Raw genomic sequence first — 121,896 nt, 5'->3', positions numbered from 1 at the left:
GGGACGAGTTAGGTGCCGAAGTTTGTACGGAATAATAATAATAATAAATATAGCTGCAAGCAGCAATTAACGGGGTTCAAGCGGTTTAAGGCCTTTAAGCATATGTGCAAAAAGGTACTATGTTTTATTTAGCAAGCATGTAACCACCTAGATCATAGATGGAATAGAACATTTACAGCCAATGCAGGCAATTTACTAAGGAAATTCATGGTTTTTAAAGCTTTTTAAAGCTCATAGCGCCACCTATGGTCCGATCTCCATAAAAGTCTGCATGCTTGTTTAGAATCATATGTCGCATGTGCTCAGCTAATTTCGTGAACTTCTTAGTTTTTGTTTAGGAATTATGGGCTTATTTGTACACTTGACCATGCCCATTTTCTAAATGACACTGTTATAGCTACCAAAGGGTAACGGGTGTCCAATTTCTTTCAGATTTCTCACAGACCTCTAGGGCCAGGAGTTGAACAGGCCCACCGAGTTTTGTGCCGATCGGCCTCCGTTAACCTTGTCTAATAGGTGCTCAAAATTCATTGGCCGATGGCAGTCATGTTTTTTGAGATACGCCAGTGTCCTCATAGACATTCATGGCACCTTGGATAAAGACACTGCATGCCGATCAACTCAATCAGACTAACGGTTGCGTAGTTAGAGCTGTTTTCATGTTTTTTTCCTGTTATAGTGCCACCAAGTGGCCAAACTCCTCAGATTAAGCTCATACACATGTGTACCGAGTTTGGTGAAAATATCTCACAAAACTCCTTTTCGAATGTTTTGGCACCCCTTAGCAACCATGAGTCGAAATGTCAACTTTTTTTATAATTATTGATAATCAGACTTCAGAGTATATTTCTGCACTGGTTTGCTTCCGATCGGGCGAAAAACCTAGGACTAGTTCGCAAAAGTAGGTTTTTAACATTATCCGAAATATTTACCAAATGGTTTGACAGACACCAATGCTTCTTGAGACACAGTTGTTTAGAATGAGAAGAGCTATCAGGTGATATATATTACTTGTGTTTTTTCACAACACTGCATTATACACAACCATTAACACCTACAAAAATCGTGATAGCATCACCTAGTGGCCAATTTTTTTAAAACTTTGCACAACCCTCTCAGACCAAGAGTCAAATAGGTCCACCAAGTTTCGTTCCGATCGGTCATTGTTAACCTTGTGTAATAGCTGCTGAAATTTGATTGGCCGTTGGCGGCCATGTTTTTCAACATATGTGAATGTTCATATAGACAATGATGGCAGTTGAGACAAAGACAATGTATGCAAATTTTGAAGTCAGTAGGATTAACAGTTTCATAGTTACAGCCAATTTCATGTTTTTTTTTTGGTATTATAGCGCCACCATGTGGCAAAACCGCACCAACTTTTCTGGGCGACCAAAGATTGACCTCTTACCATGCCAAGTTTGGTGAATATATCTCATTTCCTTCAAGAGTTATAGCCATTTACGTAAAATTGGCCACTCCTACTTCCGATGTTTTCGCATACTGTAGCTAGCTCGAGTCGAAAGTTCAAACTTTTTTGATAACTTTTGATATCGAGACTCCATAGAATCGTTTGGCACTGGTTTGGTCCAGATCGGACGAAAAACCTAGGACTTGTTCACAAAAGTAGGTTTTATGAAAAATCCAAAATGGCGGAAGATTTTTATAGGCGGAAATGAAATCGGAGATATACGTTTTGTTTGGTTTGAGCCAAGGATTCCAATGGTGTAAAGCTACGACAAACGGTCTAGGAGTTATGAGCAGTTTCGCGTTTTTGATCGTTGTAGCGCCCCCTATTGACCGATTTGGCCGAGTCCATGTTTCTGAGTAGCGAGCAATACTACTACCATCTGACCAAGTTTCAAGTCTCTAGGCCTTACGGTTTGCTCTGCCCGATCAGTTTTATGGCGGAATAATAAGAATAAGAATAATACAAATCTTAACAATTAAAATAGGGTTTCAGTGCAAAGCACTTGATCCCCTAATAATAATAATAATGAATATGTGAGATTACAATAGTGATGCTTTGCTCCGCAAGCACCACTAATAATATAATATAATATATCATGTATTATATAGTACATGACTGCTCTAAAAAAGTGTGTTGCTCTGTCAGTATACAACTACATGAGGACATTCCTATGAGAGCAATCCAAAGAGATTGAGGTTTATGGTAAAGTGAAAGATGCTGCCGTGTTGAAGAAATGTCTTCATTTCTTTGACCCAGTCCTCTTCACCGTCCAGCCAATCAAAACTCTGGATCCAGCGTCATGTTGACTTTGACAACCAAGCTCCGCCTTCAAAATCAAATCAACGTCTTCATCTTGTACGATATTACGCTGTGTAAATAATTGACCATACGTGTTTGTTTTATCTTGTTATGAGTTTTATGTAAGAAAAAAAGTATAGTTTTCCTGCTTAGAGCACACAAATTTAACTCTGTACTTTGAAATTAGGTGAAATTAAACTATTCGCGTGAAGTGAGTCACAGAGATTTCGGCTCGCGCGAGCAGCACAACACATAGCCTGAGATTGTCGAGCTGAAGAGTCCCGACTCGGAACTTGGTAACAAAAGTGAAAGCGACATGGACCCTTGAGTTTGCCTCGTCGCTTGGTGATGGAGGGGCGTGCGGGTTACTGGCGTTATTTTATGTGCTGTTCTCAAGGCAACAGTCTGAAGTTCATGCATTCACATGAAGATATCTGGTTTTGCACTGGGAAAGCAGATTCTAGATGCTCAAGGTAAGATATCACAAAAATACACTACTAAAAGGCAGCATTGCATAAGTCACTCCTAACGGATTACATCAAGCAAATCTCTCGATGAACAGTGTTTATGTTAGTTATGTGAGTTGCTACTGCAACTTTCCAAAGGGTTTTTAGTCTTAATCAACAGGTCAAACCTCTGTGCTTGTCTTACAAGTGAAACAAGTGTATTACACTCTTCTGACACTAAAAAACAAGACAGGCTAGTAAAGACAGCATCTTCCTAGTATTTTAGTGCCATTCCTTATGGTTATTATGTTATAATAATCACCTACATATTTTGAGGATACTTAATTTCAGTCTGACTGCACGTTATTGAGAAGTTCTGTGATAGATATTATTACACAGAATTGTAATGAAATATGAACTATACTTTGGATATACAGTTGTGCTCAAAAGTTTGCATACCCTGGCAGAAATTGTGAAATTTTGGCACTGATTTTGAAAATAGGACTGATCATGAAAAAAAAACAAAAAAAACAACAACTATCTTTTATTTAAGGATAGTGATCATATGACAGATTTTTTGCATGATCTGTCATATTTTCAAAATCAATGCCAAAATTTCACAATTTCTGACAGGATATGCAAACGTTTGAGCACAACTGTACTTAATTAGTAACTATTATGTTATATACACAAGAGCAGGGAAAGTAAAGACATAGATAAGTGACAAGTTATGAAACTTTGTGTACTAATTGGATAGTTGACTTGAAATATCAAACAGTGACAGTGGTGTCCAGCAGTGTGTTGTTAATGTTATACTTAATCTAAACCTATTTTAAACAGCATTTTATTATAGTTGGATAATTATTATACATACATTCATATACTGCACACACACACACACAAACACACTGAACATATACACTCACTGAGCACTTTATTAGGAACACCTGTACACCTACTTATTCATGCAATTATCTAATCAGCCAATTGTGTGGCAGCAGTGCAATGTATAAAATCATACAAATACAGGTCAGGAGCTTCAGTTAATTTTCAAATTCAGCATCAGAATGGGGAAAAAATTTGATCTCAGTGATTTCGACCGTGACATGATTGTTGGTGCCAGACAGGTTGGTTTGAGTATTTCTGTAACTGCTGATCTCCTGGGATTTTCATGCACAACAGTCTCTAGAGTTTACTCAGAATGGTGCCAAAAACAAAAAACATCTAGTGAGTGGCAGTTCTGCGGATGGAAACACCTTGTTAATGAGAGAGGTCAATGGAGAATGGGCAGACTGGTTCAAGCTGACAGAAAGGCTATGGTAACTCATATAACCACTCTGTACAATTGTAGTCTATGTGTATTTAAGTGCTGTTTGCTGAAAATATCCTATATTTATACAGTTTTACATGGTGAAAGTGATTAAATAAACCCTTCACGCAGTTTCAATCCCTTACTGTATCCAGAAAATACGCTCAAGGTTTGTAGAGTTGAATTTTGTGTGTGCCTCTCAATTCATTGCATGAAAATTAGTGGTGGCCATGTGGCCTGTCTGATGTCATGACAAGTTCTCTGTCTTCGTCCCCATAGATCTTCTTGGCCCTAATTAGCTTTAGGGCTCACTGTCTATCCTATTAATCCTTTTCAGCTCTATGTGTTTGTTAGCACTTTAATATATTCAGTACAGTAACAGTGGAAGATCTATATATAGGATACGTGTTGCTTTTGGCTGAGCTCACTGCAGGCTCGCTGAATAGTTGATGGAGATCTAGACAAGCGTTTAATTAGCGTATGCTGCACAACGCAGACAACTGTGTTGCACTCAGGAGATTGAGTGTGTCTGTGTATGTGCGATGGCAGTGAATGCTGACAGATTGTTAGAGTTTGTGTGTCTCCGTGGAATAGCTACTTAACACGTAAACAAATGTTACATCCACATAAACACGAAGTGTGTGTGTGTACTTGTTGTGGATTTGTGATTGCAACCCTAATAAAAAAATGTGTCTTAAATTTCTCAGATTAAAACTGGTCCATATCTGAGACAAAATCCGTGCCTGTATTTTCATAAAATTACAAGTATGCACATATGCCATTGTGTACGATATCTGACTGTCTGTTAACATGTAAGGCATGCTATCAAAATTCCGTTTTGAAAAATTAAACATGGAGCTGTGACCATGAGTTAGTGGACATTTCCTGCTGTCTTGCCTTCTTGAAGTAGGTTTTTATTTTATTTTATAGAATATCGTGTAGTGCCTTCAAATGTTATTCCATGTCCAATAAACCTCCCTCTTCTTTCGACTGCTCCCATTAGGGGTCGTCACAGCGGACCATCCATGATCCCCATATTTGAATTGGCACATGATTTATGACGGATACCCTTCCTGACACAACCCACAGTGGCTGGAGGACTCTCACTCACACCTACAGGACAATTTAAGAGTCTCAAATTCACTTAACCTGCATGTTTTTGGACTTGTGGGGGAAACCGGAGCACCCGGAGGAATCCATGTCCAATAAACCAATTTCAGAAACTTCCTGTGACAAGTCTCTAGCTTTCTTCTTAAGGAGGAAGCGGGAGCCGGTTAAATAATCCAAGTAAGCTTTTATACACACTAATGGCATTTCAGCACAATCACACACAGTCCACTTCGTGTCATTCTCTCTCACTCTTGAGGTCTGGACTGCCCCTTTTTATCCCTCTCTGCTCTCACTGCAAAACACAAACAGCTGTAAGAGATAACACCCACAGGTGGGACTCCTTACCGCTCTCATCTTCTGATCTCTCTCTCTCTCTCTCTCTCTCTCTCTCTCTCTCTCTCTCTCTCTCTCTCTCTCCATTCACAAATCGGTGCTCGACCACGCCCCCACCTCAACACTTCCCTGGCTGAAATTGTTAATTTTTAAACACTTTTCCTGCAGACAAAAAGTGATGATGATGGAAGCCAAAATAATGAATGCCATGGAATATTATTTACTGAGTAATCCAGTATTATTTAGAGTGGAGTTAAAATTAAAATTTTCGCCTATGATTTTAGAGCAAAACTACAGGTTGAAACAAAAAACAGAATGGTGGTGGCGTCATTATTTTATTTTTACACAAAGATTGGTAGGTCAAAGTAAAAAAAAAAAAAAAAAAGTTGAAGTGCCTATAACTCCAGAAAGATATTAAGATATCTTAATATCCTTTTAGATTCTGGTTCAGAACAAACTTTCCATTTGTTAAATCCCAGAGATATGGGGCTTTCAGTGTGGCTCCTTCCATAAATTGTTACATTTTACCCATTTTCAATGGTTGGAAATAACCCAAATGTGGGTCAAATGGTTTGAAGCTAGTTTTTCTTGTCCAATAAAACAAAAGGTCTAGAAGTGTACCTTTATTTATTCACATAAAAGTAATAATATCAAATTACAAAAATATTATCAGAAAAAAATGCTCTGCAAACAAACATCAAGAGGGTGATTTTGGGCCACACCCAAAACTTTATTCACTCTGCCATTCAAAAATTTAGGGTCACTTGAATGAAATGTTTTTCATGATCTTAAAAACATTTTGATCTGAAGGCATATGCTTAAATTTTCGAAATTAGTTTTGCAGACAAAAAATATAATTGTGCCAACATATTAATTTATTTCATTACAAAACTAAAATTTTATTTAAACAAAAAAAAAATAAAAAATTTCTAGGCAAAGGAAGGCTACTTCGAAGATGCTCAAATACAACATAGTTTTGATTTATTTTGGATTTGTTTAGTCACAACATAATTCCCATAGTTCCATTTCTGTTATTCCATAGTTTTGATGACTTTACTATTATTATAAAATGTGAAAAAAAAATATATATATAATAATTATAATAAAGAATGAGTAAGTGGCCTCAAATTTTTTAAAGTCAGTGTACCTTAGTTCTAAACAATTAAAATCCCCTTAATCTTCACCCTCTATCTCAACGCCAGCTATTCATCTTTGCTATGAAGTAGTGTGCTGAATTCTGATTGGCTGTTCTTAGAATCTGCATTAATGCCTCCGGTTCATAGCGCATAGCAGAGATTGTTTTTGTGTGTTCACCATGGCGACTAAATCCCTGTGAAGATTGAGGGCTTTTTTCTAGATAAAACAACCCCAGACAGCATTCATCAATCAAAGAGTTACTGCTTATTTTTCTTTTGTTTTGCTTTAATTTATTGGAGGTCTCTCATCATATACACCGATCAGCCACAACATTAAAACCACATGCCTAATATCGTTTAGGTCCCTCTCGTGCCGCCAAAACATCTCTGACCCATCGAGGCATGGACTCTACAAGACCTATGAAGGTGTCTTGTGGTATCTGGCACCAAGACGTTCGCTGTAGATCCTTTAAGTCCTGTAAGTTGCAACTTGAGGCCTCCATGGATCGGACTTGTTGGTGCAGCACATTCCATAGATGCTCAGTCGGATTGAGATCTGGTGAATTTGGAGGCCAAGTCAACACCTTGAATTCTTTCATGTTCCGCAAACCATTCCTGAACAATTTTTGCTGTATGGCAGGGTGCATTATCCTGCTGAAAGAGGCCACTGTCATCAGGGAATACCGTTGCCAGGAAGGGGTGTATGTGGTCTGCAATAATCATTAGGTAGGTGGTACATGTCAAAGTAACATCCACATGAATGCCGGGACCCAAGGTTTCCCAGCAGAACATTGCCCAGAGCATCACACTGCCTCCATCGGCCTGCCTTCTTCCCATGGTGCATCCTGCTGCCTAGGTAAATGACGCACACGAACCCGGCCGTCCACATGATCTAATAGAAAACATGATTCATCAGACCAGGCCACCTTCTTCCATTGCTCCATGGTCTAGTTCTGACACTCACGTGCCCATTGTAGACGCTTTCGGCGGTGGACAGGGGTCAGTATGGGCACTCTGACTGGTTTGCAGCTACGCAGCCAAATGCGCAGCAAGCTGCGATGCACTGTGTGTTCTGACACCTTTCTATCGTGGACAGCATTAAGTTTTTAAGCAATTTATGCTACAGTAGCTCTTCTGTGGGATTGGGCCAGACAGGCTAGCCTTCGCTCCCCACGCACATCAATGATATACACATATAGGCTAATTATTGTAACTACACTAAATATGTAAGTATTAAAATTAGGGGTGTGATGATACACTTAGCTCACGAGACGATACACGATACTGGGTTCACGAGAACAAGACGAGACGATATTTTAACACTATATACACTACCGGTCAAAAGTTTTGAAACACTCATTCTTTATTATAATTTTTTTCACATTTTAGAATAATAGTAAAGTCATCAAAACCATGGAATAACATAAGTGGAACTATGGGAATTATGTTGTGACTAAACAAAATCCAAAATAAATCAAAACTGTGTTATATTTTAGCATCTTCAAAGTAGTCATCCTTTGCCTAGAATTTGCAGACATGTACTCTTGACATTTTCTCAACCAACTTCTTGAGGTATCACCCTGGGATGCTTTTAAACAGTATTGAAGGAGTTCCAATCTACGTTGGGCACTTATTGGCTGCTTTTCTTTATTATTTGGTCCAAGTCATCAATTTCAAAAACTTTTTTTTTAAAATAAATTTTAGTTTTGTAATGAAATAAATTAATATGGTGGCACAATTATATTTTTGTCTACAAAACTAATTTCAAACATTTAAGCATATGCCTTCAGATCAAAAGATTTTTAAGATCATGAGAAACATTTTAGTCAAGTGTTTCAAAAGTTTTACCGGTAGTGTATATGACTGGAAATATAGTCTTTTATTCGACTGAAAGTCACAAAATGCAAAACAATGCAGGTGCATTTTGAAATGTTTTAACTAATCATCTTGTAATGACTGTCACTTCAGTTCTACTTTGTGAGTATGAATTATCATATGCAGTAAAAGACAGAACAATATGCAAGCACTGTAAAAGGTTTTGCCACAAACTCAACTGACTGGCTTCTCTCCTGTATGATTTCACATGAGTCTCTTCAGACCTGGTTGATTTTAGTTGAGAGCTGCAGTGGTTCTGTAGGTGTCTTTGCATAGTACTTGTGTTAGCCACGGTGTACGGCACTATTTTCTGACAGTGCTTACATATTGGCTGTGTCTCGTTTGGAAGGCTGGAGGTCGCATTTGTCGGCCGCATACGTCATCAAGGCTGTCTCGTTTCATTTTTTTTTATTAGATTTTTTTTATTGGGAATGCAAAAAAGGTTAATAATTGTATAAATGTAAGTGCATATACATAAAAGGCATTGCCAATGGATAACAAATAAGAAAAAGAAAGACGGAAAAAAAAAAATGAAACGAGACAGCCTCTGACGTATGCGGCCGATAAATGCGACCTCCGGAGGACGCAGCCTTCCAAACGAGACACAGCCTTTGTTCGTGTCTTGTCTGTCACTCTGTATCCGTTTATTGTTTCCACCGGGTACATAAAATGCTGCCACACAAACGATTTAAAAGTGGCGGGGGCATCTTCTATGTTAATTTCTCACACTCCGTCATGCTGATATCGTGAGACAGCTTTTCACCTCAACGAGAAATATCGTCACATTTTAATATCGCGAGATCTCGTGGCACGAGATCTCGTCACACCCCTAATTAAAATACAAGTAAAATGAACCCACTTTATATTAGGTGTCTTTAACTTGTACTTATGCATTTGATACAATGTACTTATTATGTACTTACGTGTTGTTGCATTGTACTTACATTTAAAGTACCTGAATTTAATTACATCTGTAGTTACACTGTTAACCTTACCCCTAGTCCTAAACCTAACCATTATCCAAACCTAACCCTAAACCCTAATCCTACCTGCAAAGCTCAGTAGCATCAAATGTGAATCTTGTGGCAATTTTGAAGAACAACACGTAGTTACATCATAAGTACATTGTATTATATGTATTTTAATTTAAGTGCATACAGTGTCATGCAAAAGTTTGGGCACCCCTGGTCAAAATGTCTGTTGCTGTGAATAGTTAAGTGAGTAGAAGATGAACTGATCTCCAAAAGGCATAAAGTTAAAGATGAAACATTCTTTTCAACATTCTAAACAATATTAGTGTATTATTTTTATTTTGTACAAGTTTAGAGTGAAAAAAAGGAAAGGAGCACCATACAAAAGTTTGGGCACCCCAAGAGATTTGAGCTCTCAGATAACTTTGACCAAGGTCTCAGACCTTAATTAGCTTGTTAGGGCTATGGCTTCTTCACAATCATCGTTTGGAAAGGCCAGGTGTTGCAAATTTCAAAGCTTTATACATACTCTGACTCCTCAAATCTTGTCCCAACAATCAGTAGCCATGGGCTCCTCTAAGCAGCTGCCTAGCATTCTGAAAATTAAAATAATTGATGCCCACAAAGCAGGAGAAGGCAATAAGAAGATAGCAAAGCGTTTTCAGGTAGCCGTTTCCTCAGTTCATAATGTAATTAAGAAATGGCAGTTAACAGGAATGGTGGAGTTCAAGTTGAGGTCTGGAAGACCAAGAAAACTTTCAGAGAGAACTCCTCGTAGGATTGCTAGAAAGGCAAATCAAAACCCCTGTTTGACTGCAAAAGACCTTAAGGAAGATTTAGCAGACTCTGGAGTAGTGGTGCACTGTTCTACTGTGCAGCGACACCTGCAGAAATATGACCTTCATGGAAGAGTCATGAGAAGAAAACCTTTCCTGCATCCTCACCACAAATTTCAGCGTCAGAAGTTTGCAAATGAACATCTAAACAAGCCTGATGCATTTTGGAAACAAGTCCTGCAGACTGATGAAGTTAAAATATAACTTTTTGGCTGCAATAAGCAAAGGTATGTTTGGAGAAAAAAGGGTGCAGAATTTCATGAAAAGAACACCTCTCCAACTGTTAAGCATGGGGGTGGATCAATCATGCTTTGGGCTTGTGTTGATGCCAGTGGCACAGGGGAACATTTCACTGGTAGAGGAAAGAATGGATTAAATTAAATACCAGCAAATTCTGGAAGCAAACATCACAACATCTGTAAAAAAGCTGAAGATGAAAAGAGGATTGCTTCTACAACAGGATAATGATCCTAAACACACCTCAAAATCCACAATGGACTACCTCAAGAGGCGCAAGCTGAAGGTTTTGCCATGGCCCTCACAGTCCCCCAACCTAAACATCATCGAAAATCTGTGTATAGACATCAAAAGAGCATTGCATTCAAGACGGCCCAAGAATCTCACAGAACTAGAAGCCTTTTGCAAGGAAGAATGGGCGAAAATCCGCCAAACAAAAATTGAAAGACACTTAGCTGGCTACAAAAAGCTTTTACAAGCTGTGATACTTGCCAAGTTGGTGTTTCTATGTACTGACCATGCAGGGTGACCAAACTTTTGCTTCGGGCCCTTTTCCTTTTTTGTTATTTTGAAACTGTAAAAGATGAATATAAAAAGTAAAATTGCTTAAAATATTAAAGAAATGTGTCACCTTTAACTTTAAGCCTTTTGGAAATCAGGCCATCTTTTGCTCACTTAGCTATTCACAGCAACAGAAATTTTGACCAGAGGTGCCCAAACTTTTGCATGCCACTGAAGTGGTTAAAGACACCTAATATAAAGTTAAACCAGTATAATAAACTACGTTAAAGATGAAGTGTGTTACAAAATTGAATTTTTAGTAAATAATGAGTACTTTTACATGTAGTATAACGAAAAGCTAATCCTGATGATTATAAAAGTCAGACAAAGATAGGGAACACTTCTACCACTCCTCTACACCCCATCTGTCATTGTTCAGAAAGTTTTAAGATCAAACAAATGATACATTGCATTTTAAGAGAAAATATAGAACTAATGTTTTTGAGTTTACGCTCTGGAGCTCTTTCTTGAAGGACTTATGAACCAAATGAAAAGCTGAAGTTACACAATTATTTATTCTGATGTTTTGTGATTCCACTTGGGAGCAGCTGTTTACAAACAAGCATTTGTCTAGCCTTTCATCATGGTTCATTAGCGGCCTGCTACAGTACATAAATGACTGCATTAATTACACTATTGAATGGAGTTACATCGATACTCCTGAGTATTTTCGACAAGAGCAGCTCTTTTGATTGTTGATCTGCTGCTTATAATGGCTTTATTTAACTAACTAAATGAATTTATTTTCAGTTAATGGTAGGATAATAAATGACGGCAGCATCTCTGTAAACTCTGATAGCTAATTCCTTATGTTTTATAAACTGCGTATCATGTCTACTTTGCCTCTTTGTCTTAATTTGGCAGAATAAGTACAGGCACATCGATCGCTTTGGCAATTTTGCTCACAATGGTATTAAGGACTCAAGATGGCGCCGAGTATGGCTGCTGCGTTGCGAGCTCCGACACAACTTAGCAATGGTTTGTTTGTTTTGTTTACAATTCTTATGTTTTTTGTCTTGGATGTTGCCTGCCTTATTGTCTACGACAGACAAACACTTTTGGACATTGGCTCAGCGATCTCACACCGTAAACCGGACTTCACATTCCTCAATGCCGACCCGCTGTTTACAAACACGCAAGCGGAGCCCTTTGTCTGGGCAGCACGGCCGCGGAAACGCAGGAGGAAAAGGGGAAACAGAGCCGGCGTTCTCATCAGAGTAAGACGCCACGCAAATCGACCCCCGCTACCCACTATTCTACTGGCAAATGTTCAGTCTCTGGATAACAAGCTCTGCGAGCTGAAAGCGCGGATCTCTTTCCAACGAGAGACGAGGGACTGCTGCGTTATCTGCCTTACGGAAACTTGGATGTCTGCGGAGATTCCAGACTCAGCCATTGAACCCGCGGGGTTCTCCATGCTCCGAGCGGACAGAGCGAAAGACCTCTCAGGTAAAACTAGAGGAGGTGGTGTATGTTTTATGATCAACAAATCCTGGTGTGATCAGAGGAACATACATTCTATCAAGTCTTTCTGTTCTCCTGATCTGGAATTTCTTATGCTTCTGTGTCGACCATTCTGGCTACCGAGGGAATTCACAGCGGTCATTATCACTGCTGTGTACATCCCCCCACAAGCCGACACAGACCGGGCACTCAAGGAACTGTATGGGAGTATAAGTGAGCAGGAAACCGCGCACCCTGAGGCCGCGTTCATTGTGACCGGGGACTTTAATAAAGCCAGTTTAAAATCAGTCGCACCAAAATATCACCAACACATTAGTTTCAACACACGAGGGGACCGGGTTTTGGACCATTGCTACTCTCCGTTCCGGGATGGCTACAAATCCCTCCCCCGCCCACCATTTGGCAAATCGGACCACTCTTCCATTCTGCTTCTGCCCGCTTACAGGCAGAAACTGAAACAGGAAGCACCCACCCTCAGAACGATCCAGTGCTGGTCGGACCAATCAGACTCTACGCTACAAGACTGTTTTGATCGCACGGACTGGGAGATGTTCCGGTCCGCCTCTGATGACGACATCGAGCTTTACGCTGATAGCGTAATGTGCTTCATCAGAACGTGTGTAGAGGAAGTGATTCCGACCAGAACTGTGCGAATCTATCCGAATCAGAAGCCGTGGATCAACAGCGATGTTCGCGCAGCACTTAATGTGCGGACCTCCGCTTTTAATTCCGGGAACGCGGAGGAGCATAAACAAGCCAGTTATGCCCTCCGAAAAACTATCAAAACAGCAAAACGCCAGTACAGGAGTAAGATTGAAGGACAGTTTAACACCACCAACTCTAGAAGCATGTGGCAGGGAATTAACATCATCACGGACTTTAAAGGGAATAAAAACTCCGCCATGAACACCGCTGCCTCTCTACCGGATGAGCTAAATACTTTTTATGCTCGTTTCGAGGGAAATAACACCGCCCTCGCGGAGAGAGCTCTCACGGCCGAAGCTACAGAGGTTAGTTCACTCTCCGTCTCTGTAGCGGATGTAACCCGATCCTTCCGACGGGTGAATATCCGCAAAGCCGCGGGTCCAGACGGCATTCCGGGCCGCGTCATCAGAGCGTGCGCGAACCAGCTGGCTGGTGTTTTTACGGACATTTTCAACCTTTCCCTCTCTTTGTCTGTAGTCCCCACATGCTTTAAAACATCCACCATTGTGCCTGTCCCAAAACAATCGAAAATAACGTGTTTAAATGACTGGCGTCCTGTTGCTCTGACCCCCATCATCAGCAAATGCTTTGAGAGACTAATCAGAGATTACATCTGCTCTGTATTACCACTCAATCTTGACCCGCTGCAGTTTGCTTACCGCAACAACCGCTCCACTGATGATGCCATTGCATCTACAATACACACTGCTCTCTCCCACCTGGAAAAAAAGAACACTTATGTGAGAATGCTGTTTGTAGACTACAGCTCAGCATTCAACACCATAGTGCCCTCCAAGCTAGATGAGAAACTCCGGGCTCTGGGCTTAAACAGCTCGCTGTGCAGCTGGATCCTGGACTTCCTGTCAAGCAGACGCCAGGTGGTTAGAATAGGCAGCAACATCTCCTCATCACTGACCCTCAACACTGGAGCCCCGCAGGGCTGTGTTCTCAGCCCACTACTGTATTCCCTGTACACACATGACTGTGTGGCAACACATAACTCCAATGCCATCATTAAGTTTGCTGATGACACGACGGTGGTAGGTCTGATCACTGACAATGATGAAACAGCCTACAGAGAGGAGGTGCACACTCTGACACACTGGTGTCAGGAGCACAACCTCTCCCTCAACGTCAGTAAGACAAAGGAGCTTGTGGTGGACTTCAGGAGAAAAGACAGAGAACACAGTCCAATCACCATCAATGGAGCACCAGTGGAGAGAGTCAGCAGCTTCAAGTTCCTGGGTGTCCACATCACTGAGGAACTCACATGGTCCGTCCACACTGAAGTCGTTGTGAAGAAGGCTCATCAGCGCCTTTTCTTCCTGAGACGGCTGAGGAAGTTTGGAATGAACCGCCACATCCTCACACGGTTCTACACCTGCACTGTGGAGAGCATCCTGACTGGCTGTATCTCCGCCTGGTACGGCAATAGCACTGCCCACAACCGCAAAGCACTGCAAAGGGTGGTGCGAACTGCCAAACACATCATCGGAGGTGAGCTTCCCTCCCTCCAGGAAATATATACAAGGCGGTGTGTGAAAAAAGCTCGGAGGATCATCAGAGACTCCAGCCACCCGAGCCATGGGCTGTTCTCACTGCTACCATCAGGTAGGCGGTATCGCAGCATCAGGACCCGCACCAGCCGTCTCCATGATAGCTTCTTCCCCCAAGCAATCAGACTTCTGAACTCTTGATCTCCCACGATCAAAATACATCATCCCTGCACTTTATTAATCTTATCTCACACCGGACTGTCATAAATTATATTACTGTCATTATATTATGTCTCTCTTAACAACTGACTATCAACCGACAGCCTGAATGTCAATACAGTACAATACTGTACATTCTATATATATACTTTTTTCATATATATTTTAATTTTTATTGAATAATGTGTATCTATATAGTATCTATATAGTAAAAAAAACAAAAAAAAACAAAAAACAAAAACAGCATATTGTATACTGTGCAATGTATGTTATTATTGTATATTGTTGAGTGTAATTGTGTATAACAGATGTTTAAATTGTGTTGTGTTAATTTGATGTTTTAAGTTGTGTAATTATGTATAACAGATGTTTAAATTGTGTTGTGTTAATTTGATGTTTTAAGTCGAGTTTAATTATGTATAACAGATGTTTAAATTGCGTTGTGTTAATTTGATGTTTATTGTAGATTGGTATATGTCTCATCACTGTCGCGACTGCTATGTTGATCGGAACTGCACCCAAGAATTTCACACACCATTGCACTTGTGTATATGGCTGTGTGACAATAAAGTGATTTGATTTGATTTTGATTTGATTTGATATTACTTAGCTGTTCATACACTCAATAAGCACTTTATTAGGAACACCTGTACACCTACTTATTCATGCGATTGTCTAATCAGCCAATCGTGTGGCAGCAGTGCAATGTATAAAATCATACGGGTCAGGAGCTTCAGTTAATGTTCACATCAAATATCAGAATGGGGAAATAATGTGATCTCAGTGATTTCAACCGTGGCATGATTGTTGGTGCCAGACGGGCTGGTTTGAGTAATTCTGTAACAGCTGATCTCCTGGGATTTTCACCTGCAACTGTCTCTAGGGTTTACTCAGAATGGTGTCAAAAACAAGAAACATCCAGTGAGCGGCAGATCTGCAGACAGAAATGCCTTGTTGATGAGAGAGGTCAACAGAAAATAGCCAGACTGGTACGAGCTGATAAAAAGGCTACAGTAACTCAGATAAACACTCTGTACAATTGTAGTGAGCAGAATAGCATCTCAGAATGCACAACATGTCAAACCTTGAGGCAGATGGGCTACAACAGCAGAATACCACGTCAGACACTTTTATACCATAGTGTTCCTAATAAAGTGCTCAGTGAGTGTATTTACACAGTCCTAATCCTATTGGCACTTTCTCTTCTGTGTTTTTCAGGAAGTCATTGCAACCCCTGAGTGGACAATATCTGGCCTGTTCATAGGATCTTCTGTAACTGGTCTTCTAATCTCTCAGCCTTGACCCTGAGAGATGACCTCAGTATTGATGTCAAGGACATGCGGGCTATATAGGTGCTCAAGGTGCAGTAAGAGAGAGGGGTAAAGAGCCAGGTAATGGATCAGAGTAGAGGTGGTACTACCACTGCAGGGGTTCTGGTGTGGACGCCAGCCCCGGCATACTCCTCTCCCTCAAGCCCAGATGGGTCGGACTACAGCCTGGATGAAAAACCGGATGAGGACTTCCAAAGACAGATGGATGAGAATGGCATTATCGGTCTGGCAGAGAGTCAAAGGCAGCTGGAGGTGGGGACATTAGAGTTGTTTGACTGATAACTGCCCATTTATTGGTCATTTAGAGCAGTCTTGCCATGACTTTTCATTAGAAAATCTCAATATGCTTGCTAACAATTTTGCATAGAACCAGAGTAGAACTGCATATAATTAAAACCAATTTTATATACTAAAGTAATGTATAATGTAACTTTAAAAATGTTTAATAAGTATACCTTGATTAGGTGGATCAGGAAGTAGATGAAGAGATTGCAGAAGACCTGTTGTGGGACGTAAAATCCCCGGAGCCAGAGGATGGCCCACTGCCTGCATTGGAGGAGATGAGCTATCACCTGAGTGAGCTGTTAGATTCTGAGCCCCTCTCCCAGACCAATGGAGATGACTCATTTTTCCGTAAGGACCCAGTTCAATTAAACCACCCCAGCTTTTTAAATGTGCACCATACTTATAGCATTGTTGGTATTTTTTTCTGAATACATAACAGTTAGATACATTTTCATTTTTTTGCTTCCATCTTAGATTTTGATGCTGATGGGAGATACATTACAGAAGGCATTCCTAAAATAAATGGAGATAGTCTTGAAGGGGCCGTATTCTATACTTCTGAAGCATTACTTTTATTCATGATTTCATTCACCATTTTGCACCCTATCTCTGACTCTTAAAATAAGCAGACATTTTTGCTACTGTACTTATAAAACTTCTATAAGACCCCTAATATGATTGACAGACCTTCATGAAGTTCACTTTGTCATTCATCAGGACAGGCCAAGTTACTTAATACTGAATATGCATTGATGTGTAAATTTTGTGTGGATACATGACCTCAAGACTTCTTAATGAGATGTTTTTGTATCTTAGTTTTAGTATTTGGTCTTGGTGGGCGGGTGGAGCTTTGAAAGTTCTACATGTCTTCAGTGAACTCTTATATTTCCAAAAGAGCAAGGAAAATCCTGTTTTGAGTGATATATCCCACAATGTCAGTTTATTCTTCCTTTTTGTTCCATCTGTTTTAGAGGAAGAACAGGACAATGACCGGAGTGTTGGATTGGAAGACTGGACTGATGATGAAGATGGTACAGAGAACATAACAATCCACAAGCAGGAATTAAATTCTTTCCCAGAGAGAGACAGAGCGTTAGACATGACAGATGAGGAGACGGAGGAAAAAAACACATGTGAAGATGCTCAGAGACACATGAACCATTCATTTCCAGAGAACTGCAATAATATCCCAACTTTAGAAATCACTGAACATTCTAAACCAAGTGATTTTGTGGAATTCAAGAAAAACAAGGGTAGATTTCTCCCAGCTTCACATCTGTCCTGTGCAAACACTCCTAATCCTTCCTTTTTTCCACATTTGTCCTCAGAAGAGCTGATGAATAACTGTGGAATTGAAGCTGAGACTTTTCCAGAGCTGGCCCTCACTGACAGCAGAGTGAAGTCATCTCTTAGTGGTCACCAAAGCCCCACCCCTAAAACATACCACACAGTTAGCTGTAGTGGGGAGGAGCTTAAGTACGAGGTCACACCTCAAACATCAGCCAGAAGCCCTGTGATGAATATCAGACTTGAAAAATCTAACAAAGATGGTAGGAGTGGAGACAAATTAGACAGAAAGTTGCACAGCTCTGCCCACAATTGCCAGTCTCCAATGCCTTCTACCAGAAAAACAAACTGTGGTTCACTGGAGGATTGTGAGGTTTCCAGTCCAGCACAGCTGAAAGCAAGCATCATTCCTTCAAAGTTCTCCCCACCTCCTACACTTTACCGTTCTTTAGCACAAAAGAGCCAAAGAGCCTCAAAAACCTCCTACACGGATCCAGGTGACATCAGGTGAGATAGAAATCAGAGGGTCCAAATTCATAACGCGATTGTTCTGGAAAAAATAACAACATCAAAATGAACCCTATTTACTTTCTTAGGAAATGTCCTTGGTGAAAGCTATACTAAATGTTATAATAAATAAAATAAATGTTTGTTTTCATAATCCTTCATCAATGTGTAATTAACTTTAACATCTCTCAAACTACTTTAATTTTCTGCTGACATGACTAGTGGCCAATACCGATATGGCTAATGGTCGATATAAATGCCGATAAAAATAATAAAATTTAGCAACAGCAAATCATATGTACACAACATTTTTAGAGTGAAACAAACACTTATTTGATGCAAATGTTACTAAAATTTGCATTTACTTGAAAAGAAAAAAACCTTGTAAACAGAAAGTGTTGACAAATCAATTGGTAGATTCTGAAACTGACATGAGGGAATGTTAACACTTCTGTTAATCGGCCAAGAGAACACAGTTATCGGCCGATACTTCGCTATAACAGATTGGCCGATTAATTGGCCTGACTGATATATCAGTCTATCAATAGACATGGCCAAGGCCAAGAAATGTCACATTACTTGAGTTGTAGACTTTAAAGCCTTAGCCTTTTTCTGGTTCAGAGTTTAAAACAACCACTTTGGTAACTGTACCAAAGTCCATACTCTTCGTTTAGTCTATATCTGTATTTATGAATTTGTTTCAGCACTAATAATTGATATGTATTCATTCTTAGGAAAGGTCAGCTGAGTCACAACTTACCTGATTTCTCCAAAGTGGAGCCGAGGGTTCGTTTCCCGAAGAGCGGATACAAACCTCCCAAAAGTCGTAGAGCTGCTCGTGGCAAAACTTCACATCTTCCTGTAGTGTTCAAATCCCCTGCTGAGATTGTGAAAGAGGTCCTGTTGAGAAACACTGATGTGTCTCCAGGAAGTCCCTCCTCCTGTGGGAGCCACGAACGTCTGAAGAGCACAGTGCCAGAGGAATTCCGCTGTCCCCAACAGGCTAGCACACTGGTGCAGCAGTTACAGGTACTCAGAGAGGAGCGAATCAGGAAACTCTGAAATATATTGTGCGAAGATATTGGCTGTTCAGAACAGAATACTAGTGTACTGCATACTGTTTACTTTTTGAAAAATATTATGTTATGCAATATGCAACAATAAACATTTGTAAAACGAAAATATGCTACATTGTTACCACATCATCTCACTACGTTGCATGAATAATTCAGCAGTTGGTGTCCAGTTGATGGTATATCAAGCAGACATAAACTGCTTTTTGATCCAGTTTTATGTAAAACATCTTATCTTTTGGTAGTCTGATCAAGTAATGACTGAAGAAGGCAAAAGGAATCTTGTTATTTAACATCGGTTGAGTTTGGAATGGCATACATATAGATATGTACCGCATACTACTTTGTTTTACATATGGTCAGTACAATACCATTCCCAGCATACCCATATGCTCTAAATGAGGTTATGCGAATTTATTCAAGAGGCAAAAATTAAAGATGAATCAATTGCTGTTATTTTTCTTTATCTTTGTCATTTTTTTCTTCACACGCTCTCACTCTTAAAGGAGGACTATAACAGGCTGTTAACCAAGTATGCAGAAGCTGAAAATACTATCGATCGTCTTCGCCTGGAAGCTAAGGTAAGGTTTTACATATCATGTTTATGCTTGGGTGCTTTTGCTTGGGTATTTTGTACACGATTAAATGTTTTAACCCTCCTCATGGTGATTTTACAAACTTTCCCTTTGAGTGAAGGTTCCTGTGCCTTTCTTTCCCTCCTATCAGCAGGCTTTTCTATCTTTGTCTGCTCTGATGTTGACGGGAGCTATATTTAAAGGCTCCTCAGGCTGAGTTGACTCAAAATAAATGCACATCTCTGTTGTGACGCCAATGTCAGAGCCCTCACTTTAGCAGCACCACAGTTTTCACACACAGGCTCATTTTCAGTCTCTGATTGTGGTGTTTTACCTCAAATAAAAGGCCTGCAAATGAGGACACAAACAATTTTACCGAAAGTCTAACAAACTGAAGCAATGAACAGTGTGCATACAAAAACATTATGCTGTATGCACATATCTATATCACTCAGCCAAGCGTCCCTTGACTGTCTTGAAATGAATCTGTACCGGAGACATGTGCTGTGTGTCAGTCTTCCTAACAGGATTAAAACAAGATGTGCCCTGGACTTAATTTGGACGGTGCGGCAGGAGAGAGTGGAGGATTGGCTGACTTGGAGGATCTTGTTGTTATACGTCGATCGATTACTGCCATGGAGACGAAATTCACTGAGTTGGTTACAAGAATGTCAGATGTTGAGAAACGGATGGATTATCTGGAGTCACCGGAGAAGGAATTAGCTGCTAATCCGCTAGCGACCAGAATAGATTTGGAACGTGTTTGGGAAAAGTTATAAGACATTGAGAATCGTAACCGGCGAAACAATGTCCGAATTGTTGGAATTCCTGAGCGAGCAGAGGGTCAGAATATGGTGGAATTTCTGGACGACCTCTTTCCGAGTTTGCTCGACATAACAGGCCATAAGCGGGAAATCGAGCGAGCTCATAGAGTCCCGGCTCGGAGATTCGCTGAGGGAGACAGGCCCTGATCGATTCTGGCCAAATTTCTGAGATCATCCGATAAAGATCTTGTGTTACGCAAGACGAGGAGCAAAGGAAGGCTTTCTTGGAAGAACCACAACATTTTCTTGTTCCCAGACTTTGCGAATTCGACGAGAGAAACGTGATCGATTCAAGGAATGCAAGAAACTCTTACATTAACGGAAGGTCGCTTTTGCACTGATGTTCCTGGCCAAATTGAGAATAGATGCTAAGGATGGCCGCAAAGCATTTACGTGTCCCCAGCAAGAATTGTCCTTCATAAAGTAAAAGGAATGAGTAAGTCGTGGTGTGATTCTCACGTCGCAGCCAAGTGAGCTTGACTCACTGAACATTCGACTTGACTGTCCGAGGAAACTGGGCGCCTTTTTTGTTTCTTTTTGTGTTGGTTCTGCCTTGCGTCTGGAGTTTGTTTTGTGGAATATCACTCCTTCAAGAAACTCTTGCATCGACGCAGGGTGGCTTTTGCACTGATGTTCCCAGCCAGGCTGAGAATAGATGCTAAGCATGGCTGCAAAGTATTTACTTGTCCCCAACAAGCATTGTCCTTTATAAAGTCAATGGAATGAGTAAGTCATTGTGTGGTGCTCACTCTGCAGCCGTGTGAACCTGACTCACTGAACGTTCACCTGACTGTTCGAGGAAGCTGGGTGCCTTTTTTGTTTTGTGTGGTAGCACTTCTTCAGGTCAGTGTTGTGGATGAATCTGCACGTTCTTTGTGCTTGTGCCCCCTGTTGGCTGGTGTTTGTTTTGTGGAATATTTTTTGCAGAACATTGGAAGGATTAGGTCATCTGCTGCACTCATGTAACAGCCGGCTCACTGAGCATTCGTTTGACTGTCCGAGGAAACTGAACAGCCTTTTTGTGTGTGTGTGTGTGTGTGTGTGTGTGTGTGTGTGTGTGTGTGTGCTGGTTCCGCTAGCGGCTGAAGTTTGTTTTGTGGAGGAACACACCTTTGGGACAGTGATGTGGATGAATCTACATGTTCTTTGTGTTTATTCTGCCTGTTGACTGGAGTTTGTTTTATAGATTTTCTTCTGTTATGTAATTCTGTCTCAGACATCTGTACAGAAACACCGGACATGAGCAATCCGATGGCAAAGTTGTCACGGGGGCTTGCGTAGGCGTACATGGACTGTTTGAGTTTAGAGGGATGGACGCCGGTTGCCGTTGTCATGTTTTTCTTTTTCCTGTTCGTTTGGTTCTGGGGGAAGTTCGGGGTTTGATTATTGCACTAATGTTGGAATGTGGTCTTTATAATTTTGTTTTTGACACACAATCTATTTTTTTCTAATATGTCAAAATGTTAAATGTTAATATGAGCGGATTGTCTCTCTCCACGTGGAATGTGAATGGGTTGGGGTACCCCATAAAAAGAAGGAAGGTTATTTATTTTCTTAAACGAAATAAATATGACCATGTTTCTTCAAGAACGCATCTTTCCCTTTCAGGAAGCTGAAAAATTTGGGAAGATATGGGGTGGGCATGTTTTCTTTAGTGCTGGCTTAAGAAAGAGCAAGGGAGTCATTTCATTGATAAGTAAACATTTCCAATTCAAATGTCTCAAACAGATTAAAGATAAATTAGGAAGAGTCATTATTGTTTTAGCAGAAATTCAGGGGCAAAAGTTGATTTTGGCTAATATTTATGCACCTAATGCTGATGATCATGGCTTTTTTTTATAGATCTTGAAGGGTATATATATATATATATATATATATATATATATATATATATATATATATATATATATATATATATCTAAGTCCCTCATTTCATCTGTTGTTGATTGCTCAATTGGAAACATACAAGTCTCAGATCACGCCCTGGTGTGTTTAGAGGTGTTGCCACATATGGAGAAAAAGAAATCATATAGTTGGTGCTTTAATGAATCCCTTTTGCAAAATCCTGATTTCCAACAAACGTTAAAGACTGTAATCAATGTTTATATGGAGACCAATTGGTCCTCAGCATCCTCTGTGGGCGAGGCTTGGGAGGCACTTAAGGCGGTTCTTGGGGTCGGATCATACAGTATGCCTCATTCATCAAAAAATCCAAAGCACGTGAACTCGTGGAGTTGGAAGGGAATATTAAAAGTGCCGAGGCAGAGCTGAAGCGCCGGATGTCACCTGATGGCCTCAGAGAATTGACCCGATTGAAATAGAGATATAATACTATTTTGTCACAGAAGGTGGAGTTTTGGCTATTCAGGGCAAGACAGTCATACTTTGAGTTGGGGGACAAAGCAGGGAAGCTTTTAGCTATATATATAAAGCAGAGAGAGTTTTTTCTACCATTCCCTCAGTAAAATCTGCTGGTTGTGAAATTTTTACCTCGGCCATTGATATTAATAATGCTTTTAAAGAATTCTATCTTGATCTCTATAGTTCCACGTCTTCGTCTACTGATGGAATTACTAGACATTTTGTGGAACATGTAGAACTCCCTAAACTGACAATTGAGCAAAAAAATTATCTTGATTCTGAGATAGCCTTGGAGGAGCTTGACGAGGTCATTAAGGCCTTGCCTTCAGGCAAGGCTCCGGTGCCAGATGGCTTTGCCGTGAAGTTTTTTTAGATCTTATGCTACAGAAGATTATACAGAATCATTAAAGAATGGAAAGCTTCCACCAACCATGACACAAGCCCAGATCAGTCTGATATTTAAAAAGGACAAAGATCCAAGCGAGTGTAAGAGTTACCGTCCAATTTCCCTGATCCAGCTGGACGTGAAAATATTGTCAAACAATTTGGCTATTCGATTAAGTTATGACATCTGTTATACATATAGATCAGGTGGGGTTTATTCACGTGCTGCAGCTCTTCTGATAACATTAGGCGTTTCATCAATATCATGTGGTCAGTGGCGAATGATCAGACTCCGTTCGCTGCCATCTCACTTGATGCTGAAAAGGCATTTGATATGGTAGAATGGGATTATCTTTTTAAGATTTTGGAAATGTATGGGTTTGGGAGTATGTTTATTGGATGGATTAAGTTACTTTATAGACACCCGGTAACGGCGGTACAAGCAAATGGATTAATTTCAGATTATTTTACTCTGGATAGGGGCACCCAGCAGGGTTACCCTCTTTCCCCATTATTGTTCTATCTTGCTTTGGAACCATAACCAGCCATGATAAGAAAGGAGGAGGATTTTCCAGGGGTGATGGCGGGAGGTATGGCGCATAAGCTTCTGCTTTACGCAGATAATATTTTATTATTCTTCTCTGACCATACTAGATCTATGCCTTGCCTCCACAGAATTATTCATTTTCTATGTTCTCAGGAAACAGAGTCAATTGGTCTAAATCCGAAGTTTTTGCTCTGACAACATACTGCCCGGTAACGGCTTTCCAGCCGGGCGCCTTCCAGTGGCCCAAACAGGGCATTAAGTATTTGGGCATTTTATTCCCAGCAAATTTGTCTGATTTAGTTAGAGTTAATTTTGACCCCTTGATAAAAAGGTTCTCGAGCGATGTGAGCAGGTGGGCTTCATTACATTTATCTATGATTCGGAAGGTTAATGTTATTAAAATGAATTGTATTCCAAAAATTAACTACCTGTTACAGTCTCTCCTTATAGATGTCCCCCTCTCTTATTTCAAGCAATTTGATAGCATAGCGAAGTCCTTCATTTGGAATGGTAAGTGTCCTAGATTAAATTTGAATAAGTTACATAGGCCGATTGACAAAGATGGGCTAGGCCTAACCAAGATTTTTATTTTATTATTATGCGTTCGGTCTCAGACATTTGGCTCATTGGTTGCTTCCACCTGAGAGAGCCCCTCCCTGGTTTTGTATTGAAAAGGAAATTCTTGCCCCTATTTTGCCATTGCAAATCCTTTCTATCAAATTAACCGGAGAAGTTAAATTACACCCCGTTATCTCGCATTTGCACTTGGTATGGACAAAGGTATCCAGAGTGTTTAATTCAGACATTTAATTAAATGTTGCCTCAAGCTTATGGCTGAACCCCAAATTATGTATTAATAAGTCCCTTTTCTGCTGGTCAGAGTGGATTGTGAGGGGGGTGTTGAGATCCTTTGAAAATTTGGTTCAGCATTTTGGGATCCCCAGATCTCAGTTATGTAGGTATTTTCAGCTGTGCCACTTGCTCTGTACTATTTTTGGGAATAGCATACACCCCCCTAAAGCAGCAGATACTCTGGTGGTGATTACTGCTTTTGGAAAAGGTCATGAGGCATCAGTGTATTACTCCCTGATAATTCAGAGTCTGGGGGACGGAGCTTCAACTTCTCTCAAGAGATTATGGGAGAAAGATTTAAACTTGGAATTGGAGGAGGTAGAATGGACTAGGATTCTTAAAAACGTCAAGTCTGCATCTAGAAACGCAAGGGTGCACCTTATGCAATTCAAGATATTACATAGATTCTATTGGACCCCCTCTAGATTGTATAGGTTTGGTCTTAAAAACACACCCACCTGGTGGCAATGCCAATCAGAGGATGGAGACATAACCCATGTCTTTTGGGGGTGTGTTAAGATCCATGAGTTTTGGTTGAAGGTTCAGAGTTTTTGTGTGATGTATTGAGCACCCGGGTATCATTTTGCCCCAGACGCTGTATTTTGGGCGATGGGGCGGTCATCGATGTTGAAAATAGACACATAAAGAGTTGGGTCCTACCCAGTGTCATGATCACCAGACAGATACTTTTAAGGGGATGGAGGTCGGCTGGAGTGCCCTCATTTCTGGAGTTTTGCTCGGAGATGGGGAGGGTGGCGGCCTTTGAAGAAGTGTCATTTAGAAGACTGGGGAAGTTTAACTTGTTTGTGGAGAAATGGGGCGGATATCTGATGTTTATGGATGTGATGATTATTCTTATTATTAAAAACATTTTTGTGTGTGTGTCTATATCATGTACGACCACTGGGATGTTGTTGGGGGCCATGGTGGGGTTGGGGAGTGGGAGGGGTAATAGTGGGGGTTAATGTTGATTCTGTGTATATATGTTTTGTTTTTCTATGGTCCAAATATGTGAATCAATAAAAATTGTTAATCTGAAGAAAAAAAACTATAAAAATACAGATTGCTACATGTTTAAAACTATGATCATCTAAACTAAGAGTGAAATAAACTATTAAAAAAATAAAAATAAAAAAAATAAGATGTGTTGTGATCCGCTTCAACCATTACATCAGAGGTTAGCCAATAAAAAAGGCAGCTCATCAATAGTTGCTAGTTAAAAATTATTGCAGCAGTACATATTAGCTTTCCTCTGGTAATAGACAACAACATTGGTGGTAATTGTTGAAATGGAGCAAATTTTAGATTGTTGCCAGTTCTCTGTTCATTTTTGCGTCTCTATTTTCATTTGCTCTAATGCTCATTAAGTTAATCTTACCCACATGACCTGGCCATCTGTCTCGCCTTTTAGATTAAGATAAAAAAAAGGTTAATTTACTTTAATCCCTTATTGACTAGTTTGTTGCTTTCTTGTGTATATGGAAAGTTTAGATGTAGAGTGAAACTATGTATTAATTGAGATCTGATTATCTATTACTGGTCTTGATCTTATAGTAATATATATTGTGTTGTAATAAGGACAAAAGTTTGATATTTTATTTATTATCATGTTCAGGCGTCATGCAAAAATTACAGTCAGTGTGATTAAGTGTCTCTGTATTTTCAATCATTAGGTTACTGAGGCAGGCATCTCTACTGTATTTCTATTGCTTAGAAGTACTATTTAGGATTAAGGATCTGAACAAACTTTTAACCACAAGCATTACATTTTGAGCCATATTTAGGGATGTGGTTAGCCACCACTCAGAATTCTTTAAAAATGCATATCAATGAGCGGGCAAAAGCCCACAATGTTTTGTGCACAGGCAAGCACATCTTTTTACAGAAAGTGTAGAAATCTATTTTCTGTATGTTATGTTTTGTCCAAAATGTTGTTAACGCCCTTCACTCGTAAAAACATGGTTTTGTGTGTGTGTTTGTGTTTGTCTCACTTCAGGTGGGTCTTTTCTCTGATCCTCCCAAACCCAGTACAGCTATCCTGTCTGGTGTCATCCAGGAGGGGTTAAAGGTCATGACCCTCAGCTTTCCACAAGCACAGAGGGCAGAGTTTGGTGCAGGCTCTGCTCAACTGACACAAAATAATTCAGGTACACCACATTGAAAATCCATCTCTGAAACTGAATGCTTGTAACTGCATGTAAATGTCACAACTCGGTTATATATGTTTGGAGTATAACAGAGGTACAAACGTTGTGTAGTACCATAAAATGTTGCACTTTTTTTTTCATGCTGTAATATTCTCCTTAAAGATAGTATGATAAAATCTTCAAATCTGTGATTTTAATTAAACTTTTTCTAATAACCTTAGAGCAAAATGTGCTTTGCAATCAATCTGAGAATGTTTAGTCTTTACTTTTCTCACATTGTAGAAATCTCCAGAAAACCCTCCTCTCGCCCCTCATCTGTGGACTCTGGCTCTTCCAGGAGGCTTGGATCTATGACTTCTGACCATCTCATTGAGACTCTGACCAAACAGACTCACAGATTTCAGCTACAGGTACATGATTTCAGAAAACCTGTATGGATCATTTATGCTAACTGTAACTTTGATGACATTTCATATTTTAACAGAGGTGCTTTGAATCCTAAAACACTATCTTTGCTTGTTCAGGTTAATGCTTTTGAAAAGCTTCTGAAGAATGGCAAACTAAAGCCATGTGAACAAATAAAGGTATTTTTTTACTTTTGGCACTGAAATAAATTAATCTTTAAAGACTTGATGGGTCAGATTAAATTAAATGGGATTCGCAACCCATTTTGCTTCTGTAATGTGACATTTCCGTGTTAAAGCTGAAGTATGTCATTTCTGCGCCACCAAACATTTCTGCTGCTTTGAGAGTAAATGGAGTCAAATTTGATTTCATGTTCTCTTTTACTGGATTCTGAATCCTTTGTAGGGTGTCTCCATGCTGGCTGAGGGACAGGAGTCTCTGGAAAGGGCTTACCTGGACGCACGATCCCAGTATCAGATACTGCAGCAAAGACAAGGCGGGCCTGTGCACTTTGACCCAGACAGGTGAGCTCCTATTTTTCTTATCACATGAGGAAACGATAAACAAACTACATTTTCTGGTCAAATGTGTTTGCTGAACATTGTTGAATTGTAAGTTTATCTGTGTGAATTAGGGAACTAGAGGATCAGATCTTCAGATCGGGGATGCATTTGGAGGAGCTTAGGGAGTGGGTGAAGCAATTAGAACAGAACCGATCCATCTCAGAATGTCCTTTAACTTTGACCCCTCACACAGACATACTCTCTGAGTCTATGCATGAGGCTGAACTGTTACCTGAGGTACCTCAAACATCACATCTAAACCTCACTAACCTGAGGTGATCACAAGTGGTCAGCTGAGACTCATCAGGACCGAGTTTTTTAGCACTGTCCACTTATGATTGGATCAAATGTTAATACTAGACCTAAGAGTCCTGATGTAACCATCATGAACTGTGTGGATAGTGGTAGGTGATATAAGGGCATTAGTGACACTCTGTTTGTCTATGCCTCTCTCTCTCTCTCTCTCTCACTTTCTTTCTCCCAGAGCCCATTGTCAGCTGTTCATCCTCAGGCTTGCATGGGTGTTGAAGTGAGTTCAGTTAGTGGAGAGAGTGATGTAGACCGAGAGGAAGACGAGATTCTTCCATCTCTTCTTCATCCTCTCTATGACAAACACCAGTGTGTGGAGAAAGATTTCAGTAATCTCATGGACTGGTGAGTGACCTTTGACCTGCATCTCTTTTTTCATTAAGTTTTACTGTACATACACAATCAAGTGTTCTGAATCTCTCACATGATCTCTTGCTGTCTTTTTACCCAGTTACCAGAGTTTTAAAGAGCTCCCCAGCCTTCTGGACAGAAGTGTACCCTTAACGAGCCATGATTCTCTGGATTTTGGAGACTCTCCTTCTCCCAGAAATGAGACTGCAGTGGACAGACAGCGACTCCGGTCTACCAATGAGAGAGAGACAACCATAACTGCTCTGCTGTGCGTTGAGCTCCATTCTTGTAATATTACATTAACTTTAAAGAGGTTTAGAAGCTTAATGAATACTTCAGAATGGTGTCTATGGCTGTTTGATATGGTACAAAAATGATATCTTGATATTTTTCAGCCTATTGACGATATTCAATTTACACTTACTGAGCACTTTTTAGGAAAACTATGGTCCTAATTAAGTGCCCGACGTGGTCTTCTGCTGTCCATCCGCCTCAAGGTTCAACGTGTTGTGCTTTCTGAGATGCTATTCTGCTCACTACAATTGTACAGAGAGGTTATCAGAGTTACCGTAGCCTTTCTGTCAGCTTGAACCAGTCTGGCCATTCTCTGTTGACCTCTCACAGGGTTTCTGCGGGTCTTAAAAGGTCTTTAAAAGTCTTAATTCGCCCTTCCGCAAATTAAGGCTTTAAAAACGTCTTAAATTGGAGCAACAAGTCTTAAATTCATAAGGTCATGTCATTAAATGAGGGATTGTTTTCTCGTTGCGTTTAAGTAGGGTGACCAGATGTCCCGTATTTAAGAGGTGTGTCCCGACAATTCTCTAAACAATGTAATTATGTCCCGGTTTCTGCTGGTAGGCTCACTGATTTTTTTTCTAATTACATTAAATATACTAATTTTCCTTCTCGCTATTGTCTTTGGTATCGTTTGCAGAGAAGAGAAGCAACTTCGATGCGTCGCACATTGATTTGACGATACTTTCAGTCTAGTGAGTCTTTCAGCAAATCTGCTGAAATGTATCTGGTTACCATGGCAATGATGTCATACGTTTGGTGCGTGCTCATTGTCGTCCTGTCATTCAGCGCAAGTAGAAATGCACCAATAAAAATGAGTTTTCAACAAGAAGCTGAAAGAAGCCGATCCATTTCTTTGTGCAACACGTGAATATGTAAGCGAATATTTTTCTTTCACTGTTATTGTTCATTTCCCCACGAGCATGGAGGTAACTGCACTTTTTATGTAGTACAAGCAATTAAATGTTGAGATGTGGGGGTTGTGAATTTTGTGTTAAAATGTAACATGCAATTTGACATCATATGGATAGAATAGGCTACATGGAATTTGTACATTTAAAAAAAGCTAAAATGTGGTTAAATCATGAAAAAACTAAATCTAAAATAAAATATACATTTTCACAAACTATATAGCCTATACAGTTAAGTGCAGAAGTTTACATTCCCCTTTTGTTTTTATAAGTTTCCACACCCCTTTCAGAATGTATACAAATAGCCTATAAGAGATAAAAGATTATATTTTTTATGTAGTACAAAAGCTACATTACACAAAATTTACTCTTAATTACACAAATCATCCTGTTCAAAAGTTTGCACCCCTTGGATCTTCTTGTGTTGCCTTCTTGAGCATCTGTAAAAAAAAAGTCTTAAATGTAGCTGCATAAAACCTGCAGAAACCCTGTCTCATCAACAAGACATTTCCATCCGCAGAACTTCAGCTCACTGGATGTTTTTTGTTTTTTGGTCAAAATCACTGAGATCACATTTTTTCCCAATTCTGATGATTGCAGTTTAATAATCACATATGACCATATCGCCATTTTGATGTTATTTTGATTAATTGTGCAGCCCTGAAGGATTATGAAATTAGTCTACTGATGCACTCTTAATAAAACCTAATGGCCAAATAGAAAGCACATTAAAATCATCACAATATTGCTTAATTTTATATCGTCATATTGTGAATATTCGATATATCACCCAGCTCTAATGGTGTCCATACCATTTTGGTAAATTCATCACATGTACAGTGTCCTATCCAAGTCCTAACAAGTAAATAATATTTCTGTCCTCACTGAGAGTGAAATGCTATGTAAAGCAACAAATCTGAACATATCAGCCGAACAAATCATATGTAATATTTTATTATTAAAATAATAGTTCACCCAAAAAAAAAAAAATTCTCTCATCATTTACTCACCCTCATGCAATCCCAGATGTGTATAACTTTCTTTCTTCTGCTAAACACAAATGAAGATTTTTAGAAGAATTTCTCAGCTCTGTTGGTCCATTCAATGCAAGTGAATGGGTATCAAAACTTTGAAGCTCCAAAATCACATAAAGGCAGCCAAAATGTAATCTATAAGACTCCAGTGGTAAAATCCATGTCTTTTGAAGTGATATGATAAGTGTGGGTGAGAAACAAATCAATATTTAAGTCGGGGGTTTTTTTGTTGTTTTTTTACTGTCAATCTCTACTTTCACTTTCACATTCTTCTTCTTTGGATTTTGGCGATTCGCATTCTTTGTGCATATTGACACCTACTGGGCAGGTAGGAGAATTTATTGTAAAAAAGCACTTAAATATTGATCTGTTTCTCACCCACATTTATCATATCACTTCAAAAGACATGGATTGTCCCTCCCCAATTTTTAGTATTATTATTGTGCTTCTAATATAAGAGCCATGCTTTTTTGGATGGTCTCTCAAAGGAAACAGTGTAGTCCTAAATGGCTGTTGACAGAGGTTGCATCCTGTAACACTGTTTCAATAAAATCACTTCTCCGCTATAAAATACCCTTTTCAGAACCAGTGTCCAAATGCTCTGCTAATCAATAGTAATTCAGTCTCTTAAAATTTGGGTGCAGTTCAGACAAGCATTTTCATTAATAGATCTTTTGATACATGCCCCCATAATAAAAAATAACATGTTTATTCCATCCTGCTTTCAAAACATGGGTTGCCAACGGGCTTACTACACTACAAGGCCTGTATACGGTTGATGGTTTTATCTATTTTGAACAGCTAAGAGCAGAGTTCAACATACCTAATTCACATTTCTTCAGATATCTCCAGCTTCGCAATTTCCTTTCTTCATGTTCAAAAAGTTTCCCATTGCCACCACCTAAATCCCTTCTACATACTGTCCTGGAACTTAACCCAAATACTAAAAAGATTATTGGTAGGTTGTAAACTTACTTAACTCAGAAGATTTAAAGCCTTTGAATCTATTAAAAAAAACAATGGGAAGACGAACTCAAATTACAAATATCAGAAGAAATCTGGAAAGTTGTTTTAGATAGGATACACTCCTCTTATATTTGCATGCGTCATATTGTCATTCAATTCAAAGTTGTCCATCGATTGCACTGGTCAAAAGTGAAACTAGCTAATTAATTTCATACCGCATCTTGATCCTATATGTGACAGATGCAACTTCGAGCCAGCCAGTCTTGCACACATGATTTGGTCATGCCCTAAACTTGCAAGTTTTTGGGAATCAATTTTTATCATTTTTTCCGAAGCCTTAGGAATACCAATTGAGCCATCTCCAATTACTGCAATTTTTGGGGTGCTGGAGCTAGATCTTGGAATAGATAACAGTGTTAAGATGATAATGGCATTTGCTAACCTTCTAGCCAGAAGCCTCATACTGTTCAAATGGAAAGATAGACTTCCGCCTGCCTTTACTAATTGGATTAGTGATCTTTTGCACCATTTGACTTTGGAAAAAATCCGCTATTCAGTAAAAGATAATAGTCCAAAATTGTATAATATCTGGAAGCCTGTCTTGTCACATGTGGAAAAAATAGACTCTAAAGTTGTCTTGTCCTCCTGAACTTTCATCACTATCCTCCTTTGGTTTTGGTTTTTCACTCACCGATTTGTAAGTAAAATGGTATTTAGCGTCTGTAACTTGATAGATATATTTTCGTGGCCTTGTTTAATTTGTAAGAATATGTCTAACAAATATTTGTTTCGCTTTATGTATGTATGCATTTATGGGTATATACAGTATGTGTAGCAACATCTGATGCTCTGTTGGGGTGGGATTGGGGATGTTCTGCCTCTTATTCTGTATCACTGTTAAAAGAACAATATAAAAACTTTTATTAAAAAAAATAAAGACATTGATTAAACCACTGGAGTCGAATGGATTACTTTTATGCTGCCTTAATGTCTTTTTGGAGCTTCAAAATTTTGGTAACCATTCACTTACATTGTGAGGACCTACAGAGCTGTGATATTCTTCTAAAAATCTTAATTTGTGTTTAGCAGAAGAAAGAAAGTCAGACACATCTGGGATGGCATGAGGGTGAGTAAATAATGAGATAATTTTCATATTTGGGTGAACTATCCCTTTAAGCTATATGGAACAAAATTTTGGACCAGTGATTTTTTGCTCTGGGCATGGGTACCCAGTATGACTCAATTGGCAATGGCAATGGAAACCAAGTGCCCAAAAAATACGTTTGGGGATGGTTTGGACAAAAACCCTGATTAACATTGAAAAATCATATTTATCGCTCGTAGCTTTATTGCTATAAACACAGTGTAACATGAAAGCAATGAGGATGTATGTGTGATTGTAATCTGAATATCAGCTATAAGTTGTTATCAGGTTTGCATAAGGTAATAAAAGGTATTTAAAGTTCAATCTATAGTGTATCTATTGTCAACATTTGTCAACACCTGGCTGTTTGCTCTCTCACTCATTCACCTCTACATTCTCTTTTTTTATATATATAGGCAGCCAGCAGCAGATTGTGTCCCTCCCTCTGTCCCATCTGTCAGGTCACAGGTGTGTGACTCTATGGAAACTCGCTCAGATGCTCTTTGCCACCCCTCACTGTTGCCAGGGCAACCGGGCAGAGAGAGGAAAATGGTAGGAAACAGGAATACTCACAGCAGCAGCCTGACCAGCCTGGCAGAGAGCACAGAGCCTGGAAATAAGGGCTTGAAAGTAAAGCAGAAGGCCGCTAGACCGTCCCCTCTGGTCAGTGTCTGATATTGGTCTGCTCCTTTATGATGAGCAACAGTTTAGTCCTCTGATTTATGCTGTTTATCTTATCTGAAATATGAAGCCTTTCTCGTGTATTTCTGACATTGTAGGATGGGGTTGTGTCTCCAGAAACAGACAGTGGGTTTATGGGCTCTGAAAGCACTCAGCTCACTCCTGCAGTTCATAATCCACTCCAGCAGAGGGCAGTAGTGAGGTTTGATGCATCTTAACTGTAAAGCATTTCTGCCCATTCACTGTAACCCTTATCTGCATACAAAATTGTAAAAGGCAAGGATCACTATTACTATGGCTCATACTTAGGGTTAGGGATTAGCACAAACCCCTATCGCTTAATAATAAAGACACATAACTCATCCTGCACTGTTTGTGCCATGGACATGAATGATACATCAAATTATGCATCTTTTTGAGGAGAAGTGTGCCATTATTTTTCTAAGCAATCTTACTTACAATTTTCACCTGGCAGATGATAAAATGAACAACAACAAAAAAATATCCTATAGACCTGAAGGAGGGACCCGAGCCATATCAGATCAGAATATAATTGAGAATTAGATGTGAGCTCTGTTGACTGGGGCCAGTAAGTAGCCAAATAGCACACACCAAGCAATGGCCTGTCAACCACACACAACACCATTGCATTGTGGCGATGACTTTTGCATAGGCAAGCACAAATATCTAGTTCTAAATTTTGTTTTTGGAAATTTACAATAAACCTTGATGTTTGTTTGTGTCTGTTATGCAATCTATTTCTTTGTCTGATACCTTCTCCAGTTCCATTAAGCCACCTGGTCCACACATGAAGAACAAAGTAAGGCCAGAGTCCACTCCTCCCTCTGGGCAGTCTTCAGGGATTTCCCCATCCCGCTCGCATCCCTTTCTGGTTCCCCCAGTAGAGCAATTTAGGGCATCTGGAGGACGGACAGATCCTGTTAAGAGGAGAGGAAGGGAGGAAAGTTGTTCTGCTACCAGCCTTTCTACCTCTATCTCCCCCCTTCATTGGCCTGATTGCACTCTACAGCCCTTGGCGAGCAGCCTGACCAGCCAATCAGAGCATAGCAGTGACCAGGGTGTGTGTCACATAATAAATAAGTTTGAAATTAGGTCTGGGTGAAATATTGAATATCATGATAAATTCCTAATGAAAAAAAGTTAAGCAACATGGTGTGTATTGCGATAATTTCAATGCACTTTTTATTTGGCCATTAAGTTTTCTAAAGACTAATGTCAGACTAGTTTTACAATACTTTCTTGTCTCACAGCTGTCGAGTATGAGAGCGTTTTGATAAAGATGTTTTAACCTTATGTGACCCTGCGTACACATGCGTGTATGTTGTATTTTGGCTTCGCTATACGCGATGCATAATCTAAATTAATTAAAACCGACTGATCTCAGTTCAGAAGACTATGTGCTGTCAGTAAAAGGTTAAACTTTTGACCCACCGAGTCATGTAACAAAATAATATGGCACCGATCACAGCAGAGTATGTCTTTGGGAGGAACGGCAACAAAACTACATCTGGTAAGAAACCTAATTAAGTTTTTACATTGAAACCTTTTTCAGTCAAAAGGTTAAAGTCTCTAGTTTCATCTAATATGCCTTTTTTTAAAAAAATTTATTGAACGATTTATCACAAAACACCACGCTGCTAAACACAATGTACACTAATATGTACTTTAGCGCATTTTTTACTGTACATTATCACATTGAGAATAAATGGGTTAATCCAAAAGCTGAAAGATTTTGCTTTCAGAGGCTTTATATGGAGTTAGGAGTAAAATAAGGTGCATTTCGAACTGTTCTAAGACCAGTGCAGACAGAGAGTACAAGTCATTCACTAAATAGGGAGCAGGGGAGGATCCTATAGCTTTCCTATGCAGCTAAGTGCATTCACTCGTACAATCTGACCAAGAGTTCAGTTTCAGGCTGCAGATGATGTATGGACCAATTCACACGTTTGGCAGACATTTTTTTTTTTTGTTTTGTTTTTGTTTATTTGTTTTGTTTTTTGTGCATGTTTATTAAGTGCTAATTGTTACAAATAAAAAAGGGAAATGGAAAATGCACAAAGCAGTCTCGCTTGGGTCTCAGGACCCTGTCACTAATAGCATCTGTCATTTAAACTTTAGTAGCAAAAATGATGTTGGAGTTGGTTAGTTTGAATCATTTTTGTGAATACGTTTTTTTCAGTGAACCAATTAAAAACGTTTTGTTTGCATCACTCAAAATGTTCCAGGAAGTCTTCACGTAGAAATTTTTAATGTATGAATTTAAAATCTTTTTCTAAATGGTTTGTTATATTGATGTGCATTGTCAAATTGGTGCGCATAAATTTTAGTGTTTATTTAGTGAAAAACTTTGTGGAAAAATCCCTTGATTATTTTTAACTAAGTGTTCTTACTGTGTTTTTAATCATTCTAACATGAAACATTTTGAACAGTTGCTGCTTGGTTAAAATGATTACAGAAAAAAAAATCGGACAGGAAAGAATCACCCTTTAAAGATTTCAGAGCAAATACATAAATATTGAAATATATTGAATATCATTGAGAGGCTGAAACATGCCAAGATAGAATTTTTTTGCTATATCGCCCAGCCCTAATTCACACTTTTTTTATACTCTATTCGCATACCAAAAGCATGCAAGAACAGGTCTTTCTTGCTCTTAGAATGTCCATTTGTATCCAGAAGGCTGTATGAGATGAGATAAATGATTCCTTTTGTTGAGCAATGCTGATTATTTAACACTGGCACTACATTTCTGTTCTGTTCGCCTACTCTTTTTTTACTCTTTCCTCAGTCCATTCCTTATCAGGGGAAAAGGCATGGAATAGCTGCTACACACAGCCAGCCAATCAGCAGCTCAGCTCTCACAGAATCCCCTCTCTCCATGTGCCCTATCACCACGGCAACCACCTTAAAGCCCAAAGTTCTGTCCAGCTAACAAATCACCAGTGAGTTTCCTAAAGTCTGACATAGCGACTGCAGCACAAACAAGCAAAGATTTATGGCAGCAGTTTGAGCCATGACTCTGAGGGCTCTACTCTATGTAGGGAATGTTGGAAAAACTCCAGTGTGGCAATAAGTCTCTTTGTCATCATTTTCACTTCACGGCACTCCAAGTTCAATCTCGATAATTAGATTTGGGTTTTTTCTTTTATTGTCTTTTTTAGAAATTTTTGATTCAGCAGTTTGGAGTTTGCCTCCAAAATAGACTGAAGAGTGTGCTGGTATGTATTCTAGAGTGTTCTGCTCTGCATAAAAGACCAGCATTAATCACCATTATTTATTAATAAAACTAAAACCCTTTCGTATGTTTCTGATGGTTGAAATACTTACCTACCCACATCCACACACCCACCATTTGTGGCAATGCCTGTATATATATTTTTTTCTCTAAACCTTGTGTGTTTTGATTTGAACTCTAACGGAGACCAAAAATATCTTTACAGCCAGTGTCAGGAAAGTACCATCTAAACAACATGAGACTAATCTTGATTAGCCAGACTTTCAGCATAAAGTCTTGTCCACATTCAAGTTTATTTCGACAAAGCTACTGGATAAGCATGTTTCTGCATGGATTGTTGTTGGAAAAACAAAGCTGTATCAGTTCTTTTTCTGCTTTCACATACTCTATTCTTGTTCATAAACAAAGCGCAGGTCAGTTGTTGCTTCCCAATTCTTTCCCGATGAATGTTCATGTTGTGTGGTGTCTATTGTCTCTATTTTAGAGAGGCTCTTCAGTTGCTACAGCAGGAAATGAACATACTGAAAGAGAGACTAGAGGGAAGTCCAAGGCATTCAAACCTTTCCAGTCCTATTAGAGTGTCCCCATCTGCCACGGAGGACATCAGGGATCACACACACCCACTGACCTCCACACCTCAGTGGCATGGTTTAAGGTAGCATTCACTCGCTCATTGCTCTTTAAATATATTCTGTAGATTATTATAGGTGTTGCTATTTGATCTTATGCTATTCATTTTTTTTATTTATTTATATATATATATATATATATATATATATATATATATATATATATATATATAACATTTGTTGCTTCAAATTTTTCAAGTTATGGGAATCATATTATTCTGGTATGATTACAAGTGATTTGCAAAAAAAAAAAATGCACTCCTTTCTTCCTAGGCATTTGGAGAAATCAGTGATCAGCAAGCATAAGGAGAGAGGGAGGAATATAGAGAAAGAGAAAAAAGAGAGAGAAAGCACACCAAGACCTGCCGTGAGGCAGAGATCATCTTTACCTCGGTATCGACCTAAAACGGATCTGAGTATGTTCACATTTCTGTCACTGTCATGTTTGCGATATTTAACTGTATCTGTTGTAAACATGCCCCTTATTAACCCCAGCAGCAGCTGACTCAGAGCACACCCACTCTGAGCCAAGATCATTAATATTAAGACACATACCGGTGTCACCCATAAAATCATCAAGAGGAAGAAGACAAACCAGAGCAGGTTTTGGACATCTCTTGGAAGACTCTACCAGTAAGAAAATATGTTAGTCTTTATGTAATAGGAGCGATAATATGGCAGTATTGGTGACTTAACACTTTTCAGTGTGGTTGCTGAGGTTTTGGACCCATTTTGCTGAGTTTCCTTAAAGGCATAGTTTACCCAAAAATGAAAATTCTGTCATCATTTATAGAGGTAGACAGATGTATTTGTTTTACCGATTAATCTGTGCTGATAGTTGCTTTTTTGGAACTATAGGTTATCGGATAAATTCTATTGCGATAGTTGCCGATAGATTTTTCATCATTTCGTCAATTCACAATATAGGTGTCCGGTGTGTTTCGGGCTTGTTTCTACTTAAAAGTCCTATGTTATGCACCAAATCTTAATTTTTTCTGGTTACTATTGGGATTTTGGTTGAACAATAAACGGCATTTGGAATTTTATTCATTTTGGACTTTTTGTCTTTGCCTGCCATAGTAAAGAAAGAATAAGACATTTTTTTTGACGTTCTATAAATCGATTTTAAAAACTATCAGCCGATTAATCAGTTAACGGCCTTTTCCACCACCTTAATTATCGTATTGGCAAAACTCCACTATTGGTCGACCTTTAATCATTTACTTACCCTCATGTTGTTCCAAAACCAAATGACTATCTAAAAATCTCAGAAATAATTTATTCATTTCATTAGGGCAGCAGGCTGGCTCATCTGCGGGCAGATCAGATGAGAGTGATGAAAAAGAATCGAGCCGAGGGCCAGAACCTGCCTGCCCACACTGCTTGTCAGCACATACTGCTGCCTCTACACGTAAGCACCCTCCCTTCTTCCTAATAAAGTAGTCTGAATCCTGAGCTCACCGTTTCATTAACTGTGCACTATTTCTGTCCTTCTGTCTTCCTGTCCCATCCTGTCTTTGAAAAGGACCAATGAGGAGCAGAAGTTCACCACGTCTCACCCAGTCTTATTGTAGCCATTGTCCGTTGTGCGGTGCTTTACAGCCCAGTCAAACCAGAGCTCAACAACCAGGTTTGACACTTTATTACTCATAATTATCTGTTTTGTGTGTGTGCGTGTGTGTGTGTGTGTGTACAGGTTTAACCTGCATTGTGGGGACCAAATGTCCCCACAAGGATAGTAAAACCCAAGATCACCTACGTTGTGGGGACCAGCCAGCGATCCCCACAAGAGAAATGGCATATTAAATTATGTTTTTTTGAAAATGTAAAAATGTAAAAAGGTTTCTGTGAGGCTTAGGTTTAGGGGTAGGGTTAGGGGATAGAATCTATAGTTTGTACAGTATAAAAATCATTATGTCTATGGAGAGTCCTCATAAGGATAGCTAAACCAACATGAGTGTGTGTGTGTGTGTGTGTGTGTTTGTTTGTTTGTTTGTTTGTTTGTTTGTTTCTGAAGAAGTCACATTTCAAAGTAAACTTTTAATTAATTTTTGTTAAGATTATAATATGAAAACTTTCTTAAAATATGAGTATTGTTACAGGTAAGAATAATGTTGATTCTCATTTTTGGTTATTTAGCAAATCAGGACCCAGTCTCCATCCCCACAAGGAATCAGCCTTTGAGATCTCAGCAGAGGGACAGAATAAGCGTGAACATGGCAGTGGCTCCTCCCCCTACAGTGCTAGGTGGTGTTCCTGTTGTCCCATATGTGCCAGTCTATCCTTCAACTCTGTAAGTAACTCTGGAAAAACTGATGATTTATTTACAAAGCCTCTTCCTATGCAGCTGCTGGGACAAAGAGTTAGACTGCAGAAAAATTATTGAGAACACAGTTAAGGGGCGGTCACACTATACTTCACACTCCATTCACTCCCATTCAAACGCATCCGAACGCAGAAGACAACAAACGCAAGCTCATGCAAAGAAATTTTGTATGACGCTGTGTGCCAAAGTTCAAGTTTGGTGAACTCTGAACTAGAGGTCGACCGATAGTGGATTTTGCCGATATGATAACTGAGGTGGTGGGAAAGGCGGATAACCGATTAATCGGCTGATAGTTTTTAAAATCTATTTATAGAATGTCAAAAAAAAAATCTTATTCTTTCATTACTATGGCAGGCAAAGACAAAGAGTCCAAAATGAATAAAATCCAAGATGCAGTTTAGTGTTCAACCAAAATCCCAATAATAACCAGAAAAAAATGAAGATTTGATTCATAACACGGAACTTTTATATAAACAAGTATAAACAAGCCCTTGATTCTTATTTTGAAATGATGGAAAAACTGTCGGCAACTATCAACATATCTTGGTCCGTTGCACTGTCTGAAAAAAATGTGGGTGCTCAAAGCCTAGTGTGACCGCGACCTTTATGAAAAATCTTCCTGTCAAAGGGTGTGTTTTACAAATAGATCATCACAGTTCATTCTGCTATCTAACAAAAAATGTTTCTAGAGTTAGTAGATCAGTGTGCGAGAGCTATATAATTTACAGTAGATTTGCGCTGCACGGCCAGTCACCTTTTGATGGTGTTTAAAAATAATACATAGTACTGTGTTTCCCTGCAGTTACTTTTCCAGCCCGACAGCAACACAGGCCTACTTACAACCCTTTAACATCTCAATGAGTCACTCTAGAGATGAAAGGTCGGGGGACAGAGGTCATCGCAGACGCTCTTTCTCCATGGACCATCAACAGCGTTCTCTTAGCAGCTCTCTAAATCGTGCCCTAACTGAAGCCAGGAACATGAGACGGGTCTCGAATCACATGGCCCACTCTCTGGCCTCAGGACTGCAGAACACAAGCTTCCTCACCACATCCTGCATCTACTGAATCTTACGTTAACATTTATTCATTAAGCGCAGATGCGTTCATAATAATACGACAGCTATCTCTCTGCTTCACAGTTGTGTTTCATGACAGAAGTGATATGTGTTCATTATTATTAGTTTACATATAAAGTAGTTTGACTGTGATGGGCAGACATGCACACTCTGACATGGGAATCTAATGTGAAATGTCTCAGGTGAAGTACTGCCTTACAAAATGGTAGCTGCATTATGGCAGCTGCAACATTCCACAAATGTTTGTACATAACATTGGCTCAAAAAATGTTTGGACACTTAAGCCACATTTATTGGCAATTTGCTCTGATTATGATTAGTTATGTGCATTAGTTGACAGAAGTTTTTTCTGTTTTGTAATGCTTATTTTATTGTTTGTCTGATGATTTAAAGACACGGTTAGAGCGGGCATCTTCAGGAAAGTGCCTCTCCAAAATAAATGTCAAAGACATAACATTTTACTTAATTGTACTCTTTTGTAAATTTCAATGTAAAAGAAAAAAATGAGTAGTTTAAGATCAATTTAATGATTTTGTGTTTTATATTTATAGAGCTGTAATTTTATACATTTGCTACTATAAAATTAGTCTATAATGTTCCATTACATGTGTTTGACTTTGTGTATTTAAAAATAAGGAATTGGATCTTTGTTTCTTATGACCGTCTCATTGCTGCAGGTGTTTGTGTGTAGATAAAGTGGTGAGAGCCAGTTACATTCATTATTGCGCATTCAGAACTCAGTGATAAAGGTTGGTGGCTAATCCAACAGTCCATGCCACAAAATCACACAAATTTCCATACAAATCATTCTTTTTGTTCAGTAAATGTATGCAACTAGTTTTACCAGAATACACTGCCGCTAATTCAGTTTGGGATCAGAGCCATAAAGGAAGCCACTTACGGTGCATGGAACAAAAATGTACTGATTCCATATTTGTAATGGAAGCCAATTTATTAGACAGCCGTAGTACATCGGTATACTTTATACATGAAGTAAACTTCAGTTTGTGCTTCAACACTCGCAAACATAGAATCCCAGTAAGTTCAATAGGTTTAAGACTACGTTCTTATTTATTGATATTCTCTGAAAAATAAATTTAATAGAAATCAATTCAGTAGACACAGTGAGCGTTATACAACAGCAAACCAAAATAAGGTAATAAATAAAAAATAGAGAGAGAACCATATAAGCGTTTGCATCACAGAAAACGCATAGTGCAATATACAACCTGTCTGCCAGAAGAGTAAAGAGGAAACCGAAATGTGCAAAAGGGGGTTGCATTTGCAAAGCCATCCAACAGTGGAAGATATAACATTGCACCATAAATAATCAGACATACAAACAAAAGATAGATATTACCTATTTTTTCCCAGTTTATCACTAGAGCTACAGCTAAAAGGTCAGAAACACAGTGGCTTTACATTGGCAAAGGAAGGTTTTACTACTTCACAGTTAGAAATTTGCACCAATCAACAGCTGAGACAAAAAAAAACAGTAACATATGGCATATATAACAACACGCTACTCAGTGCATGGCCCAGTTAAACACTGTTTACTAACCAACGATAAAGACTAAATCTGACAAGATACAATACTGAAGCACAACTGGCCCTTTTTTTTTAATTCCTTAAACATTTGCGAGCAACAGCCTTCTTGACACTAAACCATGAAGTCTCTGCAGAATGAGACATGAAAATAAAAGGATGCAGAGATAAAATGCTCCCAAAATCGTGACTGAAGGAAGGTGACGTCCACTATCTATGTACAGTGTCTCTTTCACTTTTTACTCCTTTGTTTCCTTCATCTTCACCACTGAAGTCCCAGAAGATGCTTATTATTTCATTTTTACACATCTTAACACAGGTTTTCATTATTTATTTATTTTTCAAAAGGGAAACATAGTAATGTCCGTAGCATGCACACCTAAAATGAGACCACATCTAAACCCAAAGCGTCTAAACTGTGCAGCAGTTTAGTCTTCAGCATAGGAAGTGATATGCGTAATCTTACCTCACTGGTTCATTTGCATACAAACCAGTCCCACCCCCACCCACCATTAAACCATTAAAAAACACACTGAGTTAAATAAGGAACAAACGCAAAGGGATCTACCATTTACACATTCTACCAGGTTCCATAACATACAATATTACATTTGGTACTTTCAGGTTTTTAAATGGCAATTTATAATTAAAACTCAGTTTGACAGTCTAATCACTTGCATCCATTGTAACAGAATACTTGCAATGATTCTTTTATTTCAACATTTTATATATATATATATATATATATATATATATATATGACACACACACACACACACACACACACAAATGTATAGAATATTCTCTTGTTTTTGTTTTTTTACTTTCAAGTAAGATGCATACACAATTTATATAGGAGCAGGTGCGATTTTCAGGGTAATGGACGAATAGGGTGAGGGTTTGGGGGGGGGAATTGTGATTTTAGCTTGTCTGCTCCTCATCGGGTTTGTTCATGGCCTTGAGAGAGTCGAGGAGCATGGTGGGGGAGACGACATGGGTCGAACCTGTATAGATGAGCATCAAGAGGAGAAAAAAAGAGATAAAAACGCATTAACTCTAAACATACAAATAGATTTAACTATAAAAATGTGTTTTCAGCTGTCATACAGTATATGTCTAAATACTTGACAATTAAATGCGGTTTGAATGCAATAAAACTGGGCTATTCAAATCTGGTCCTGAGTTTAGCTCCAACCATAATCAAACACAAATGATCATGCTTAAAAGGCAGGTATGTAAAAGCAGGGTTAGAACTAAAATCTGTAGGATGGTGGCCATCTAGGAACAGAGTTAAATATCCCTGCAATAAACTCTAATGTGTTGACTATGTTTATTAATGTATAAATTGTATAATTTATAAAATGTATAAATACAATGTTTGGAATGTATCAAGTACAAAATGGTATTCACACAAACTTTAAAAACAATACATTTATAAAAAAAAATATGTGTGTGTGTGTATATATATATACATATATATATATATGTGTGTGTGTGTGTGTGTGTGTGTGTGTGTGTAAAATATATAAAAATATATAAAACAAATTAGAACTATTCCTCAAACTAATTAAAATAATAAAATACATAAAGAATGAACTCTGACTCTTTAGATATTTAGCTGAAGACACATTTCTAACATATATCACTGACATGTTCAAATGAACCCAAACATTTGTGCTACAGGGCCACCAAAAAAATATAATTTATGTGGTATAGTACCAACTGAATACCCATCCCAACTGAAATATCCACTGTTTATTGGTTCCCTGTATAACAAATGTTTTAATTCTACTCCGTTAAAATTAGGCAAAACTGCCTAATTTTTAGCAAAGCTGCATGTAATTGCAATGCATTAAAAATCTAAATTGATAAAAGCAGTTTGTAATGAATGTAACAGTAACTTATAGTGTAGGGCTAGTAGAACCATCAAAGCCTGCCTACAGAAAGAGGTTTATATAAATCTTCAAAATCTGCGTCATTGGATGCTGAAAGAGTACAACTGAATATGTAGTGCATGGTCAGAGTCAGCTTTAAACTAACTTCGACCTTGCCTGATTTTGACTTTGATATTGTCTTTGGGGGCAACAAAATTCAAACATGCAGCTTTGCTCATTATCACCTCTACATTGTGATTTGTAGCTCATCGACTAGATGAAAAGGTTTAAACTAAAATAAAAAATAAAAACAGAATGGAAAGATTTTGTTCAATATGGCTGGAACAGTCAAGAAGTGTTCAATGTTGCAATATGGGTTAGGACTGACATACTGCACATGGTGAGAGTTTACGAACACAATAAACCAACAGAAATATTGGGAAATCATGAGGGATATAGCTTTAGCAGGCTGACACTTGAGTAATGATTATTGATAGGTTTGAGCAATTATGCTTCTTGAACAATGATTTCACAATGGAGTCAGAAAAGTTATTTGGAAGGACTCAATATTACAGGACCTTATTTGTGTGCAGTTTTATGAGGCTATTAGTGTTAAATTACTCCTTGTAACAAGATTTAGAGTAAAGGCAAAGATAACATATAATAGTAGGTTTCAAACATGTTACAATGAGTAATACATAACACTTAATATAGGGTACAACCATAAGGCAGCACATGAATAATAGTTTTGTAATATAAAGTGTACCTAAGCTTGATTTTGTTTGCATAGTGCTTATGTAGTGAGATATGTTTAAAGGGGTCATATCATTCATCTCTCCCCCCCCCCCCACTCTTAAAATGTTTGTATAGTTTTTCAAAAAAGTCTTAACTTCGCATGTGAATTAACAAACAGCTTGGCTGCATTTACACGTTGATCGAATTATAAAACAAACCTTCTTGAAAATAGACTTAATCTTCTAATTTTTAACTTGGGGATTTTTCAAAAGAACATGCAGAGTTGTAGGTGCTACACATAGCCGGAAAGGCGTAAGGTTTGATAAACATTCCCTCATTTTATTCTTAAAATTAGTTTACTAAATGAGTATTATATCTATCTACTTCCTCTGTATTACAATGACTGGGAATGCAAAGTTTCTGAATACAGAATAGGCATCCTTGAAATGTAAATGTGGGCGTTTTTTAAATATATACTATATCACATTTGAAAGTTGTGGACGTTCTAAACAAGTTGTTTTTGTAACTCAATTTCAATAGAATGTCTTTTTGGACTTGTGAAAAAAGTTTTGAGTTCTAAAAGTTAGTGTTTTCATAGTACAAAGAAGTCTTTTATCTCAGAAGATCAAGGAAAATTGGATTCGTCATGATATGACCCCTTTAAATGTCAGTCAGGGACCACACATTCTGTGATGTATTTAATAGTTCATTTTTTTAGGCATAAAACAATACAATAATATGAAGGTTCTGAAAAACCAGGTCCAAAACTAGTTAGTAGCGAAATGTTAGTTGTTGGGTTTTTTTTTGGGGGGGGGGAGTTGGTGAAGCGTTAGTGCTAAAGCATATCATAAGAACACAGCTACATTTCAAGCGTTAGCATCTGCAGAAGAATTATACAGAAAGGAGAGCCATTCGCTCTGGCAGAAGAGTAATTTTAACATATTCTTTGCAGACGGCCACTTTGTCATGTAGACGTGATGTGTGGTAGTTTGAGGAACTGGATTGAGAAAACAAAAGAGACCATAAAGTAAATTATCCTGCATTGGCATCCAACATCAAATCAATTACCTCTCCAGAAAAAAATAAAAATAAATAAATAATATGATTGATTGCTTTGGATTGTTATTCAGAAATAATCTGAATATGGTGAGTCTTGAGGGTAGATTAAATCTGCGAGAAAACATAGAAAATTATATTTGGGAGGTCAAATGGAAGTAGCCCTTCCTCATCGGAAGAAGACGCACTACTGAATTAGAAAGCGCATACTTGGGGAAAATGCAGTTTAATCCACCCAATTGAGAAGAATGCGGAAGTCAACCGGGATGGAGTCCGGACCCCTACTACATTTGTCACTTAAAAAAAGGCTCCACCCACCACAGTTCTGAATAAGGCATTCAGCCAGCCAATCTTTTCACTTTCTTCAGTCGGGTCGGATAGTTATTGGCTGATACCAGGGTGGAGCCTGAGTGAGACAGGGGCCGGACAGCCATCCCTGAGGCGTGGTGGCATTTGTAAAACGGTAGAGTGTGGAAATAGGAGCAAGGAAAGAAAGCCCTTGTGCTGTGTGGATTCAGAAAGGGTTTCTTTATTTGGCTGCCTTTACTTTGTCAGTGAGATTTCTCTTTTTCCACCCTTCCCTCTTTCTCTCTCTCACTCATCTGAGGGGTCAGGGTCCTCAAAGGATACCCTAGTGGATTCTTGGAAGTCGGGGTGCCGCAGGTCCATTAGAAATTTGGTGGGGGTGAGCGAGTGAGTAGAACCTGCGGAGGAACAAAGGTGGCTTCACGCTTAGCATTGATCTCACACTGCACCTTACTTTCTTTCACCACCTTTCATCTTTGTGAGGGGAAAAAAGAGGGTTAAACAACCAGTCTCCACCATCTGTAGAATTTGATGGTTTCAGATTTTCTAGAGGTATTGTCCTAGAACCCAGACAACAATGATTTTGGAAGCTCTTGGTTTACGTATTAGTGACTGAAGCCAGAAAGTCTCCTTCAATCAACTGTGTTTTATAATAATTCCAAGAAGATTCATAATTGGAATTACAGCCAAATGGATTTTCTCACTGAGGTACTTCAACAGCATTGGTCATCTCTGATAGCAATGAAGACCTCATGCTTGGACAAAGTACTATAACTCCAGCAATAATGTGGATTGAATTCGAAATTCCTCATTAAAAATATTTATTACCTACGATTGAAGACAAATTTTAAAACCAAATATAATTTTTTCTTGGCAGCAATTTGCATTTCATTATTCATTTCTAAATGGGCAGAGATTTGCAGTGATAAATTGACCGGAAGTTGTTCTTTTTCAATGAGAGTTGGTGGTTTAAAAACATTTGACAATGCAACAAAGCTGAAAAAAGCTCATACTTTTTGCAAATGCATAGCAGCACCAAACAGCAACTACCAATTGGGAATTGAAAAACATGTTATCCATCATCGCCTGACCCAGCAGTCGAGTAGGAGCGATTACTAGCATCCAAGAGTACAGTGACTTGGTGACCACAAACAATTTATTTAGAATGTGAAACTATTAGAAGTGTGAACGCCAGCTAACATTTATATGTTGGCCTCCATAGGCCTTAGTTAAAAAGACAGTCCTGATAAATAAACAAAAGTACATCTTTAGCTTAATCACACACACTAGACAAACACACACAGAAAAAACTTACGAACATAGACTTATGAACACAGCAGAGGCTCACAACTGCACAAAAAACAAGACAAGAGCACAAGAAAAATATACAAGACAGATTCCCAGTCTGGGATGTAAATTAGTTAGTTACAGGTAGCAAACATCAAAAACAAATGCATAAATAAGGCTAAAGGGGATCAATCTTAAGACTTTAAAGGGTGGTTGCTTGTAAACTCTGGAATTTAATATAGCCATTGTTAATGGTATCCTATGCAGACTCACCAATGATGGCCTCCCATTTGCTGTTGGCCTGTGTGACTTCATAGGCACAGCGCATCTCGCTAAAGGACATGCCTCCGAGGATGAAAACCATGATACGTGGGCCTGTGCGGTACTCTCCAGGGGTTTTATTCTTGTGCCAGTGGCCATATCGGGCACTGCCATGGAGGGACACAATAACAGGCAAGAATCATTCTTCACGTCAACTTTACAGTACAGTCTTCAAAGCTTGGTAGTTTTGTTTTTAAACCAAAAGATTCAAACATCATAGAAGTGGGACGTCATTTGAAAGAACTGGTTGTCGCAATACCATTTATGGCATACCAGTGGCAGTAGTTAGAGAATGCACTTTTATAGAATTAAATTGCTTACTTCCACCATTAGAGTTTGATCAGGATCAGAATTTCTATCCATGCAGGTACCTTAAAAACATGATTTTGTTTCAAATGGTCGATTTCAGACGGTCAGTGAATGTAGACTAGTCACTCAAGAAATAATAATAATAATAAAACTTTATTTTCTATAGCACCTTTAAAAGTTGCATCTCAGAGCGCTTTACAAAAGAAAAAGAAAAATACGTTGAAATACAAAAAAGAAAAAGAAAACATGCAATCAGAACAATTTAAAAAGAATACAACATTAATCACATAATAATCACAGAGAAGCAACCCTAAAAAATTTAGTTTTAAGAGAAGATTTAAAAATACTAAAAGATTCAGCATGTCTAACCTCAGAGGGAAGAGAGTTCTACAGTTTTGGAGCAAAAGAAGAGAAGGCCCTATCACCCATAGAACGTAGACGAGTAGGAGGAACAGTTAAAAAACCAGATTCGGAGGAGCGGAGATCACGCATTGGAGTGTAGGGGATTAAAAGTTCAGACAAGTATTGAGAGGCCAAACCATGCAAAGCCTTGTAGGTAAGCATGAGAATTTTAAAGTCTACACGAAATTTGACAGGGAGCCAGTGCAAGGACTCCAAGATAGGAATGATGTGATCACTTGTCCTGGTCCTAGTCAAGATTCTAGCAGCAGAGTTTTGCACATACTGCAACTTATTTAAGGCAGATTTAGAGACCCCAACAAGTAAAGCATTGCAATAATCAATACAAGAAAATACAAAAGTATTGATCAGTTTTTCAGCCACCGAGAAAGATAACATAACAAGAAAGGTTTTGCCCACCATTCAGTCAGCTAATCGTTTAACTTTGTAATTGACTTCATGCAGCGCTGCGCAGACTGATCAGCGCCTGACTTGAAGGGCATGTGGGTTGGAAATTTTGCCCAACTTTAGTGTCACTATGATGTATGCCATCAAAGAACTTTAGATTACTTACGTAACCCCGGTTCTCTCATAACAGAGTGAGGTATCACACCAGACTTCCCTGCTTGCATAGGCAAGGGGAACAGTGTGCTTAGAGTGTCGTTTCAGAACATTACAGCTGTTATTATAGGGAAGAGACGGGCTCTTTAGCAAGCTGTGATTGGTCTGCCCTTCGGACAGGTGTGTTGTTATTGGAGTTTCCATGGTCTGTCATGCCTGAGGCGTTTCCCATAATAAGATACCAAATGTTTGAAAAAGTGAACCACGAGAGCGGGTCAAGACCAGCCGGCTAGCTCAGCTGCTGCAGTTGCCCCAGTGCAGCTGCGAAAACTCTGATGACAACACCGCTTAATCCCAAAGTAAACTTCGGTCAGACAGGTACAGTGTGCGTGGCGCAAATTTCGTCATCAGCAGAGTGCCCGAGCTCTGAATGCGCACTGTCCAATTTTTCTAATTGTGCCTCTTTGAACGTGCAGAATGAGCATGCGCTTGGAATTATTTGCATTAATTAGTGGGTCCACAAGGTGGCAACACTCACATTTGAGCCACATTTGCTTTTGATTGAATTGTATTTAAAAATGTGCTCCCTGAAGACACAAACTACAGTTGACTCCCCATCCCTAATACTTTGGCAGGCTCACGTTCGACTTTATGCAAACGCTAAGCATTCAAGTCAAAATCTAAGTATAATTTGGGCTTTATTCGTAATTGTCCAGACTCTCCGATGGCAATGATGATGTGCGGAATGGCATCCTATCCATACAACTCCTACCACTTCTGCCATATCAGTCTATGGCAGAAATAGCAAGAGCATTATGGTAGTATGCCATTACTAAGGTGTTTTTTCTGACACCTTCCATTCCGGTAAAATCTCACAAATCAGTGTTTTAATAACAGTAAAATTATCTTATATATCTTTTTTTTTTCTTCATAAAAACAATTCAAAATTATTCAAAAAGACTCCTTTTATTATTATTAAAATAATATAGGCTTATATCATACACACAGGCACTGTATTCGGCAGCAGGTAACCTCTTCAAATGAAAAGTGTTTCAGGTTATTATACTGAATGTAAAATTAAATCTGGATTTCTATCACATCCACTTCTGCTGCAGTAAAGAAAGCAAACATTGCGCAATCTGCCGTGACTGATGCAGGTTCAAAACACAGCGGAAAGCGCTAAGTGTCTGGCATGATGGCTCTCTTTTCAACTCTTCCCCTGACTGCAACCTGCAAATCTCACCAATTGGTGAGCAAAGTTGAAGTCAAAAACACCTGTTGGCTGGTTCCCTTCGAGGCTGGAGTCTGAGTGAGACAGGAGCCGGACAGCCATCCTTGAAGCGTGGTGGTGTCTTTCTCATACTAATCAGTCAACCAGCCATCCTCATGTCTCACACCGTCTGTCCTCCAGAGTCATTTGTAAGTATAATACCAGGGGAATCGCTTTGAACACAGGTGATCTGGAGTCCAATCAATACTGACACAATGGTACCCAGAGAACTAATACAGACTCCACCAGCTCCCAGCTCTCTTGCATTCGGAGCCAGGGACCTACTTCACCTCTGCTATTTACAGAACCGCATGCTGCGATAATTATTTCTGATCCTAATAGAAATCTCCCAGTTTTTGCTGGTGCTGCTGCTGGGGGTTTGAGAAAAGTGACTGTTGTTCACCCCCTTCACCTGACATCACACCACCCACCAATCACGGTATTGATATGAATGTTCTCCCCATTCCTCTGTGCACAAATGATTATTGATCTGAGTTACTTTTATCTTTCAACTTGTGCAATACAAAAATACATACACCTGTGCTTTGGGAATGTAAATGTATTGTGTGTGTGTGTGTGTGTGTACCTGACTGCAGAAGTGCTGAAGGAAGAGGATGAGCGTGTTGAGATGTACGGATAGTGTTTGGTGTCCAGCTTGTCATCGATAGCATCCTGCAAGATTTACAATTAAGTACAATCACACATTTATACATGCACAGTCACACACAGTCTACAATTTCTTTAAAGACAAGGTTCTCACACTTCTTGATCTTGATCTTTTTTTATTTTATATTTTCCATGACCTTTCTCACAAATTGGACTTCACTATGACATGCAAGCAAGTTTTACTCTACACAACAGCAATCCCTATCAGATGAAATGTTTTAGAGCAGAGCATAATCATATTCATGAAGTATTGTAAGAGTTTGGTTTTTTTTTTCAGTAAAAAAAATATCTAAATTACCTCAACAACAAATAATTCACCTGATAAAGAAAACTATTTAGGATATTAAAGGGATAGTTCACCCAAAAATGAAAATTCTCTCATCATTTACTCACCCTCGTGCCATCCCAGATGTGTATGACTTTCTTTTTTTTACTGAACATAAACAAAGATTTTTAGAAGAATATTTCATCTCTGTTGGTCCAGACAATGCAAGTGAATGGTGACCAGACCTTTCAAGCTCCAAAAATCACAAAGGCAGCATAAAAGTTATCCATATGACTCCAGTGGTTTTATTTATGTCTTCAGATGTCTTTCATGCCATTCCAGATGTGTATGACTTTCTTTCTTCTGCTGAAAGATTTTTAGAAGAATCTCTCCATTCAATGCAAGTGAATGGTGGCCAGACCTTCAGGGTCAATAGAACAAAAGAGTCTATATCTATCTAGAGTCGACTCTGATTTTTGGAGCTTCTTCATCAAGGACTGATCACCATTCATTTACCTACAGAGCTGAAATATTCTTCTAAAAATCTTTGTGTTCTGCAGAAGAAAGCAAGTCATACACATCTGGGATGGCATGAGGGTGAGTAAATGATCAGAGATTTTTCATTTTTGGGTACACTATACCTTTAAGACTTGTTTTCAGAGAATATATCTTGAATAAAATGTATTTAGTTTTTTGCACTGGCAGATGTTTTCACTTGTTTTTTCTCTTGTTTGAAAATATTGAAATGATCTGCCAGTGCTCAAGACTAAACACATTGTGTGAACCCTGTATAGTACAAGCTTTACCTCTATAATGTCCTTAATCAGAGGGGTCCACCGAGAAAGCTGGTAGGTCTGCTCGCTCACACGCTCCTTACGGTCAAGCTTTTTGCCTCTGCGGAGGGTTGACTGCAGCATACGAAAGCAAAGGACAAATGTCAAGCCTTTAATAGCCAGGAAACCTGTTTGTAATTGTTGCTTAGAATAGCATATGTAGAACTAAAAGTGGATAGTGTACATCTGTGATGATGGGGACGCCCAGGTGAGCCATATTGGTGATGATCTCACTGTCCTCGGGAGGGATCTGGGCGTGTTGGATCAGCTTGTTAAGATTCTCCTCTGTGATCCCTGTTTTGCCCACACACACACACAAGAATTGTTACAAAATGGCTGATCAGGGCATGGGAACACAAGCTGGGGCATAAAATGGCTGCCCAACACAGATAATAGAGCAATCTCTCTAACCATTTTTGAGGAAGATGTAGAGCAGGATGATGCGGATCTTGTCGTAGGTACTGACGTTGGCATCCAGCAAGATTGGCACGATGGCCCTCATGGGGTCTTTAATCTTTTCACCCTCTGCGTCTGTTCCCAAAGCAAGATCCTGCCGGCAGGGAGACAGAACACAGTTAATAAAATACAGTATACTCAGCACAATGGAAGCGACCAGTAATAAAAACAGAAAATACCTTTTAGATAATTTTAGCATCAATAAATAGCAATTAATTTACTACTTGGTAGTAAAGCTAATCTAATCAAATTACGTAATCACATCTATAAATAAATTGCAGCTTGTCTCTTTGCACAAAGTCTTTGTTGTGAAGGAATTTTTGTATGTCCTGTTACAAAATGTATTATAGTTCTTTCATAGTAACCACAATTTAACTGTGGTGTTTGTAGTAAGACCATAGTAACCTGAGGTAAAACCATGGAAGGCAATGCAACTGATGATTTGAGTGTTTCTTCAACTTCGGGCACTTCTAGAAAGTGAAATCTTGTTAAATAGTGTTTTTTAATTTGTCTACCAACAATGTCCAAAAGTCTATGTACATGCATCACAGGATATTTGTCATTTTTTACATACATTTCTGAAAGTCATGAAAATCACCACAACAATGTAATTTTCACCACATCTCAAATTTTGTATTGTGTTTAACAGAATTCTCTAGTGGAAATGAAATTTTTTATGTTTTTGAAATATATTGGCCAACTCAATTGTTTTGCTAATTTCATAGCTAACATTTTTAGTATCTTAAATACACACAAATAATATTTTTACACTTTTTGCATAATTTTGAAATATTACAGCTTGACCGGAAATGCACTTAAAATATTCTGCTGACAAATTATATTTACCTTGATTTATCTTTGTTTTCTTCAAACATTGCTTGTCTCAAATTTCATCTCAAGCATGCTTTTTACTGATACTTTTCTCGACTTGGTTAACAAGTACATTAACATTTGAAGAAAAAAAAAATGTTATTAGAGGCAAAATTATTTGGTGTGGTGGAAATGGCGTCAAAACTGTGGGAAAGTTGTAATTTTAAAAGAAATTATAGAAATAATTTCCACACAGTACATATTTGTCAGTGTTTTGGTCTTGTCATTCCTTATTTTGGACACTAGATGTCCCCATTGTGTTTTCCCTGTGTTTCCCGCTCTTGTTATGGTCATCCATTTCACCTGTGCCTCCTTTCCTGTGATGTATTTAAGTTAGCTGTTTTTGTTCATTCTTAGCTCAGTTTTTGAGTTCACTAGACCTGTTCTCTGGTGCTCCCTTGTCTCTGTGGATGCTACTGTTGGATTTACATTCTGTTCTCTGGATTTATTTTTTTAAATTCCTTTTTTGTACTACTTATTTTGTTTTCTGTTTGGAATTACTTTTTGTTCCTTGGATTTATATTTTGGAATATCAGGTGGATTTTTGCTGCCCATGAACTTTATGCATTTATTGGATTTACTTTTTGGAATTGCTACTGATTTCTGATTTGTATCATTAAAGACTTGTTTAGTTTTATCCCTGAATATCCTGTATTCTTTGCATCTGGGTCCACATCCCGTTTTCCCTGTGTTCAGTCCCCACAATCTTGTCCTGCTCCTGGTCCTGACAGAAAAACTGAGCCACTTCATGGACCCAGCAAAGAACCCCAGTGCTCAGGAGCTGGTCGGCGCAGTAGCATGACAGGAGGCCACTCTAGCACAACATGAGTTCCTGATGGCTAGACATGATGGACTGTTGGCCGAGATAATGACTTCTCTCAAAGAGATTTTTCAATGACTTCCTGAATCACCAAGACCATCCTTAGTTTCTGAGCGCCAAAACATGCAGCCGTGTCTCAGTCCAGCGGCCGAACCTCGTCTTCCACCTCCTCAGCACTTCTCTGAGGACCCAAGCACCTGCCATGGCTTCCTGATCCAGTGTGCCCTGACCTTTGAGCTCCAGCCCTCTTCATTTCCCTCCGACCGATCCCGGATAGCAAACATCATTACCTTGCTCTCTGGAAGAGTATTGTCCTGGGCTACTGCAGTTTGGGAGGCACGCAGTCCCTTCTACACAAGTTATGACACTTTTGTGGCTGAATTTCAGAAAGTATTCAACCATCCTCTCCATGGCCGTGAAGCGTCAAAGAAACTCCTATCCATTCAGCAAGGGGACCGCACTGTAGCAGATTATGCCATCAAGTTCCAGACCATAGCTGCCTCCAGTGGCTGGAATGCGGAGGCTCTCATCATCTGCTTCCAGAACGGCCTCTCGTCAGCCATTCAGGATGAGCTTGCTACCTGGGAGACCCCAGACGATCTTGAAACTCTCATCGACATGGCCTTTCAGTTGGATAATCATCTGAGAGCGAGAGATTGGAGTCGTAAATCCACTGCCAGTCCTTTGACTCCAGTTACTCAACCGATCCATACATATCCCTGCTTCCAAGATGCCCAGGTAACTCCGGAGCCCATGCAGCTAGGCTGCACTAGGATTTCACCTGTGGAGCATGATCGCCGCATGAAGGAGTGATGCTGTGTAGATTCATGCCCCAAGCTTTCGGGAAAAGCCCAGTTCCGTGCAGACAGGGGAGGTCTGTGACGGGAGTAACCCAACTCTCTCCCTCTGCCGAAGCTGGAATGTTGTTGCCTGTAACACTCTCCTGGGATAACCAACTACACCCCCTCCAAGCCTGGGTGGACTCTGGGGCTGCTGGGAATTTCTTGGATTCTAGTCTAGCCCAGGAATTCCCTGTGAATCTATCCCTGTTCCTTTGACCATCACTGCCCTGGATGGAAGACCTCTGGGCTGCGGAGAGGTTATTAGGCACACTACTTCCTGCCATCTGTCCATTTACCAGCACAGGGAGGAGATATCAATTCATCTCATCAAGTCCCCCAACTTTCCCCTAGTCCTTGGTTACCCCGGCTCCTTCGCCATAACCCCCACATCGACTGGATTACTAGTTCAGTTTTGGAGTGGGGTCAAGCCTGCCAATCTACCTGTCTCATCTCTAGTCCTCCCAAGCCAAATCCCAAGTCACAAGAGACCGTTGATCTCTCTCGAGTTCCACCCATGAATCATGACCTCCAAGAAGTTTTCAGCAAATGTAGGGCTACCACACTTTCCCCCGCACCGGCCCTATGACTGTGCTATTGACTTGTTACCCAGCTCTGTTCCCCCCAGAAGCAGAATCTTTTCACTGTCCCCTCCCGAGCAGGCTGCCATGGACAAGTATATCTCTGAATCTCTAGTATCTGTCTTCATCCGAGCCTCCACCTCACCTGCTGGAGTAGGATTCTTCTTTGTGGGCAAGAAAGACGGGGGTCTCCACCCGTGTATCGACTATCGAGACCTTAACAAAATTACCGTCAAGAATTGTTACCCCTTGCCTCTTATGGCCACGGCATTCGAGTTACTTCAGGGAGCTTCCCTATTCTCCAAGCTTGATCTCCGTAATGCGTACCACCTAGTGCGCATCAGACAAGGGGACGAATGGAAGACAGCCTTCAATACTCCCACAGGGCACTACGAGTATCAGGTCATGCCCTTCGGCCTCACCAACACCCCAGCTGTCTTCCAGACCTTTATCAATGATGTCCTCTGGGAATGGCTTAATCAGTTCATCTTTGTCTACCTGGACGACATCTTGATTTTCTCAAGCTCCCTTCATGAACACACGGATCATATTAGGAAGGTGTTTCATCGACTTCTGGACAATCACCAGTTTGTTAAACCAGAGAAGTGTGAATTCCATGTGACTAAGATCCAGTTCTTTAGGATTCATAATAAGCCCAGGTAACATCGTGATGGACCCCAAGAAGGTACAGGCAGTTGCAGAGTGGCCTACTCCCTCCTCAGTGAAGGACGTGCAATGTTTCCTGGGGTTTGCTAATTTCTATCGGAAGTTCATAAGGAATTTCAGCACTGTGGCAGCTCCTCTCTCAGCCCTCACCAAGGGAAAAGGTTCCAAGTTTTCTTGGAACTCTGTCACTGAATAGCTTTTCAAGATCTCAAGCACCGCTTCACCTCGGCACCTATTCTGGTTCTCCTCGAGTTCGAGAAGCCATTTGTGGTCGAGGTGGAGGCCTCGGATATAGGTGCAGGAGCGGTTCTCTCTCAGAGGGGAACAGATGTCAAATTACACCCATGTGCATTCCTGTCTCACCGACTAACACCTACTGAAACTATGACATCGGAGACAGGGAACTGTTAGCGGTTAAGTATGCCTTGGAAGAATGGAAACACTGGCTCGAGGGGGCTCAGCATCTGTTAATTGTCCTGACTGATCACAAAAATTTGGAATACATCCAGCAGTCCAAATTACTTAATCCTCGCCAAGCACAATGGTCTCTGTTCTTCAACTGTTTTCAGTTTACCCTCTCGTACCGACCTGGGTCCAAGAACCTCAAGCCAGACACTCTGTCCCAAGTCGATTTACCTGATAATTGAGAAGAAATTGTGGGCCCCATCATCCCAAGTTCTAAGATTGGGGAATCAAGAACACAGTTAGGTGGGCACTGATTCAAGATCCTGATCTCAGAGGAGGTCCACCGAACCGCCAGTTCAACCCCAGAGCGGTTTGCTCTAAAGTTCTCCAGTGGGGACATAGTTCCCACCTTACCTGCCATCTCGGCAGTCAACGTACTCTTGAGTTCCTGCAACGGAGATTCTGGTGGCCTACCATCAAGGAAGATGTATGGGAGTTTTTGGTGGCTCGTGTCTCATGCAAACAAGGCAAAGTTCCACACCAGTCACCTCAAGGCCTGCTCCATCCTCTCTCCATTCCACAATGGCCCTGGTCCTACCTGTCTATGGATGTCATCAATGGACTCCCGCCGTCCTGAGGTAACAATACCATCCTTGTTATAGTGGACAGATTCTCTAAAGCATGCCGATTTATTCCATTGCCCAAGTTACCCTCCGCCAAAGAAACTGCTGAAATTGTAATTAACCAAGTCTTTGGAGTCTATGGTATTCCACAGGACATTGTTACCGATAGAGGACCCCAGTTTTCCTCTCTTTTCTGGCAAGCATTCTGTCAACTACTCGGGACAACGGTGAGTCTATACCCTGGGTTCCATCCCGAGTCCAACAGACAAACTGAGAGGCTCAACCAAGACCTGGAGACCACCCTTAGGTGCATGGCTGCCCACAACCCCTCTTCCTGGGCATCTTTTGTTGTTTAAAAAAATGTACTCGCCGGTTCCCTGATGCACCATAGCCTGGTCCTCAGCCATTCCTCCACCCTCTAGTGGACAACACTCTGAGGTCCTCGGCCACCGGAATGTCTCCTTTTGAGTGCCAGTATGGGTTCTTGCCCCCACAGACCAGGAGGAGGAGGTGGGAGTTCCTTCTGCTCAGTGCTTTATTCAACGTTACCGTCAAACCTGGAGGAGGGCTCGTCTTAAGCTCCTCCAGAGCTCCGAGCAGTACCAACGCCAGGCCGACCGCCGTCAACGCTTTGCTCCTCCCTTGCTACCCGGCCAGTGAGTCTGGCTCTCTACCAGAAATCTTCCCTTGAGAGTTGAGTCCCGCAAGCTGGTCCAGTGCTTCATTGATCCCTTTAGGATAGCAAGGAGAGTAAACTCTGTGTCTTACCGCTTATATTTACCCAGATCACTCAAGATTAACCCCACGTTTTATGTATCTTTATTAAAACCCGTTATGTTTTTCTCCCTTTGCTCCCGCAGTCAAACCTCCCCCTCTGCCTTGCACGATCAGAGGCCAACTGGCTTACACAGTCCACCAGATACTGGATTCTTGCCGGGTCCAGAGGTCCCTTTAGTATCTGGTGGACTGGGAGGGCTACGGGCTGGAGGAGTGCTTCTGGGTTCCTTCTCAAGACATCTTGTATCCGGAACTGATCAGACAATTCCACGCTCTTCATCCAGATCGTCCAGGAGGGAAAGTCAGGAGACAGGAGGGGGGGGTCCTGTCAGTGTTTTGGTCTTGTCATTCCTTATTTTGTACACTAGATGTCCCCATTGTGTTTTCCCTGTGTATCCCACTGTTGTTATGGTCATTCATTTCACCTGTGCCTCATTTCCTGTGATGTATTTAAGTTAGCTGTTTTTGTTCATTCTTCGCTCAGTTTTTGAGTTCATTACACCTGTTCTCTGGTGCTCCCTTGTCTCTGTGGATTACTGGCTGCTACTGTTGGATTTACTTTCTGTTCTCTAGATTTATTTTTTGTAATTCCTTTTTTGGACTGCTTATTTTGTTTTCAGTTTGGAATTACTTTTTGTTCCTTGGATTTATATTTTGGAATACCGTGTGGATTTTTGCTACCCATGAACTTTATGCATTTATTGGATTTACTTTTTGGAATTGCTACAGAGTTCTGATTTGGATCATTAAAGACTTGTTTAGTTTTATCCCTGACTATCCTGTATTCTTTGCATCTGGGTCCACATCCCCTGTTTTCCCTGTGCTCAGTCCCCACAATGTTGTCCCACTCCTGGTCCTGACAATATTGAAATGGTTTATGGTTATTTCACTCTTTGTTGTAGCATAGTATCATAGTTTTAAACATGTAATAATTTGTATTTTTATAATGGATTTTTAATGGAGTTTAATGTTGAAAATCTAGAATTTGGACAAGTCTAAAACAGTAAAATCTCTACATAAAAGGCATTGGAAAAGTGCCAAAAATAAATGAAGGCAGGGTGAATGTTTCTCAGTCATTTTTAATGTGACCTTCATATAACAAAAAGAGAAAATATATTGGAATCTGTTGGTTTTAATCAAAATCAACCCCTTGGACAAAACACACTAATTTTTAATTTATATAACAAATAAAGTTATTTAGACCTCCTGTACTTTATAGTACAGCTTATTTAGTATGAATCAACAACATATTCACTAAATTCACATTAGTACAGTTAGTATCACTATAGCAAAAACCATGGTTAATTTTTGTTCTGTTCTTTTTGTGGCAGTGATGGCCAATGTGAATATGTACCTGTTCTACGCGGCACAGCTTGTCCACGGTTCCCTGGTAGTGCTTCATGCAGTCCTCAGCCAACTGCAGGTGGGTAGAGTACTAAATGGACAGAGTTTAAGGGTTAACAGAGGAAACTGCACTTTCTAAGAGATGTCTTGATTGGACATAGTCTCACATGTATCTCTTGTGACCTCTCTCACCTTGCTGAGCTCTTTCTGATATTGGGGCATCTTCTTGAGCATTTGAGACAGGTCCCTCATGGTGGTCTGGAGCACAAACATTGGTCAAATAACATGTAGTTAAACACACACATTGGAATGTGATCAGAAAGAAATGCTCTGACTTATGTTACAATGTTTTTTCTACTTTGTCATTAAAATCACAATGTTCTCTTTTTGCACTGAAGCATTTTACCAATCAGAAATTAGCATAATTAATTCTGATTCAAAGTAATGGCCAGCATCATCCAATCACTTCCAACCATGTTGCATAAGACATCCGAACGTGTTGTATTCTTTCAGACAAACTGTCATGACTACATTTTGATAGAAGTAAAATTAAACAAGTAATGAAAAAAATAATTAATAATGAAATGAGTGAAATTAACCTTAAAAAGTAAAAAAAAAAAAAAATTATAAAAAAGGAAAAAATGCTTTTATTTAGAAACGTTTAGTTGTTGCTTGCATTTATTTTTTTCAAAGCATAGTTATTTTCCCAACTCTTATTTCCAGCTGAAGTTCTTGACATGGGTTTGTGTTTGATTTTCTTGAAGAAAAAAAAATCAAGTAATAATAATGCCCTCTAACATGACTGGCTGGACTTTTTTTAATTATTTAAAATATGCTCTTTTATTTAGATTTCATAATTTAGTATAGGCATTGGCTGTGGTGGATTTAGGCATGGGCGACATGGGCAGGCACCCAGGGTGGCATCTTGCTGGTGGCGGCACGAGGCGCCCCACACAGACAAGTGTGCATCCTGAACATCACCAGCCATCTCATTTACAATCTTGAGATTGTAAATTTTCCACGTAATTTTCAAAACAAATTGCAAACTGTAAATGGCAAATGCATTTTCTATTTATGGACACATAAATTGTGACATAATCCAAATGCAATTGCAAATCACGTATTACGGTTTGCATTTGTGTTTACACGAACGTACAATGTCTGCCAAATTTAAATTTGAAAAGCAAAGTCCATTTTCCATTGCATTTCCCATGTCTTACGAGTTATGACCCTGTCATATCAGTGTTGGGGGTGTGAGTTTATACTGTGGGGTGTGTTTTTAGTTGGAAGTGATGACAGTTTTCCTATGGGTTTTTATACTTATGAGTTAAATAAGGTCTGTGGTAAACATTACTTGACGATACGTGGATGCTTTGTTCTACAACATAAATTACACACCGTCATACCTCAAATGTGAATTCTGAAGCTGTATTGAATTACATACTTTTTTTAAAAAACACAGCAGCTTCAAAATTTATGTTAAAGGTATGAAAGTGTGTAATTTTTGTTAAGAACAAAACGTCCACGTATCGTCAAGTAACGTTTACCACAGATCTTATTGAACTCATAGGTTAATTAACCCCATTATAAAAACCCATAGGAAAATCCAGAGGGATCCCATGACAAATTAGACTTCCGGGTTCGCCTACAAATTGACGTCAAGGCTGAATGGCTCTATCGACCGTCTTGCTGTCGACAATGAGGGGCAGTAATTGACAAAAATGAAGCGAATGGTGCAGGAGATTTTGGACTTGCACGAGAAAGACCAGTACGTCCGCGGAAAAAAATTATCTGCGCGAGAGAGATTTATACATATATATACTATATATTAGTTATTGTTATTGCCAAGAACATCCTACACAGTGTAATACAGAAATTAAAGAGGAAAAAGAACAATGAAACATAAAGAGAAATTCAGAGAAACAATTAGCCTATACATCAAGAATATTTGAACCATCTAAATTAAATTGCAGCATATTACGTGTTGTATGCATAATGTTGGATAATGTTTTGCCAATGTAAACATATGTTTATCATGTAAATAAAGCTTCTTTAATCTGATTTGGATCTGCAATTATGTAATTTTTTTTAAATGAATACGTTGACTGGTAAGAGATAGAAGAAAGCAAGGCTCTCTATAATGCAGTGGATTGTGTCGTCACTTCCAACTAAAAACGCCCCACAGTATAAACTCCCACCCCCAACACTGATTGACAGGTGTCCGTGTAAGACATCGGAAATGCAAGTGCAAAGGGAATTGCGATTCCATTAGAATTTTTGCAGGCTCCATACGGGACGCAGAGGAAGTGAAATAGCATACGGGGTAATTGCTTTTGCAGTTTCGATATGACAGGGTCATAACTCGTACTTCCATTTGAAATTTGGCAGACACTGTACGCTCGTGTAAACGAAAATGCAAACAGTAATACGTGATTTAAAATAGCATTTGGATTATGTCACAATTTATGCATCCACAAATAGAAAACACAATTGCAAATACAATTTGCAGTTTGTTTTGAAAATTGCCTGGAAAATGCTTCCATATTTTCCAAAGAATCCAGTCATGGAGAGCACTTTCCAAACTTTCATTGGAGAAAATTCCCGTTCTAGCGTAGATGAGAGACTAAACTTAGCAAAGTTAATTAGGTCACAAGATACAGCACGATATAAAGGCCATTATGGTTTATGCTATTACACTAAAGTCTGCAGAGAGTGGGATAATATATGTCACAGCAGACATAATGTACACGTGTGTGTTTATTTGTGTATGCGCTTGTGCTGTGTCAGTAAGTCAATCAATACTAATCCTACTGTAGCTTCAGAACACCTACACATGAGTCAGCCATCACATTTCACATTCGGCTGCCAACAAAATCTGATCTGCCAGGCTATCCTCCCCTGCCCACACTACACAAATCTCTCCTTTTATTCCTTCTTTTTTTTTTTCTCTTCCAGACCTCTCCCACCTCAGTCCAACTCCAGCGTACCTTCTCTCCTGTGCTCATCCGTTTACTGGCAGAGAATTCCTTCAGGGAGCGTGTCACTTCCCTGTGAGTGAAGGAAATGAGAAAGGGAGGAAGAGAACAGGGATGTTACTATTTACAGACGGGCATGAGAATATTATGGGGGAAAAAATATTTTTTTAAATAACTAAATAGGACCAAATAATAAGGTTTCACTCACTGAGACACCTCAGCGATATGTTTGTGTCGTAGTGCCACCCAGAGGTCATCGTCTTCATGCAGAAGGACTTCCTTCTCACGAGAGTCACCCATGCCGCTGGTATCATACCTACCAAATCAAATCAAACTATTTATATTCCTAACTTAAAATCAGACTTTTCGCAATCAACTCTGTGTTAGACCAACATTTTGGTCAGGTGATCAACTGGACGATGTTATTGGCAAATTCACAAACCTTTTTCACAGTCTCTGTAAATATCTTTCCATGTATCTATTCTGTTTTCTGCAAAAACATTTCTTTCATCACTAAGCAGGCATTTTTTTATTTTTTTATTTTTTTATTCTTGCTCACTTGTAGACGTCGTTCTCGATGGGCAGCAGGTCGTATGCCATAGCCTGGAAGGTGAGTTCGTGTAGGACGGGGGAGACAGGGTCGAAACCTCGATCCAGAATAATGAGCTGAGAGCGGGCCTTGTCTGGACCCTACTCAGAAATACAGGCAGATGTCTGAAAATATTCTCACGCTCCATACCCTGCTCAAGATATTTTTAGATAATAATGCTACCCACAAATAATATGGACTGTAATGGAGTTGACTTAAGCCAAGTAATACAGTTCACTATCCCAACTGTAGGCTGTTTGCATTTGCTTCATAGCAGCTTGGCACATTAAAGGGATAGTTCACCCAAAAATGGAAATTCTCTCATCATTTACTCATTACCCTCATGCCATCCCAGATTTCTTTTTTTTTTTTTTTACTGAACATAAACAAAGATTTTTAGAAGAATATTTCAGCTCTGTTGATCCAGACAATGCAAGTGAATGGTGACCAGACCTTTCAAGCTCCAAAAATCACATAAAGGCAGCATAAAAGTTATCCATATGACTCCAGTGGTTTTATTTATGTCTTCAGAAGCAATATACAGTAATAGGTGTGAATGAGTCCTTTTTTACTATAAATCTCCACTTTCACATTCTGTAAGTGTAAAAGAAAGTTGAGATTTATAGTAAAAAATGATTAAAATATTGAACTGTTTCTCATCCAAAATGATTGAATTGCCTCAGAAGACATATATTAAACCACTGGAGTCATATGGATTACTTTAATGGTGTCTCTGTGATTTTTGGAGCTTCAAAGTTCTGCCCACCATTCACTCTTATTGTATGGACCTACAGAGCTGAGATATTCTTCTAAAAATCTTAATTTGTGTTCAGCAGAAGAAAGTAAGTCGTACACATCTGGGATGGCATGAAAGTGAGTAAATGATCAGAGATTTTTCATTTCTGGGTGAACTATCCCTTTAATGTAGAATGTCCAGACACAGGTGTGCATTTATCTGCATATTTTTAAGGCTCACGCCTCATCCAATCAGAGTCGGAACTCCTTTACACAGATTATAAAATATCGAACTGCGATCATCCGTCACTTATTTATTTGGAGGCTAGGTCAGTTTGTTAATTGTTCAAATACTGTACAATTTATTCAAGTATCTAAACTTTTATCAGAATATTTTGCATCAGACTTTGCAATTGGTGTGAATGGCTTTATAGCAAAAAAAAAAAAAAAAAAAACTGTTGCCAAATATTCTACATTTTCTTGTTGTTTAGTCGCATCAAACTTGGTGTGAACATGCCATTACAGTCTCCCAAGAGAATTACAGCATTTCAAACTAATTTCCTTAGTGCATTAACATGCAAAGGAGGTCTTGTAGTTGAGGGTGAAAGAAAACACTCCACCCATTATATAAACAATGATTTGGGTTCAAATTCTTTAATATTCATATGGATTACCTGCCTCCTTTCTCTCACTGCAACGCATAACAATAACTGCAAGATGTGCCACTCACCTCCCCCATTGTGGGATCATCTGCCTTATAAGCATCCAGTTTGTCTTGAAGCAACTGAGCCAGAGTGGCATTATCTTTGTATTCCCTGTGCACAGAAATGCAGATTACTAGCGCAGACAAACATACATTTAGACTGTAAATTCCCAGGCACTGGCTGCTCATTTTGGTGATCCTGACAAGCAGCCATTTCCTGGAATCCAGTTCTGAGATGACTTAGCATGTGTTCTCCTCTAATTGCTGCAGCTAGACTGCTTTCATCCTCCCAATATTAATTTAAAAAACTATAAATAAGAGAAGGGTCTGTTGAAGAACTGATTTGGCAAAACATGTTTCTACCATCGTGGCCCCTGGTGTCTTACCCTCGGTATCGTACAGCAGGGTACTCCTTCAGTGTGGCACACAGTGTGGCCAGCTGCTCGGCCAGCCGTTCCATCACGGGGTTCTTCAGCTGTGTCTTATGAGGGCTGTAGAAGCTCTGGAAGGCATCAGGGTTGTCCAAAGAGAACACCTAAGCACACATACATTCATACTCGTTAGTATATCCAGTATATCCCATTCAGTTGCATTATGAGGACCTACAGAGCTGAGATATTCTTCTAAAAAATGTCATTTGTGTTCAATAGAAAGTCTGGGATAGCATGAGTAAATCATGAGAGAATTTTCCTTTTTGGGTGAACTATCCTTTTAATGCAGCGACAAGTGTTTGCGACAAAACTACATTTCCCATCATTATATATGGCTGCACAAGAATGATAAAGTAGGTAGATAAAGCATTAATGAAATTCCTAATGCGTGGCTTTGCTCTTCATTTTGTTGCAATGGTGCTAAAAAAAGCTTCCTGCCTTCGATAGTAAGTGAAAAAGAGAGAAAGAAATATGAAATACAATACAAGACTTTCGTTCTTTCTGAGTAAAATCACTTAAACGCACATCACAACGTATTTACGATTTCCGACCTTGTAAGTACGAGCTTCCCAGGAGGACTTGAAGCCACCAATAGAAAGGAGTGGAAAGGAATGATGAAGAGTTCATTTAAATGTATTAGCCATTGAAGAACTATATCAGTTGACCATTTTTACTCATTCTGTAATTACAACTATGCATTCTGAATGCTTTGTTTTTTTGTTTTTTCAATCATTTTTCTAAATTTGTACTATCCACAGCAAATGATTATCTAAATACAGCATTTTTATGCATTTCACATACAGTAGATGCCAAAGACCTCAATGGCATCATGTCACAAAATGTGCTTCTCTACTTCCTGTTTCCAAAATGTTGGTTTGAGTGAGATGGCTTTCATCTTTACAGCTACAATCTGTGATTCAGGCCTTTTCTTCCTGCCTTTGTGTTTCCTTTGTCTGAATCCCTGCCATATCTAACAGACACAGTCTATCAGTATTAGTCACCAACATATTCTTTTATCACCATTTGTTCTTTCTCTCTCTCAAGTACAGATGTTTAAATGTTTTTATCTTCCTTAATTTGCCTTTATGTCATGATTTACAGTATAAATGTCTCTCATAACTCGCTCTCTATGTTTTAGCAGTGCTTGTTCACAACCAACCCTCCCCACCCACTATTTGCACAGACAAGGTCACATGACTATCCTTCTGTTCAGCAGATGGGTTCCCCTTGATGCTCGTTCCCTTTCATAACCTCCACTGATTGGCTACTGCTCCTGTGGATGCTGCATTGGCCAATTATGCGTGGCTGAACAAGGCAGGCTCGTACAGCTCTAAGATGCAGCATCATGCCACAAAAGGTACAGCTCCTCTGACTCCACTGAATTAATCATAACAGACAGCATCAGCAGCAAGGCATTTTGGGCCAGACTGCATCCCCTTCTAGCATCAGAGCAGTTTTGTAACACTCTGTTTGAACAGAGCTACATTCACTGACTGTATCTCATTGGAGAGAGCTGCTGGAAACACTATTTCCCTGTATTCTCTCTCTCTCTTTCTTGCTGGCTCCTCCATTGCCTTAGTTGCTCACCTGGGACTCGTAGGGCAGGAATGCAATGTTGATCTCATTCAGGGTTTTAATGGTTTTAGAGGCCCGGCTCTTGACCACTTCATTAAACAGGGGGTCCGGGCAAGCTGCAGAACACACATAATGTTTAGCTAAATTTACATCAGCTGTTATATATATCAGAAATGCTGTTTATTTACCATTTGGGTCATTCACTATGGAGCTCCTGCTTAAAGGACAGGTTGGGAATTTTTTTTTTTTTTTAAATACTTTTGCTATTTAGTTTTGCATTCCCTCACAATTATTTTGGGTTCTCTTTGCAATACCTTTATCCATCCCTTACAAAAAATAACTATGGTTTTATTACAATAACCATAGCTAATGGTATTTGTAGTAAAACCATAGTAACCACAAAATTTACCATGGCTTTACTACAGCAGCTATAGTATCAACTATGGTATTAGTAGTAAAACTATAACTAAAAATGTAATACTACATTTACCATATTTAACCATGATATTCATAGTAAACTGTAGTAATGAAACAATCATAGATCATTCTGCCAAACAAACACAGTTATTACAGTTTTAGTATAGTAACACTATGGTTAATGTGTGGTACAATTATGGTTTTAAAAACTTACTGTGGTTTTGATAGATAGATAGATAGATAGATAGATAGATAGATACTATTGATTTAGTTCACATTTGTTAAAGGAAAGCTTTTTTGTTCATATCAGTTGTTTAATTCATAGGGTCACCAACCAAATACTGTAGTGCATATTACAAAGTACAGTGGAGTGCCTTCCAGTACTCACTGTCAGTGAAGAACACATGAGCCGCTTTATATTTCCCTGTATGAGGATCTTTGAAGTCATTAATGAGAGTCTGCACAGACTGGAAAGAGACAGAAACAAGGTTTACATAAGAGTGAGCGAGCAAGTGTGTGTGTGTGTGTGTGTGTGTGTGTGTGGGTGAGTGAGTGGGCAGGTTTGGGTGGTTTATGAGGACTTTTTTAGGTTACAAACTGGTGATTACAAGTGTATTATACTATAAAGGTGGTTTATGAGGACATTTCTAGTGTCCACATAATTAAAATCGCTTAAAAAACATACTAAACTATGTTTTTTTGAAAATGTAAAACTAAAACTATAAAATTTTAGAGGGTTAGGCTTAGGGGAAGGGTTAGGGTTAGGGGATAGAAGCTATAGGTCATACAGTATAAAAATCATTATGTCTATGGAGAGTCCTCATAAGGATAGCCGCACCAACGTGTGTGTGTGTGTGTGTGTGTGCGTGCACTATAGCAACCACAGCAGCCAATAGAATTGGTGGGGGTTTTCGGCTGTTTGTGTAGGCTGAGTCAATACTGTGTGCGTATGTGTGTATGTGTTAGTGAGTGACATATGTTCAGTTTGTACTGTGTGAAGGTTTCGCCTCCACACTGAGAGCATTAAGTCTACACTATCTTATTCTCTCTGTGTTAGTATCAAGGTGTTTCTTTGGTATATTGGTGCTTTCTGAAATAGTCGTGCCTTGAGTACCTTCTCAGTTGGGGTGATCAGGTAAATGGCCTCCAAGGAGGGCAGAGGCTCTCTTCTCTTGTTAATGTCTTCAACAACTGGAGGGGATAAAGAGTGAAACAGGGCTGTCATACTCCAGCTATCAGAAAAGGATTCAAATATTAATTTTGTCTGTTCTTTTGGCAGCTTTACCACATCACCATTTCCTGCCCAGTCTAGGTCTACATGAGAGGTTTCAGATTCGATTGTTCGTGCCTAAGATTAGTGGCCTAAGAGTTAGCACACATGCCCCAAAACATTAAGCTGTAGTGCTCATCTAGGCAATTTGAGATTGAGTCCAGCCTGTCACATTTCCTGCCTTCTCTCTACAATCCCTTTTAATAAATGTGACAAAAGGCCACATTTCTTTCATTTGTGGCAAAACACAGCCCTTTTAGAAAATCCAGGTAGAACATGGTAGCTGGTTTCTAGCTGGTCCAAATTGGCAGGTTGACCAGACATCATGTTCCACAAACCAGCCTGACCACCATAAGTGGGTATTACCCTCTGGAAGCTGTTTTGTTGCTGGTCCAAGATTGTCTACCAGCTAGAAACTATGTTCCAAAATGCAATACCAGTTAAAGATTTAAACTGGGAGAGGTCAAAATGTGAGGATTGACTTACTGGTGATGCCCTCTGTCATGATGTCAGTCATTTTGCAGCAAGAGGAGAGCATCCTCATACTGAGCTGGTCCACTATCAGAGCCTAGAGACACAAAACAGGGAACTACTTAAAACTCACTGGAGAGAGAGGAAACAATGAGATAACCAAAGAAAGAAGAAGGAAAAAAACCACACACACACAATCATTTGTCCAGCATTATGCAGAACTGACACAATAAGTTTAACAGTTTAACATACATAATTTCATGCACTGATTTAGATATGATTTTTGACCAACCAATAGCCAGGACTGCATTTACTTTGTAAATAATATAATATTTTTTTAAATGATGACACTGACTTTTTTCAGTCTCAATTTTTTTCAGCACTTGTGAACTTTGTTTTTCAAAATTTGCAAATGTTACTAATACTTACAGCCTATATTAGGGATATATTTTGAGGTTTGTGGGGGGGGGATAGATTTATTCATCACACTATAGGGCTGTTTCTGTCAAACAAATCTAGCAACCCTGGATAAAATTGTTCGATTTTAATTACGCAAACAGATTGCCTAGTCTGCATCTAAGGGACTCCATGAAAGATTTACACTGAGGTGTGGGCTTTGATGATAACACAAGGACATTGTGGTTGCTATGGAAAGGAGGTGAATGAGTTCGCCTTACCTTCCATTCTCCCTTCTTTTTCACCTTCTTGATAACATCATTCATAATCTCTGTAAAGGAAAAACAATGTGCATCAAATGTCTACAATTCATGCATCTCACAGACTAGTCATATTACCCCTCCCCAAACAGAATTACACCCTGTACTTTTCTGTCATTTTCACCATCTGCATTTATTCATTGAGATGGTGAGACAGTTTAGAACAGACAAACAACAAAACACTGCGTTATATTTGACAGGAAGCAGCTTGTGTTGGTTTATAATTCACGTTAATAGCTATTGATGTGCAGGAGGCAAACGAGTATCCTCACACGCTATAAAATATGAAGGCATTGGTGTTAATGCAATCTCTTTCACTGTATCATCTCAATGTGGCCCCCCTACACACACTTGCTTCAGTGCCCTGTAATGCCTCAAGCACTGCTGTGTGTGTGCCCATTCTGTTCTCGACACACATCTGAGCCCGACTGTGCTTAGTGGTCCACATCCTAAAATGAATTCTATCTCTCCCTTGCTTGCTTTCTTTGGTACCTTTTGAGTAACGATGTAAACAGAGTTTGTACATTGGTACATGAATATGCTAATCACTAGTAAAAAAATAGTAAAATGTACTTAATTTTCATTTCGCAAGTTTTTGCACAACTTTTCTAAGTAAATTTTAACAGTATAAAATTAAGCAAAGTCTACTTCATGACATAACATTGATTAAAGTGAGTAAATTTAACTTAAACTTTTCAGTTAAAACAGTTAATACATTTCAGTAAATTTTACTTACAAATCTGATGTATATAGTACTAAAATAAATGTAAGTTTTATTGGAACATTTCACATTTTGAAATTTCCTTATAAACACATTTAATCATGTACCACATGACATATGGAAGGAAGCCTTCCACAGGGAAGGTTAATGCATGCTATGCAGTATATTAGACAATGTCACCTTTCATTAGAGCATTACTCTATATAGAAATATAAGCATAAGCATAGTTCAAGCAGGAAGATCTTGGGATTCATTCTATCAGGCATCTCATCCAATCACAACACAGCATCAGCTTTATAAGGCCACCCAGGTGTTTCTTTTTGAAGGCTTACTTCCATTGTTTTCACCCTCCTCCACCCCATCACCACCAGTTTAGGTCTCTTCCTGGGCAGGGGTAAGCTCCGCTCCCCTGCCGTCATTGCTTCTAGTGATGGGTCGTTCATGAACGATTCGTTCATTTTGAATGTCCTTGCTCACACAGGAAACAGAAATGATTAGTTCACCTCTCAAGCCATCTGGTCTGAGTCATTCATTCTTTTGTCATGTGACAGCCGTATACGCTAGTGCTAGATTCCAGAGGTGAACTAATCTTTCTGTTTCTCATAATTTGTCCTTGGCTGCATTATAATTTGTTCCTTATTTGGACTTTAATCAAAGTTTGCGTAAATAGACGGGTGGGGGGGGGGGGGCTGGTGGGTGGTATTGGCTATTGAAAATTTTACATTTTAATTTAATTTTGCTCAAATGAATGAAATGAATGAAATTACTTCAGTAAAGATTCGTTCATTTTGCTGAACAAGACTCAAAGATCCAAGTCAGTAAAATTATCCGATCTTCCCATCACTAATTGCTTTCAGCAGGATCCAATGGTTCAAGCAAGTATCAGAGCGCTGAACCATATGACAGGGCTTACACCAAATGATTAATAAGAAAATATTTCTACATTCTTATTAATCTCAATAATCCCATGTCTTTTTTTATCAAAATAAGTTACAGACCTGTGTACGCAGACCTCAACACTTGATGCGCAAAACATGATGATGGTAACAATCAAAAGGAAACCTTTTTGATCATGAACAAGTAATTTTGAGTAGAAACTAAACCTTAGACTTCGCAAGTTACCAAACGTAACAACAAAATCAACAATAAAAGTGGTGTAAATAAACTTGCAAACAGTAAAAACATGGAGGTTCATTAGCAATTCAAGCCTGGTGTATGCTGGGAACACCAGCTTTGAAAGGTTAAGTACAATTTTCTTATTTTATTAACCCATGAAATTTACTCATTAGCGAATCAATATGACAAGGTTTGCTACTTCAGGATTGATACATCATGACCCGTTGTAAAGATAACAAACAATCATGAATAATATTTACTTATAAGCTAGAGAATTCATTTTGATATGTTTGAATTTAAGTAAAAATTTAGAATTTACTTAATATTTTTGAGTTCTTATTCAATGTTGAAAGAACTTAATCTTTTCTGCTAAATTATCTTTACCACAAAATATTTTTTTGTAAGAGTACCACTGTATAGCACAGAATTTTCTTGTAAGCAGACATGCCTATCAGAACTACGGCTAGGTAAGCAGCACGCTATCAGATGTGGGACTTCAAACACGAGACAGAGACAGCGTTCACTCTGGCAGAAAATTGAATCTACTGTATAATCAAAATCTCTCCATTCAGATTCCAATATTGTGTTTCTTACAGACAGCAACTCCAGCAAAATGTTAATGGTTAATAACACCATTCAATCATAGAGAATTGAATCTGGGTAGAATGAGGGGTGTATAACTCTTGTACCTTCTCTCTATTTCTTTCTCTGAATCTTTCTCTTATTCACTCTGATGTACTGTAAATAATCCCATCATGCAGGGATTGGGCGGTGGTGGCCATGTTTGTATGTCAGGGCCAATATTAGCCTGATTGCAATGTTAGCCATCTGGCTGTAGTATTAGAATAAATGCGCTTGAGATGATTTTGTGGCTTTGATTTTGTGACATTTGTTGTGACAAGTTAAGCCCCTCTGTGGCAGAAAATACAAGGATTTGAGCGAATACTGATGGATTATGGGTGTTTAAACACAGGGCTTGTTTTAGTTTACGGTGAAGAGATTAGCGCACCGGTCAAAAACTGAGGGGAGATTCAGCATTTAAATGATACTAATAGCAATTCATGTGAGATAATATATTTGTCAGATTTCTGACCTGTTGGATAGGAGTGTAGTTTTTCATCAAGAACAAATAACTAAAAAGGCAACAAAGTTGCCAGAGGAGAATTCAGCATGACAAAAGATCTATTCTGGTGCCAAATCTACAGTTTGATGTACTTGGATGCCTACGGTCCCCATTAGGGTCTAGGGGCACAAACAGCCTTTGAAAGAAACACAGACCAGTAAGCACAAATGTGTGGCCAAGACATCTGTGAAAGTGTGCATTATCTGGAAAGCACCACACATTTTTATTTTATTTTATTTTTTTGTTTCGTTTTTATACACTATTATTTGCAATCGTTTCCTTAAAGGTGCAATATGTAACAATTTTCATGTAATATTCGCCCTTTTTTTGCCAATGTGTGAACGGCTTGTAACGTAACTTAAAAAAATGAGCCCTTCCTGGACTTCCTAGGTTGCCTATTAAAGCCTGTAGACTGATTTTCATGCAAAGGGAGCGGGTCGCTTTTGCCGGGAAAATCCAAAGGATGTGACGTTTATGCGCGCTCCCGAGAGCCTTGCCTCAGTGCTTCTCTTCCACTATTCAACAGCAACAACAAACTGCAACACTAGGTAACGTTATCTTAGAGATGGAATCCAGCAAACGGCCGTCTCCCAGCTCAACACTGACTCCTACAAAAACAAAACAAAAAAACATTTATCTACTGAATCTCGTCTGGCTAAGCGGGAACGTGATCGTGGTCGAGCGAAAACTAGAGTGAACATCAGCAGGGCATTTGATTCCTGGAGGGACCTTCATTCGGTTTTGGGGATCAAAACTGACCCTGAATTGGCGTTCTTCTTATTGGACAGGTAGGCTTACATAACTGCAAAGCATGTGAAATATAGTGCCATAAGGATTGATCTGTGTAATTTTAGCTAAACTACAATAACACATGAAATGAATGCTAGACAATGTTCAAGATAATGCAAAAAGCTCCATTCATTAGTGTAACGTAACTTGGTTACACAGAAAATATATACAATCTATTATTATAAAACAATAGGACATCGATATATCAAAATGACAGTTGTGATGGAGTCACATCAATACTGAACTGTGTCAACATATTTATAATGTACACTCTATTTTATAAACAGCTACTGTCATAATCCACCAAATTTAGCTAACAGCTACTGATAAAGCTGGCTAGCTAGCAAACGCCAACATAGGCTATCATATAAATGCAGTCTAGTGTATCATGCAAAGAAAAGTGATTACTTCGAACTACAGTCTCGCATAGTCAGACCTATATCCACACTTTGTTTTAGCCCTGTTCCAGCACTGGAGAGTCAAATATAATATACAGTCTCAAAGTTTGTAGTAAAACAATCATAACTGTATAATTTTAATTATGTTACCCCATCTACAGCATGATGCCGGTGAATCACGTTCAGTCTTTTTGAATGTTACATCATTGTTTTGGTAGATGCTCGCTCACTCGCGTCCCTACGAAGTGTGTGCACGAGCGCGAGCGCGAGCAACAGGTAGCTGGCTGCAGTTCACTTAATGGCCACAGGTGTCATTAATAACAAGGGTTTCTGAATCTTTAACACCAGTATAGTTTATAACTTGTGGCTATACTTTTAAACAGTGAGTATTTTAACGTTTACAGATTGGCTTCCATTCACTTCCATTTTAAGTGCCTCAATTTAACCCAGATTTTTTGCAAGAAAGGAGGGACTAGTCAAAATAATTTTTTGTGGTAATTATGCCACAAATGCTGTCGATTGAGCTCAACTTGTATTGAACCTGGAATATTCCTTTAAGGAAATATTTCTAGTTGATCTAACCTTTAAAATTGGTTTGCTTGTGTAACCTAATGTATTCAAGTTGATTTAGAGATGTTAAATAAAAATGTTTTTTTATTAATTTTTTTATTAAATAAAACCTGTTAATTCAGATGTAACCACAAGAAGCATATTTTTTTAGGTTAACATTTTCTTCTGGTGTATTTGTCTACAGGGCTGGGTGTTACATTTAATTTTCACGAATCACAATATATTCACAATGATTTTGCTGGCAATATAATATTAAGCATTGTAAATATTGTAAAAATAATGTGCTTTTTATTTGGTTATTAATGCTTATAAAATATCATGTCATTAAACTAAGAGATGAGATGAGAGCGTTAAAACTGATGTTTTAATAGCGTTCACATTTCAGTATCAAAAATGGTGTTAGAGTTGGCAAGTTCAACTCTAACAAACTGTCCTTTTCAATGAATGAATTCATGACTCTGATTCAACGATGCACTTGTGTCATCATTTAAAAATGTTCACTTGTGGAAAAAGTCTCTTGTGTGGCATTTTTCATATTCATTAAAATACAAATTAAAAACATTATATAAATGAAGGTAAATATGGCTGTTTATTACTAATAAACACTTCAAATGAAAACAATTTAATATCATTCTTCCACATTGTGAATCTATTTGGCATTTTCAATGAAAAAAAAAACTTTTAAGCTATTTCAGAGTAAATACATAAATAACAAGATATATATGGAATATAATCAAAAGGCTGAATAATATTGAGAGAATATGTTTAGGTATATCACTGAATTAAATCATACAGACTGCAGGGTCTAAGTTAATCAAACCTTTTTTTTTTTTTTATGCTCATATTGGGTAATAAAATGTACCGCAGTCTATCAGCTATTTGTCACTGCAGACTGAATAGTTTCAACACTTATTTTCTCAGTAATGTGCTGAAGAATGTGTACAACAGCAGGCGTGGTTTAACTGATGCCACTGGGATTAGTCAGATCAGTTGGATTTGAAAATGACACTAAAGCAAGATAATTATAACTGGATCAATCAGTAAAATTCATTTAAATAAAATGTGATGTTTGACATCACAGGCCTGATTGGGCTTTTTTCCTATTAAGAATGTGTACAAAAGCAAATAGTAGTTACCATGGAGTCAAACACAGAGTAGAAAAAGGGGGTGTGAATGGGTGTCATCAGAGCAAAACACAGCAGGAAGCAAGAGACAGCTGCAGAGACTGTTTTACCTTCCGGGTAACTTAACAATCTAATTCACTTCAATCTTAACCGAACTGTATACATGTTTGAGAGACCCTCAGGTTTATGGCCCTTACCTACCACTAGAGCAGATTCTTTTTACTGCATTTCTTGATTTTTGTATTCCCTTGACCCCTTTGCTTTGCCCAAAATGTATCATCCTTAAAGGATAGGGCATCTTATGGATAGTTATGCAGTGTCTGACATTTAAGGATACCAGGCACCAACTGGTTCTGTCATATGGCCTGATCAATAAATTGCCACATTATATCTATTGGGCCAAATGAGGATGTGCTAGTGCATGCCAGTGCCAGTTGCATTCCGACTGTCACTTCCAGGGCTTCATCGTGCCTCCTCAGGGCCAACAGCCAAGCGCCTTTGGCCCACCGATTACCCTTGGGCCAAAGAAGGCCAACTGGGGATTGAGGCGGGGTCAGTGTCAAAGGCGGAGTTCTGCTGAGTCAGGTCTCGCTTTCCACCAAAATAAGCAAACAAACGGCAGCTTTAGACTCCACTGTGTTCATTTCAAGGGCCATCTAGTCTCCAGAGTCTGATACCTCAGCTTCAGCTTTCCTCTTGCTTGTTAAATGGGCGGGGTGTGTACGTTGGCAGCAGGGCAGTGTATTAAGGGCGAGTTTTAGGGCAACGCTGTGGGGCTATTGGCCCAATTGTGGGAAGGCAGATAGATTTTGGTCTTGTGGCTTGCAGTCCGAATATATTGGCCCCGGCTGAACAGTTAATAGCCCTGGCTCACACTGGCTCCATAGATGAAACGCTGCTAATGAGTGTAAGCATTTAGACACTGCACCATGAGTATTTAAATTAAGTCAGTGAGTGCATTTATATGTGCACCAATATCCAGATAACTACCAAAAATCAGCTTATTCAAAAAATATGACAACTCAAGAATCCAACTTTTACATGAGATTTGAAATCATCCGATAATTAAACCTCTGCTTATGACGTCAAAACATAAACAGAAATGCACACAACACCTGCACACATTAGATAAACCAGTAAGAACGCCAGTAAGGGTGTTTCCATGCAGAGCGAAATCGGGGTAATGGGCAAAAATCTGTGTGCTGATCAGTTTATGCTTAGACCTAAATTTTTACTATACACCAATAAACGAAAACCATTTAAGGTGTTTAACCTAACATGTTGTTGGTCTGTTAAGCATAATCGGTTTAAGAAAGTGCATTTAAACACAGTCATTGTCATTGTTTTCAGCCCAAACACAAAGCTTTTCTATGTAAATTAGGCATATAGATTGTGCTGATCAATAACTGAGTACACGATCAACAAGCATCAGGGCGGACAGCAAACTAAGGTTTATAATAGGATCTGGGTGTAATATTCATCAGTACATGTTGTCTTGACAAATATACTGTTATTATTCACACTTGGGTTAGGGTTTTTCAAAATCCTTAAAGCAAGACCAAAATTTCTCAATCTAACTTGCTCAACCACCACCAAGCTACATTGACTCAGCATAGTCCTTCAGCCTGTTGTGACTCAGGTTGCTACTAACTGATTTACATTTTTCCCATAGAGGACAATCGGTTATCCCCAAAATCCCATGGAGTTCCATTGAAAATGTATGATACTGACTTCTGAAGCTTTCAAGTTACATTCAATGCAGGCTTTCAAACTACAGAGCTGAGACATTCTTTAAAAATCTCTGTGTTCAGCAGAAGAAATAAAGTCATGCACATCTGGGATGGCATGACAGTGAGTAAATGAAGAAGTAGTTTTTGGGTGAACTATCCATTTAAACACTAAATCTCTCCTGAGTGCACCAACTGCAGTCTAATCTCACTTTAGCTCTTCATTCCTTATATTTAAACTTAACGTAGATGCCTTAATTAAGAAGAACGCCTTATATTTGCTACAGCGCAGCTGTAGTTTCTTAAGCTGCAATCAAATATATCTTTGCTAAGGTCGTTTGGGTATGATGCAATTGCTGGTTTACTGTGTTTGACTATTGGTTAGTGCATATTCCCAGGCTCCCCCAAGGCACTCGCCTCTCATTTCATGACCCACATTTACACTCACTCTCTCAGGAATTTTACAGCCATTTACCTTAAAGAGACAGTTGACATTTTATCTTATCCTCGTGGATCTGCTTTGATTTTCAGACATGGATAAAAATCCTGGAAACCTAAAGTTTTAAGGTTTCAGGTTTTCTGTTTATGTTGCATCACATGGTTGCATCAGTGATCTTGCTATTTTTCCAAAAGACAATTCTCTTATTATTGAGGCAGCACTCACTTTTAAACTGACAATTCGCCCAAAAATGAAAATTCTATCATTAATTACTTGCAGATGTTAGGCACAATGATATGGACTGACAGCCTCAGCCACCACTTTCATTGTATGGAAAAAAGTTGCGATGAAAGTGAATGTTGAATGAGACTGTCAGTCCCTAACATTCTGCAAAACATCTTAGGTGGTAAGAGAAAGTCATACAGATTTGAAATGACACAAGGATGAGTTTATGATAGAATTTCCATTTTGGGTTGAACCAACACTTTAATATCTGCTGAGTCAGATTACAAGCAGAATCGAAATGCATGTTTCTTATTGAGACATTATATAAATATAAAAATAGAGAGAAACTTTTTTCAAGGTAATTGGTTCCCACTGAGCAGTCTCATCCATACTGCAGTGCAGTCTGTGCGCATAGTGTCAGATAATGCCTCTGAGAATGTGACTATCGAATGCTGTCCTTGTATAACAGACGGAAGATGCTCTGCTGAACCCCAACCAATGTCACAGAGTCCAAGGACAGAGCACGCACCCACTCACATCCGTACACAAACACACACAGTGAGATGTTTGTCAGCTGTTCTGCTGGTATCGAATTTCAGCATGCTGAGTCACTGTGCAACACATCTCTTGCTGCCTGGGCAGCTCTGTCCAATGAAAACACAGCAGAGCTTTTAGAGGAAAGAATAGTGATGCTATAGACCTCCATGCCAGGTCAAAGGTGCTTTTTCATTATGGTAGATTAGGTTTAAAAGTGTTCAATGGAGAAATTAAAGTATGCAGAAGTCTGACTTGAAGAATTTAGTAATTTACCAAATTATGGTGGGCAAAAAGTAATTATAGAGTACAGTTAAAAGTTAATTTTACTAATTAACTAAAAACCTAAAGATAAAAAAATAAAAAAATTAAAAACAATTTTAACAGGATACCAGCAAACAGAAAAAAGTAACAAAAAAACAAAAAACAAAAAAAAATGGCAATACAAAGGGTTTTTGGACATGTTTGATGGTATATGAATATGGTCATCATTCAGTACCATACTATATATTAAAGTACTATTACCATCTGATATCATCACATTACATTTTATGGGGCATTTAAACAACTCTAACAGAAGTTGCGTAAGTTAACACGATTTTCAACTGCTCTGCGTTTTTCACGGTGTGCGAATGTCAGCCTACAGTTTCTTGTATTATTAGTTGCTTTTTGTTTTCAGGACAATATCCTATACTTACTTAATATACAGTATAGACCTATGTATATGTAATATGTCTAAATATATAGTTACCACTGAGATTATCAAGCTGCCATAGGCTACACTGACGGTGACTGTCAAATCTACATAATTAAAGGTGCACACAGTCATTTTGTCCTCATTACAATGTTTCCCTCCTAAAGAAATTAACTGTAATTTTGAAACGTATTTATTAAATCGATCACTAACATGAGATGAAGACTCCAGGTATAGGCCTATCAGTAACCTTATAAAAGTTTTTTTTATTCTGCTTGGACAGTCTGTCTTTCTGTTTATCTGTCTGTTTATCTGTCTATTTATTTTATTTTATTTTATTTTTTTGGAGCGGTATGGCACAGTGATTAAAAAGCAAAATTATAAATAGCTCTTCATGTCAAAAAAGATTGCAGACCTCTGCTAAAATTAATTTAATAATTATTTTAATGGCTTTGCAATGTAAACATCATAAAATATGTATATACAATAATATGGTACCATACACGTTTTTACAGGCATAAAATGCAACACTCAATTTTCAGACAATATGCAATGGGGGTCCCTGCTCCGTCTCTCTACATACCAAAGGGTGCTTGGGCTGAAAATGGTTGAAGACCCCTGCCCTAAACCTAACCAGTAGTGTCAGAAAAAGCAAATGTGAGATAAAAAAAAAATGCAATTGCTTAAGCAACCACATCATTTTGTGGTGCTTCTATGACATTTCCACTTGTGCGCTCTTTAGGACTTGTATCACACTCCTTTGCATCGCAAGTGCAATGCTTTATCAGTTGAGCTATAGCGCAATTTTATGGTATTTGAACAAGCTTCTAAATAATAATAAAAATAATAATAATAAGCTTAATTTATATAGCACTTTTCCAATGCTCAAAGCGCTTCACAAACAACAAACATATACATCAAAATGAGCCAAACAACACTACAACACAGTAAATACATCAAACACCACAAAACTAGAGAGCCAGAGCCAATCATGTAGTCCAGAGTGAAAGTATTCTGTTTTTCTGCACGTATCTGACACGACAGTACAGACAGAATGAACAGTAGTGGAAAAATGACATGTTTAAGGTAGTTCCGTGTGGAATGGGGGCACCAAGCAACCTGTGTCATCCTGCATCTCGCATGCCACAGAGCCAAGACGAGTGCAAACTCCAGGACCTCAAATGGCAAATGGGAACACACACGAAGACGACAGCCGCCACACCATGAAATCTCTCCGTCAGATATGCAGCCATCTGCAGCAACCACGCCAAAAACACCGGCAGGTAGGCAGACCAATAGGCCGGGTGAAATGCCACACGAGGCCGGTGGAACAGAGCAACCAACCCCACGCACCAGCGGGTACCACGAAAACAGGCGAATGTCTGTTAGGATTAAACGAATGTCCATTTTATGATTAGGCAGAATGGAGAGAAATGTACATATAAACAACTACAACATCAGGACAAAACAAAAGACAAACAGTTCCGGCGTGAAGCGGCAGCCAAATGCGCACAGCGTACTCACACCGGAAGACACGACTACTGAACTAAATCTAGTTATATGTAATGCAAACATTAAATGTATCGCCTTACAAGTCATGCACTATAGTAAAAGTGTTATGATGTCATAAGATAGCGATGTGTAAGGAACGGGGCGAAAAATGAGTGTCTATGAACTAATAATCTGCAGTTTTACTCGTGATTTATATGAAAAGAAATAAAAGTCGTTGTTCTATCTAGTGCCTCTAGTGTTCATTTCACCAGGAAAATGCCGTGATAACAATGAGCCATGTAAAACTCATTTTGCAAAAATGTAGGTATAATAATGTTTCTATGAGACCAGGTTAGAATATGTCGCTAAGAATACTGTAAGTGAACAGTGGCACCTGCAGCTGTACGGCCGTACACTCTGTGCGTACCATGAGCGCTCCGACTGACCTGAGATATATTTACTCTCAGAATATTTCACCAATCATGAAATGTGTCCCAATTTGAGAATGAATAATCCTTTTGAGTCGGTTCTTTTCGGTGAATTGGCCAAACGGGCTTGCAAAATGGTCTGAATCGATTCGTGATTCAGTACAATTCATTCAGAGCGCTCTCTCACTGAATCATTTGGAGTGGTTTCTCACACAGTAAAACAGTATTGGGATATTTACGAACAGAGAGAACAAACAGCGCTGGACACAGTGGAAACTTATCTACAATCATCTGAAACAAAAGGCTGTCTTTTTGAGAGGTAACTTTGAGAAACTTCAGCTAGTGCTGTGTCATGTGAACAAGGGGCTGTTCAAACTGAACGTGTTTTTGCATCTGCACGTGCTGTTTTTCAATCGTTTCCCATATAAATATTCACTAGATAGATGTCTTTTGACAACTGCGTCATGTTTCACTGTGTTTTTAACATCTCTCACGGGAGCGCTGCATTTTTAGACGCTGTGTCAAGTTAAAAAGAACTTTTTCAACTGATAGACACTTGCGTTCTGCTCTATTCGTTGTGGTGCGTTTTGTTTTTTAGTGCAAAATGCGTCTGTCTGAACGGTTACTGGAAGAAAAACTTTAGCCAATAGTTACATGAATGCTACTCATACTCGAGAAAATAAATAAATGCTTATTTCAAAGTCACCAGAACTGAACACTTTGGTGGTGTTTTTTGCAACAACAAAAAAGATCTCCAGGGTTTACTAGGCAGATTTAGTGCGTTCCCTCAGATTAAATCCTGCAGGCTCCCCTGTAAGTGGAGGTTGTTCAAACAATGTACATGATCTCAAAAATCCACTGTGTATACATTTTAAAGACATTGCTGTTTATTATGTAACAATTTGAAAATTTCACAGCCTCATTAATAATTTAAAACAAGAGCATGTTTTTTTCTTTCCCTTTTCTCTCTCTAACATTTCCATAATTTTTGAGCAAATTTCATAACTTACCTCACAGATTTCAATTTGAGGTCAGTATGTTTTAAATCACAGTACTCTGTAGCGATTCACTCTGGGCAGGGTGCACTGCAGGGACAGAATCTTTTATCCTGAGGTCTGATTTATGTATCCCCAGAGCTCTCCATTCAGGCTCATTTTCATTGGAAAGCCATAAGCTCAGTGTTCAAGAAGAACTCTGGGTAATCTATTCCCTGAGAGATAATCGAGAGCTAGAACTACACATTACCTTTGTTCTTCAACATTAACGTGACCACTGGTAATAGAGTGTCATATAAAGAGCGTACCAAATCAGATCATGCCGTCAGTAACAAAACAAGGAGATATCCATCACTGTATCAAACTGTATTATTAATTGCAGAGTTATGGCTGATCTAAATAGAAATCTATAATTCATTTCGATTCCTGGAACATTTTATATCCCCCTGCAGAGATCTAAAATTGTACACTATTTATGTCTATGCACCCTTGCACACAGCTAATGCAGCACCCAAATGTCAGGGCAAGTGCAAACATGGATAATGATAATTTTAGTGGTGCATTCTAGATCTGATAAAAGCCGGTGTAGACCAATAGACAATGCATTTAATTCTGTTTAATTATAATACGCTTTTAAGGCTTTCCAAGGATACACTGTCAACATGTCGACATCTAGAATATTAAAGAAGTGATTTTCTTTACATATTGTTGTCCTGTTGCTCTCTGGTTGATAGGTGCTTGCTAAGGGAAGTATCACTATTACTATTGCTTATAGTTACAGTTAGGGATTTGAACAAACCCCAAACCCATGTATTGAGCTTTGGCGTGTAACGCATCCAGCACAGTTTGTATTACGAATATGAATGATACCTCAAATCATGCAGCTTGTTGAAGAGAGGTGAGCATGATCACATGGGAACTCGACATGTTGTTACCCTGACATCGACCCCATTCTGGCAAGTTACTGACAAGCATCATCTTTCATCAGACATTTTTGCATCAAGTCAAGTGTGTTTACCTTATCTGTGGCGCTACTGATAGCATGGAAGTAATTGTATTAACATAATCAATGATGAGCACGATTCTGAGGTTGCATGTTCTCTCTAAGATTTCAATTTTACTCCACTGATAGTTAGGTTTAGGGTTGGGGTTAGGACGTATGGTTCTTAAATATGCATTCCTGTCAACTGTCTGTATTACATCATTTACAACTAAAAGCAACTCGCTTTTGGTGCCACTCTGTAGACATTTCACCTGAAAACTGGACCTCATGTGTATGCATACGTTCAATAACACTTCTAGCTTCGCCCACTGGAGCGATTCGAATTTCAGTAAGCACAGACCGATTTGAGCTGAAGAATTTTCAACCAGCTGTCACTGAATTCATGGTGAGATCAATCTGTATTTTTCTAACTGATCGGATTTACAATTTTTGCATGTGAACGTTAAAACAGGTGAAAAAATCCTATAGACTTGCATTGAAGGAGAGACCTGAGCCATATCTAGAGACCAGAATATCATAGAGATGTAAATGACGTGAAGGAGGTTTGCTTGTGTATTGGATGGGAGCAAAGTGAGATGGCAATTAGTAGCTATTGAATGCAATTCCAGAACAACAAAGAGGCAATTGTCCATACTGGATTTGTACTCTCTAGCTCTGTTGATGGAGAACATTAACAGCTCAGTGCATACTGTAGGCCTACTACGGCTATGTTTGGAATAGCATATGAACATACTACTCTTACTATTTCTGCATAACATAGTATGTATAGTGTGCATGAAATACCTGGATGTCTTTGTACGTTTGCCAACATGTGCATTATACAACAAAGCACACTGCACAGAATAATGTATCTCACAATGTAATACCCTTGACTTGACCTTCCATTTCTAGTGTGATGATTGAACCAGACAGAATTAGAGCTGCAGTTTTTCACATCTCTTTCTTGACTTATTATTTGACCAGACTGATAAAATGTAATTAAAAAGCAAAATAAAAAAAATTATGATAACTGGACAGCAATTAAATGTATTGAGATGAGGTTATGTAAGCATACAATTGTTTAAACATTTATCGTGCAATAATGCCCACTCTTTCATATAAAAAAATAAATACATTGAAAACAGTAGGGTTAGATGTATACTGCACAGTATTCGGTAAGTATTAAACTAGCATTCCATTCCGAGAATGGCCTATGTCAAATGCATGGTGTGAAAGGGACAGAACTCTCTCTCTCTCTCTCCTCTGATATTTGTGAGATATGAATGTCCTCAGTTCAAGTCGGGCATGAGTCACACGCTTACAGTTTGCCGTAAGGCACTCTGACTTATAAAAACACTATGATCAAGGACTCTCGTCTCAGTTAATCTTTTGTTGTTGTGCCCTTGAATGCTACAGCTGAAAAGGAACCGTCGTCATCTAAAGGGGCGTCACATACCAGGTTTTGTGTCTGTGTTGGTGTATAATGAAGACTGTGTTATTTTTCATTCCCTCCAGGTGTCATTGATGGATGTGTGTAGATCTCAATGATGCCTGTGCATTCATGACTTGTATTGGTCAGGTTAGCTCCATCGACAGGCATTCAAATGTAGCCAAATATTCTGATGTATTTTGCAAGCAACATATAAATAAATTGCAGAAATATATATTATAGGTGCTGTTTCACCATTTATAATGTGTTGCTAGTGAAGGGCTTGTGACTATGTGTATTCTTGTGGTGCTGTCAACCAATTAAGGCTGTCAGGACATAATTTTTTACAGTTCCAGAGTGATCAGTCACTTGGTATTTATGGCTCAGGGGAATGACTCAACAAATTGCTGCCGAAACTGAGTCTTCTGAGCCTACGTGTGTCAACTAAGCAACAGCCATTTTAGGTATTACACCTTCTCGGTATTAATAAAGTAGGCTGAGTAATTGATCATCAAATGAATGCAGATAATTACATCAGCTAATGGGTTTCCAGTATATAGAGTCCAAATCTTCTCTACAAAGAGATTTGTGGAGAAATCAAAGAAGAAGAAAAAAAAATGTTTCCCTAAAGGCTGAATGTTGAATGCAATTTTGCAAAACCTGAAAACAGTGCATAGTATAGGCTCAATACATGTGAATAGATCAACAAATAGAACTGCTAACAAAAGAAACGGGTTCATTCAGAAATAAACTAATGTCTGTGTCATTCACACAGATGCTTTCCATGTCTACTCCTGCAGTCCCTTAATGTGGCATTTGCATTCTAGAATGCACATATGTACCTTTTCCTGTGGATCCTGCAAAAAATATCGATCTATCATCTGTCTGTCTGTCCTATCTATCTATCTATCTGTCTGCCTGCCTGTCTGTCTTTTCTATTCATCTATCTGTCTGTCTGTCTGTCATTCTGTCTATCTGTCTCTCATTCTATCTATCTATCTGTCTGTCTGTCTGTCTGTCTTTCTATCTATCTATGTACGTGCATTTGGCCACTTTTGTCTTGAGACATCACTTGGCTCTCTTCCCTTTGTTCTTTAATATCTGACCCTGTGTCTGGATATTTGTGATGTGTGCTGGATCTAATGTCCCTAGAGTTGACAGTGAAACCAACGCAACACAAAAACACTGCATGCATCAAACCACACCAAAATCAATCTATCATTCCGCATGTGAGGAAAAGTGAATGCAGGGCAGGTGCTCCGAGCGCTTATGCCTTTTATCAGACCAGATTTCATTCTACATCTAGTGCATGTGTGCGTGTGCATTTTCCCATTCATTTGCAATGGTCAATGCAACAGGATTTTCACAATTATGTAAGGAAGTTGGGCTTTCCATTATTTTTAACTGAGTTTTAGATTTAGGTTGTTGGCAACATAAGGCACACGGTGAAGGATTATATATATATATATATATATATATATATATATATATATATATATATATATATATATATATATATATATTATTTATTTTTTTGACAGTAGGCTATTATTGCTGTAGACTGTTTTAATGATATCTTACTCACATAAAACTATTAAATTAAATGTAGCCATTCCTAAATAACTATTTTTTACAGTGCAAATTTTATTTTGAAATGAGAATGTGTAATGCAGTAAACATGCTTAAACAATTATTTTATGTAGTTCTGAGTACATAAAGCACACTTAATCTGGAATTGGGATACATACTGTATATAACGCAATGGGATAGCCTACATATCTTCATATGTAGTCATTATTATTTAACTAATAAAATTAATCATTTATGAATCTTTGTTCATTTATGTAATCATTTATTACATTTATTCCTTCATTATATTTGTATAAGTCATTTGTCAATACATAAAATATGAAATGCTTCATGAGTATAAAATGAAAGTATTATCATTTGTGATTACGGCAAGGTTCATTTATATTAATTATTAGCAATCGAGGCCTGAAATCTCTAAAAGAGTGCGACCTTTCGCATGCCACTATTCCTACACAACTGTCACATTATCCATGTTGCATTAAGCCAAATATATTTATCTAAAATGAGAAAACACCTACAATCACCAACACAGTCTGTTGTTTCTAAACGCCATTCCGTTCCTAAATGATCTATCTGTGGAAATCATCCAGCATGCATTCTACATAGAAAACATCAACATGGCAAGCGGAAATTACAGCTGCACATCTGAGGGATGCGCATTTGGTGCGTTCATTTTCCAGTCTTCAAACGAACGCGAAGCACTCCGCCATAAATCGATCCATCTGCATTCGTGTTAAAACCACGGGCACTTTTTCCTGGGCAGATTGGTTCACCAACTGGAATTTTACGCAACGCAATAGGCCCTACATTGCACTGGTGATCAATCATAGGGGTGAGGTTTTGCCATAACACATACGCATATATTCGCCTAATATTTGAATGCGGTATTTAGATATTGTATCATCAATATACAATTATATAATCATTGGGATGCTAATCAGAATAAAAAAATTTAAAAAAAATTTTGTTTTTTAATTAAAAAAAAATCTCAGCCCCTCGAAACAGCCCTGCGTAATTCCTTAAATGTTCGTGCAGAATAAGGGCGTTCCTATGTTGGACCATCTTTACACCAGTGTATCAAGCCTTTTTTATAGCAATCTGGTTCTCCAGCTAAATATTTCTGGTTTAAACCAAAAACGCATGGGGGAAAAAAAGCATGTTTGTGTCATGTTCCACTGATGCACAATGCGCAACGGTGCGTCCCCGTGAGCACTGTAATGTCCTCACCACTCAGCACAATGGCAGGGTAAAAACCGACCACATCCACGGGGAACCAATCACGCAAGGAGCACTAAAGACACATGCAATAATAGGCCTATACCATAAAATACTATGTATCTATTTGGTTAAACCTTAAAGCAAGTGTTTAAAATCTCAGTAGCTGATGATTAACATGATCTTACTTTCGCCAACGACCGCCTTTAATCCAATCGGTGCCATGATGCTCCTGAGTGTTCGCCCGTGTGCTGTATGTTTTCCTCCCTCTCCTCCTCTTGCTGTCTCTGGCAGAGCGATGGATGGTGCGCACCTCACACAGCAGCTGACTGCGGAGATTCGTCACTGCGTAACAGCCCCTCCCTGCTCTTATACTACCGACCAAGCGCCGTTATATTCTGCTTGTTTGCCAAACACACAGAGCGCACGGACACTGTGTGGATTCTTTCTACATTTCCCGCTGATGTTGAATGAAGGTTGTAAAATATAATTTTCCTTTCCTTGCACCTGTTGGTTGTGTGTTTATTGGCCACTACTTGATTAAGACCTCTGGTATCTCATCATATAGTCACTTTGATATGATAGTCATCATATAGATTTTGTAAGGCAACTAAAGGTTTTTTACATTCGCAAAGAATTTTAGTTGTTCAAACACGTTTTACTACATAGACTAACTTATTAGGAGCATTTTCTGCAGCGAGCTTTCAAAAAAAATATTTTTTTTAGTTTACTTTAATACATTTCCTACACGAATAATTCATTTAAATAAAAACTGTAACATATTTATTTTTTGTGTGTTGTTTGTCTTGCAACATAGGTGTGATGAAAACTGCTAGGTCTAATGCAGCATTTAGTAAGTTACCAATTTGGTCCACAAGAGTGCGCTACAGATCTTCTCATTAGTGTCTCGTGTTTTATTTTTTTATTTTTTTATTTTTTGAGGATAAATGACAAAATAACATTTTTTTTTATAATAACCATATTGAGATATTTTTTATATCATTATTATTATTATAATTATTTGTAGATTTTCTCAGTATTTTCTTCTCAGAATAATAATGATAAGATTATATTCCTTCCTGTAAAACTTCCAAAAACAAATGTAATTTAATTAATGACCCAATAGGATACATGTGTAGCAGTTTTCACAAAATTAAGTAATACATTTTTTTATTGATTTGATTAATAAATAATAATTAAATGAATACATTTTAATCTCTTATTTCCCATACACAAATATGATATATGACAATATGTGCAATATGTGTGTGTCACACAAATGTCTTGTTGATGAGAGAGGTCAACGGAGAATGGCCAGACTGGTTCGAGCTGAAAGAGAGGCTACGGTAACTCATATAACCACTCTGTACAATTGTAGTAAGCAGAATAGCATCTCAGAATGCACAAAACATTGAAGGTGGATGGGCTACAACAGCAGAAGACCACGTCAGGCACTTTATTAGGACAATAGTGTTCCTAAAAAAGTGCTCAGTGAGTGTATGTTGCACACACACACGCACACACACATATATATATACACACACACACACACACACACACACTGGCGGCCAAAAGTTTGGAATAATGTACAGATTTTGCTGTTTCGGAAGGAAATTGGTACATTAATTCACCAAAGTGGCATTCAACTGATCACAAAGTATAGTCAGGACATTACTGATGTAAAAAACAGCATCATCACTATTTGAAAAAAGTAATTTTTGATCAAATCTAGACAGGCCCCATTTCCAACAGCCATCACTCCAACACCTTATCCTTGAGTAATCATGCTAAATTGGTACTAGAAAATCACTTGCCATTATATTAAACACAGTTGAAAGCTATTTGGTTTGTTAAATGACGCTTAACATTGTCTTTGTGTTTGTTTTTGAGTTGCCACAATATGCAATAGACTGGCATGTCTTAAGGCTTTTTCTAGAAACTCATCAGTCAATTATTGTTTTGAGGAATGAAGGCTATACAATGCTTGAAACTGCCAATAAATTGAAGATTTCATACACTACAGTCTTCAAAGACAAAGGACAACTGGCTCTAACAAGGACAGAAAGAGATGTGGAAGGGCAGATGTACAACTAAATAAGAGGATAAGTACATCAGAGTCTCTAGTTTGAGAAATAGATGCCTCACATGTCCTCAGCTGACAGCTTCATTGAATTCTACCCGCTCAACACCAGTTTCATGTACAATAGTAAAGAGAAGACTCTGGGGTGCAGGCCTTATGGGAAGAATTGCAAAGAAAAAGCCACTTTTGAAACAGAAAAACAAAAAGAAAAGGTTAGAATGGGTAAAGAAACACAGACATTGGACAACAGATAATTGGAAAAGAGTGTTATGGATCTGAACCCCATTGAGCTTTTGTGGGATCAGCTAGACTGTAAGGTGCGTGAGAAGTGCCCAACAAGACAGCCACATCTATGGCAAGTGCTACAGGAAGCGTGGGGTGAAATGTCACCTGAGTATCTGGACAAACTGACAGCTAGAATGTCAAGGATCTGCAAAGCTGTCATTGCTGCACATGGAGGATTTTTTGATGAGACCTCCTTGAAGTAGATTAAGAAATTCTGAAAAAAAAAATTCAAATTGTAATAGTAATTTTTCACACTATTAATGTCCTGACTATATATGTGATCAGTTGAATGCCACTTTGGTGAATAAAGTGCCAATTTCTTTCCATAAGAGCAAAATCTGTACATTATTCCAAACTTTTAGCCACCAGTGGTGTGTGTGTGTGTGTGTGTGTGTGTGTGTGTGTGTGTGTGTATATATAAAACATATATTTTCCCAAATATTAGTATTTGAATTTGTAAACTATATGCTTAATTTTATGTACACACACACACACACACACACACACACATATATATATATATATATATATATATATATATATATATATATATATATATATATATATATATATATATATAATTATTTATTTATAGGTTTAAATTTCTGTATTCATTTAATAAATTGATTTATCGATTATTGATTTCATGAAAATGATTGATTGCTGTATTTATTCGTGTATGTATACCTGTCATAAAAAGAAGGCAGAGCTTTAAACAAATTCTTTAAAAAATTTATCAGGATAAAATGAAATACCTTTTCTTTATTTCTTAAACGAAAGTGATTTCCTATTAATACAAAAAAAGCACTCAAATAAAGCAAGCAAGCCTGTTATTTTACAAACAGTCTTTTGTGTTGTGTCATTCCCAGATCGAATCAGCCGCTCTAAAATCATCTGCGATTAAAAATAAAACAGGTTTGTTAGGGTGAGTTTGGGTGTGTCGGGCTCAGTAGGCCACACCCCTCTGAGTGTCACTCGTTTGACCGAACAAGTTTAAATGATTTACACGGTTCTCACGCGGTTTCTAGAGTCGCGCGCTGCTCTATCGGTGAAGTCGTTTGATTAATCTCCAGTGGATGCAAAATGCGCGCGCCGTCGATCTGAGGAGCTGATTCTGCTCTCAGGGGATGTGTTTCTCGGAAGACTCAAAGGATAAATTTCCTTAGTGTTTTTCTCTTTAACACAAGTCTCAGATCTCAAGGAACTTTCCACAATATCTGTGTTTTTTCACTTAAATCGCCATCATGGGTGATGTGATTTCAACTAACCTTGACGAGGGCAAGCGAGAGATGATTACAGGTGAGACGCGTTTGTTACTTTTAAAAAGATAAACCAGTAAGAAGACATACGTGAACTACAATTAATTTAAATGCTGTTGTGAAAGTAAGCTCAGCTACCTGCTATGCATCGACAGTTCTTTAAGAATTACATTGAATTACATAAGTTTTCTTATCAATGTAACCTTCTACATTATTAACTGTGATGGTTTACAGGGCGAGTGTGACCCAAAATAAGCTAGAGATGTTCATGAAATCTTCACTCTTAAGAAAGCATGTTAAGGTTCTCGGTTTGGAGTGATACTAGAACTATTTGAGTGCGAAACAGCCTTTTGTGTTCCATTAATGACTTTGTTTTGAAAGTGCAGGAGTAAAGTACCTTAAACTCCAACACAAAGATCCATTTGAGCATAAATTAGTTCTTTAAATAGGTTCCATATTGAACCATTAATTTCATTGAAGAACCTTAAAGGAACCCTCCTTTTAGGTATAGACGACTAATTTTGAGATGATGTTGAGTAACACTTTCTCTGAGATATTGCCTATCCTCTTTTTTATTTTTTATTTATTTGTCATATTTCCATTACATGTCTGTTGGGAAAAACACAGTTGTCTCTCAGCCAATTGTACTCAGTCAGTATATATTTTGTTATTAATAGTGCCTTCATACACTTTGAGTAGACGTTTTAGTATGTTCAACTGATATTTTCTCCTGTAACTCAAACCTATAAAACAAATGTCAAAGGGTTTGTTTAGTGTTGCACTTCCATTTTGGTTTTTCTTTGTGATCTATGAAGCTTAAAGTGTCTACTGACAGCACTTAACTTATGGCTTTAGTGTGGTTCCTCTGGTTGGCTTGAAGAACTTGTAATGTCATCTACCTGTAGAGACACGCTCCCAACAGAACCATATATTAGTTCCTCTTCCAGTCATGATGAGAAATAATTATGTACTTTTACAGAAGCATGCTTTTCTCATTAAGGGGCTTTATTCTTTTTCAGCCTGTAGTCTTGAGAGGCATGATATACCGCAGTAGTGCTCACCAAGGTTTGCTTAGTTTGTTCAATCAGGTTTCTAGAATTTTCCTAGAATTTTCAAGGGAAACTTAAGAGTTGGACTGTGCCACCCGGCTGAGACATGGGAAACGAAATGTAACCAATTCATAATTTGTGACATCAGTGGTGGTTACTGTGTTTTGGATCAGTGGCTACTCTTTTTCTCCCCTTGTTCCCATATGTTAGCTATAGAAACTAACTAAAGGACTGGACGAATAGAGCCTAAGTGTTTTTTAAAGTAACTTTCTGCTGTGCAAGACTGTCGAGAAGCCTGTTTAAGTAAAACAAACTCTGCTTGAGAGATTTTCTGAAGATTATTGTTATATGCCAACACTGTTTTGGGAAACAAAAGCTCAACCAACCTCCCAGAATTCAGAAATGATGTGTCTTTTGGCTGTAAGTGGAAATTTGGGAACACTGCAACCAGAACACACACCCTTTTACCAGGGGACACACCGTAGACCATTAACTAACCATAACCTACACCTTATTCCTTACCCAAAAAGAAAATTCTTTACATTTTTTAGAATTTATAAAACCGTATTTTCTTAATTTATGAATCTGTTTCCCAATTGACAATGTCCCCAAAAATAGTCCTTTACGAAGTGCACACTATAGCGAAGTGCATACAAGTCAGGACTGGTTAAGAAGTATAGGTTTCATTGTTTGTGTCTTTCAAGTACCAGTCCAAGGTTTTCATTGATAATAGTTTAAACTTGTGTCAGTTGATGAGCTGCCACATCATTAAGTTCCATTTCTGAGAAAAATGCCTGTGGGATTAATGCAGGTGGATCAGGGCAGGTCCCACGCTCTTGCTGATGTCAGAAAATACTGACTCTGTTTGCTGACTCGGCCCTGAGAGATGATGACAACCCTTTAAATTCTACCAACGCTCTGAAATTAATTGTGGGAAGGTGTTTAGTCTCTGTAAAGGGAGAGTATATGGGGGTAGTCTGTTCTTCTGAAGTCTGGAGCAGTTGTGAAAATGCCTGTTATAGATGGACAGGAGGTCAGAAATTTGAAGGGAGGTTTGAACACAAGAAATTCCTCTGAAGATCTTTAGACCTCCCTTGTGAGCTATTTGACTATTAGAGGATGTTCTCCGAGAGCAGGTTTCAACATGTCTGAAAGTGGTAGGGAGGATCTTTTCAAGCTGTTCTAATGCTCTCGTGCCTTTCTCTCTGTCTCGTACTTTTCTTTCATGGAAAGTGAAGGGTTGCTCCTCTGCTTGCTTTGCATTTATGGAGTGGACATTTGTTATCCTTTGGTGCAATGGATAGCACATTTGATGTCTAGATTTTAAAGGAGCTGTTAAAAGGTTGTGGGTTCAAGTCCCACCAGAGTTGCAGCTTTTTAGGGTTGGTGTAGTGGGGAAAGATCTGGGATGGTAATTGGGATGTTGTAGGTTTGAGCCCCTTAAAGGTGCACTTAGTAATTTTTTGAATATGTCTTGGAATTAGGATCTTGGACTTAGTGACGCTTAGGGGCATGGATGCAGCATCATTAAAACACAATAGTTTGCAGGTACCGATGCTAAAGCAGAAATTCACTATTCACAGTCAGCCATGATTAATTTAATCCATGAGTGAAAGTGTCCAGTAGCTGGGTGGTTACTGAGATAAAGCGAGTAGCATTCGGCTGGGCATGTGATCATAACATGGCAGCCCCCATGAGGGGACCCTTTTCATGCAGAATAAAACTACTTTTATTAGGTTACTGATGTTACTGGAGTCCTCATCTTATGTGAGCGGTTATGATTTTAAACATAAGTTTCAAAATTACTGTTGAATTCTTAAGGAGTACAACTTTTTTTTTAATGAGGAAAAAAATATTTTCATTCACTAAAAAAAACCTGGCAGAATAGATTTATTCATTCGGAAGATTGCGCTGTATGTTTTACAGTGTAGATAAAATAAAAAAAAATCGCATGTCACGTTCAGGAATCGGGCTACACTAGTCACACTATGTTTTGCGCTGCTAATTCAATGGCATTGTTTCAGTGCTGCTGAATGGTTTTGCAGGAAATACTGTCAGAGTATTTTAGCATGGTGTTGTATCCACAATGACGGAAGAGTGCACGTTCGAGAAACATTAACGAAGCGGAAAGTTGTGAAAATCATTCGGTTCCAGTATTTATTTTTTTTAAAGATGGAACCGGTTCTGAATCTGTTCCCAACTGGGCAATTCTATGAAAATGTCAACCGTACCATGGAAAAACAGCGATTTCAATCTTATTTCAATTCATCATGCAGCCTTGAAGGGTATTATAACGTAATAAAATAAAATGTCAGAGGTCGAAGTCTGCAGGTTTCAAAATGTTTTGGATGGTTTCCCCTCATGACGCAAGTGCTGCTTTCACAATCAACCATGGCATTTGTTGAGTTAATTTAGTTTGTCAAGAAAAATGGCTATACATATCCATGTGAATAATTTCTGTGGAGTAGTCAATGCTCAAACAAACCAAACTGAGTCCTCAAGTTATACAAGTTTAATACAATAGTGGATCTGCATGAGAATGGACTGCCCGGACAGACGCAGCGTCTACTGCATTCATGCAAACACAACAACATGCTTTTCATGAAAATTCCCTGTAACAAGGCTTCTAATCTGATGAGGTGTTTTAAGGAAAGAGGTATTTGAAGAGAGATTTGTTCTTGTGGAGATATAGACCTGAATAAAGCCATAAAATAGTATTTTGTGATTAGTTTAATACACTAATGTTGGAATGCTGACCTCCACGAATCATCACGTCAATTGTGTTCGAGGATATGGTACAGTAAACCGGAATACACAGAAGACCATGTGTATTTAGTGTTGTGTACCAGTAATTCAGGCGAGTTGACATTAGATGTGGCCTTCCATTTCAGTCCCAGTCAGATTGTTCCTTCCTGTTATAATGGAAGCACCTTTCCTTTCACTCACACAAACATGCATGTGTACATACTGTACAGTAGCTTTCTAAATTAGAACAGTTCATAGACTTCTTTCTGTGTTTAGATAAAGCTTATTATAATAACTACAGACTTGCCCTACACTTATTTTTTTTACACCTATTTTTTTGTTTTCATTATTTTTTTCCATTATTTAAGAATTGTGTTTATCTTTTGAGCACATCCGCAATGGGGACTTTTGTCATATTTAGCTAACTTATGGGGACAAATTTGCCCTTAAGGTTGGCCTGTAGCTGAGTAAGCAAAACTCTGCCCCAGACACACAATGGAAGACCAGAAGAACAAGGCTATAAACCAGAAACAACCAGAGAACTTGTGGGACTCGCATCACATTAAATTTTAAATGCAGAGTATATCGTTTGCTATACCAGACCACAAGATACTTTGAATATTGCATTCAAATGTGATTGCCTCTAATCTTGCGTCACTTTTTCCATGAACATTTATTCTCTCTCTATATATATAAACAAATTCTTCTTAATAGCACCTTTCTTATTTTCATAAAGCTTTGAGCCTGCAGGCTCTGTTTTATTTTATTTTTTTCGATTTTTTTTTTTCAATTTGTATATTCACATAGAACAGTGTGTGTCTCCGTGTGTTTCCACTCTTGACTGTTTTTGCAACTTTTTTTACCTCTTTATCAAAAACTCTCTTCTGTTATGATTTGGTCTTTGTCATATGCCCATTAAAAGTGGATCAGTGTTTTCTCAGACAAAATAATTTTTCCACATGTGTGTTGTGATGTCAGTGCAGTGTTGTAGCAGTCAATAATGTAAAAACTACCGTTAATGTAATAACTGCCAATAATGTAATACATTTTCCATACAATTTATATAATTTTTTTATTAACCCAGCCAATATTGTAATAGCCAGCCAATAATGTAAGAACTTATTACATTATGGGCAAAAAGTTATTACGTTATTGGTTCAGAAATTTTATTACATTATTGGTAAGTTATTACATTATTGACTTCTAAGAATGGAAAATGTATTACGTTATTGGCAGTTATTACATTAACGGTAGTTATTACATTATTGGCTTCTACAAGTGTATTTGTTGATTAGGGATGCACAATTTGATCCAAAAATCATATTGTGATGATTATTGTGATTATAAGCATTTTATGCATTCTCATGTTTCATTCTCATATTGCTGCTCCTGTAACTGGTAATTACAAGGGTATTATGCTGTAAATGTGGTTTATGAGAACATTTCTAGTGTCCCCATAATTCAAATCACTTAAAAAACAAACTAAACGATGCAAAATTAATGCTTATATATGTACATGTACCTTGTAATATGCTCTAGTCTAGAGATCAGTTTTTGTTCCAAGGAGCTAGAATCATCCTGAGCAGAGATATTGAGATTTCCGTAAACAGCTGTATAAACAAAATTTGTCGTGTGCCATGACACAAAGATGGTTGTCGCAGTTAAACAAAGTAAAATAAAAATAAACCGGTGGTTTTGCAATACCAAAACATGGAGGTAATCACTCAAAATAAATAACAATAGGAAAATGAAAAATGGTCAAGCGACCTATATTGGACCACTTGAGATGGACTGACACTGTCGACCTCATGGTAGGTGGAGCGCCAGGTGTGGACCAATTTTCCTAAAAGTTTGCCAAGGCGAGCTGTTACGAACCACTGAAACAAATGCAAAAACACCTTTTTGGCCAGATTTTGTTCTAAATGACATCACACCCGTTTGTTCTTTGATTTCGTATGAAGTATATCTGGGCCTTTATGCACTCTCAGTGGAAGTCTATAGCCCAAGTGTACAGTTGCCCAAAGACTTCCAATGTACGTACATTTCTGTATATGCATGTTTTTGTTTGTTTTTGCAAACTGATGTACAAGTTTGTAAATGAATGTCAAAATAATTTTGTATGATAATCAATAGCATGCCACGAGTGTTGTCGATAGAGCTTGTTTTCAACACAGAATATTAATTTACAGTGGTTTATTTTTTTCCTGTGTTGCAGTCTAACAATCTAATATTATGTTGTTTCTGTTCCAATCTAGCCTGCACCAGTGCTGTGATGGCAGAGTTTGGGAGGATTTATGAGCAGCAGTATGCCGTGGCTCTGTTCAACAGTGTGCGCTTTGAGATTGAAGCAGGGGGGAACCCCCAAACACAACTACTACACCGAAAGGTACCACTTCTGTCAAGTGTCAACACCAACACCCCAACTTTCTCTGTATTCCTCCTCTAAAATATTTCTGAGGGTGTAGCTCTTTTTGATGACACCCCCCCCCCCCTTCTGTTCTGTTTTCGTCATGTTGAAGGCTTACTGTGGTTGTGCTTATCGACATGAAGTCAGCTAAAAGGAAGTGGAGCAGATTTCACCCAAGTCAAATAACTTTAATGAAGGCCTGTATAGCACACAATCACAAAGACTTCTGACGCCACAGAATCAAAGGATGTTGGTTGGCTATGGGCCTGGATGCCACTTTCTCTAAGTGATGTGGATAGTTGTCAAGTGCTAATTCTCAGGGCATTCTGCACCACCAATAACTGTTAATGACACAGAAATAAAACGCCTCTGTGATGTTGGCACCCTATATAATTAAATAATTACAAAATCTGTACCATTCGTTTGTGCTGATTTGTGCCACAAAAATTAACGTTTGTACTGGTTCGGTGTTTGAGATATTAGACATTATTATTTTGGCTGTGTGATGCCACTTTCCACCACATGTGGTCCAAATTGCTCCAAACTGGTGCCGTTCATGTGTGGTCGATTTGTGCCGGTTTGTGCCATTAAAAGAAACACTAACTATTTCCCTTCCTTAGCTATAGCAAGAAACTTTTCGGGAGCAGTGACGTCACTCTCCACCCAGTGTGGTCTAAATTGCTCTGAACAGGTGCCGTTTGTTTGTGCTCGATTTGTGCTGATTTGTGCCATTTAAAATTAATCTTGTATCTGTTTCCCTTCCTTAGAAATAACCACTTAACAGCTTGTATTTGGGAGCAGTGACATCACTTTCCGTCCCATGTTGTCCAAATCGCTCCAAACCAGTGCCATTCGTTTGTGCTTGATTTGTGCCATTAAAAGAAACACTGTATCTATTTCCCTAAATTCCTTAGAAATAAGAATTTGAATTCGGTAGCAGTGACGTTACTCTCCACCCCATGCCATCCAAATCACTTTAAACCGGTGTTGTTCAGTTGTGCTTGATTTGTGACATTAAAATAAATATCATAATGTATTCCCCTCTTTGTATTTAACAAGACAGCTTTTGGGAGCTGTGAAATCGCACATGCTAAACCCCATGTCAATCACTCTCACCTGTCTTCATTGTTTGTGCTTGCTTCTGGTTTGTGCCATGCTTGGTATCTTTGAAACATAAATTTTTGGCAAAGATTTAATCTTTCACCACATCAAACTCAAACACATCTCTCTTTCTCTGTCGAGAAATATCAGATTTGGTCTGATATTTAAACCAGGGATGCAAACTACTCGCCTTTCAGCTAAAGTCACTTTTTCTGAAGCTAAGGTAACATTTTTAAATTGTCTTTATTAAAATCACTTTAAATGGTTATTTAAGCTTAAAAACATGAAACTCAGTTATCCTATATTTATTTACAGCAATAGCAAAACAAGTCGTCATTTTTATTTGTATAGTGCTTTTCACAACACACATCGTTTCAAAGCAGCTTTACAGAACATCATGCATAAAAAAAAATAAAAAAAAGAATATCTATAAAGTCTTTAGAGTGAATGTTGAAATATGATTGTAAATTGTGTATAAAAATTAAATAAATAATAACTGTATTTAGAACCCCTGTGAGCAAGCTGAAGGCATCTGTGGCAAGGAACACAAAACTCCATAAGATGTTGGTTAATGGAGAAAAATAACCTTGGGAGAAACCAGGCTCTCTGTGGGGGCCAGTTCGCCTCTGGCTAACCAGCATGAATATAATGCCAATATTAGGTATTTATGTCCAGTGCAGGTCATGGTTTAAGATTAGTAAACTAAGTAAGTGTTAAGGTCCAGTGTTTTAAAATAAAGATTTTTTTTTTTATGAACTGTAAGATTAATGACTAATGTCTTTTGAAGTCCATCCTGGATTAACTGCAGAAGTTCTCATGCATTGTCCTTTGTTAGTTGGCTGATGAAGACTTCTGTTGCCAATTAAATGATAGTCTATGTATTCCATTTCAAGAGTGTAGTCCATCAATAGACAAAGGTGATGCAGGTAGAGATTAGTGAGGTGCATCGCAGTTCAACCGGCAGGTCATTTAGGTGATGTTCGGTGGGGTCCATCCTAAATCCAAGGTTCAGGCAGTGGCATATGAAGAATCCGATGTCTTACAGTTGGAGTTGGCATCAATTCATCCTCTGAAGTCCATTGGAAAAAAACTTAAGGGATGTCTGGCTAGCATCGGCTGCATTCAGTCGTCATCACTCAGAGACAACTAGCAGGAATGGAGCTGGATCTGGCCGGCTCTGGTAACCTTGGGATATGAATCCTGAGGTTGAGACATGGAAACAAATAGAATAATATTAGTGTAGATATCATTACATTTTATGCAGAGTTATAGATCATGATAGATGTTTCTGGTTCCGGCAGACCTAACTAAAGCAGCCTAATTGTGAGTTGATGGATAAATTAGGTGTATTCCTGGCTAAATAGATGAGTCTTTAGTCTAGACTTAAACTGAGTGTGTCTGCATCCCGAACAGTGTTAGGGAGACTATTCCATAGTTTAGGAGCCAAATAGGAAAAGGATCTACCTCCTTTTGTGGATTTTGATAATGTAGGAACTATTAACAAGCCAGAATTCTGTGATCGTAATGAACGCGATGGAATATAGAATGTCAGAAAGCCACTTACATTTAAAGTCAGAAATTTATATACACCTTAGCCAAATACATTTAAACTCTGTTTTTTGCCATTCCTGACATTTAATCGTTGAAAACATTCCCTTTCTTAGGTCAGTTAGGATCACTACTTTATTTTAAGAATGTGAAATGCCAGAATAATAGTAGAGAGAATCAGCTTTTATTTCTTTTATCACATTCCCAGTGAGTCAGAAGTTTACATACACTTTGTTAGTATTTGGTAGCATTGCCTTTAAATTGTTTGTACTTGGGTCAAATCAGTTTGGGTAGCCTTCCACAAGCTTCTCACAAGAAGTTGCTGGAAGTTTGACCCATTCCTCCAGACAGAACTGGTGTAACTGAGTCAGGTTTGTAGGCCTCCTTGCTCGCATTTTCTATTGGATTGATGTCAGTGCTTTGTGATGTGCACTCCAATACCGTGACTTTGTTGTCCTTAAGCCATTTTTCCAACTCCAACTTTGGAGGTGTATGCTTGGGGTCATTGTCCATTTGGAAGACCCATTTGCGACCAAGCTTTAACTTCCTGGCTGATGTCTTGAGATGTTGCTTCAATATATCCACACAATTTTCCTTCCTCATGATGCCATCTATTTTGTGAAGTGCACCAGTCCCTCCTGCAGCAAAGTACCTCTACAACATGATGCTGCAACCCCCATGCTTCACGGTTGGGATGGTGTTCTTCGTCTTGCAAGCCTCACCCTTTTCCCTCCAATCCTAACGATGGTCATTATGGCCAAACAGTTAGATTTTTGTTTCATCAGACCAGAGGACATTTCTCTAAAAAGTAAGAAGATCTTTGCCCCCATGTGCACTTGCAAACTGTAGTCTTGCTTTTTTATGGCGGTTTTGGAGCAGTGGCTTCTTCCTTGCTGAGCAGCCTTTCAGGTTATGTCGATATAGGACTCGTTTTACTGTGGATATAGATACTTGTCTACCTGTTTCCTCCAGCATCTTAACAAGGTCCTTTGCTGTTATTCTGGTATTGATTTGCACTTTTTACACCAAACTACGTTCATCTCTAGGAGACAGAATGCATCTCCTTCCTGAGTGGTAAGATGGCTGCGTGGTTCCATGGTGTTTATACTTGCATACTATTGTTTGTACAGATGAACGTGGTACCTTCAGGCATTTGGAAATTGATACCAAGGATGAACCAGACTTGTGGAGGTCCACAATTATTTGGCTGATTTCTTTTGATTTTCCCATGATGTCAAGCAAAAAGGCACTGAGTTTGAAGGTGGGCCTTAAAATTCATCCACAGGTACACCTCCAATTCAGTACACCTCCTATCAGAAGCTAATTGGCTAATTGTCTAAAGGCTTGACATCATTTTCTGGAATTTTCCAAACTGCTTAAAGGCACTGTTAACTTAGTGTATGTAAACTTCTGACCCACTGGAATTGTGATATAGTCAATTAAAATGAAACAATCTTTCTGTAAACAATTGTTGGAAAAATTACTCATGTCATGCACAAAGTAGGTCCTAAACGACTTGCCAAAACTATAGTTTGCTAATATGAAATCTGTGGAATGGTTAAAAAAAATATTTTTAATGACTTAAACCTAAGTGTATGTAAACTTCTGACTTCAACTGTAAGTATTGTGGAGCTAGACTATTCAAGGCTTTAACAGAATTTTAAAATTAAATAATACGAAATTTAACAGGTAGCCAATGTAGTGACGATAAAATGGGGCTATGATAAAATGATAGACAATAAAACAAAGCAAGACACAATACAAATCAAATTAAAAATAAAGTTAGTAAATAAAATTTAATATCAAGAACTTATAAATATAGCCTAGACAACCAGTCCAAAGGATACTAAGTTTCTTTCTCATAATCTTAAAAGCTTTTGATCTAAAGGCTTATGATCAAATGTTTGGGATTATTTCTGTACTCAAAAATAAAGTATGCCTAATTAAAGATGTCAATACAAACCTTTTATTTATTTGTTGTATTTATTTATTTAATATTATTTTTTAAATAAAAGTAGCCAACAAGTGTCCAGCATATGAAATCATTCAGTGCTGTTTAAAAAGCATCCCAGGATGCACCTGAGTGTGCAGAGCTGGAATAGACAAAAGGTTACACTGAAGAAGTTCAAATATAAGATGTTTCTGATTTAATTTGTTTTGGTCACTGCATAATGTCCATACTTTTGTGTTACTTCTTAGTTTTGATGACTTTATACTCTAAAATCTAAAATGTGCAGTAAAGAATAATAAAGAATAGGGGCCATTCACATTGAGCTCGTTTTTGTGTCCTTCCGTGCTGTTTTAATAATGTATTGCAGTGTGAACGTGTGCTAGATAGACATCTTTGACAGTTTGTTCGCGTTTTTAGATGCCATATCAAGTTAAAAAGAACCTAAACTGTTCAACATACATCTTGAGTCTAGACACCTACATTTTGCTCTCGTGTCGCTGTGTGTAATTTTAGTGCAACAACAATGCATTCCAGCATGTGAACGGCACCTAACGTGTTTTCAAACATTGTGCTGAAATTTCAAACACTAATTTTGAATATTAACTAACATATAGGCCTATGCAATTACACAAACACCATCAACACAAGTCACGGCATCTTCTAGCAAAATTAAAACGAATAAAAGCAAATTCAGAGCTGAATATGGCTGTTTACTTGCGAAAAAACTAAAGCTAAATAATTAGCCTATATAAACATTTATGTACAGCTTTGTTCAGCAATGTCACATATAGCCTATAGACAAATCATAATTTGCAGCACAAACACAGAAATTATTTATTTTATTTTTTGCATTTAGAGTTTGATGTGGTGAAAGATTAAATCTTTGCCAAAAATTAATGCTTCAACCATACCAAACACTGCACAAACTAGAAGCGAGCACAAACGATGAAGACAGGTGAGAGTGATTGATTGACATGGGGTTAAGCCTGCATGATTTCACGGCTCCCTTAAGTTGTCTTGTTAAATACAAAATCTTATGATGTTTATTTTAACGGCAGAAATCGAGCACAAATGAACGGCACCGGTTTGGAGCGATTTGAACCACATGTGGTGGAAAGTGACATCACACAGCCAAAAAAATAATGTATGACATCTCAAACACAGAACCAGCACAGACTAATGGTATAGATTTGGTAATGATTTAAATATATGGGGTGCCAACTTCACGGAGGTAGAACAAAACTGGATGTCTGGGGTCCGCTTCTTGAGGAAAAGGATTGGGCTTTATTTCTTCTAGATGTTTATGAAGAAATGTAGTTCCAAAGCAATCTTGCTTGTCTCGATTCATCATCTTGGTTAATGAAAAACAAAAACAAAACCTATTAAAACAGCCTAAACAAATATTTACCTAGATATAAAGGTCTTATATTTTACACATTAACACACACACCTTAAATTGTCCATGAAGTTATTTGATCTTGACTCAACGCAAAAATCAAGGAGCATACACTCCTTTTTGAAGTCTTTCTATTATTGTGAGCCAAGACAGGCAGGTCTGAAAATATTTGTTTGGATTGATTTGTATTTGATCTTTCAAAGATTAACAGATTAACTGTGTTCAAAGCATGTGTACTCACTAAGTATGCATTAGAACAAACCTGTCCTGACTGTAGACATAACAGACCCCGAATGCCTTTTATGTTCCACCCATTTCTTTGAATTAGCACCATCAATGTTATATAAATATGTCTAGAGCTGCATGGGGCCTTTTTGTTGTTCCAGAGTGTTGGGAATGTTTCACTTTGGTCTTCTAAACACCATCCAGTGTTTTGGTTAGTCATGCTTTCATCTAGCAAAATTATTTTGATTCCCATTAATTTTCAATACATTTGTTCTCACCACAGGATCCCCTGAAGAACAAGTCCATCTTCTCAGGAGGACTGTTTCAGTATCTGGAAGAGAGCAAGAAATGGAGGAGCCGTTTTTTGTATGTGGGTGAATCCTACAACATTGGCTTGTACGAGAGCAAAGCGGTGAGTGTAAACTGCTGAGTGGGCTTTTTTTGGGGGGACCATTGCACAAGCATGACCAGCTTAGATAATTAAATGTAAACAAAAGTGAAATGTGTTTTAGGGAACGCAGTCTTGATATGGCATAGCTACTTGACGTTTTTTCCTAAACCTTGTCTAAATCTAGAGTGTGGTGCTATCACTGGTCATGTATGTCATTTCCCCAGCTGCAGAGTGATTCTGAGCTGTCTGTTTCCTTTACAGGCACATGATCGAGGTCTCCACCCAAAAGGGTTCATAAACTGTGCCGGGTACAGAGCCCTGACCTCTGTGGAGGAATACCTTGAGCTTCTCAACAACAGCCTGCCTGGTAAATGATGAAAAGGCTAAATAAATATATTAAATGTATACAAAACTAACTGATGTAAAAAAAAAATTTAAAAAAAGGTGTCCGAAATTCTAATTGCAGTCCTACAGAAATCCTGAAGATTCCTATTGGAATTTCGATCATAATTTGGAAACAATTCTAAAGGTTCCTAGTGGAAATGAATTATTTTATTATGAGGATTCCAATGTAACATAAAACAGAACTAGTTACTATACAAACAGTTCTTAATCAGCTCTGTGGACCCGCCGGTGGGTCCAAAATAGGGATGCACCGATCGCTTCAATACTGACGTTAATAAACGGATCAGGTATCGGTCCGACAAGCCCAATCCAAATGTGTGTTAGTCATGTTCGTTACTGTCAAGCTCAAAAAATGACAAAAGAACCATTAAAACGCAATTAAAGTAGTTCATATGACTCATTTTATTCAAAGCCACTTGAAGACATGCGATAGCTCTGTGAATCACAAAAGGCTGTGTTTAATAAGTAAATATATAAAATGCTCACGCAGCTCCAGCGCGTTAGTGAATGATGCTTCTCTGTTTACACACACTCGCGGCTATTTTTAGCCTTCACAGCAGTGCGCAATATTTGAGCGCTACTCATGAACATCTCAGATGTAGATGCTCAATGGTTTGGTTCACTTATATGCATTTAGAACAGCACCAGAGGTGCATTTTTACCAGAATTTGAATAAGAAGTGAATTAAACTATTGTGAACTTTCCTACAAACAGACACATACAGGACTTCCTGGAGAGTTCAGAATGTCAAAATAAAAGCGTGAGGGTTTTAAAGTTAAAGGTGACTCACAGAGGCAGAGATATGAACTCAGTAGCAGGGTTTATTGAACAGATGATTGAAACAGTGATATAAACATTGCGAGTAAATCCAGTTGAGCAGAGTGGCAATCAGCAGGTGAGTAATATCCAGACATGGTATAGACACAATGAACAGATAACTCACAACAGTCTTATGATACTTGCAGGCAATAATGAAGACACAGGTATGTATGACATAGTAGAAAGATGTGGAGTCTCAGAGATACTATCGATGAGAACAGACAAAGAGTGTGTGTGAAAGCGGGGGTATATATGCAGTCCTTGATTAGCCACTAATGATATGCAGGTGCGTGTAATCAGAACTCAGGGGAGAGTGAGCGCTGATGGCAGTGAGGAAGAAAGAGAGAGAGAGAGAGAGAGACAGACAGACCGACCGACCGACCAGTGGATCCGTGACAAAAGGTGCACGATTGAGATACATTACTATTATAATATATTATTATTATTATCATTTGTTTACAAATTATAATAATATTTAAGTTGAATGGGTTCCAAAAAATAACCGTGAATGAAAAGTGAGCTGATATCTTATAACTTGAACAAAAAAGAGATCTGAATCCTTTAAAGTCCAGATACAAGTTGAACAAATTTTGCCAAAAAAAAAAAAAAAACGGCTTATTTTCTACTGATGACTTATACTGGAATTACTGTTAATTTTGCTGCTACATTATCAAGAATACTAGTTAACAATAACGTTTTTCTAAATAACGTGTAGTTAGAGGTTTGTGTTTCTTTACATATTAAAGAGTACACCCAAATAGTTCCACACAATAATGTAAAGATATTCTAAACTGATTATGCAAAAAAAACAATACATCGGTATCGGCCGATGCTGAGATTTCCGATATCGTATCAGTGCATCCCTAGTCCAAAAGGGGGCACTATGTCGTGAAAAAAGTTTATGCTTAAAATGTTCCAGTCTCCGGATACATAAGTCAGGTATATCATATGTGGTATCGTTTGAAAGCTTAAAATCTGATAACCATCACTGCATTTGTTACATAAAATAACAAAATAAGGCCTGAAAACATCCCTGTCGCAAATCAGGGCCACCTAGATGTAATGTGGTAGAAATAATGTGTTAGAATTAATATGACTATCTTTCATATAGCACTTAAATAGACATTCCCAGGAATGTGACTGTACAGTTTATTTTGTTACCGTAATACCACAGTTTGAAAGATTTTCAAAGAATCACAAAGTGAAATCTGATTTCTGTAAGACATCAAATACAAATGTCTCTTTAAATGCACCGATCACTGCTGCTGTAAATAGCTAAAAACTTTATATCTTATTTATCCCTTAGGCAGTTTTTTACAAAATGAGAATTTGTATTACTGTGAGCTTGCTTGTGTGAATAATCCAATGTTATATCTTGGATGTCCAGAACAAAATATGCGGTCTAGCAGGAAAAGCATGCTAAACAAATCATCAGAAATATGTTATCAACTAACATATTAATCACAAAGGGGATGATACCTAGACTGAGCTACTAGTCCGCTCAGAGGCCAAGATATGCGATGAAACAATGGGGTTGGAGCGTGAACTAAAAATTAGACTGAATGTCTATGGACAAGCACATCTGTGAGGGCTAAAATGCGTTAGAGCACCACCTACATTTCAGATCGTCATTTTGTGATGGAAGGTGATGGAGGACAAATTCTTTTTTCTAGTACTTGCTGCCAAGGTTTTTCTGAAACATTAGACCAATTTTGGGCAATTAGTCATCAGTATGTGTAAATGGTGAGCTTTTATGAGTGTGAAAAATTGCAGATGGAAAACCAAAATTGCCACATAGTTGAGACAAAGGCCATTTCTTCACTAATACGTTTTCGGTTGTAAACACAATTTTGCTGTTTAGGCCTTTCATCTACACTGAAATTATGTTTTCCTGCACTAAAAATAGAGACTTTCAAAAATGCTGTCTATACCACATACTTTGGAAAAATATGACATTAGGATACTGAAAACTGAGTTTTCAAATGAAAAGTTTGACATGGCCTAATATGATAAAATTACCCGTTAGAACATCAATAAGAATTAAAGCAGAATCAAGAAGCAGTCTTTTGGAATTTTCCAACTGCTGTACGTAACTCTCCCTGCAGAAATTGCAGTTTTACCAGCAGGATCTTATTTGATTCTTAGAGGATTCATGAACACATCTTATCCATCTTATCAGTGTAATTTGACAGTTTGCGTGTGACAGTCTTGAGCAGTGTGTATTTTGTGATGTGTTGTTTTAGATACAAAGGCCAAAGCAGGCAATGCTCCATTTCTGAAGTGCCCCACACAGTTTCCCCTCATCTTGTGGCATCCGTATGCACGCCATCACTACTTCTGCGTCATGACGGAGAAAGAGCAGCAGAAGTGGCACGCCGTTTTCCAGGACTGTGTGAGACATACCAACAACGGTGAGTCAAGGTTACGAACAAAAGACTAAACGAAGCATATGTGCTGTTTTTAGATTTATGCCCATTTCCCTTTTGAGAGAATCTGCTTTCCTGAGTTTTAATAAGCCATGTTTTATCTTCTTTATCCTTCTGTATCATCCTCTATCTTTGTGTTTAATCATCTCTCAGACTGTCTTTCCTGCCTGTCACTCAAAAGTAGTCCTGAGAGAATTTCTAGCAACACATGCTCAGAAATCCTGGCATACCTTTATAAACATACACCGTATTATATTAAGCTACACCCTGAAAACCTGTTTGAAAACAATCATCATTTTTGCAATTCTGTTCGGTGATGCAGTATCCGTTTTGATTCATCATAAGCGCACAGTTGAAAATCATGATTCTAATCCCTTAGACAATTAATACCACACCTTAACAAGTAACAGCACACCTGCTTTGAGGTACAGTATCATACATGTCAGTTACACTCTGAAGTTTCATAGGACAAAACCCTAACCTGAACTGTGAGCAATAATAGTGATGCTCACCTAAAACAAGCGCCACTAAGTATGATGTCATGCAATCACATTAACCAGTACTAGCACATAGAACACATGACCCTACTATTGTTAACAGGACAGCACTACAGTCCTTTAAACACAGATGAAATGCACTGATATTAAAAAAATGCCCATGGTTTGGTATTCTCCTTTGTTTCCTTGCAATTCCCTTTATCCCGCTGTAAAATAACTGCAAACAAGTTTAGAACAAACCCATATTTCTCTGTTAAGAAGCGTCAAAAGAATGTTGCAATAAGCTATTTAATACAATGAAGAATTATATTAATTAATTCGATGTATACAAATAATATTCTCCACCCCTGTTACAAGATTAAAGATAAATGGCAGTTTATCCCAAACTTTCACACTGGAGTGAAGAACTAGACAGGGTTGCCCTCTGTCCCCAACATTATTTGTGCTTTTCAAGATTCCAAAGATCATTCTATTGTATATATTAAACAAAAATTGGAAAAAGACATGGGAATTCATATTCCAGAAGATGAATGGATAAACATATGCCGATCGCAGAGCGTGATTAGTCACTGCAGGGAATTTATAACATGGAAAGACTTACATTCAAATTGAGATTGCAAGGGGGGCATTTTGCTAAATACTGGGAGAAATGGATTATGTACGTATGTATGTATCTAATTAGATTAGGAGAGAAGAATGGCTTATATGACTAGCAACCCAGTGTTTTTAATTGTTTTTAATTTTTCTATTTTTACATTGTATTTTGTGACCGATGTGAGATGTGTACTAATGATACACTCATAACTAATGTCTAGCTAATGCAAATCCATGTAAGGTCTGTACCCAAATGGCCCTGGCTATATTTTTTTGTATTTTTGTTTGTCTTTATATGTTCCAATTTAAAAGAAAAAAAAAAAAATACATAAAAGGAAGAACTGTATTTATTAGCTTGTTCAATTCCAGTATTAGCCAACTTGCAGAGCAACATACTGTAGGTTCAACATCAAGCCAGGTGTCGACTGTTAACTGAATCTCCTCTGACCACATGTCAACACCTTCCCATGATGTGCTGGAGTAGATACGAGACCGTCTCATTTGTGCTTGTTGAGACATGACAACAAATTACTTGCTTTGTGAATCACAATTAATGACATGAGGTTTACAAACCAGATAACGTACAATTTACCCCGGTGTAGAAGTACAACCCCAATTCCAAAAAAGTTGGGACAGTATGAAAATGCTAATAAAAACAAAAAGGAGTGATTTGTAAATTATATTCACCCTTTGCTATATTGAAAGCACTACAACTAAACATTATATGATGTTTTACCTTGTAAATTTGTCATTTGTTTGTACAGTAATTTCAAATCAGATGATTGCAACACACTCCAAAAAAGTTGGGACAGTCGAGTGTTTACCACTGTGAAACATCACCATTTCTTCTAATAACACTTATTAAGCATTTAGGCATTGAAGACACAAGTTTGTTACGTTTAAAAAGTGGAATTTTCCCACATTCATCCATTTATGCAGGTCTTCAGCTGCACAATTTTACAGGGTCTTTGTTGCCATATTGTGCACTTCATAATGCACCCCACATTCTCAATTGGAGATGGTCAGGACTGCAGGCAGGCCAATCTAGCACCCGCACTCTCTGCTTATTCGGCCAATATGTGGTTTGAAGTTGTCCTGCTGAAAATTCTGTGACGTCCCCGGAAAAGATGGTGCTGGATGGCGGTATATGCTGCTACAAAATTTTTACATACACTACCGGTCAAACGTTTTGAAACACTTGACTGAAATGTTTCTCATGATCTTAAAAATCTTTTGATCTGAAGACGTATGCTTAAATGTTTGAAATTTATTTTTGTAGACAAAAATATAATTGTGCCACCATATTAATTTATTTCATTATAAAACTAAAAAGTTTTTTGGAAATTGATGACTTGGACCAAATAATAAAGAAAAGCAGTCAATAAGTGCCCAACATAGATGGGAACTCCTTCAATACTGTTTAAAAAGCATCCCATGTGACTACTTTTTTTATTTCCCACTGTTCTACTTTCCATCTAAGATGAGACCAAGCCCAGAGAAATTGGCGCTTCTGGACAGTGTTGATGTAGGGCTTCTTTTTGCATAGAAAAGTCTTAACTTGCATTTGTGGATGCAGCGGCAAATGGCGTTGACTAACAAAGGTTTACTAAAGTTGAAGTGCTTTCAATATAGAAAAGGGTGAATTTACAAATCACTCCTTTCTATTAGCATTTTTCATACTGTCCCAACTTTTTCAGAATTGGAGTTGTAGTTCTAGTACTTCTCGGTATCTTATTGGGACATGATGATAGACTGCCAAATACAATTTAGGGTGTGTTTTTTAAACAGCACAACAATATTGCTCACTGCCTCACCCAAAGTGTCAGTCACATTAAAGACTCATAAATTCTCTTTTGCATTCCTTCTCACCTGTCTGTCTGCACTAAGGAAATTTCGACCTCCCTACTGTCCACATCCAGAGATAGATCTATTAAAGGTGGGACCTTAAAGTCACTCATTAGCCAGGGGCTGCATCTTATCTTCCCACAGATTTCCCTGCAGTCGCTATTCAAAATGTATGATGGAAAGCACTTTGCTATTCTCCCAGTCCTGATCTTGCCCCCTAATTAAGTCAACATGAAACAACACTGGCATCCTGTTTTACACCATAATATTACAGAAACAGGAGATTTAATGAGAAAAAAGAATTAGGGCCGGACTTGATTTTTATCCATTGGAAATTGATTGCATCTGCTTTTTAAGGAGGTTTTTTGACTGGGACGTAGAGGCTAAAGTTCGAGTTCAACCTTGAGAGTATCTCAATGTATCATGGTGGGAATGCTTATTTTTCAAATCGCTTGTTATTGTCATAACTTTTATTACATTCATGTTAAACGGCGTTCAATTTCTGTCAACTATTGGCAACATTTTGGAAAGGCCACATAACCTAAACAGTAACAGTAACCTAAAACAGTGTCTAAACAGCTATTTGACTGTAGGTTAATATTTTATTTAACCATCACTTTTGCCATTGACATTTCGGGAACTGTCATTTTGTTTAAATAAGTTCTGGTACTTATGATATATTTCTACTGCCTTTTCCTACCTTGTCGAAAATTTTACTTCTCTGTTGTGTGCACACACTCGCGAACAGCCTTTGTTGGACTGTTATAAGGTGATGTTACTGCAAGTACTTCCGTGTACTTCAGAATGAGAATTATCTTTATTGCCAAGTATGCTTACACATACAAGGAATTTGTCTTGGTACAACAAGACAGAGATAATAAAAACAATAAAATAAAAATAAAAAGCTAATAGAAAATATAAGTATATATAGAAATACACAATAAGACAATATATACACTGGCGGCCAAAAGTTTGAAATAATGTACATATTTTGCTGTTTCGGAAGGAAATTGGTACTTTAATTCACCAAAGTGGCATTCAACTGATCACAAAGTATAGTTAGGACATTACTGATGTAAAAAAAACAGCAACATCACTATTTGAAAAGTCATTTTTGATCAAATTAGACCATCAGCCATCACTCCAACACCTTATCCTTGAGTATTCATGCTAAATTGCTAATTTGGTATTATATCAAACACAGTTGAAAGCTATTTGGTTCATTAAATCAAGCTTAACATTGTCTTTTGGCCGCCAGTGTATATATACAGTTGAAGTCAGAAGTTTACATACACCTTAGCCAAATACATTTAAACTCAGTTTTTCACAATTCTTGGCATTTAATCGTAGAAAACATTCCCTGTCTTAGGTCAGTTAGGATCACTACTTTATTTTAAGAATGTGAAATGTCAGAATAATAGTAGAGAGAATTATTTATTTAAGCTTTTATTTCTTTCATCACATTCCCAGTGGGTCAGAAGTTTACATACACTTTCTTAGTATTTGGTAGAATTGCCTTTAAATTGTTTAGCCTGGGTCAAACGTTTTGGGTAGCCTTCCACAAACTTCTCACAATAAGTTGCTGGAATTTTGGCCCATTCCTCCAGACAGAACTGGTGTAACGGAGTTGGGTTTGTAGGCCTCCTTGCTCGCACATGCTTTTTTCAGTTCTGCCCAGAAAATGTATGTTGGATTGAGGTCAAGGCTTTGTGTTGTCCTTAAGCCATTTTGCCACAAATTTGGAGGTATGCTTGGGGTCATTGTCCATTTGGAAGACCCATTTGCGACCGAGCTTTAACTTGCTTGGCTGATGTTTTGAGATGTTGCTTCAATATATCCAAATAATTTTCCTTCCTCATGATGCCATCTATTTTGTGAAGTGCACCAGTCCCTCCTGCAGCAAAGAACCCCCACAACATGATGCTTCCACCCCCATGCTTCACGGTTGGGATAGTGTTCTTCGGCTTGCAAGCCTCACCCTTTTCCCTCCAAACATAACAACAATCATAATGGCCAAACAGTTAAATTTTAGTTTCATCAGACCAAAGGACTTTTCTCCAAAAAGCAAGATCTTTGCCCCCATGTGCACTTGCAAACTGTAGTCTGGCTTTTTTATGGCGGTTTTGGAGCATTGGCTTCTTCCTTGCTGAGCAGCATTTCAGGTTATGTTGATATAGGACTTGTTTTACTGTAGATATATATATACTTGTCTACCTGTTTCCTCCAGCATCTTCACAAGGTCCTTTGCCATTGTTCTGGGATTGATTTGCACTATTCGCACCAAACTACATTCATCTCTAGGAGACGGAATGCGTCTCCTTCCTGAGCGGTACGACGGCTGCATGGTCCCATGGTGTTTATACTTGCGTACTATTGTTTGTACAGATGAACGTGGTACCTTCAGGCGTTTGGAAATTGCTACCAAGGATGAACCAGACTTGTGGAGGTCCACTTTTTTTGTTTTTTGTTTTTTTTTTTGTTTTTTTTTCTCTGAGGTCTTGGCTGATTTCTTTTGATTTTCCCATGATGTCAAGCAAAGAGGCACTGAGTTTGAAGGTAGGCCTTAAAATACATCCACAGGTACACCTCCAATTCAGTACACCACCTATCAGAAGCTAATTATCTAAAGGCTTGACGTCATTTTCTGGAATTTTCCAAGCTGCTTAAAGGCACAGTTAATTTAGTGTATGTAAACTTCTGACCCACTGGATTTGTGATATAGTCAATTAAAATGAAACAATCTGTCTGAAAACAATTTTTGGAAAAATTACTTGTGCCATGCACAAAGTGTATGCCCTAAACAACTTGCCAAAACTATAGTTTGCTAATATGAAATCTGTGAAGTGGTTAAAAAATGAGTTTTAATGACTTCAACCTAAGTGTATGTAAACTTCTGACTTCAACTTCTGACTTCAACTACGAACACAGATTGTTTCTTTGAAATAAAGTGCACTGATGAATCATGCACAATAGAGTGCAACAATGCCCACTCACCTTTTCAGCCGTCTTGGCTAGTGGTTGACCGATATATCGCAGAGGCCGATTTATTTTTTATTTTTTTCCACTTTGGCCGATTCTTTTTTTTTTTCTTGAGGGTGCTGAAAATCACCTGCTTGCATGTTAAGCGACTGAGACATGTAAATGACCAGTCATGGTTCGTTTTGATGTTGCGTGCCATCGTGTTACTACAATAATAGACCGGTGTGCAACACAGTCTCATTTAAATGGTACGCATATCAGAGCCGCGGCAGACGCGTTTGAGCTGGTAATGTTAGTGCTCGCCTGTTTCATTCTTCCTGTCTCACCTCAACAGTTCCCTGTAACTTTTAACTGTCTTGTCTAATGATAAAAAGGCAAATATCAATAAAACGAATATCATATATTCCGTCTGCTAATATGCACATATCTCGTTTAAACAGATGTAATAAACCAACCTCACAACGTGAGCAGATCCAGCATCCTTTGGGGCGCAATTTTTATTAAATTTTTTTTTACCTCTAAAGCGTATATTCTATCAGTCTCTCCTCAGCAGTTCCCTGTCACCTTCAACTTTCTTTTCTAATGATAAAAGGCAAATATCAGTAAAACTTCTATTATATACCGTTTGCAAATATGCAGATATCTCGTTTAAACAGATGTAATTAACCTCACAAAAATCCAGTGTTTTCTTCCCATCGAACGCTCATCTAATATCTCCTCTGAAGCGCATATTCTATCAGCCAGAATCAAAACTTCAGGATCAAAAGTTCCTCTTATTCATAAATCATGATGGTCAGTCCATGACAATCCAAGGAGGTGATCCAGGCCATTTAAACTGTCAGGAGATTCCTGCTTGTGCTTGATCCGCACGAGCACGTGAGAGCAACTTACGTTTACTTAAGTAAAAGCGCTTCACATGTGCTACAAGTAAATGTCTTATTCACTCTGCACTCTGTGCAATTTGATTCTGTATTATTTGAGAAAATGTGATTGCTAACATGGACATGCCATCCATGGTTGCTGGACTACTGTCTGTACTGTTATTTCCTTTTTCCTAATATATTAACAATTTCTTCATGTGCAAATAAATTACTAAAATTTGATGACTAAACAGAAACCATAAGAAACTGCTATCTACCATTTTAAAATACAATATTTTTTTTTTTTTTTTTTTTAACAAAGTCAAAATTTTGTGTGAGAGTAAATATAGTGCTAAATAAGAGTTTATAAAAAATGTTAGCAATTTTATGTTTGTTATTTACTATATTAAATTGTGTGATATATCGGCATTGTATTGGCCTATCGGCCACCCAGCTCTCTGGATATCGGCATCGGCTATTTAAAAAACCCATATCGGTCGACCACTAGTCTTGGTTCCGGAAGTGTTTTTTTCCCATTCATTTTTACCAACCAGCTCTGAGGTCTATCACAACATTACAAACTTTTATTTGAAGCAAAAAGTATTTGAAAATTGGACAAAAAGACAAAGGTACAAGACTGTATACTTGCCGTCTTTCACGAGGGCATGAACTATAATGCCATGAAGGATTGTTAATGACGTAATCGAATTAAAAACAGTTAAAAATAGAAAACTATTCATTTTAATTTGTTGATTATAAGTAGATAAACAACATGTTTTAAGTTTATTGCAAAATATTCAGATACATATACAAATATACAAGTAGTTTGAGCATCATTCCCTATGCATCTTGGAAGTGGGTAGTCGTTGCTGGGCTCTTGGCGTCACAATTCTCTGATTGGTGGAACTTTCTTTGCAGGATAATGGGTTGTGTAATTATTTAGCATAAATTCTGCTATTAAACAAACATTTTTTTAAATGAAGTTAAAATAATGCAGAATGATTGTAGCAGAATTATATAACATTGATTTAACACTCTCTACTCTCACGGTGGGTCTGTCTTAAAAAGTTTAGAAGTTATCATTAAAAATCAGTTCCCCTATGGAGAAAAAAAAGGAATGGGGATTTTTCTTTCAGGAACCAGACTGTTCCCACTCTGTAAGAACAGGAACATGTTTTTCTAAAGTAATTGCGGTCAATTTTGATATCTAAAACAAGAGAGTCTTCAAGAGAAAGTGTTGTTCCTCAACCTGTTTTGCATATTGATTTAAAATTAACATGTAATGAGAGACTTGGTCCCAGATCAATATCTACAGCAAACATTGTGGGATATAAAGTCTCCTGCTTGCCTCCAGGCCTTTTAAAACTTAGAGGTGAGATACACTGCCTGAATCTGTAACAGGCCAAAACGGACTGCTCATGGGTGCTAGAAAGTATACACACTTACAGTATTTGCCTTTGAGGCAGAAGGGAAGGGCCCTAACACTTCTGAAGATCCTGCTGAAGACATGAGCTTAAATAGTATGATGACTGGAGGCAGTTGCTCTACTAATGTGAGAGCACAGCTGCGTTTTGGCTGGAGGGTTTCCAGAGGAGAGAACATCAACCACATGCAAATCTGTGGTGTTACAGCAGGTGCTTAAAGCGCTTGGGTTTTATTGGCGTAATGGAATGATATCCAGGATAACACGCCATCACACACACAAAAGCCTTTTATATGGATGTGATAAAGCAAACCGCAAACGTACTTTACTAACTATTTGAATTGAAACTAGGCCTCTATATGAACACAATACTTGTTTTAAGATGATTTTCCCACCTAGAGGAAAGGGGCTATACATTAAAAAAGACATTGGTGCTTCAATGAAAATGTTGCATTCTGAAAATTTTTGTTCATGAAGTAATTGTATTCGAGTCATTGTTCAGTCAGCCTGTGGTGGTTAGTCATTGTTGATGTTTTGTTTGAGTCTTGCCTGTCTCATTGGCAACTGGGAGAGTTGGAGATCAATCATGTCATCACACCCATTATGACATCACTGTACGGAGATGCACGGCAAAAAGGAAACAAACAGGTTTTAAAATAGAAGTGTAGATCGTCACTTTCGAATACAGAATTGAAGAAGCAAAAAAGCCAACAAAGCATTTTTTCCTAATTTGAGTGTTATGACGGTTGCAATACACAACCAACTAGAATGCTTTGAATTACACATAAGTACCTTTGTACGACGTAATAAGCACCCTTTGACCATCTGTCTGGGCAACACTAACATGTGCTCATTGGAGATGTCATCTGTGAACACTTACGTTAAATTAACTCTTGCTTTCCATTTCTGTTCATCTGAAGACCACTAATTGCCATCTGTACTTTGATTGTAAGTAACACCCCCCTAATGTGTTATATAACACACCTCTATTGAATATTACCAAAGTCCCTTTAAGGCAAGTTGGGTCACTTGGTGGCCATGTTAGTGTAATGCCTCTGAGCAGCCCCAGGGACGTTATTTTCGATGTATACAAGTACAGCACCTGTCTCCTTGAATGGGAAAGACCAAATTCTCTTAAACAGTTTGTCAAGATTATGATCAAATAACACATTTCAAATCGGCAATAAAATCTGATAACTATGGTATCATTAATTTGTGCTTCTTTAGTTTAGATCACTCTAAAAAGCTATTTTTCAAGCTGGTCCAACTAATGCACATTTTTCATGAAAACTGACAAGTGATGTCTATCAAAAAGGTAATTGGCCCTTTTAATTGTAAGGCGTGACTTCTGTTCCTGAGCTGCCATGTTCAGCATTACGGTTTCTCCCATGCATAAGTATACCAATGACATATCTCATTCTATACTGTCTCTGTTATTACAGTTTGGAACATAACTCGTCTAGCTTTGTTTGTGCTGTGGCCATGAATGGTACCTCAAATCATTTGGCCTGTTAAAAAGAGGAGTGCTGATATTTTTCTAGGGAATCAGACTTAAAATATATGCCTGGCTGGCAATAAAATGGGAGAAAAAGTCTCAGACTTTACATTTAAAGGAGGTACCTGATGACCAGAATATCATAAAGACTTGGGGGCTCTTTTCACTTTGGCCAATAGGCAACCACATAGTAACATGCGAAAAACTACTCTGAACACCACAAAGCAATGACCTGGCAACCACCCATAAGACACTACACCAGATCCATGGTGGATACTGACTTTGTGTCTATGGACATTTATGTTTGCTTGGTCTGAAAACATCTTTCCTACAGATTTATAAATGCAGTTAAAAAGCTAATATGTTTACACTGTGTCTCGTAATGGATTTATAGATAAGATATTTATCTTGAAACTCGCCTTCTTGGTGACATCCTGGTAATTTCAGCCTAAATGGGAAATTCTCCAGTGAATGAAACAGTAACAGAAACCACACACACATGCAGTGGCTAAAAAACCTTGGGAACCAGCCATCCCAGGAGTCTCTGCTAACCACCGCACAGGCCTATGCCAGAGGCAGCCCATGCTAAACTGTACCATATGTACTATTTTTACTCAAGACAGCCGTGCTGAGTTTCCCAGGCCTGCAAGCTTACCGGAGCTGATCTGTAATCGTGACCTGAAAAATGAGTACATTCTTTTTTTTTTTCACCCAACAACAAAAACACCATGCACGCACACACATAAAGACCCACATTAAATTTAATTAGAGTAGTTTTGGGACAAAACTATTTATGCACACTGCAAAAACTATTGTGTCTTGTTTTTCAGTAAAAATACCTTATCCTTTAAAACAAGAAACATTTAATTGAGAACCAAAATTGCATAAGATAATAAGCCACTGGGCTAAGAAAAATAAACTTAATTCAAGATATATTCTCTGAAAACAAGTCTTAATATCTTAATTTTGCTTCTCAGGTAAATGTATCTTGTTTTAAAGATTTACTGTATATACTGTATTAAGGGTTTATTGCAGATGTTTTTACTGGAAAACAAGGGGAAAATACTGATTTAAGAAAATTATTGTTTGCAGTGAAATTAAGGATTTGTGGTGATATCAGTGGAGGTGGTGGTGTTTGGGGACAAGGGGGTGTGATGCTGATTTTGGGTTATTGTGTTTATCGAGCACAGAACTCTATGGACTTTCAGAGACTACTGACAAATGCATCTAGTGTTTTCTCATGGGGCTCAGGCCAAGAAAAACTAGTTATGTTCTACTTTCCTCCATTCTTGTCTGTCTGTCTCTCTCTCTCTCTCTCTCCTCTCTCTCTCTCTCTCACTCCAGCCGGAAAATGGACGCTGAGCGTGTTTCCTGTTTCTGACAGACTCTTATACACTCCATCCCTCCCCATCTTTCACTGCTGACTTCCTGTCTTTGTGTCACTCTCTCAAATACAGCCAATCCGATTCACACACTTCAGCACATATACACACAGATAAAAATACTCACAAACACACTCTGCATCACCAGCTCCTGCCTTGTGAAGGTTTGTACAGCTTGCCTTTGCTCATGTCTGTTAGGGGTGTAAAGGTTCAAATTTCTTATGGTTCGGTTTGTATCACGGTTTTAGGGTCACGGTTTTGGTACGGTTCGGTATTTGCAATGTTCAGAAAAAAAAAAAAAAATATTACTGCCAAATCCAAAGTAAGAATACACTTATTTGGTAACAAACACTTCAACAGGTTTGCCCTTAATAAAAATAATTGTTTTTCAGTAACCATAGATTAACTATGGTATTTGTAGTAAAAACATGGTAACCACAAAATCAACATGGTTACTGTCATGTTAACAATATATAGTAAAATCATGGTTACTATATGGAAACTACAGTATTACTTTATTGCAGTATTATGGTTAATTGTATCAAAACCATGATTTCTGCAAAGAAAACCATGGTGACGGCAGTCATGGATACTACAATATTACTATAGTAAAACCATGGTTAATTTTCACTAGCGTCTTTAACTAAAAAAAACCTTTTCTCTAATTAATCACTATTTTAACTTAATACCTGTACTATTACGCCACATGCATCGACATAAAATGCATTTCAAACTCTACTGCACATATATTCAATATTTGGAAGCTGTACATCACTATAGAAGGAACTTTGCTATTAAAATATATACGCGGGATGTTGTGACTTGGCTCGAGTGTTTTAATCCTATGTGGAAATCACACATTTTCATCAGCGGAGTAGGGAAAAATTTTGTTGGCAATGAACATCCCAATCGCTTTAGTTATCGTTTTATGCCTGTCCGAATCGGCACTGAGTGCTTGCTTAAAAACGAAAGGGAGTGTGTGCAGTTTCGGCACATCTGCTCATCTTTCCCCAGTGATTTTGGCATAAATGATCATATATCAATGTATTACCAGTATACAGCACTTGTGTCGAGCAATGTCTGCAAACAGTGCCTGTTTTGTAAATGTTTTTTGACCATCGCTGTTGTAATTGACTTAAAGAAAATGTTTCCAGACAGGAGACCTGAATATAGCAGGGGCTTCTCTATCAGTGGCTCGTTTTCTCCACTTGCCTATTTCAACACAACGTTTGCAGAACAGTGATGTCATCAAGCTGACCCACGTGAAACACATGCGGAGCGTATCCATTTACAGATCCATCCAGGTGCATTAGCGGAGGTTGTAACTGTGCGTGTCTGTTTGACGCTTTTTTTTTCACAAAACCTTGTGCTCCAGATGCGTCAATAAGCTTGAAGTGAACCGTGGTGCCAGTGCTTACCGTATCATGGGCGTCGAACTGTATGGTTCGTTTTTTTTACCATGAACCGTTACACCCCTAATGTCTGTGTATTTGTCTTTCCATCTCTGTCTGTGTAACTTTGTAGATCCCACACTCACTTTCTGTTGGCAACAGGAAAGCTGTTCCAAAAGGTTATCTTAGTTCCAAAAGACACAGAGAGCTCAAATTACCCAAAATAAAAGGTTACGTTAAGTTTTCTTTATCACGATTGATGCATTTATCATTCATAAAGCATCAACCAGCATAAACACTGGCTAGAAGGGCAGAGTCATTACATGGACGCACTCACCACAAACACACACAACAGCTGTGTCAGTGATCACATGATGGGGAAAGGACCTATTAATGCTTTTTGTTGTGTAAAACAAGCCCAGATGGAACTTGTGACAGAAATGAAGTACTTTGCAGCCTCTTTAAGGCACAATTTAATTGCAATCTATCATGCTAATTTATAACTATCACGAAAATGCAGAACGAGACGCTAAGCGCTTTTCATGTGGAGTTCAAAGTTCACGCTTTTGTTGACGCCCTCATGCGAATAATGGAGGCTTCATGATTGCTGTAATAAAGTGGATTGCCACAGTCTGCCGACTGATTCATATTGTGGAGGATGAGAGTTTAAAAGATTTAATACACATTGCAATGAATATCCAACACATGCGGGGGGACTAGGTCTTTCAATTAGTCAACCTCCCACTTAGACTGGGAAATGTTAAATGTTACTTGAATTGGTGCTATTTAAGTGCATTTCTGCAAACTGTGGAAGGCTTTGTTTGGAAAATGTTAATAGCATTATTGTTACATATTTTTTTTGTTTTCTTTCTTAAGAAGAAAATTATGCATTTAAAAGAAGAATACTGTTTATAGTTTATATATATATAGAGAGAGAGAGAGAGAGAGAGTGAGAGTGTACATTTTCAGCACTTCGAAATATGCAATTCGCGATTATGAAAAATATGCGATTAATCGCAATTAAAAAAATTGACTGGCATCATAAAATAAACATGTACCCTAATGACTTGCATATATTATGCATATTCCTTGTCTTATTTTGTGCAGTTCATCTGTGCACATTATCCCAAAGAGAAATTAATGATAAAATCAAATCAATTCTGAAAAATTCTGAAAATGAAGTAAAATGGTTTGTGAATACTGTTTCACATAGACTGTGTAATATCAGTGAAAGCGGGACCCTCATCGGTTGACTCTGATTTGGATGCTTGGCCAAAAAAGCACTTTAGCCATGGAAGTACAAATACCATAACTCTAGTACCATGTAATTATGTCTTCATTTAAATATTTTTCTTAACAGTCTTGTCACATTAGGTCAGCTGGATTCTCCTAAAATTCTCCACCTGACTGAAACTAAGTCTCTACAGAAACCAATGTTGCTCAGTGCAACTCATACATGAAATGGGATTCCATTCCTTGCTGGAAAAACCAGGTCATACTTGATCAAGCTAGGGATTTTTTTAGGCTACCAGCTTGACCAAGATGGTCTACTAGGTCGTCCTCATCCCCACTGTGTTTGTTGTTTTAGCAGGATTGTCAAAATTGTGTGTTGTTGATGTGAATTTTTTTTCATTTTTTGCCATCAGTTAAACTGTAAAAACAGATGATCATAACAGAAGTTAAAAACTTTAGAAGAAAACATGCACACAAGTTATCACAACAGCTGTGACACTTTTTTTTTTTTTACCTCCTCTAGGACTGTCAGAAGAATGCAAGGTATCAACACCAGCATTCACTGACTCCCTGCGGCTGTACAGACAGGCTAAGGGTCACTACGGCACCTGGGACATGATGTGTGGAAACCAAGCACAGGTCAGTAAAGGTCTCTCACATTCATTCAGATGTTTGAGAGGTACCAAACAACATCTGACAGTTGTGAGTTGGATCATCTTCCATTCAAATCAGTGTTCCAATA

At 38.4% G+C, this 121,896-nt stretch overlaps 3 protein-coding genes across 9 annotated transcripts in view; 2 read left to right on the top strand and 1 right to left on the bottom strand.

Moving 5' to 3' along the window:
* The first annotated feature begins 2,328 nt into the window (after nucleotides 1–2,328).
* LOC127428792 (microtubule organization protein AKNA-like) lies at nucleotides 2,329–43,150 on the top strand. Of its 6 annotated transcripts, none has more exons than XM_051677390.1 (25): nucleotides 2,329–2,742; nucleotides 5,028–5,311; nucleotides 16,186–16,550; nucleotides 16,763–16,931; nucleotides 17,555–18,377; nucleotides 19,112–19,406; nucleotides 19,957–20,031; nucleotides 26,990–27,140; nucleotides 27,423–27,550; nucleotides 27,665–27,724; nucleotides 27,951–28,069; nucleotides 28,180–28,345; nucleotides 28,593–28,762; nucleotides 28,869–29,036; nucleotides 33,534–33,780; nucleotides 33,897–34,000; nucleotides 34,582–34,877; nucleotides 36,609–36,762; nucleotides 37,540–37,710; nucleotides 37,958–38,100; nucleotides 38,183–38,317; nucleotides 38,979–39,095; nucleotides 39,210–39,314; nucleotides 39,824–39,977; nucleotides 40,813–43,150. In XM_051677390.1, exons 3-25 carry the CDS (start codon nucleotides 16,362–16,364, stop codon nucleotides 41,075–41,077), a joined length of 4,404 nt encoding a protein of 1,467 aa, XP_051533350.1. In that variant the 5' UTR covers nucleotides 2,329–2,742; nucleotides 5,028–5,311; nucleotides 16,186–16,361; the 3' UTR covers nucleotides 41,078–43,150. The 6 variants fall into 6 exon arrangements, 5 of the variants coding, with proteins under 5 accessions (XP_051533350.1, XP_051533347.1, XP_051533349.1 ...); XM_051677387.1 differs by having other exon boundaries at nucleotides 38,180–38,317; XM_051677389.1 differs by lacking the exon at nucleotides 5,028–5,311 and having other exon boundaries at nucleotides 38,180–38,317.
* LOC127428794 (syntaxin-binding protein 1-like) lies at nucleotides 42,022–87,690 on the bottom strand. Of its 2 annotated transcripts, XM_051677393.1 has the most exons (20): nucleotides 87,557–87,690; nucleotides 69,740–69,789; nucleotides 69,078–69,159; nucleotides 68,436–68,512; nucleotides 67,710–67,788; nucleotides 66,917–67,020; nucleotides 65,285–65,433; nucleotides 64,926–65,010; nucleotides 63,431–63,561; nucleotides 63,080–63,187; nucleotides 62,884–62,944; nucleotides 60,089–60,154; nucleotides 59,907–59,987; nucleotides 52,927–53,065; nucleotides 52,700–52,809; nucleotides 52,489–52,590; nucleotides 51,338–51,423; nucleotides 48,165–48,319; nucleotides 46,846–47,002; nucleotides 42,022–43,637 (listed from the first exon to the last, which is right to left on the bottom strand). In XM_051677393.1, exons 1-19 carry the CDS (start codon nucleotides 87,591–87,593, stop codon nucleotides 46,893–46,895), a joined length of 1,812 nt encoding a protein of 603 aa, XP_051533353.1. In that variant the 5' UTR covers nucleotides 87,594–87,690; the 3' UTR covers nucleotides 42,022–43,637; nucleotides 46,846–46,892. The 2 variants fall into 2 exon arrangements, with proteins under 2 accessions (XP_051533353.1, XP_051533354.1); XM_051677394.1 differs by lacking the exon at nucleotides 46,846–47,002 and having other exon boundaries at nucleotides 87,557–87,687.
* A 3,040-nt stretch (nucleotides 87,691–90,730) lies between these two features.
* Nucleotides 90,731–121,896, top strand: part of niban2a (niban apoptosis regulator 2a) — a 44,869-nt gene continuing 13,703 nt past the window's right edge. The window contains exons 1-6 of the mRNA XM_051677911.1: nucleotides 90,731–91,032; nucleotides 97,042–97,172; nucleotides 103,698–103,826; nucleotides 104,067–104,172; nucleotides 107,273–107,440; nucleotides 121,678–121,793. Coding sequence (XP_051533871.1) covers nucleotides 90,978–91,032; nucleotides 97,042–97,172; nucleotides 103,698–103,826; nucleotides 104,067–104,172; nucleotides 107,273–107,440; nucleotides 121,678–121,793 — 705 coding nt within the window. The 5' untranslated portion in view covers nucleotides 90,731–90,977. The remainder of the gene's footprint in view (nucleotides 91,033–97,041; nucleotides 97,173–103,697; nucleotides 103,827–104,066; nucleotides 104,173–107,272; nucleotides 107,441–121,677; nucleotides 121,794–121,896) is intronic.

This window comes from Myxocyprinus asiaticus, chromosome 38 (genome assembly GCF_019703515.2).
Source record: "Myxocyprinus asiaticus isolate MX2 ecotype Aquarium Trade chromosome 38, UBuf_Myxa_2, whole genome shotgun sequence".
In the NCBI taxonomy this organism is placed as follows: Eukaryota; Metazoa; Chordata; class Actinopteri; order Cypriniformes; family Catostomidae; genus Myxocyprinus; species Myxocyprinus asiaticus.
Note: the sequence above shows the minus strand (reverse complement) of the source record. Positions and strands in the feature narration are given on the sequence as shown.

Coding starts and splice junctions, on each gene's coding strand:
- LOC127428794 (XM_051677393.1), bottom strand. CDS start 87,593: ATGGCACCGATTGGATTAAAGGCGGTCGTTGGCGAAA. Junction 69,790..87,556: donor AAAGGCGGTCGTTGGCGAAA/GTAAGATCATGT, acceptor TTTCCTTTACAG/AGATTATGAATGATGTTATC. Junction 69,160..69,739: donor AAAAGAAGGGAGAATGGAAG/GTAAGGCGAACT, acceptor TTGTGTCTCTAG/GCTCTGATAGTGGACCAGCT.
- LOC127428792 (XM_051677389.1), top strand. CDS start 16,362: ATGGATCAGAGTAGAGGTGGTACTACCACTGCAGGGGTTCTGGTGTGG. Junction 28,763..28,868: donor TTCAGTAATCTCATGGACTG/GTGAGTGACCTT, acceptor CTTTTTACCCAG/TTACCAGAGTTTTAAAGAGC. Junction 36,763..37,539: donor GTCCAGCTAACAAATCACCA/GTGAGTTTCCTA, acceptor TCTCTATTTTAG/AGAGGCTCTTCAGTTGCTAC.